This window comes from Trachinotus anak, unplaced genomic scaffold (assembly GCF_046630095.1).
Source record: "Trachinotus anak isolate AG129_WGS33_773 ecotype Australia unplaced genomic scaffold, CSIRO_AGI_Tana_v1 ptg000007l, whole genome shotgun sequence".
NCBI lineage: Eukaryota > Metazoa > Chordata > Actinopteri > Carangiformes > Carangidae > Trachinotus > Trachinotus anak.
Genome location: NW_027273858.1, coordinates 13,644,762 through 13,766,657, shown reverse-complemented (window position 1 = coordinate 13,766,657; position 121,896 = coordinate 13,644,762). Strand labels below are relative to the sequence as shown.

The following is a 121,896-nucleotide window of genomic DNA, read 5'->3' as shown; positions in this document are numbered from 1 at the left end:
TGGCCCACAGTGTTGTGTGGTTACTCAGTCAGACAGGCCTGATTTAATAGTTATGATCGAACAAATAGTTTCACATATCCTTACCTCACAGCCAGTTAACTTTGGTCCACCTGGGTCTGTGACACCCCCTTTCTCCTTAATGTTGTTAATCAATCAGACATTTGGAACCATCTGCGTCGCCAGACCCATTTTACTGGGGCACGTGCCCCAGTATATAATTGCTGTGCCCCAGTAAAATTTCCTGATCACATTTCAGAAACAGTAATGTCTTGGGCGCTGTGGAATAACCGTATATGACTGATGCATCCAAATCGCACCCATTCGTCTCTATTAAACTGCTTGCGGAATACTCATCACACAATTAACACACATATATCATGTGAAACCTCATGACTTGAGCTTCCCAACGGTGCTTTCCACTAGTTGCTGTGATAAATGGTTTGGGAAAAAAATAACATCATTGAATTCACATCACATTCAATCATATTCTGCATACAGCTCTGCTTCCATCTCCACACCGGTTGTTGTCAGTGCAGTATCTCACTAACGCCTGAGTTTATACGACAAACCATACATCAAAATAAACAGCAGTCCCCAAATGGTATAAAGTATTTATCTGTGCCTTTTGGCATTGTCAAGTAATCCAGTTTTGAAATTACAGCAACAGCAAATTACGGCAACAATTTGTCTCCAACTGCGGTCTGATATTCTAATGTAGCTTACATTATTTAGTTATGTCGGTACACAATATATTTTTTACAAATTATTACTAAGACATACAGTAGGCTATCCCACTATCATGATATTTATGTTACCAGATTCCAGACAATCCACACAGGTATGAAAAGTTATTTCGGTTGCCATGCTTCCTATACTGGCATATAGTCAAGAACATGTAAAATCGAAAAACGTAAAATGTTTTTCCTTCATAGAGAAGCCTGATGTAAATATGCAAAATCAGGGAAATACTTTGTTTACTTTCAGATCATATCAGGTATACAACTGTGAAAGTCATAAAGTGACTGGTTTTTTTGTATTCCCTCCTGTAGTACTTGATCATTTTTAGTGTGGAACACAGAAGAGGAATTCAATGGCTGGAGTCAGAGGTTGCTAGTATTTGCATAGAGATATGCTTTACTTTGTAAAACCTATTGAGGTTCATGTTTATTGAAAGAAACATTTTCATACATTGTTTTGTTAAAAACCAGAGATCACTACATCAGCAAATGTACTCCAGGCCTAAAGGGGCAGACAAAGCGATAAGTATCAATGGAACCTCAAACAGCAGCCAGTGCTCATAGGGGGACTGGTTTCACCTGCACACCTGCTTGGAGAGCATGGGAAAAATGTTTGGTGGATGGTCAGTCACTTGGATTCACTCCTGGCAGAAAGGCAAGAGAGGCACAGCTCATTGTCAGCACTAAAGACACAACTGGTAGGAGGAAATCAATGTCGGACTGTGCATTTCATTTCAAGGCCTTTAATCATGTTTATTAACACTAAATGTAATTAGTTAGTTTTGTGCAATAGTAAAATTGTACTTTTTTTTATTTACAGGCATTGTACTGAGTTTAAAATAAAATGATACATGGATGATATTAATTTGCTGACGTGTATATATATTTCTTTGTTCTTCTATCTTTAAGGTTATCAACCTATTCTGTTAAACATCCATTTGGAAGAAATAAAACAAAAGAAAAGGAACTGAGTTGTCCCTGAATCTTTTGTGCTGAACAAGCCGTTTCAAGTTTGGGCAGAGCTGGAGCAACTTAACGCCCACACAACTTGACATACATGAATCAGAATCAGAATCAGTTTTATTGCCAAGTATGTTTTCACATACAAGGAATTTTTTCTGGTGATTGGTGCAATTGATCAGCAACAGTGGGGCTCTCTAGCCTTGTTGATAAGGCTAATAGCAGATGGGAAGAAGCTATTTTTGTGGCGAGAGGTTTTGGTCCTGAAGGACCGCAGCCTCCTGCCAGAGGGGAGTGTCACAAAGAGTTTGTGTCCAGGGTGGGAGGAGTCAGCTACAATCTTCCCTGCACGCCTCAGAGTCCTTGAGGTGTACAGGTCCTGGAGGGACGGAAGATTGCAGCCAATCACCTTCTCAGCAGAGTGGATGATACGCTGCAGTCTGTTATTGTCCCTCTCCGTGGCAGCAGCGTACCAGATGGTGATGGAGGAGTTGAGGATGGACTCAATGATGGAGGTGTAGAAGTTCACCATCATAGTCCTTGGCAGGTTGAACTTCTTCAATTGCCTCAGGAAATACATCCTTTTTTGATGAGGGAGCTGATGTTTAGCTCCCATTTGAGATCCTGTGTGATGGTGGTTCCCAAGAAGCGAAAATGCTCCACGGTAGCCACGGGGGAGTCACACAGGGAGATGGGGGTGGGTGGGGCTGGGCTCTTCCTGAAGTCCACTATCATTTCCACTGTCTTCAGAGCGTTTAGCTCTAGGTTGTTCTGCCTGCACCAGGTCACCAGACGCTCAGTCTCCCACCTGTAGGCAGACTCATCGCCATCAGAGATGAGTCCAATGAGAGTGGTGTCGTCTGCAAACTTCAGGAGCTTGACAGACTGATGGCTGGAGGTGCAGGTGTTGGTGTACAGGGAGAAGAGCAGAGGAGAAAGAACGCAGCCTTGTGGGGATCCAGTGCTGATGGTCTGGGAGTCAGACACGTGCTTTCCTAGCTTCACGTGCTGCCTCCTGTCAGACAGGAAGTCGGTGATCCACCTGCAGGTGGAGTCAGGCACGCTCAGCTGGGAGAGCTTGTCCTGCAGCAGAGCCGGGATGATGGTGTTGAAGGCAGAGCTGAAGTCCACAAACAGGATCCTGGCATAGGTCCCTGAGGAGTCCAGGTGCTGGAGGATGAAGTGGAGAGCCATGTTGACGGCGTCGTCTACAGACCTGTTGGCTCTGTAGGCGAACTGCAGGGGGTCCAGGAGTGGGTCAGTGATGGATTTGAGATGGGACAGGACAAGGCGCTCAAATGATTTCATGACCACAGAGGTCAGGGCAATGGGTCTATAGTCATTTAGTCCTGTGGGCCTTGGTTTTTTGGGGACAGGGATGATGGTGGAGGATTTGAAGCAGGCTGGCACGTGGCAGGTCTCCAGTGAGGTGTTGAAGATGTCCGTGAACACTGAAGACAGCTGATCAGCACAGTGCTTCAGGGATGATGGAGAGACAGAGTCAGGACCGGCTGCTTTGCGGGGGTTCTGCTTCTTAAAAAGCCTGTTGACATCTCTCTCCAGGATAGAGAGAGATGTTCCTTTGGTAGGGGAGGAGGAGGGGGATTCTGATGTGGCTCCGATGTGGAGGTTAGTGTCAGGCTTGTCATGAATGTATCTTTGCATTTTTACCTTTACCAGTGCTTTTGTCAGTATGAGTATGGCAGTGGCAATAATAATGAGCAAGTCAATGGAAGCTTGTTAAGCACATAGCCTACAATAGCTTTCCAAAAAAATATTATGGATGGGGGGGGGCTTTATAACTAGCATCGCCCCTGTTTGGAACTTGATGAAACAGATGAAATAGATGAAATAGCGACATAACCTCTTTCCCCTGTATAGATGTGTAAAAAACTTGCTACAAAACTAGGTCTGTCAGCATTAATGCTTTAATCGTGATGAGATTAAGGACCAAGCATAATGCATTATTGTTTTTTTGCCAAAGATTCTGTATTTTACACCGTCACTGCTGCTGTTACCAAAGATTCTACAGCGCTACGTTCAAGAATCTTTGGCAGCTACTATTTTGACCCTTTGATGCACCCTTACTTGTTGTCAAGCTGCCACAGACACTTGCTACAAAGATTTTACATGGCGGCGCAAGATAGTTGATGGCAAGTCATGTCTATGAGAACAAAAGGGGGACGTTCCGGTCTGCATAAAGGGGCGTGTTGGGAGACCTAAAGTGTTTAAATCCAATGCTGGAATCATCGTTGGTGAAGATCAGATGAGCTGGATGAAAATATAAGTTACCCAGAGTTCGTCTATGGATAAATTAATTATCAGACATCTTCATAATTACACGTCAGACATGCTAATGTTAGCTGCTAGTTCAGACAGACTGATGGTTATGTGTTGTCAAGCAAGAGAAAACACTTCTGAAATGCAAAATAATAGAATTTGAATCATGTGATAAAACATGCAGTTAATTGTGACTAACTGTTGAAATTAAGCGATTAATCGTTACTACAATGACTGTTGCCATCACAAGAACCAGGGGCAGATTTAATGATTTGGGGACACTCTCTCTAACTGGGAATGTCTCAAAACTTTTCTCTTTATGTAAAATTATTACACACTAAAAATACTGTAAAAGTCCTGCCTTTAAATCTTTACTTAAAAGTTGACCATCACCATAATGAATTTAACTTTACTCAACTTGTGTTCAAAGTGGAGCTATTTTAGATAATATTGAATAGTTTAATCAGTTATAATACTTCATATTTGATTTGATTTGTAAAATCAGAATTTGCAACATAACTGATGACATTTATCAGAAGTACAATTGTAGTACAGTCTTGTTTGCTTTGCGTGGCCTCTTGTAAGTTACTTAGGGGTACAATGAGTTAGAATAGTAACATAATACAATATTTTTCATTTCTGAACATGTAATAAGTTAATAAGTCTATAGCTGTTTGGGGCCCTTCTAGTTGGAGGGCGCGCACTTGGTTATCTTTCACTTCACACTGCATCATTGCCAGTAGCGCAGTAGTAATCAGGAATGTCAGGGGAATTTCCAGGAGGCCGTTAATGTTTCAGGGCCAGGGCTGGACTGATTATTGTGTAGGCTAACAATACTGTGTTCTTTAAAATCTTGCTGCACCATCCGGCCTGTCTCAGCTGTGTACTCGCAGTGAGCAGTCCTTCCTCAAGTGGTACAACCCTGATGTACCTTGAATTGTAAGTGGTTAGCTAATGAACTAAGAACTACAGCTAAGAACTCTTCTTCAGACTCAGACATTCAGATATATATTTAGACTTCAGATATGAGCAATAATGGAGGGAGGAACAAGTGCATTTCACATTTCCACACAGTTTATGAAACATTCGTGCAAATCGGGTAAATATGTTTCACTGATTTCTATTTTGTCCCCAGTCAATCTGCTGAAGTTTGGATGCATGTTCAAAGAAATGCCTTCTGTACAATGTTGTTGTTGTTGCATCATTCAAAAACATTTTTTAATAGAAGATAAATACAGTACAACTGCATATCTGCAGCTGTACTGTGCCAGAGACCCTCTGCCGTCTTAGCTCTGCTGTCACACAGTGGTGGATTTAATCAATAACATCCCAAAAATTACACCCATAGTAAGTTGTGTTAAAGAAACAAAGAGCAGGCAAGAAGAGACAGAGTTGATGCAGGTTTTTTTATTGGTAAAATTTGCTTTTTTTTTATCATCTATGCAGTTTGGAGGTCACTTTGTAGTATGTTGAGGGGGGTTGCGCTCCCTTGTGTTGTCTGATTTCAGCACCACCTTGACAAATCAGACTGAAGCAGCTCACTTTTTGCAGGAATCCCTGAAAAAAGAAAAGAAAAAGAAAGAATATCACCCTTACATTAGAGAGAAAAATCAAACAGCCTTGTGAAAGTGGTACAAAATTATTAGGATGGGGGGTCAAAAGAAAAGAGGAGAGTAGTGTATGTTTGTCTGGTTAAAAGGAGGCTAGTCTCACCTAAAGATCAAAAATATGACTGTTAAATCTTTTACAGGTCAGAACAGATCTATGAGGACAACTTGTTTTACAAAGAGAGCTGAAATAAGCTTTGGAAGGTGCGTTAGTTTTATGAAATTTCACCTATACATCAATATTGTATTGTGTCAATCAATGATGCTGTGGGGAATGTTTCTAGCCACCCTCCCTTCCTCATTAATTTTTGTACAGCCCCTAAGAACTCTTGAAATAAATCCTACAGAACATGTTTGTTTGATCCTAATGAATCTAATCATGAAAATCTTACGTCTGACAGCAGCGTGCACCAATCTTCAAGCAGGTGCATGACCAGCAGCCTCTCTCCCAGTTAGAGCCAACACTGTGCACCTGCCCATCACGATCCACACACCCTGTATGTGAGGAAATAAAACCACAGTTGAGAGGAGCCGTTGACCACCTGGTCACCCTCTAATGAATCTGCAGTGAATAACTGTGTGTGTGTGTGAGTGTGTATTGATGTGTGAATGGGTGTGATTCTGATAAGTCTTGATTCAGCAGGCTGGTGTTGTGTAAACACACTCAGACCGATGAAGAAGTACTAAATGGAAATGTGTCCAACTTCTGTCAGACACTGGACAAGTTTCCACTCCAAAATCTGCTGCTGTTAAATTGTATCTCTACAGTTTGTGATCACTCCCACTCACCTTTTGAATAGTTTTCCTTATCATGCAGGTTTAAGAGACACTCAGAGTGGCACAGGACAACCAGTCCCATAAGACAAACAAGCACACGGAGAAAAGCCTGAAAGAGTGAATAAATGACATCTGTAAACATGCTGCATATTTTGTCATCTCTGTAATATATTATACTCTTCTCCTTAATTAACCTCCATTCAGCACGTCCTTTAAAGATCTCTTGAGGACTGCAAATGAATAGGTGGGATTTATTCATACTTTAGTTGTCAGATAATCCCAACAGGAATCAAACCCCCAAAGGAATAAAAAAAATGTTCTCTTGTCAGTCTCAATAGGTTTTAGCATTGTAGCTATTTGCTTGTATGTCACGGTCATTTGTCATCACAAATGATCCAGTATCATACAAAAGGACACTTTTGACATTTTGCCTGCAACATACCGAATGTAAAAATAAGTATTATTAAATTTTAATTTAGAGAAGATATGATTTGTAATGATTGACTGAATCACAGTTTAAAGCAAGACAGTTTCAATTATTCTCGTAAACCACTTAAACTCATCTTGTCTGGAGCATTCATGAAGAATCTTAATCCCTATGTGAAAGGTTATTATGTGATGTTTTTGTTTTCACCAAGCGATTTGTCTTTTTCAACCATTCTTAAATGGATGGAGCTGTATTTTGAAAAGCTGCTGCCAACACCACCAGTACTACTGCTGTAAATAATAATAATATAAATGGTGCAATGGGCCTAAAATCTTGCAGCCATTTGAAAGTAATTGTGAAACTAAACTATGCACTGCAGTTACTTCAATTTTGGCCATAACATATAGAGCACAATCTTGACAGCAATGACAACTACAAAGTCTTATAAATCTATCCATATATATAATGATATTGCATTTTTTTATCCTAAAAAATTTCAACCATGATTTAAGACCATGGAAGAAAGTTTCTTTATTCCAAAACTTCCTAAATTGAATTATGAAGTGTAAAATACGTACCATCTTCAGATGCGATGTGACCCAGTGAACAGGACGCTGATGTGTGTGAGAACTCTCTGATAGTGCCTTTATATTAGAGATGTGCACCACTGCATATCCTTATTCGTATTTAAATAGTGATCTGACTTAGGTATTTGTTTAAGGTGGGGAAAAGCAGTTTTTTTAAAGTTATGTTAATAATGTATCTTTAAGGCACACATCTCTGAATCATGACATTTTCACCAATGCTTACTGTTCTTTCTACCAACTCACAGGTAAACTGGATTTCAAATTATATCCATATTCCATTTTATTGAACAAATGCAAAAAGAAACACATTGGTGAAAAAATGGCTGAGGAAACAGTCAGTCTGAAACACAAAAACTGTTTTCTTTTTCTGAAACTTTTATTGTTGAGAGATGGAGAACTTGCACTGAAAATAAAGCCACAAATTGTCAACACTTATAAAGAATATGTAGTTTGGATCAACCATGAGATAATAAACAATATATACTTTCAAATCTTTGTTCTCCAAGTGTGTGTCAACAGCTGTGGTCATGAAAAGTCAGTATTTGTGCTGTGCAACAGACAGAAACTGGACAATAAAGCATCAACAAACTGCAGCTCCAAACATTTCTATACTCAGTACATAATTAACAACCTGGAAAAAAAAAAAAAAAAAAAACCCATAATACTTATAACAAATTAGGACAAAGAAATAAGTTTACTAAAGGCTCATTGGCAAAACTGAACATGACAATAAATGCTTATAAATATTTGGTTCATCTTAACTGTGAATGTAGGAAGAACACTATAATATCCCAATGGTGACACTGCTAAATACAACAAGGGTGCAGAGGGCATAAAGTGCAAAAGTGTAAATGAAAAACAAACAGTAGAGAACAGGAAGTGTTTTCCCTGTTGCACATCAAAAGAAAAAAATGCTCTTTTGGTAGCAGTTACCAAACTGGCAGAAAACAGCATGTGAACATGTCATCATGACGACTCACAAACCTACACTATCAGTCCACATACAACAGTGTGAAACCTCATCAGTTTTCTTCAATAAATATTAAATCTGATTAACAACCCAAACCATGAGTGAAATTTAAACATTCCCCAGGGTGGAATATGAATAATCAAAAGGATTATTCAAAAGTAATTAAGTCTCCCAGAAAATGTCAACACCTGCAGCTCTTGGTCTCTGTAATAAACCACATTTCTTTGTTTAACACGGCAGTGTGCAATCTGATTTAGGAAATAAAAGAAAAAGGAACAGTTTTGCACTTTTGGGAAGAGTCAGATGAGAAATTAGATCATGTTTTCATTCAGTATCTGTCCATTAAATATGTAGCAATAGCCAGCAGCTGGTTAGCTTAGCTTAGCATAAAGACTGGAAACAGGAGGAAACAGCTCGTCTGGCTCTGTCCAAAGGTGACGTTTGTTTAACATGTTCAAAAACAGCAGTGTAAAACTGACCAGTTGTGGTTTTACAAGTTACCTGCCACATAATTTTTTGGCTGTGAGCAGTGACCTTGTGCGATGTTGTAGTCACAGTTAGAATTCATCTTAAGACAAGAAGCAACATCTCAAATAAAAAGTTTCTCATTCAGGCTGTAACATCACAGTCCATGTGCACTGTAGCTGCTGATCTTTGAAAGTATAGACCATACAATGCTTTATGAAGGCAGGTTTGTTGAAGGGCCAGTGATGCTGGTTGCAGTAGTTACAGTAGGCTATCGCACTACCATGATATTTATGTTGCCAGATTCTAGACAATCCACACTAGTATGAAAAGATATTTCGGTTGACATGATTCCTCTCCTGGCATACATTCAAGAACATGGAAAATTCATAAACGCAATTTTTTTTCCTTGATAGAAAAGCCTGATATAAATATGCAAAATCAGGGGAATACTTTGTTTACTTTCAGATCATATCGAGTATGCCCCAGTATAGCTTTATGTCTTGCAACACCCCTGTTTGGAACACAATGAAATAGATGAAACGGCGACATAATCTCTAGCTGCTGTATAGATGTGTATAAAACTTGCTACAAAACTAGCTTCTGTCTAGTTCAATCTGTTACTACGACTGTTGCTACCATGAGTACCAGGGGCAGATTTAATGATTTGGTGGCCCAAAGCAAACCCTGTCTTGCTCTATTTTATACTCTCTAACTTTGAATGTTTCAAACTTTTCTTTTTGACCATCACCATTTTTGACCATCAGAGGTTATAAAATGTAAATACAAAAATGTATTTACATTTTTTCTACTTGTGTTCAAAGTGGATCTTTTTTAGATAATATTGAATAGTTAAATCAGTTATAATACTTCATATTTGATTTGTTATATTTTGTGAGTAAAATCTGAATTTGCAACATAAGTGATAACATTTATCAGCAGTACAATTGTACAGTCTTTTCCTTAGCAGAAAAAAATGCTTTGCGGGGCCTTTTGTAAGTTTCTTAGAGGTACAATGAGTTAGAATAGTAACATAATTCAATATTTTTCATATCTAAACATCATAATAAGTCTATAGCTGTTTGGGGCCCTTCTAGTTGGAGGGTGTGCACTTAGCTATCACAGGTGTGAATCCACAGAGATGAGAGTTGGAGAAGGGGCTTAACATCATAACAAACAGAACATTTCATAAAGTGGTGGATTTATTCAAACTACATTTGTCAGCATTAACACATTAATAACAATGAGATTAAGGACCAAGCATAATGCATTATTGTTTTTTAGCCAAAGATTCCGTATTTTACACCGTCACTGCTGCTGTTACCAAAGATTCTACAGCGCTACGTTCAAGAATCTTTGGCAGCTACTATTTTGACCCTTTGATGCACCCTTACTTGTTGTCAAGCTGCCACAGACACTCGCTACAAAGATTTTACATGGCGGAGCAAGATAGTTGATGGCAAGTCATGTCTATGAGAGCAAAAGGGGGACGTTCCGGTCTGCATAAAGGGGCGTGTTGGGAGACCTAAAGTGTTTAAATCCAATGCTGGAATCATCGTTGGTGAAGATCAGATGAGCTGGATGAAAATATAAGTTACCCAGAGTTCGTCTATGGATAAATTAATTATCAGACATCTTCATAATTACACGTCAGACATGCTAACGTTAGCTGCTAGTTCAGACAGACTGATGGTTATGTGTTGTCAAGCAAGAGAAAACACTTCTGAAATGCAATCATGTGATAAAACATTTGATTAATTGTGATTAAATACTGAAATTCAGCGATTAATTGCAATTAAGAAAAAAATAATCATTTGACAGCCCTAATTCAAATACATCCTAAAAATCACACTCACTGTACTGTTACAGAAACAAAGAGCAGGCAAGAAGAAATAGAGTTGGTGCAGGTTTGTTTATTGGTCATTTATTGCATATGCACACCATGAACTAATTGATATGATTCAAAACGTGAAAAAGACCTTTTGCCAGACTGGAGGTCAATTTGTAGTGTGTTTAGAGAGGTGTGCACTCTTTTGTGTTGTCTGACTTCTGCACCACCTTGGCAGAGCAGGTCTTCTTATCTACAAGCAGCTCACACTCAGCAGGAATGTTTTCTGCATCTGGATCAGGGATCCTGAGAGACAAAAAGAGAGATTATTGCCTTAAGATGAAAAGAAAAATCAAATAGTCCTCTTAAAATGATATGAAATTACTAGGGATGGGGTGATGTTACAGATTCAACATTATCTCTCATTGTTTCACTGGCTTAGTGCTTTCTGCATAATCACATTAGATCATAACAGATCTATAAAGACAACTTGTTTAACAAGGAGAGCTGAAATTTGTAACTTTAGCTTTACACTTTCACTTACAGTTACACTTGCAGATTTTAGTGTCAACAATAATTACAATCTGTTTGTCATCACACACATTTTCTTCAATCTGTGACCAGGACACTGGGAACTTAGTTTACACTCATCACTTTGTGCTTCAAATAAAATCAGCTCTGCATAAAACCAGTTTACTGGTATGTTGCATCGGAGATCTTCTCTCCCTCTTTCAGCGTGAGCGTTCAACTGTATTCACCCAGTAATTAACTTGTGTTTTGATATTTGACTGTTGAACTTTGGCTAAGGTGTCTGGAGGAAACAGTCCACTCTGAGTCTCTGCTGCTGCGAAATACACAAATACTCCTGGTCATGCACTAGTTCAATTATGACATCTCATCTATACATCAATATTATTTTAAGATACCGTGGGGGTGTGGGGGTGTCTTTTTTTTTCTAGATGGTTGTCTAATTAATGATGCTAAGGGGAATGTTTTATTTCCCTTCGAAAACTTGGATGACTCAAAAAATTTATCAATAAATCAAAGGATGACAATCTTACATTTTACAGCAGCTCAAGCCGTCCCTTGTACAGGAGCATGACATGCAGTCTCTCACCCATTCAGAGCCAAAATCATGCTCCTTCCCATCATTATCCACGCAGCCTAGATGTGAGGAAAGAAAACCACAGTTGAGCAGAGATGTTGACCCATTTATCACCCTCTGATAAATCTGACTGAAGTGAATAATTGTTTGGGAGTATGTATCAATGTGTGCATAGGTGTGGCTCTGATAAGTCTTGATTCAGCTGGCAGGTGTTGTGTAAACACACTCAGACCAATGAAGAAGTACTAAATGGAAATGTGTCCAACTTCTGTCAGACACTGGACAAGTTTCCACTCCAAAATCTGCTGCTGTTAAATTACATCTACAGTTTGTGATGATTTCCACTCACCTTTTGGAGGGTTTTTCAAATCCTTAATCATTAACTCCTGGAAGATGCACTGAGAGTGGCACAGGACAACCAGTCCCAAAAGACAAACAAAAACATGTAGAGAAGCCTGAAAGAGTAAATAAATGACATCTGTAAACATGGTGCACCTTTTACAATCTCTGTAATATACACTCACTGGCCACTTTATTCAGTACACCTTTTCAACTGCTCGTTAATGCAAATATCTAATCAGCCAATCACATGGCAGCAACTCAGTGCATTTAGGCATGTAGACATGGTCAAGACTGCTTAAGTTCAAACTGAGCATCAGAATGCGGAAGAAATGTGATTTAAATGACTTTGAACGTGGCATAGTTGTTGGTGCCAGACGGGCTGGTCTGAGTATTTCAGAAACTGCTGATCTACTGGGATTTTCCTGCACAATCATCTCTAGGGTTTACAGAGAATGGTCTGAAAAAAGAGAAAATATACAGTGAGTGGCAGTTCTCTGGGTAAAAATCAAATAACCACTCGTTACCACCAAGGTATCCAGAAAAGCATCTCTTAACACACAACACATCGAACCTTGAACCAGATGGGCTACGGCACCACAAGACCACACAGGGTGCCACTCCTGTCAGCTAAGAACAGGAAACTGAGGCTACGATTCACACGGGCTCACCGAAATCAGACAATAAAAGATTGGAAAAATGTTGCCTGCGCTGATGAGTCTCGATTTCTGCTGCAACATTCGGATGGTTTTGGCGTCAGCAACATGAAAACATGGATGGCCGTGTCACCAAGCTCAAATCATCTCAAACTGGTTTCTTGAACATGACAATGAGTTCACTGTACTCAAATGGCCTCAGCAGTCACCAGATATCAATCCAATAGAGCACCTTTGGGATGTGGTGGAACAGGAGATTTGCATCATGGATGTGCAGCTGACAAATCTGCAGCAACTGTGTGATGCTATCATGTCAATATGGACCAAAATCTCTGAGGAATGTTTCCAGCACCTTGTTGAATCTATGCCATGAAGAATTAAGCCAATTCTGAAGGCAAAAGTGAGTCCAGCCCAGTACTAGCAAGATGTACCTAATAAAGTGGCTGGTGAGTGTATTTATGCTCTTCTCCTTAATTAACCTCCATTCCGCACATCCTTAAAAGATCTCTTCAGGACTGCAAATGAATAGGTGGGATTTATTCATACTTTAGTTGTCAGATAATGACAATATGTGAATTTTTTGGGCCAAAACATATAGAGCACAATCTTGATAGCAATGACAACTTCAAAGTCTTATATATCTATCCATATATCCAGAAAAAGTTCAACCATGATTTAAGACCATGGAAGAAAGTTTCTTTATTCCAAAACTTCCCAAATTGAATTGTGAGGTGTAAAATACGTACCATCTTCAGATGCGATGTGGCCCAGTGAACAGGACGTCGATGTGTGTGAGAACTCTCTGATAGTGGCTTTATATTAAGGTGTGTACCCCTGCATATCCTGATTGGTATTTGAATAGTGATGTGACTCACATACTTGTTCAAGGTGGGGAAAAGCAGTAGGTATGTAGTGTTGAGAAAAAAAAAACTCTGAGTCTAGTTCCAGGTTTGCTGTGGTGGTGTAAGTTTATTGGAGTTCCAGGTCATGGTGAGCCTACCAACACAGAGTGGGTCTGGTATCAGGAACTGCTCCAGAATGCATGGCCAGAGAACAGATATACCCTGTCCCCAGGTGTGGTTGCGGACAGTTCATGAATGGATCGTATGGTGGATGTGTATTGGTTAGTCATGAACTGTCTTACAGGAGGGTGAACTCAGTAGGGGGGCAGGGATGGCACCCAGACAAGGTCAGAGACAAAGAAACAAAATGACAAAGGAGTGACACTCAGGCAGTATGATCAAGGCAGGGGAGCGGAGACGGGGAGGGTACAACATTTGGTTGGGTTTGCCCCAGGCGTGTAATGGCAAATGTCCCTTCAAAGAAAATGTATGTGGCATATGTAAGTTTTCTTCTTCAGTAGGTTCGGTTGATAATGTATCTGTACACATCTCTGAATCATGTCATTTTCACCAATACTTAATGTTTTTTCTACAAATTCACAGGTAAGCTGGATTTCAAACTATATTCATAATCTACATTCTTTAAAAAACACAAAGAGAAACACAGTAGTGAAAAAATGGCTGAGGAAACAGTCAGTCTGAAACACCAAAACTGTTTTCTTTTCTTTTTCTGTAAACTTTTATTGTTGAGCCAAAAGGCAGAGATGGAGAACTTGCACTGAAAATAAAGCCACAAATTGTAAACAATTATAAAAAAAATATGTAGTTTGGATCAACCATGAGATAATAAACAACATATACTTTCAAATCTTTGTTCTCCAAGTGTTTGTCAACAGCTGTAGTAATGAAAAGTCAGTCTTTGTGCTGTGCAACAGACAGAAACTGAACAATAAAGCATCAACAAAACTGCAGCTCCAAATATTTCTATACTCAGTACATAATTAACAACCTGTAAAAAATAAAGAAAAAAACCATGACACTGTATCAAATTAGGACAAAGAAATAATTATAAGCGCTCATTGGCAAAACTGAAGATTATAAATGTTCAGATATATATATATATTCTAAGTGACTGAAACAGAGCTCCTTCAGTAGAGAACAGGAAGTGTTTTTCCTGTTGCACATCAAAAGAAAAGATTGCTCTTTTGGTAGCAGTTACCAAACTGGCAGCAAAAGAGCATGTGAGTCATCATGACAACTCCCAACTACACTATCATCCCACATGCAGCTGTGTGAAGCCTGATCAGTTTTTTCCAATAAATATTGATGGTGACTAACACCCCAAACCACGAGTGAAACTTAAACATCCCCAGGGTGGAATATGAATAATCAAAACAATTATTTAAAAGTGAAAAGTCTCCCAGGAAATGTCCACACCTGCAGCTCTTGGTCTCTGTAATAAGCCACATTTCTTTGTTTAACCCGGCAGGGTGCAATTTAAAAATTAAAAAGTTTTGCATTTTGGAAGAGTCAGATGAGAATGCAGTATCTGTCCTTTAAATATGTAGCAATAGCCAGCAGCTGGTTAGCTTAGCTTAGCATAAAGACTAGAAACAGGGGGAAATAGCTAGTCTGGCTCTGTCCAAAGGTAAAATTTAATCAAGATGTTCAAAAACAGCAGTGTAAAATTGACCAGTTGTGCTTTTACAGGTTGCATGCCAATTATTTTTTGGCTGTGAGCAGTGACCTTGTGCCATGTTGTAGTCACAGTCTGTTTTTATGAGTCGGTTTTTGTGCAGAGTCTGCAAAACTAAACAAACAACAAACTTGTTAGAGATCAAGCTTTACAGGTGTTAGTATGTGCATTGTGTTAACTTTCACCAGAGCCATGCTGTCTGCTTTCCCCCTGGTTCCAGTCTTTGTGCTAAGCTAAGCTAACTGGCTGCTAGCTTCAGCTTCATATTTAATGGACAGACATGAAAGATGTATCAATCCTCACATCTAACTCTCTGCAAGAAAGCAAATTAGTGTATTTCCAAAAATGTCTATTCCTTTTATACATAAAATGACTTAACAAAATCCATTTATGCAAATTTGGGTAAAAAAAAAAGAAAAACTCACAATCACCCAAAGACAAGAAGCAGCATCTCAAGTAAAAAGTTTCTCATTCAGGCTGTAACATTACAGTCCATGTACACTGTAGCTGCTGATCTTTGAGAGTATACTCTATCCAATCAGAGCTTTCATAAAGGCAGGTTTGTTGAAGGGCCAGTGATACTGGTTGGGGACAGGGCCGTTCACATTGCACTCGAAGAAAGAGAACATGGGGAACCAAATGCGTGCCCTCCGGCTCTGCTGGTAGGCACGGGTGTTGGCTAAGGTGTGGTAGTAGAGGAAGAGGCGAGTGGTGATGTAGAAGGCAATGAACACGTCGATGGAGTAGTGCTCGTGAGCCGCCAGGATGAAGAAAATCCCAAACAGATTTAACACCCATGAGATGGTGTGAATCAGATTCCAGGTTCGTGGAGTATCTGCAATTGAAATGAATCATTAAAGGACAACTCTGGTGAAAAAAAAAGATCAAGATAAAAATGACAGTGCCCTGGTGTCTTAGAAAATCGCTATGCCTATTTTTTTTTATTGTATTTATGTCTACAATAGGAGCCAATGACTTCGGACTGAGAACCATAGACAGGGAAGGGAAGTGAGAAACTACAGAGACAGACTAACATATTGTTGACAATAAGAAAAATACAAAATTAGGTTGGTTTTATCCTCTCACAAAAGTCATACATACTGTAAAGCCACACCTTCTGTAGTTAAGAGTCAAAGAAAAAGGATTAACACTCACATTCAGTCACAAAAAAGTTGAGCATTGTGATGACAACCGTGTGTCCACTGAACATGTAGTCTCCACACGTCTGGACACCAGTCAGAGTCATTCCAAATCCACTCCAGATCGCCAGCGCCCTCTGTATCTTCCCCCAGGTATCACCATATGTCTGGGGGAACAATAAACTCCAGTTATCAGTCAGCTGTTATTCAGTTAGAAAAGCGATAAGGCTGAGTCAAGAATAAAAAAAACAAGGCAGCCAATAGCTCCAGGAAGATAATCTAATCTGCACAGGATCTCATGTTTTCTTCCCACCTTACTGGCGCATTTCAGGTGCTGCCCTGGCACAGAGAGCGAGGTGACAAACATGGTGCAGCAACGAAGCAAAAACACAGTTCCCATCAACGAACACAACCTCCTGAGGAGAATGGACCTGAAACAGACAAAAAATAGAGTTTGGACTTGAAATGTGTTAAAAATGTTCCCATTTAATTCCTTGCCCACCACTTCATGGCCTACAAGTATTAAGATAAAAAATAATAATCAGTGTTTGCATTACAAATACCCTGTATCTAGCAGTGATGCTGTCTATTTGCTCTTATTATTATTATAGTCAGTGATGGGAATAAGTGGAACAGTGGATTACCTGTGCTTGTGAAGGAGCAGGATCAACAGAAACATGTAACACAAGATGACACCACAAGCTTCAGCCATGGCAAAGGCCCAAGGGATTCTGGGAACACTGTCAGAGTACAAAAACATCTGTATCAGTGTGTAGATTAGATAGGAGTGCAGGAGAATGTGTACATGAACTATGGAGTCTTAAGGAATGAGTAGGGATTTACTGGTGATTATCATATAAGACATATAGTCCATACCTGTCCAGGAATATATCAGGCAGCGGTGGGTATGTCCTCATGTCCGGGACTCGCTCATGTACAATGACCATGACAAAAGATGTGAATCCAAACACAAAAAAGACATATATGGAACTGATGACTGTCTTCCACACCTCTGGGTCCAGTCTACCAGCCAGGTGCTGCTTACACCTCCCACTGGAGTGTAAATGACACAGCACCAATCCTGAGCCGTGTCCAGATCTGTCGCCGTTCCTCAGCCGCAGCTCAGTCCCATTACACAAGCGATCACCTCCGTTATACCTCCTGTCAGCTCCATCACAGCTCCACTCGACCCCTGCGGCGCCCAGTGAGAGGCCAGTGGGGAGGCTGTCTGAAGGCTGGAGACCCAGCTCCTCCAGCTGGGCCTGGTTCTTTCTCTGGAGCCGGCGAAGGGCTAAGGTCAGCCTCTTGATGTCTCCCAGCACAGTCAGGCCCAGTGGAGGACCCCGAAGGTCAGCCTCAGTCAGAGCCAGTAGGCTGGGGCCGTCCAGGCGGTGGTGGGTGCACAATAACTCCACATAATCCCCGAAACCTTCTTCCTGCAGCCACTGGGCCACTTGCTTACAGGTCCAGGCACTCACACTGTCCTCTGGTGGTGCCATGCCTGCTGCAGATATGGACATATACAGTATTTAATCATGGTTAAGTACAAAACTTCAGATTTCAAATGCAAAGCCAAAGAGACAATGAAGAAGACTGTGATAATAAAAACACAAACTCATGCAATATCCTGTTTTGACTGATCAAAACCTACTGACTTTTGATGTTACTTCCTTTCTCACCTCTTGATTTCGTTAGTGTCTTTGTCACTCTCACCTCAATAGTTTCAATACATAACTACCCTAAATCCATTGACCTTACTAGTCAATTTGCATGCTATCACAGATACAGATCACAGATACCTAGTCTATGTGTAAGTGAGCTACTCTGTCATTTGATCTGTATGGAGATTTCCTACTCAGAGTCACTCTCTTATCTGCAAGCTCGTCACATGCTATCAATTAATCACTATAGCAATTTTTCCAGAAAAAAATTCCAAACAATCTCTATTTCAAATGTGACAATTATCTGCTTTTCTGTGTTTAAGATACAGAAAACTGTATATCTTTGGATTTTGGACTGTTGGCCACCCAATATATGTAATCTGAAGATATCTCTTTGAGCTCTGGGAAATTATGACTGATATTTCTCACAATATTTTTAGCCCAAATGACAATCAATAATTAAAAAAATCATTGGTAGTTGCAGTACTGGAAGATATAAGAAAAGCAGAGATTTGTCACATTTTAGGAGCCGAAACTCAAATACATGTCTAAATCAATTGATAAATTATTAAAAATGACTGATTCATTATTTCAGCACAATAATTCAGTCACTAACAGAAAGCCTGCTGTGAAGGAAGGCATGTGGCAGAGATGGTGCGCTATAACTAATCAGGAGTCAGTGTAGAGGTAATCTGCTGTGGGGAAGCTTCTTTGTGTTCTTATTTGATGCGACCCAGCACTGAACAACGCAGGCTACTTAGCGCTATTACATCATCTGTGTTCAGGTCAGCGATTGTACAGTGGCTTACAGTATACGTATGCACTGACACCCTGATCCACATAAAGCAGGCCTATGCGTTCCAAATCAAACAGGGATTCAACCTAACTGAGTGCAACCGTCCTCTCTGCTCCATAGGTGTCATTTCATAATAAAATAAAATAAAAAAACATTGAGTCACTAACCATTCAGGGTTTACGCAAAGCCAGCAGAGTATGCAAGTTCCTCTCCCGCAGACAGACTCTAGCACTGATGAATCACTCTTCTTTGCTTTGCCTTTTTCTCGTTTTTGACCTTTGACCTTCTGATAAACTCAGTTCAGTGCTGCTCGCCCTGTACTCCCTACAGCTCCAAAGATGTGCAAGGTTCAACCAACATGACTGTACTGCTGTTAACTGCTGCATGTGAGTAATAACCCACATGCTGACTGGTCTGCAGATACAGACTTAAAATGACCAAAGTAAGCATCTTTCAGCTATCAGTAAAGCATGAGAGATCACTGGCTTTTAGACTTATTCAATAAGACTTTGAGGTATCAATAACTGAGTTCATCAATAAGTATTCTTACATATAGAGCCACTATTTTCATATTGCAGCTGTTGACAACTTTAAATTGGATTTGTTTGTCCTGCCAGCAGTTTAAAATACAAAAATATTCAGTAACCATATAAAATAGCTCAGAAAACAGCTAATCCTCACCGGAGCTGAAACAATTAGTTGATTAATCAGTTAGCAGATGGACAGAAAATTTACCAGCAAATGTTTTTCATTAATGAATCCATTTTTTTTTTCAAACTAAAAGAAAAAACATTTAATGGTTGTTTTACAGTATAGTTATGGCTGGTCAGAAAAAACATGAAATCTGAAGACGTCACCTTGGGAACTGTGAAACTGTGACATTTCGCGCTACTTTCTGATCTTAAATAGAACAAACTATTAATCAGAGAATCCAAAAAGCAAATCAATAGATTTAGCCAGTGATGAAACTAATTATAAGCAGCCCTAATCCTCACATTTGAAAAGCTGGAACCATCAAATGCTTGGTATTTTTCTTCTACCATTTAAGATCCATTGTAAATATTGTCAATGTTGTGATACAGACCAAAAAGAAAAAACTTGAATACTATAATATCCTCACACAGCTTAAATAATGTATTCTAGTCTTAAAAGTTCCATTACAGTTAAGTTTTTTAACTTACTTGAATGTATTTAAGTGAAATAAAAAATGAAAGTTTATGATAATCGCTGGCTCCCAGTGAAGGATCCATACAGAGCTATACCTACTAAATTAAGCTAATCAACTGATCTATATTACATATTTAAATATTTGAAAGTTAAAGTAACTCACCTGACTGGCTGCTCAGTTTCCCCAGAGAGAAACGTTATTTTTATCTACCCTCTAGATTTTACTGGCAACATCCTGCAGCCTCTCTGGCCTGAGGCTTTACTTGGGGATTCATAAGTGCCATGTCAGCTTGTTTGGCTGGCTTACTGTGAGTCACGGCGAGCGGTGACACACAGCTGTGAGAGAGAAGGCTCTTCAGTGTGTGTGAGACAGAGACAGTTTGACAAAGGGCTCATAGTCTATTTCCCCCACAGGGCCACAATGTAACGCCAGACTGACACATTTCAGCATGAGAGAAACTCACTGAATCTTACTTTTCACGATGGTGTGGAAAAGTTTAAGCAGTGTTTTTCTCAACATAAACAAAGGAGTGGGAGGGTACATGTTCAGATAAGAAGAAGAAAGTCACAGAAAGTACATGTAGTCGTTTCAAAGTTACTTTAACAGATTATATTAAACAGTAGCTGCGTCTCTTACCATCAAGCCACTGTCACTGTGCTGTCAGAGGGTGTGGATGAGCTGTCCGGTCTCAAACCACTGGAGTACTTCTTGGCCAACATGCTTGTGACAACTAGGCAACATCAAACAGGAAGAGACATTAATAAACAACTCCAGGGAAGAAGAGCCCCTGGCCTCATGCAGGGCTGCCACTTAAAGCACACTGACATCTGCTGGCCACATTTAGGAAAAACAAGGACATGCTTACATCTGTTTACAGGTTGTTTCTCTGGATCCTAAAAAAAAAAAAGAAAAGAGATGGATTTCCGGACTGTTTGAATTTCACAAAAGAAGCACAAGCAGTGGTTTTAAAGTGCAATTTAAAAGAAATGTGAAGGAGTGTAATGCTGTAAACATATTTCCATGAGTGAGAGTTGGACTGGAGAGCCTGGGCCAAACGGCACCACCTGTTTTTTACAGTCACAGGGTGAGCGAAGTTGATCTGCTGCTGAAACAGAATCAAAGCAAAGGCATCACACAGCAGAGTGATCTAGTTTTAGGAACAGAACAGAAGAGTTCACAGCCTTTAAACTTAAAAATGTCTGACAGAGAGGTGATCGCAGGCGCTGCCTCAGAGGTGAGATATGATATTCAAAACTCAGACCCGGAAGAGGAGGGAAAGAGCGCGCGTTCGATTGAGGATCCACAGAAGAATTCGTGGGAGACCCCATCCCTACAGGAACTAGAGGAGGTTTTATATTCAGCGCCACGCTCCTGTCGCCATGGAGATGAGGTGTGGCCTCACCTATATCTGGGAGACATGTGAGTATCCTGTGCCTGATTTAACTTCATTTATAGAGTATGCATCTGGATTGTTATTAATGCATAATCAATGTGGTGGGTTTCCAGGTTCATGTCTCATGACAGGTTTGGGCTCTGGCAGCTGGGCATCACTCATGTGCTGAATGCCTCGCATGGTAAACTGTGCTGCAAGGGCAGCGAGGATTTCTATGGAACTACAGTGAAATATCATGGGGTCCCGGCCAATGACCTGCCAACATTCGACCTTTCACCTTTTTTCTACCCTGCAGCTGAGTTCATTCACCAGGCTTTGACATCAGGAGGTACTGCATGCTGCGCCACACAAGAGTTTCGGTGAATGGCAGTATAGGTGCGGTTACCTGTACTTCCAGTGTCTTTGTTTGTGTCTTTTGTGTTTCCCAGGAAAGGTGTTTGTGCACTGTGCTGTGGGTGTGAGTCGCTCGGCTGCATTGGTCCTAGCCTATCTGATGATTCATCACCACCTCACTCTTTTGTCCTCTATACGTTGTGTGCAAGAGAAACGCTGGATTTTCCCAAACAGAGGCTTTCTGCGGCAGCTTATAGCCCTGGACCAACAACTGCAGGACAAGGTTGAATGAGCCAAAACAAAGCAACCCTACATAATAAAATCCATAGAAATTCTCCTGCGTTAGTTGGCTTTCTCCATTTGTACCATTTACTGTATGTATACACTGAACACTGTGTCCAGCCCTCCCCTCCCTTGTCCTCTCCCAACATGACCTCAGTGGTCACAGAGAGAGTCCCTGTCTCCCCCTCCCCTGGACTTTTCGCATCAGTGAACAGACCAGTCAATGCAACAGCAACATTGAATAACACTACATCCAGTCAGAGAGAACACACTGAACATAGACAGCTAATTTTGGAGGCAAGCGGCATTCAAACAGCCACCTGCTCATGTCTCTCACTGAGCTGCAGGCTGTGGTGGTGGTGAAGGGACAGTGGACAGAGACAGCAGGAGCAGTGTTGGAGCCTGAGCCCAGGGAGAATGTCAGGGAGCAACCAGCTACAGGACCTGGTGCTCATTAAAGAACTGGAGCTCATTTTGGATTCCTGCACACTGGAGCTCACGCCAGTGGATGAAGTCTGGCCTAACCTGTACATAGGAAATGTGTGAGTGTCTCATGTTTATTGCAGCGGAAAACAACACAGCTCACAGACAGAGCTCTGCAAGAGAGGCATTGATCAGTTTTAGAGTGTTTAAAAGAACAAAACATGCAACTGTTTAACATGTTTCCTCTTCACCCCCCATGTTTGTCTCTGTTTCTGTGTGTTTTCCAGGGCTGTAGCACAGAATAGAAAGACATTACATAAGCTTGGCATCACTCATGTCCTGAATGCAGCGCACTCCAAGCAGGGCAGCATCGGTGACCAGAGTTTTTATGGGAACACCTGTGTTTACTTTGGCATCCCAGCAGAGGATTCAGACCACTTTGACCTCAGTCAGTACTTCAGACCCGCAGCTGACTTCATACATAAAGCCCTGAAGAGCAAAGATGGTAAAGTATATGAATGTGACCCCCCTCTGTCCCATCAAACGTCTCTGTATTTTGTCCTTAGCTGTTTCACATTTTCTCCATTCTGCTTCACATTCTCCATCCTGCTCTACAGGGAAAGTGCTGGTGCACTGCATCATGGGTGTGAGTCGATCAGCCACTTTGGCAGTGGTGTACTTGATGTTGCGGCAGCGTCTCTCTCTGAGGGATGCTCTGAGGCATGTCGTCCAAAAACGAGCCGTTTACCCCAACCGGAACTTCCTGTCCCTCCTCCTTAAGCTGGATGAACAGCTGACACTCAAGCGAAGGTTGTGTCCTCTTCTCTGACATCTGTCTTTCTCATTTCTCCCTGCTCCTTCATGACATCAGCTGTCAGTCACCTCAGGATCTCTCTCTCTCCACGTTACATTCTAATCAGTATTTGCAGTGTGAGTAATTTGTTATCACAATGTGCATGATGTAGTTAGAGGTCTGATGGTGACATTTAAATTCCACGTTTTTATTTTTAAGATTGTCCACTTTTCTTGCAGAGTTTTAATGTCTGGGCACAGCAGCAATGGTTTTGTGCTGTTGAACATTGTAAATATCTAAATACAGTGTTATATTTCTCTGAGGATTATTTTTCATATTCAAACTGTATTCAAATGTTACCTCTCAGTGTTGTCAGGCATGTCCATGAGCTTTGTAAATACAGCTTTATGACTGTTGTGAATGTCCATTAAAGGCATTACATGATATTTCATTTAAATATTGTGGTTGGATGGAGATAAAATGACAATTTTTTTTTTTTTTTTTTTTTTTTTTTTTAATTATACTTTAAACTATGCACCCTACACTTTTTAACAAGACAGTTTGCTTCACAAGGATCCGAAGGATCTCATTCTTTTTCAATTTCTTAAACCCGAGTTTGTTTTTCGTTTCGGCCAAATAATTTTGCATTAACAAGACCCTTGTCTTCTCTGATCTAGAAATGTCATCTCCCCTTCACCTTTTGCACTCACGCAACCCCATATTAGCAAACTTGCACCTGCATGTTTTACAGTGGACACCAAACACACCAAACACTGGACTCCATCTGTTCCAAACAAACTTATTTGGTTTCATCTGACCAAAGAATTTGACGCCAACACTTATTGAGCATCTTTTGAGTTCATTTGTGAGTAATGGTTGCCCTTGTGGGCGCCGTCTGTCAAGGCTGGCTTCATGCAATATCCTTCACACTCTGATCAGTCACTGAAACACCAATTTCCACAGCTAGTTCTGGTGCTAAATGCAAATCATTTACCCATCTGTTTTTCACTGCAAGGTTGTCTAAATACCAATTAGTGCATGGCTTCATTTTTCCAGGACAGCCATCTGTTATTGGTTTTACAGCTCTTCCTACACCTCCCAATCACTGCTGTGTCTGTGTTTCAGCTTGTGTTCAGTACCCTAATGATTCCCTTAAACCCTCTCCATCTTTATGAAGTGTCACAATGTGGTTTCTTGCCTACTTGAGGTACTTGTGCTTTGTTTCCTGTATTTTCAATGTAGTCGATCTAACCTATTAGTTTTTAATTATACATAAGCTCAAATACCTTGCACTTCAACTTCAAAATAATACAATCACTGTCCATTTTGAATCATTTTAAATTTTAGTGATAATGCCCAGGGGTGTGCTTTTTTTGTACACTGCAAATGAATTCAAACTCATAACAAAAGAAATGTGGCTTGAAGATTTCATTCAACCTACAGGTGAAGTCATGCTGGCTGTCACTTACCTCCCTTTCATCCCGAGCATTAATAGCATTTTTGATTTATGGTAAATATTCCGGTTTTGTGTTATCGCATAACAACTGCAGCTAAAGTTAACTCATTACTGGTGAATGTTATAGCCTTAATCATGTTCCTCAAAGGAGCAGGGTTAGTCGGATGGCAACACAGAGACAAATACGGTACAGTGGTGTATCACATAACAGTCTGTGGTCATCATGGAAACTCGGCGGTGAGCTAATGTTACAGTTCACAGGATGATGTCACATTGTTGTCAATAAGAATGAGACTTCAGGCGTGTAGTCAGAATGAACTGAGTGTGTTTTAAAGAGCCTGATACAGTCTGCAGGATGTGTTTGTCACTAATGAGTGTATGATTACAGAGTTATAAAAGGCAACAGGCTACAGTTGTGTGTGGCTGCGAGTGTGTACAGAAAAATAAGAGCGAGCGCAGAGGAAGAACAGTTTGCACTGCCTTGGAGTGAAGTAAGGTAAAACAGGTTAGTTTGGGGATTTCTATGGTTTATTTGCTCAGTTTGTCACCTCTGGCTTCACCACCTAAGATGCATGCTTAATGATCTGTGGATTGTTAAAAAAATCAGTATTTGCTCAGACTTAGCTCCTTCAAAAAGCTCTTCATTTATTTGTGTGTCTGTGTGTGTGTGTGTGCTATTACAGTATGTCTCTTAGGGATCCACCATATGAGCCTCCTTCTGTCTCAGAGCTGCAGGAGTTTCTGCTAGCAGACAGACGACCTACTGGACATGTCAATCAAGTCTGGCCAAACCTTTACATAGGCAACGAGTGGGTTCACACATGCACACACATACATTACATACATATAATACATATATACATACAGTACATCTATATAATCATCATTCACTCATACAGAAGTGAATGTGTGATTGTGTTTCAGGGTGGCGGCCCGTGACAAGGGCACTCTCCATAGTCTGGGCATTACTCACATTGTAAATGCTGCTCATGGACGACATCATGTCAACACTGGCCCGCGTTTCTACAGAGACATGACAGTGGATTATTATGGGGTGGAGGCTGATGATGCAATAGACTTCATCCTTAGTCCTTTCTTCTACCCAACAGCACGATACATTAGAGCAGCACTGGCCATGGGAGGCAAGTCAGACACACTTGGAAACTGGATTTGTCCAGTACAACATCACCTTTAACTCAACGATAAACATATTAAATGATAACAGCCAATTCCCTGTCGCAGGACGGGTGTTTGTCCACTGTCTGATGGGTGTGAGCCGCTCTGCAACCTTAGTACTGGCCTTCCTGATGATTGTTGAGGGCCTAAGGCTGCAGGAGGCGGTGGCAGCCGTCAGGTCGCACAGAGACATCTGCCCCAACCCAGGCTTCCTGCAGCAGCTCCGCAGCCTTGACATGAGCCTTGAGAGAGAGAGGAGGAGGCGACAACAGGCCCAAACACTGTAAAGACACACACACGCAAAGCCAGAAACACCAACATATACGCATACATATGCACACAGATACACACGCACATCTTTATTGCTACAGAGGTCACTTAACCCAGGAAGAGGAAACACCATCTCTGACAGAGCTGAGGCAAATACTCTGGACAAACAGGGAGCCAGTGGCACCTGTCAATCAAGTCTGGCCAAACCTCTTCATCGGAGACGAGCAAGTAGAAAAATCACATCCAGCACCTTGAAATGTAAGATATTACAATAACTCAGGTTATGTGTGATGTGCGTCTGCAGGTCTGTGGCGCGAGATAAAACCACACTCTCGTCTCTGGGTGTAACTCACATACTGAATGCTGCAGCAGGTCGACACCGGATCAACACGGGTCCGCAGTTCTACAGTGACCTTGATGTGGAATACCACGGTGTTGAAGCTGCAGACCATCCAGAGTTTAACATGCAACCTTTCTTCAGGCCGGCTGCACAGTTCATAGACAGCGCTCTTAAGAAAAATGGTCAGTGTGCAAACATGACAGCAGAAGCCAATTCATACAGTAAAGAGCAACATAAAATGCATTTTTAGAGGGGAAAAAACTACACAAATACATCTAAAATATCGCCTGAAAATGCAGTATTAACATACTGTATTACAAGGTTAGTTCCTGCTTCCTCCTTTTTGCTTCATTTCCTATATTATTTTGAAGGTGCTTTCTCTCTTTGATTGTCTGCCCCACCCTAATGTGTTCCATCTGTGTTCAATTTGTCTTGCCATGTGTATTTAAGCCTCTGTCTAGACCTCTGTCTTCGTCAGTTCATCTGTTTTGCCTTCGTGAAGCTTCTCTTGTGTTCCTCTGTTTTGGATTTCCTGGTTTGTGTTCCTCTCCGGTTTTCTTTTGGACTGTTTTTTGTAAGCTTCCTTTTGTTATTGAAATGCTTTTTTTTCCATTTTTGAATTGCTGCTTTCCTCCAAAACATAACATTCTTTCTTTTACCATTAATTTAACATATTTTCTGTCATATTTTAGGCAAAAAATGAAAAAATTGAGTTATGATGTGTGCATTATTAAAAAGGTCTGTAAACAGTTACTTGAGCACAGATAGGTAGCACACAGTCACTCAGTGTTTGGTTTATTCACCTGTGCCAGGTGATCTGACTGTAGATGTACCTTCTGCAGGTCATTATGATTAGATAAGACATTAAAGTTGGGACGTTGAGTAAAGTCTACCTAACAGGACTAGGGCAGGAGTCCAGTCTCATTGACCATTTCAATCAATTATTTTTAAGTGTTACTAAATATAATAATCGATGTATCTTCCAGGGAAGGTGTTTGTCCATTGTGCCATGGGTGTCAGTCGCTCTGGAGTTCTGGTTTTGGCGTATCTGATGATCTGCCACAGCCTGTCATTAGTGGAGGCCATCAATGTTGTGCGTATGAACCGACACATTGCACCCAACTCTGGATTTCTGGAGCAGCTGAGACATCTGAATCCGGTCATCGACCCCCGGAGCAACCAGACCGTAGAGGAGGACCAAGCTGACATGTCCTGATAATGACCAGTCACCTGTTTTATTGGAATCAACATTTCCTCTCATAATGATTAATTCTGACAAATAAAAATGTCTCCTGTGTCATCTCTCAGACTCTGTCTCGTAGCTTCTCTCTGCTCACGAAACAATGAGAAAAAATATAATGACTGAATGCTTAAGTTTAATGTCTCTGGAAATAACTGCACTGACGAATGCTAACTGATCCCTACACCTGTCCACACATTAGTGACATTCCTATGGTAACAATGATGCAACATCCCAGTCTTACTAAACTTCTTGTTCTTGGCATTGTGCCCCACATTTCAATGTGTCGCTTCACCATGGGGTAAAGTAAAGAAATCACCTTCACAGTAAAGGATAGATCACATTAGAAAGGCTGTGAGAAAGCCTGTCTGAATGAATGAGTGTTACACTCAAAGAAAAAGTATTTACCTAACAGAGTGAGGACATTTTGGCTGGTCCTCACTTCCTGACACACCTTTAAATGGTTTTCTCAGGGTCAAGGCCTGGTTTTAGGCTTAGGGTTTGGGTAAGGGGGTAGAGAATTCATTATGTCAACAAGTGTCCTCACAAAGATAGAAATACAAGTGTGTGTGTGTGTGTGTGTGTGTGTGTGTGTGTGTGTGTGTGTGTGTGTGTGTGTGTGTGTGTGTGTGTGTGTGTGTGTGTGTGTGGTTGAGGTCAGGTGTTGTAGCCCAGCTGACTAAAAATATCATCTTAAACACAGAGCTGGAGAGAGCAGTTACCATTCTGCTTTCATGCTTACTGCAGACAGATGTCTCGGTCAATACACACACACACACACACACACACACACACACATAAATACACACATGTCCACTGAGGAAAAGTGGAGGTGCTGGTCAGTGATCCTGCTCAGGAACAGATTAACAGACGTTTTTTAACAGATAGAGGTAAGTGATGTTTTCCTGTCATTGTTCTTGTATTTTTTGGCCTGATAGTTCTCTTTAAACAGTCAGTATCATTATAAAATAGTAAAATGTTACAACTGTCATTTAAGTGAATTCTTGTAGTTACAAAGCTGATGTTATTCAACTGCAACTCACTGCCTGTCACTTGGACTTGTTTGAGAGAGAGCTCTTATTTTGCCCAGCAGCTGATGAATGAAGTTTTGAGCACCACAGTACACTGACAGTTGATTTTTTTTTCTAAATCTAAATGAATTCACTTTGCAAAAACTGTATTTCTAACTTCACTGTAAATTTATTTCACCTCTACAACTATATTGTCACACTGGTTTTATTTATCTAATAATAGCTTTAATTAATGTACACAAGGTATGTAGCCTATTATTTAGTTAAATTAACTTGTGTATAAGCTGATAGTTTTATGAATCCTTTTTAAAATGAAATATAATTCAATTAAATGCATTGTAAAAATGAGCATAAATAACTCCTGACATCCTCCATATGCCTGCCATAGGTAGGTGCCATGCTATGTAAGGTACAGTTACTTTCATCATTGATTAATCTGTTGATTATTTTCATCATTAATTAAGTTTAATGCCATAGAAAAACCTAAGAAAACCAGCTCAGGTGTTCACATTTAAAAAGCTGAAACTAGTAAATTTTGGCATCATTTTTTAAAAGTGACTCAAACATTTAAACAGCTATAAATATTGTTGCTAATTAATTTTCTGTTGATCAACTAATTGACTAATGGACTAATTGTTGCAGCTCTAAGACTGTATATGATATTTAGCTGTTAATATTACATCCTGCACCGTTTTGAGCAGATAACAATGTGCAGATGTTATTTCAGTTTTTCATCAAGTTCAGGGATGTGTGTGTTTTCTGGGCAGTAGGGGTGAGACATGTCCTCCTGTGTGGTGAAGTCCAGAGGTAAAAACCCATACACAGCAGTGCAGGTGGACCCAGACAGCGACTACATCACACCAGGAACATTAGACCTGGAGCAGCTGTTCTGGTCCAGCAACGGGGCTAAGTATGCCCACGTCAACGAGGTCTGGCCCAGTGTCTACATCGGGGATGAGTGAGTAAATGCACAGAGATGGTTGCACAGTTCTGCAGTGCAAGTGTCAAAATTCATGACAGCTTCATACTGAGTCTGTGTGTTTCATGAAAACAGGAAAACAGCTCTGGAGCGGCCTGGTCTGAGGGATGTGGGTATTACACATGTCCTGAATGCTGCAGAGGGAAAGTGGAATAATGTGCTGACTGGTGCTGATTACTACAGTGACATGGACATCCAGTACTACGGTGTAGAGGCTGATGACAAACCCACCTTCAACATTTCCCAGTACTTCTGCCCTGCAGCCCAGTTCATCCACGAGGCCCTCAGTCACCCACAGAGTGAGTCCTGGAGGAAACCAAAACCTTTAAATGAGATCATACTCTTGAGAAGAAGCCTGAACACTTTACGTGTTTATTTCTAATGAATCTATATCATTATACTTTTGTTCTAGACAAGGTGCTGGTGCACTGTGTAATGGGTCGAAGCAGGTCGGCGACTCTGGTCTTGGCATACCTGATGATGAAACACAGCCTAACTGTGGTGGATGCTATTGAGCATGTGCGACAGCGGCGTTGCATCCTGCCCAATCACGGCTTCCTAAAACAGCTCAGAGCCCTGGACATCACATTACAAGAGGAGAGGCTCAGAGAAAAAAAAGAGATGCAAGACCAATAGCACACGATACATAATTAACATGCCTGTGTTTACAACTTCCATTAGCCCCTTAACTCTTCTCAGGTATACCAAAAGTGTTCTTCACGTGTCTTTAACTATTGTAGCAATAAACTTTTTCACAACTGTTTCATGTCTGTCTTGTACAGTTCAAATGTCAAATGTGCCCTTAAGGGCCTCGTGATGTTTTTCAGCTTATACTGTAGGCCAAATTTAAAGATCCAGATCAGAAAATGGGCAGAAATGGCCTGGTACAGATAAGAATGAAATAATCACATCTGTCTCAGCTCTGTCTCTGTGTCCGGCAGCAGAACTGTGATATGTGTGATAAGTGCAATATTAACCAAACCATGGTTCACACTCACTCATACTTCCTAAGCTCTACCTCATGCTGATTCATTTCTTCATCGGTGTCAAAAGACTGTTTCCAAAGGTGGGTCCATTTCAAGATTTCAACAGCAAGCGTGAATTGTTTTGTCTACATCTGCAAAGTGTGACAAAACAGTGTATTGTGTATAGTGTATTGACAGATTTCAGTGAGAAAGGTGCAGTACACAGCCCAGGAAACTAGGTAGAAGAATTTCTTTTCTTAGAGCTGCAGCTGCTGACTTAGAGACACTTACTTGTGTTATTGTCCACACTTAACTTAGAAGCCTAATACACTCACGAATGTGGACTTAGAGCATTCGGTTGTACCATGGATATGTTAATAAAGTAGTCAAAGTAAATTCTGTAGATCTCTTACTACACTTAAGATCTTTTAAAGAAATTCTGTGGGATTTGTAAAACTGTCTAAAACTGTTATTAAATAAAAATACCCAGAAGGAAAGTGAATAAGCAATAAGATCAACCTTGTGAGTTTTATTGGTCAGTTTTAGGCATCACGGTCTAGCGCAGATGTGCGACCTGAGTGTTACTGAGGCCAGTAATAAAGGCTCACATAAGGCTTTTCGAACATATAGAAAAAACTATTTACTCAAGTGACAATTCACATTATTTTAGGCAGATATACAAGTTTAAAAACAGTTCTTATAGTTTTCAGAGAACTGCACCAACTTCTTGCCAATCATGACATAAATGTGTTTATATTCAGAATATTTGAATTTAGGTATTCAGTGTTGTACAGACATGACACAAGCTCAGCTTGTTTGTTTGGCCATGTATCAAAAGTCCCTAACCCCTAAGTCTGAATTTAGCTCATGTTCTTGATTCCCACCCAAATTATTTCTTATCCTCCATTTGCTGCAGCTGTCAGCAGTGGTTGCCCAATGTAAAAATTGTATTTCCGCTCCATTTAAATCAGATTTAGCCCAGATGACAGTGCTGAAGCTGGGTTACATTTCTTATGATGTTGCAAAAGATCAAGATGCAAGCAGAAACAACACCAGGCCATTAACTCAGGTAATACACAGGACAGGTCAATTTTAATGCCCACAGTATTCTTCTGACAGAGAACATTCAAATATAATGATCTCTTTCCAACAGTACCAGTTACCCTCCATGCATTTTAGAGATGTCTCATGTCCATTTTCAGCCCCACAAGCCACTAGTTGCCCATCATGGGACTAGCGTGCAAGTTTCCCTGCACAGAGAAATGCAGGTTTACATGTAGTCCTCTGCTCATCAAGACTTCAAACTTAGCAACATGTACAGAAACAGAAAGGAAAAAAAGGCACTCATTATTAGAAGCACCTGCCCGGACAACACAAACTTCCACAATTCTGACGTTGAAGGTAACTTCTGAGTATCATTGACACAGCACAGGTGACGTTTAACAGTGATCACTAGACGTAGTGGGCAGAGGCTTCGACACATTTCAAAGGTGTGCGCTTAAAAGACAAACATTTGGTTTCATAACTGGCCTGTTATGTTAAAACTAAACAAGTCTAAACACATATTCAATTAATCTTAAAAAAAATCTAAAACAAATCACTACTGCACATTTTCAAGGCAGTATCCAAGAACCTCCCTTGACAGTGGCGTTTTATTCTTTATTCCTCTGTTTGTGTATAATGTGTCCTCCCACTGTGGAATTAGCCTCTTGTGCTTTGACTCTGTCTCCAGGAGGAAAAAAAAAAAAAAAAAAAAAAAAAAACTTGTGAGACGTCAACTTGAGAATTCGCAGCACAGTCTGGTTTCAGTGCAGCAGACGCTGGCAGTGTCAGAGCCAAAATACATTTAGAAACAATCCCAAAACAACTGTCTCTGAAAACTTGATTTTGCAATTAGACCCAAAATGATCACGTGCTATAGTGTAATTGTAACTCCTTTATGGTCATTATATAAACAAATAAATCCTTGTATTGGCCCATGATCCTCTAGTGGCACCAAGTGGAGGACACAGAGACAGGCATACATGTCAGGGGACACCCAACCAACAATCGGTAAGAAATTATGTGTGGATGGACTGAAAGAAAACATGGACGGATGGCTGATTAAAAAAACTAAACAAAAAACAGCGTTACAGGAATTGAGGGGAGTATTTGTAGAAAATAGTGGAGCTTATGTGTCAGAGTTGAGTATGGCAGGGTGAGCATGAGGCTTCAGGCTGAAGGAAAAGTTGCCTGGAAGTGTGTCAGTTGAAGTCAGGTTTTTCTGGGAAGGTGCAACCTGCTCGTCTGATGATGACGTTGGCAGCGTAGTGTGCAGCCTTCACACACTGATCCAGTTGTTTCTCCTGGACCAGCTCAGACAGGAAACCTGCATGACAGAGGACAGACTTTTACAGAAATCCACAGAAAACACAGGAAAGATTCAAAACAATCTGGTAATGTCATCACATGAAAACCTTACCTCCTACAAAGGCATCACCTGCACCGTTTGTGTCAACAATGTCCTTGGGGTCAATCTTCAGTACAGGGAAGGTCTCAACCTTGTCACCTGCACAGACATGAGAAGAAAAATTATACCTCTACAGTAAATGTCTATAAGAAGACAAGAGACTGAAAGAAATTAGAGTTGTATAAGGAAAGAAAAATAGAAAATCTTACTTAAGGCCATAATGGTTTGATCCTTCCCCTGGGTAAACACTACAATCCTCTGTCTCTTTTTGTTGACTTTGGGTAAAGCCTGGGCTTTCTTGGCAATTTCCTTAATGTCCTTGGTCTACAGACAAGATACATATTAACACAACCAGTTGATAATGCACAAAATACAGGAAAAAAGTGAGGCACCAATCATGTGCAAGCGCTAAATGGGACTGTCGGTTCACTCACCTCTAAGTCCTGCTCTTTAGCAAATGCAGCTGCCTCCTGAGGAAACAAAAAAACAGTGATGATGTATATTTTACAAACAAAGGTGTGCACAAAGTACTGCACAAGCATGTGAGGTCAATACAAAGCATCTGAAGAATGTGCAGTGAAAGTCTGGTTTACCGTCTCATTGCCGAACAGCACATCAACGTAGGGCATAACCTGCATGAGGTTGTCCTTGAAGAACTGGCAGATGAAGGGCGCAGAGAGGTTCAGGCAAAACATCTTGTTATTTTCAGACGCGTGCTTCGCCACTTTCAGGATGGACTCAAGGGAGACAGTCAGGAAGAAACCCTGGAAGGAAGGAAAGAATGACACTGAGTCAAGACTCACCTGATTTTTAAATCTCGATGGGCTCTAATGAGTTGCATACAGTAAGGTCCTGAACAGAAACTGCAACAAAATAAACCCCTGTGCTCTCCTGGTGGCCACACATGGGTACAAAGGCGAAGTGACAGGACATGAGTTGACTTGAATATCATAAGTAAGTAAGTTACACATCATATAGTGGTTTGGCTACACTACATTACTCACAGCGATGTAGAAGACTTTAGCTTTTTCCACCAGCTTCCAGTTTTCCTCCAGGTCTAGATGCTTATCCTTCTTATAACAGTTAGCAGCAGCTAGGTTAGCTACCAGAGACCTGAGAGGAGGAAGCAACAGAGATGAAGAGTTATAGACAGATAAGGATTATAACGAGTTCACAAATGTGCATTATTTTAATGACCCACCTGTTATCACCGGTGATGCAAGCAGCACATGACCCTGTGGGCTCCTCATCTTGCTCGTAGTAGTGGGCGTCGATGTGGGCCTCTTCAGCCTTCTGCTTCAGGATCTCTCCAAACTTGTCTTTGCCAATGCAGCCAAAAAACGTACCCACATTATGGGGTTCTTGGATCATCCACTACAGACAACAGCTTTGATCAGCATTGGTCGATTGACTACAGCAAAAATTTCACAGAATATTTATGTGGCGACAGAATAGGTAGTGGGTGAGTTTGTTTATATGACTGACCTGAGCGATCTTTATAGAGTTCTGTGTGGCTCCTCCAGCATGGTACTCAACTTTAAACTTCTTCACCAGCTCATCAAATCTGCACAAACAGACAAACATGCCATTCTACTAATTCATATTTTCAAAAGAAGATACATAAAGTTTGTTCACTTCTGCAAAACAGACCTACACCATAAGCACTGGCTGTAAAACAGAATAACTACTCATGTAAATCCAGCCAGCTGCTGCATCATATTAATACTTGATTCTAATAATATTGTTTCGAACAACAAGCCATTTGCTATGTATGTGCATTTTATGACCACTAGCCTTCCCTTTAAAAAAATGCAAGTATGATAATAGAGAAGCATGCCTCTCTGTCTGCATCAATCCCCCATGAGCTGTATGATTGTGTGCACACTCATCTGAGAGGTTGTGTCCTGCCAAGCAGAGAGCAGAGTCGTCTTCAATGTTTGACAAATCTTAGCAAAGTAATTTATGATAAAACACATTATCATGTGTATCACGCGTCTTGATTGCACAGACAGGGGACATCCTCATTTGACGGGCTACACCGGTGGCAGCAACTTGACAATTGTGCAGTAAGCATTTAAGTCCACCACTGCACTGCATTTCCCATATTTACACACCACACAGATGTTTACAGGTTTAATAAATGAACTGTTTACATTTATTTATGTTGCAATTTTCACAGCAGAGCTATCTCTAAGGAGCATTGCAAACACAGAATGAAATACCCAATGTTGTCAGAGTCACAGGCCTGAGCTTCACACTGTAATTTTACTGTTTAACATCCTAAAATGATTTTGTTTTTTGTTTTTTTCTATTGAACAACTATGCAAAATAAATACATAAATAAATAAAAATATATTGTAATGGGACTTTGTGCAGTAATATACAATATATGATCAAGTTTTTGGGTTTTTTTGGGGGTTTTTTTTAAATAGTAATTCACTACAATGTACAATAACTAAGATTAGTTTATATCATGAAATAGAGGGAACCAAATTTAAGCTTTCACAGCAGAAGTTTTTCTCTGAGGAGCACGCCCCTGGATCACCCTAGCTGGCCATTTCTCACATTTCCTGGCTAATGCATAACCTTGTGGAAAGCACTGTCTACAATAACTTTCTGTGGGATGCTGCTTAAGTGCGAGAAAAGTGCAAAGTTTCAGACCTCACCACAGACAAAGTATCCATTATGGCTAGGTACTGAAATTAAACATTTTTTGAGTACTGACCAAACAGCGTCTGTTTGGTGCTGAAGGCTTAGCCAGATTCTTACAGGAATAGTTACAAAATTTTGGTAACACACTACTTGCTTTCTTGCGTAGAATTAGACGCAAAGAAAATATAAGCTACAGCCTGTAGCTTATTAGCTTAGCATTATGTTGTGTGCATGGTGATGGATGTAGCCTGATAGCTAGTAAGACTGTGCTCTCTGCAAAATGTTTCTTGAAGGTAAAATATATTGTACATGCATGACTGATCACTGATTATACTATTTGAACCATTTATAGCTGTTACATAACAAAATGACTGAAGCAGTGCTTTGATGTTCTGCTTAGGGCTCTGTAATTTACCATGTTATCTGCTCTAAATACAGCAGTCATATCAACCCACACTCAGATACACATTTGTGTGGTTTATGTGAATGTGTGAGAGACAGTGCGTGCAAATGTATCATTGGAAAGTAACTGGCTGACTGCTGTTAAAGGTCCTGAGACTGAGCCAGATGCTGCAGAGGAGACATCTGGGATATGGAGAAAAAACTACAAGGGGGTGACTCACCTTTTTTTTTTTTTTTTTTAATAACTTGTTGCATTGTGGTCCTTAATTATTTCCACTTGCACTTATCAAGCCACCCTCTCCACCCATTGAGCTCCCAACAACACTGCTGACTCTAATGTTGGGAATCAAGAGTGCAAATCTTCCCTGGCATTAATAATTCATGTATATTGAGATGTAATAGTCTGCAGTGGTTGCATAAAAGCTGGATTTATCTTTTTTTTTTAAATTGGCTTTATCAAATGTCATCGATCCACAACAACATATTCAGTGTAAATTTGAAGTCAGAATACATGAGAACAATCCGCTCTCACACCCACAGTCACTCATGACTTTCTTATCTCCTGCTGCTAAATGTTTGCTTTCTGGCTCGTCTCAGAGGGACTGGGAGGTGAAATGTCCTGGTTTGCTATTGGCTGAGAGACACTCTCTCTCTCTGCTGGATGTGCTGCTTAGCCAATGGCCATCTATAAAGGAACGGAGGTCAATCGTGGTGATTTCTGGTGTGCGCCTGTTTTGACTGGCCCGCTCCAGAACAGAGAGGAGCAAACTCAATAAGGACACAGACAAATTTACTTTTCTCCTCGTACAGAGTGCAGATCCTCACAACCTATATTCTACAGGAAATGTTGCAGTGTAGGGGATACGAACAGTGCTTTGTGTTTGTCCTCTGCCAGGATCTGGTCATTGGGTTTCAGAGTGTACCTGCAAATGATTAAAGGAGGGAAAAGAGGCATTAGTTTCTCAAAGTCATCAGAAACATGTGCTAAATCAAACCCTGCTCATTCAAACAAACACAGTAAGAGGCTGGATTATATTTATCTGGATAAACATTACAAGCACAATGGTGGTGCTGCCAAATTGAGTTGGTCTCTCCAATGGAAAATATGATTAATGAAATTTTCAGCCATCACTTCACAGTGAAAGGCTTTGAGAAACTTTGTCAGCGCCTTTGTTACACGCTATCACCACTCAGTCCAAATCAGCATGTCTGTCAATAACGCTAAACAGAGAGTCGTTTCCTCGAAAGACAAAGCTACATTGGGGATTAAGTTGCAGCCTTAGTCCTGGTTTAATTCTATGTGAGGCTGAATTAGAGCTGTGGTCGGCTGGTTTAGCTCTAATCCAGGGGTTTACGCAATGGGTTTGAGAGTGGACTCTGAGCTGGAAACCAAGGACTTTGACCTGGTCAGCTGTGACAGAGCTTGGACAGAGCAGAAAACTACTAATCTGACGGTCAAGGTTTCTGCTGATGGTGATTTACTTATGATCATTAAATGAATAAATAAGGAAGTACATAAAATTTCTGGATTTGTGCAGCATATGTGAGGATCGCTGCCTTACAGGAACCCCACAACATTAAACTTAAAAGAAGAAGATTTATTATTGAGTCACACTGTTTTTTGTGCTCTGCTTACAGCCTTTAAGGCTGGGCTGACGTGATCACTCAGCTAAAACAGTCCAAAACAAATCACTAATGTAGGATACACCGTCTCATTTCAGGATGTAATAAAGCAGGGTATCTGCTGGACATACAGCTCTGCTGACTGATTATCAGAGAGCTCTGATGTTTCCTGTGCCCTCCTCTCTTGTATCATCATTATCTTGTATCTCTATTGATCAAATTATATCATAGAGCCTCTGTCTGCTACGGTCAACCTTCACAGTGGTGACCTCACCGGCACCACATGTCTATTGACTGTGACTGTGCTTTTTGGAGATTCTACATGAGCATAAAAAAAAAAAAAAAAGATTTAGGCTTTAACAAAGCAGAATTCATACAACACTGGAACAAAAGAATCCAAATATTCGTAATATTTACTGTGCCTATATTATTCTAGGGTCAATATAAAATGGTACAATATGTGAATTAATGTTAACATTTTTCATTTAAATAAACTAACTTTGATTAATTAATCAACTTTTGAGGAGTCATTCAATCTTTATTAAGGACACAGCCCAGGGGGGCCAATGTCACCTGCGCAACTACTGGGTGATAGTTCACAAGCACTGTGGGTATTTCTAAGCCAATCAGCAGTTAGGACTACAACCACTGATGAGTTTATTTAAATGACAAGAATTTTATTTCATTGCTTCAGTCCTTTAACTTACTTGTCCAAGAAGTCTTTGTCCACCACTGCAGAGATGTCCAACAGGGGGTTTCCCATTCCAAAGAGTGAATTAGGGCTGAAACATAAAGACTATACGTTAAAAGAAAAGCACAGAGGGTTTAACATGAAAGCATGGACTAGTTATCTCCCTTCAATTTTTGCTTTTTACATTAACGTCGCAGACAATCCATGTCGTCTTGGTCTGTTTGTCTTTACTTTCTGATGCTGCTCTTAATAATTAAACTGGATTTGAAATCTTCTTATAGCTTATTAACACTGGTTGGTTGATTCATTAAAATAGCAGACAGCCCTCATTTCAGGAACAGTGTGGAAAGGTAAATTTCATGGACTTAAAAATTCAGGTTTAGCCTCTCCACTGAGTGTGCAGGGTTTCTAACCCACTGTTGACCATTCATTTGCAAAAACCCACAGCTTTGCTTTCATGTGACTTATATCACATGATTTTAAACTCCCAATTCACACAGACAAAAAAGCAGAAATAATACATGTGTGAGAGACACAGATTGGAAACACAAGACTCATCAACCAATATTACATAAGAATATGAATGTGGTTTGCAGTGAGGCATCCGGTCAACCATGCATGTAACCATGTTATAACATTCACAGAAAGGCAACATCAGGACAGCACTGAGCCTACAGCTGTGTGTGTGTGTGTGTGTGTGTGTGTGTGTGTCTCTGTTAGTGCAGCGTGTTCTTTCATAAAACAACCGAGTGCAAGACTTGAATATCATTGCAAATCCTAGTCTTGTAATGGCAAAAAAACAACATTTTTCACAACAGCACAGCGACATTCCCACCACTGGGCTCAACAAAATAAGACGACTGACAAGCACCTCTGCACTTTGTGTCAACATGTCATTCCCACTGGAACTTGTCTCACACATCAGTAAGCAGTTAAAGCCAGTGAGTCTGAAACTTTTCTACAAGCAGATACTGAATGATCTGTGACTAATACTGCAAGATCACCAGGTGTTTGTGGCGGCATGTTTACAGTGTACACATCATATCTGTGTCTTGGTGTTGTCTTCTTGTACGTGTTTCTGGGAAAACCCCAGATGGACAAAGTCTTTGAACACAACTCCTGACAGATGCCAGCACATTAACATGTGCTAGCATATTTTCCCATGCCGCCTTTCTTCCTAAAATCGGCTCGAGGACAAGATTTAACGCAGCAAGAAGATGCCACGTGGAAGAATGCTTTTGAAAATACAAAGAGAAGGGAGTGACTGACCGAAAAACAGAACACGCGTCAACTAATGTGGCAGATGTCATCTCCTCACTATCATTTCCTACAGCACATACATCCGGCAATGTGCAGTCAGGTGATAACTGGGTTTCTGCTGCCAATTACACTAAACCAGAACCAATGCCTGGATTTGGCTCAGCTCCCTGTAAGTCATCGTGGTCTTACCTTGCAGCAGACATGGTGTCCCTCTCACAGTGTAACAGCTAGGTACTGACAAACCTGTTGAGCAACCTAAAAGCGGCTCAGAAAAAGCTAAGCATTGAAAAACTTCACAATTTCAGCTCAGTGTGCAGTCAGATCGATTTACCCCTGCAACCACAGCTCCTCCTACTCGGGGCTGACTGATTGGAGACAACTGGGGGAGGAAGGTCCAGGACAGTCTGTCTCTGTCTGGTGATTGGCTTGTCTCTGCCGAATCTAGCCACAATCCACTCATTCTTCTGAAGCTAAATAACGCCGTGAGGAGCTTGCTGATGACAGAGACACTGTGATATGTGACCTGTCTCTGCAGGTTTCAGCTTGGTGGTGCACATTGCCCAATTGAGATTTATTCAGGGGAGACAAAAAAAACAAAAAACACATTAAAACATTAGATATTCACGACCATGTGACTGTTTCGCAATTCATTGTTTTTGGGAGCCGGTACAGGATGGCTCAGGCCAGCTTTCTCTGCAGCAATCTTGGCACTGAATGGACGGAGCGCCCAGATCGGTCCAAGTATTTCTTCCTGCAGCTTTAAAGCATGCAGAGGGAGGCGGGGGTCATGCTGGACTTAGATTAGATATTGGCACACACACCTGAACAAAAAGCGTCTTGCTAGAGTAAACGGAAACACAGCGGTGTCTAAACGCCCCCGACACTTCATTTCACAAGCAGCTAGGTGTTTATTAGCCGCAGCTGCACGTCGCTGAGACTCTGCACCGGTCCATGTGGACGACGACCCCTTCTCCCCACCGTGGCAGCGGCTCATACAAACATTTAGTCTGCTCAAGACAACCGACATTTTCAAGCTCAAGCATTCATAGTGCATTCATGTAAACACTGCAAAACATTAGCATTCAAACAACACAGAAGAGGGTCGTGTCTCCTCGACTGCCAGTTTGTTAGCTTTTTTTTTTTTAATCTTTCGGTCACCTTAGTTTTGCAGGAGTCAGTTTGGTCGGAGACTCCGACTTCTCCTCTTCTGAGAGTTTAGGTTTCTTTGCTTTTGGTTCTTCCGAGGCCATGGCTGACAGGAGCACGTTGCAATCACCTTAACCGGTGTGAAAATGCGGCCGTGCTAAAAGAGTTCAAGGAGTTTGACACCCTGAGTTGTGCCTCGCAGGCTGCCGTACATACATGGTTTGACACCCCAGAGCTCCGCCAATCAAAGTGTTGCATTAAGTGACCACTGTTCAATCGTGTGTTCCTGCGGTAAGGCGTGTTTATTTGTGACACCTTTCAGCAACAAGGCAATGTAAAGCGCGTCGTTTACATAAAGACATAAAGGCATTAACACTGGGTATAAAAGCAACACAATGCAATGCAAAGCGCTTTACATACGACATAAAACGCATTAATGCAATGGCTGGATAAAAAGAGTCACATACAAAAAGGATTTAAAAGAGTAATTAATGGCAGCTGCAAACAGGAAAGGCTGTAGTTCAAATGAACTGAGAGTTTGAGCAGTTTTCAGGAAGTGTGTTCCTCATCTGTGGTGCATAAAGACTAAATGCTGATTCTCCACGTTTAGTTTTGACTCTGGGGGGTGTTTGCAGGCCTGTCCCAGACGACCTGAGAGGCCTGGGCTGTTCACATGAAGCAGCAGATCAGAAATGTATTTTAGCCATATATACAAACAGCAGAAAGTCAAGTATTTGCCACACAGGAAGCCAGTGCAGAGTTCATGAAGTTTCTTGTGTAAAGATGTTAAAGCTGTACTATTGAATATTGTTGCACAATGTATCAGATTACATTATATATATGCAACATGAAAGGTTTACTTTTTTCCGCTTTTGAATAGGCCCACAAAAGTTCAAAAGCCTTATTTAGAACAAATATTAAGATGAGAATGTGACTATCCAAAATACAAATCAAATCTTGAATTAAGAAGTAAAATACAAATGGTAAGTAAGTAATGATGTTTATGAAAAATAACATATCATAAGATGAGACATATGTGGGAGGAATAACTTAAAATACATTTCTAGGGAGTCTAGTTGTTTAGTGAGTTTTTTGTCTTGAGGATTTTACAGGAGGAGATTTTAAATTCTACATTTGTGTAAATAACATTTTGCCAAGAGAATCATATTGTCAACAAGATATTCAACCACTGAAAGGTTTACTTTTTCACCTGACGCTGCAGTTTCCCCACATCCCTATCGAGCATGTCGTTCACCTTTACTGCTCTAATGGGCATCATTTTCAGCCACAGCAGACAGCTGCTGCTGCACATGATGGAGCATTTACTATTTATTTAGACAAATATTTCCCTCAGGGGTTGGTGGAGACTAAACCAGAGCTGGTCAGACTTCTTCTTCTTTGGCCTGTTTATTTGAGGCACTGGTTATAATTTTACTTCTCACACCTCGCACATCTCTCTGGTGGATTTCAGTTTAAGATTCAGTATTTCCATAAAGTTGAAATCAACATTTAACCCCGATACTGATCATGTCAGTTATGTTATTGATGATGATATGGTGGAGAAGCTATATATTCATGAAGTGTAAACATATTTTATTTGATTTCATTTGTCCATTTATGTGTATATATTTGTTAATTTATTGTCTTTTATTAATATTTATTATTGTTTATTGTTGCTGTAGCTTTGCTGTTGTTATATGTGTGTAATAATTGTTTCTATGAAGATTTTGTATAACATAGTCTGCATGAAACAATGGCAGCTATTTGCATTCATGAATTTGAAAACCTAGTATGAGGGTTAAACGTGAGGATAGGGGTGGGCCCTGGGCCACATTTGTCATCCAGAGATAAGGGACGGCACAAATACCTGAAAGGCCCGACTCAGGGCAGCAAAATCCCAATTAGCTGCCCGTAAACGTCGCCTGATTAAAAAGTGTTAAACTTTGCCCTGAAAGTGTCGATCAGGTTGATAGTAGCGTTGGTTAATATGTGAACAGGCCAGAATACATTTCAGCACTGCACTAATTGGGTTTGGGGCTTATTGTGTTGATTTGTCGACGTGTACTCCTGACGACGTTGCGTTTACGTGTGCTCGGTTCTGCAGGCGTCTCCTCAGCAGCTCACATTTTTCTGCCATATTGGCACCGTGTAATGAACTCAAGGCACAGTCAGCTGGAGTAAGCAGGTAAAACTTTAAACAATAGGTGAAACTTTGTCTACACTATCCTCTGTTTAGTGCTTTCATGTCGCCTTCGAGTTTGTTTAGCCTTATAGCAACAGGATGCAGGTGGTAAAAAAAAAAAAAAAAAAAAAAAAGTCTGAATTTGCCAATTTCAGATTGCTAGCCAACCGGATAAATTACCTGACATTGAAGTTAGTGTAAACGGATTGACAGTAGGTAAATGTTGACAGCAATCACGCATGCATTGCCTTGTTTTGATTTGCGGGCTAACGAATGATGGATGAGGACTTGGTGTAATGCCTCTGCCTCAGAAACAGAGCCCCACTGCCACTGACAACAACCACCTCATTGTTGCAGCTGAGATGATCCACAGTCTGTTCCTGATTAATCACTCGGGGGACATCTTCCTGGAGAAACACTGGAAGAGTGTCATCAGCCGGAGTGTGTGTGATTACTTTCTCGAGGCGAAGGAGAAGGCAGTGGACCCCGAGAATGTGCCCCCCGTCCTGCAGACCCCACACCACTATCTCATCAGCATTTACAGGGGCAGGCTCTTCTTCCTCTCTGTCATCCAGACTGAGGTCCCTCCGCTGTTTGTCATTGAGTTCCTGCACAGGGTGGCAGACACGTTTCAGGTTTGTTCTGTTTTACCAAATAGATGCCAGGATGTATAAGTCTGACATCTTTGCTGCTGTTCAGCCTGAGCGTCCTCCATCAGAAGTTGTGTCTAGATGGATCGTGGTTCACATCTCACACCAGACTGCATCTCTAGTGATTGCATTTTACTTCCCTGAAATGATTTTATGGGAAATTGCAGTTTCTGCTGAAGACACGTTTGCTTTTAACCATACAACTGGAGAGCAACATGCAGTGAGAAAGCACTTTTCTCAGCTGTATCCTACTATTTGTGAGGCTTGTTGTGTTATACCGCTGGTTCTCAAACTTCTTCTGGCATGGCCTCCTTCAGAAGTCAAAAGATCATCACACCCCTCCACGTCATCATCAATGAAAGAGGAAGCAACTAATAAAAAAGGATCCATGCACAGTTTTAGTGAAATAAAGGCCAGCAAACTCTTGTTCTCTCTTTTTTTCTTACGTAAATCATATTCATTCAACTTAGTTTTATATTTTATGTAGTTTCATATATTTTTTTTCCCATTTTTTTTCACCTGGTCACCCCTCTCCTTCCTCCTGCGGGGGCCTTACACTCCTCCAGGGGGACTTGCCTCACAGTTTGAGAACCACTTTACACACGCTAGAGCTGTCACTTGATTAGTTGAGTGACAGAAAAATAATTGGTAACAATTTAGATAACGTTCTAGTAGTTTCTAGTTTCTAGTTTTCTAGTGTTGGCTTGTCTTTATGTTATGAGTGATTCCCTACCTGGGGGTTGAGGCCCCTCCTATAGGTCAAAGGATAAATCTGAGGGGTTCATGAGATCCGTCATTGAAGAGCAGAAAAAACAGGTCTGCTACATAAGTTTGAATACTCGTCCTCAGTCCTTGCTTTTTTTTTTTGTGATGAACACATTCATGTTCAGATGAATCAGTATGAGAAGTTGTAACTTGCAGACTTCTCAAACCTGCAATGAAGTAGACAGTGCGTTATTTAATGAGGTAACATGCCTAATAATTTTGGAAACACCGTTTTATGTAATAGGAAACTGAAAATCTTAAGCTTCTGGAGAGCTGATCAGACAAAAGAGCAATTTGATGACACAATCTCGGGCAACAGGAAATTGTTACAGGCATTTTTCAGTATAACTGAAGTTTTATGGAACAAATGATTAACTGATTAATTGAGAAAGTAATTATCAGATTAATCGATATTGAAAATAATAATACGTTTCAGCGGCCCAAATGTGGAAACAAATCCCAGCGTGTCCTCAATATACTTTGGTTGGGCTGAGCTGCTGGGTGTCTACCATGGTTTTTTAGTAGAGATGTGCAGTACATATCAAAAATGCTTGATTGTGTACTTGCTTTCGCGTGTTCTGCTTTATGTAGTATTTCCTCATAATGCAATGTACAAAGGAAATGGAGGAGCTACTCACAGCCACCACATGTTAAAACAAACTGTACATGGTTTCACAGTGTGAAGTTTGTGTGTGTGCGTAAGTATTGCAGAATTTCCCTTAAGTAGTAAAGTATGTTGCTTTATTCTGTGCTCACTGCAGAAATTTCATACTGTCAAATTCAGTGTACTGTGCATACTGCATGTACACAGTGATTGTGAATTAATATGTCACAAGCTTTTTTCATACGCGCCAGTCTAATGTTCTTATAAGTGTGATGGGTGTTTTCATCAACAGGACTACTTTGGAGAATGCTCAGAAGTTGTCATCAAGGACAATGTGGTGACGGTGTACGAGCTGTTGGAGGAGATGCTGGACAATGGCTTTCCACTAGCAACAGAGTCCAACGTCCTCAAAGAGATGATCAGGCCTCCCACCATCCTGCGATCAGTCGTCAACACGCTCACAGGTAAACAGGGGTCGTCCTGACAGCTGACAGCCAAATCTGAAATAATACCTGTTTGCACATTAACCTTTTTGACTTTTTTTGTGTGTTTTACAGGAGGTAGTAATGTTGGAGATACGTTGCCAACAGGTCAATTGTCCAATATCCCGTGGAGACGGGCTGGTGTTAAATACACCAATAATGAGGCATACTTTGATGTGATAGAGGAAATAGATGCCATTCTGGACAAATCAGGTAGAAAACAACCACTTGTTTGATCACCATAGATGAAGGATGTATTCGCGGAAGAGATGTTGGATAAAATTGGATCTAGTTGCTCTTTAAACATGCTTACATCTCCGTCAACCTTTTTCTTTAAGGCACAACAGTATTTGCAGAGATCCAGGGTGTGATTGAAGCCTGTGTAAGGCTCACTGGGATGCCTGACCTGACTCTGTCCTTTATGGTGGGTTCACTTCCTCAAAGCACTGTGCTTCTTGGGGTCTGCTTGCGCGTTTGTGCAGGTGTAAAACTCACCGGCCCTTGTTGTTGTTGTTGTTGTTGCTTTTTGGGGACAGAATCCTCGTCTTCTCGACGATGTGAGTTTCCACCCGTGTGTGCGGTTTAAACGCTGGGAGTCCGAGCGTGTCCTTTCTTTCATCCCACCAGATGGGAACTTCACACTCATGACCTATCATGTCAGCTCTCAAAAGTAAGCAAAATGAAATTGATCAGTTTATGTATGAATAACAAGCAGGTATGAATCATACATGCATTTTATGTAGTTTAAATATTTGATCTGGTAATCAGCCTAACTGCTGAAATGACATTGTGCTAAATTCTGTCTTCGTCCGTCCTCAGTCTTGTAGCCATTCCAGTGTACGTGAAGCAGAACATCAGTTTCTTTGAGACGGGACCTTGTGGTCGCCTGGACATCACGATTGGACCCAAGCAGACCATGGGGAAGACAGTGGAGGGCTTGATGGTCACTGTCCACATGCCTAAAGCTGTGCTCAGTGCCAACCTCACAGCCACACAGGGAAATTACACCTATGACCTCGCTACCAAGGTAACCAACCACATACAAGGTTGCCCCAAGCAGCGATAAAGTAGGTCTGTTTAAAATGAGAGGTCAGAACATCTTCAGTGTCCAGTGTCATGTCAAATGCTTCATCTTCATCAGCTGCCTAGCTCTTAGGTGTTAAATTATTAAACAATGTAACATAAGATTTTCTATTCTAAAATATGAATTATCCTTTGTACAAAGTCATGACAGACCTAAGTAGCTTTGGTTAGAACCTGTGGTGTTAGAGGGGAAGTAAAACTTAAAATAAAATATGTTTTGTTTCATTGTCCCTACTTCGAGCATGTTTATGTTTTCTTAGATGTTGGTTTGGGATATTGGGAAACTGAACCCCCAGAAGCTTCCTAACCTAAGAGGCAGTCTGAGTATGCAGGCTGGAGCCCCCAGACCTGAAGAGAACCCTTCACTCAACATTGAACTGAAGATACAGCAGCTGGCCATATCAGGTAATCTTAAAAAAAAGTCAGTCCTTCGTAGTCACACTCTTTCTCTGTGGATGTAGTTGATTTGCATTTTCAGCCGTTTCTCACTTTGCCTCTCTCCCCTCTGCACAGGTCTCAAGGTGAGCCGTCTTGACATGTACGGAGAGAAGTACAAGCCATTTAAAGGGGTCAAATATGTGACTAAAGCGGGGAAATTCCAAGTGCGGACCTGAGTAATGACTGTCGGAGGCCCAAGGTGAACAATCCACTGTGCCAAATAGGAGGCAAAGTTTCCACACCGCTGAGTCAGCTCTCCAATAAGTCTTATATATCCTCCGCCTCATTGTTATTAATGAACGATTTTGCATTCTAACAGTTATTTATTATGTGTTTGGCATTACATAAATATGACTGGATGGTATTTGTGGCCTGTAAAGGGATGCCTTAATAATCAGTGTGACCTTGTTGAAGTGCTATTAGTTTCTATCCAGTTTAATTGTGCTGCATTGTATGAACCATTCCTCTTTAGTTTTTTTTTTTTTTTGCTATTTTTTGAATGTTTTTCTTATTCATTTTTTTGCCAAACACCCTCTGAGTGTTGCCTATGGGAAATATTTTACTTTGAAAAGGGACACTCACAGCTCACTGCCTTGCTTCTCACCACTTCAGCACACCTTCACAATCTTACTTGCATGTTGCCTAAGAGTAAGCAGCAATGCCTTTGAAAACCATTTTACACAGTAAAAGGTAGCCAGTTTTATACACACATATATGTTTATTTTTGAAAAATCAAATCTACTTTCTGAGTAGCTGCAGTGTATCTTGAGGCACTGTCTTTAGTGCAGGTATTTTTGCACACATTCACTCTTAACGTGGCCTTGTATGAGTAGGTTTAAGTGCTTTCAAAGCACACACTACAGCACAAACTGCATGTCTTCAAGACCTGAGGGGAGTATATCGTACATATATCTTATTTGTCTAAGGTACAACATTTGACTAAGGAATGGAGTTTAACAAACTGCAGGGCCCTGAAACAAGCAAGTGATTCAGGCGGTCTGTCGGGAACAGTTGCATAAAAAGCACTCAGAAATCTACAAGATCCTCACCTAATCTTGAATGCAACGTCTTTACTCAGCACAGCATTTGCACAATCAATTGTCCATGTGAGAAATACTACTTAAAGCTCTTGTATGAAGTTGAATCTGTATTTTAGTGTAAAAGATGTCTTATAAAAGCTTTAAAATGATGTGTTTTTGTGTGCTTTTTCATTCTAGCAGTTTGGTCCAGACTGACTAGCCAATGCTTTCTCTAAAGTTTGTATAGACATTCATGGTCCCCAGAGGATGAATCATACTGACTGGGGCCTCTTACTCAAGCACCATCATGACATTTGTAGTTTTAGTGAAATGTCTCAACAACTATTTGATCGATTGTCATGAAATTTGGTTCACATGTCACATATTTTTTGTTCCCCCCAGGATGAATCGGAATAATTCTGGTGATTCACCATCATCAGTCAAAGTTGTCCAGTACTTTGGTTTATGACTAAATACCTGCAAAACTTTCCCATGAGCCTCAGCCATACTTTGTATTTAGCACTAATTAGCAAATATTAACATGCAAACGTGCTAAATTACATTAAATGAACATGATAAATATTATACTTGTTGAACATCAGCATGTGGAATTGTCATTGTGAGTGTGTTGCTAGCATGCTAATGTTAGCATTTAGATCCCAAAGCTGGATTAAATTCATGTTTCCCCTACAACACTCACTCATTTTATGTAGCGACAGCAGTGACTTAAGAGGCCGACTCGCGTCATAATTATAGTCTTTTATTCTTCCAAGGCACAGCAGATGTGTTGGCAGGGCTAGAAGCTATCAGAATACATTCAGGGTGTGAATGAACACATCAAGTACACACAGAACTACACCCTGTCGCTCTCAGTGAGGGGTCAGTGACTGCTACATGCTCAGTAGGCCCAAATAAAATAGAAAATGCAGTTGTACGTTCTGTGCTGCTATTCAGAGCTCTGTCCCCAGCCTTCACATGGACGGCTCACTTATACTGTCTAGGTGAAGAGGCTTCACACATACACACAAGCACACACATACAAATTCTCCATTTAACAGTTAAATTTACCCAGCCATTATTAAAAAAAAAAAAAAAAAAAAAAAAAAAAAGATAAAACTTGATGAAATAATGTTTAGGGAATGAAAATGTGCATTCACTCATCTGGTTGCATGTAATATTGAGTTTCCTGTTAAACTGCTGTGTAATTATTCCAGACAAAAACACTCAGTTCTTTTTATTCCAACCTAAAAATAAACTAGACTGCTGGACTGGCATCATTGTCTGATGTCACATTAAAAAGTTGTTTTTGTTCTCAAACCGCCGGGGTCGTCTAGAAAATCTGAATGAAAATGATGCTTCAGAGCATCCAGAGTGGGACTACTGAGCTCACACACAGAGAAACATCTAAAAACAAGGATGTTGGGTGGCTGTCTAAAAAACTGTTTTTGATTCATTTTGAAAAGAAAAAAAAATCCCAACAGTTCAACTGTTACAGTGAAAGCACAGAAACAAAACAATACAATTAATTAAAAAAATGCAAAGCAGGAGAAAATATTCTTTTTTTTTTTTTGCTAGAAAAAATAAAATCAAATACAGACCACAAAACATGCTCCAGGGCCTCCAAAGAAAATGATCTATCTTGTTTATAATAACCTGGATTTTAAGTGTTTAGAGAACCTTGTGAAGCTTACAGTAATAAAACAAATCCTTTGGCATTGTTCACTGTGACAGTTCAACAAACTCAAAACACACATAAAACATCTGAACTAACTTCGACTTCTACTTTACTGTCACTCATACTGCCAACTACAACCTTTCTGAAGTCACCAAAAAAAAAAAAAAAAAACTTTTTTATTGACAACCATAAATTTTTTTCAAATTATACACTTGCTTTTGAAACTGTATCATTTACCTAAGAGTCATAACACTTTTAATCCAGAAGACCTTTCAGTTCTTCAAGTATAAACATCACCGGACAGCAGTGAGGATGTATCACCTTTGAATTTGTAGATCCACAGTTAAGAACAGTGTTATTACTAAAAGTAAACATGAAGAGAAGAGAGTCCATCATTGGCTCACACAAGACTCCACACTTTAGTGTCAAACTCAGTGAATAAAGATCATAGCTGAGTGTTGTCCATAAAACAAATTATTACTGTATATACAAAGGACAATAAGAAAATCTCACTGAAAAAAACTGAATGAAAAGTAAATATCCTCTTGGAGATAATATCTTAATGTCATAATTTGCCTTTAGAAAATAGAAAAAATTTCCATGCAAAAAATATATACCTGGGATTTGGATAAACTCTTGTAACACAACATACCAAAAATATATATTAAAAAGTTACAGATAAAGGGCACTGGAGAGCAAAGCTGAATTCACTCCAATAAATGAAACCTGCCTGGTACCAAATCAAATGGTCCTGGTACTTACACCCAGACTACAGTGGAGAATAAATCAAAATCACCTGCAGTTTCCACTTTGAAGAAGTGCACGTTCACCCCTGATGAGTATGCACATTGCTACTTCTACATGAGGTGTGTGCTATTGATGCCAAGTTTAGAGTGTTACTAGTTTCAGTGACCAGGTCTGTTTACTGGTACCAGGGGGTCTTGCGCACCCAGCGAAGGGTGAATCCTGCATCTGTGCGGATCTTGATGGAGGCTGCTTCTGCTTCTCTGACAGTCTCCTTCACTGACTGCATCAGATTCTGGGCGTTATGGACCAACATCTCTGTGGCCTGGATCAGGCAAACATTAGGAAGTGAAGCCGTTAATAAACAACAACAGAGACGGGCCACGAGGTTGGATGTGTGTGTGTATCCCTGTAAGTTATGTGCATGTGTTTTGTTTTTGAGTTTACCTGCTCTGACTCCTCCTCACTGATGTTTGTTCGTCCCAGCATGGTGGCTTTGACAGTAGAGAGGATCTTCAGCTGAGTACTGATGGTAGGGATTCGCTCACACACCTTTGGAAAGAGAAAGGCGTGTAAAGTATTCTCTGTAGAAGACATACAGGACTTTTCATCACGTGTTTGTGTTTGTGTGTCCTCACCTGCAGCAGATTGGTTCTGATGCGTCTGTCAGTGCACTGCTTGGCCACTTCTTTAGCCAGTCTCGTCACCTCATCCGAGGCCTTGGCGATGTCCTTAGCGCACTGAATCAGTGCTCGCTTGTTCCCGCTTCCGCCGCGCACCAGCCGAGACATTTCTGCCATCAGCAGAGCCATGCGCTTGGCTGCTGCGATGATGTCGTTACCCTGTGAAGAAGCGGGAGGGAGTGGAGGAGGAAGCAGTAAGAGCTGTGAGCAAGCAGGACACTGGGGAGAAGCATGGCCTTGGATAAGAGATGAGAGTGCAACAGAAGCATATTATATGGGTCATGTTTCCACACTTTTTCTGCTTCCTATGAATGAATTTGTACTGCGAAAGCAAAACAGGCACAAAATTTTCAAGCATGTTTAGAAGTGAGCTGCATGCAGTGTCAGTGCACGTTAGCACATACTCTTTCTCACTGTTGAGTGAGAAAGATTATTCTGAAATGTATATCCATAGTTTTGGAGGGAAACGGTGTTGAGGTTCTCACCATCTCCCCTACATCACAGTCAAGCTGAGGTTAGTACCCATGAGGTGGCGCTCACAGTGTTGGAAGTGATCAGGACACACCCTGAGACTAAGAAGCAGAAGCAGGCGATCATAGTGGGCCAAGCAGGCAGTCTAACGTCAAAGCTACGTCACCCCGAAGTCTTTGGGAAACTGTCATCCTTGGCTTAACAGGTTGGCCAGACAACGAGTGACTGATAACAGTGAGGCAGAGTGGCTGGCCCCTCCTTTAAACCACTTCACCTAACATGAACGCAGGGGAGGGACTTGTGAAGCCAGTATCAGTTTATCCATGTGGTGCAACAAACAAACTCGCCATTCCATAAATCTTCAACTCTTAGTGCAACCTTGGCGTGGCATCAGCATAAACATGTGTCAACCATGTCTGAGTGTGATGCAGCAACAGTAAACAGCAGCAACAGCTGGTTGGTGGTTTCCATGGTAGTGGCAGATGCAGAGCTCATCATTTTGCACAGCCTCAGTGACTGTCAGCTACTACTCCAGAGGACGTTTCTTTGTCCTTTCTTGTGTGTTTGCATGCGTGGATGTGTGTGTGCATGGGGTCAAACAGTAATTTATGATCCTCTCAACTGCTCCAAACACTTGGAGTCATTTTACAAATACTCTCTGACCCACATCTGGTTGTGTGTGTGCACTCATGTGCATGTATGTGCGCAGACCTTGCTGGACCACTTGCGCGCCTCCTGGTGGAGAGCTTGGGCAGCTGCCAGAATGGGTTGATTGACAGGCTGGTTGGAGGGCATCATCAGCAGTTCTGGCTCATAGTCATCCTCACCATCAGTAAACTCATCTTCATCATCTACCTCCCTCTCCTCTACTGCCTCCTCATCCTCAGGCTGGGCAGGGCAAGGGGTGGGGATGGGGTTGTTGGTGGTGGTTGGGGGAGTAGGGTTGATTGGGATTGGAAGGAAAGGGAGGGAGGCAAATAAGGTGGGAGGAGGAGGAGGGGAAAAAAGGAGGGAAGAAGAGAAGAAGGGGAAGGGGAAAGCCAGGGATGGCAGGAGGGAGGAAAGCATGGGAAAAGGAGGCATTTAGTACAGTATGAGAGGCTCTGGATGGAAGAAGAGAGGACAGGAGATTTACAAGAGGGAGGAGGAGAGAATGCAAGCACTGTGAAGGAGCAGCGAGAGGGGAGGTGAAACTGCACAGGCAAAGATGGCATTGGTGGGGGAAAAAAAGAAGAAAGGAGCTGGTTTGGGCAGACAGCAGGTGGATGATGTGCCTTGAGGCTGTGGCTGAGTTGACAGTTTGTAAAGCATTTGCACAGTCAGAGTCTAACTGCAACCAAAACCAGTGGTTGGCATCCTTCTAGTGTATAGAACTGTGTTGGGGAACATAGTGTGACCCTGTGATATTATAAGACATATTTTGTGCCTGGTTTCCGGAGACACCTCTGATGCATAGATCATTAGACAGGTGTGAAGAAACTGTCAGGTGAGCTATAGAGAGTGAAACAGTTATGAGCTTCACAAAGACAGCGAGAGGGCATTATTCCTGGATAATAAATGGTTATATACACAGTATAACTGTTCCTATAAACAGCTCCTCCACACAAAAACACTTGGACACACACGAATGGAAGGAACATAGACATCAATAGAGATACGAGTGCGGAGAATGCAAAGTCTACTTCAAATGTAATGCGCTTGTTCTCTGATTCTGCTGTAGATGGGAGACTGGATTGTCTCACCACACATGCATCTTTTTCTGATATTTACTTTCTGCATGTAAGTGTGTGCATTAAGCCATCAACAGTCTTACATGCCGACGCCTTAAACAGATGACAGTTTCCAGTTTTACTCTGCAATTGGAATCGAGCCACTGATCTCCACATTTCAGGATCAACGTTATTTCAGGAAAAAAAAAAACGATTCCAGAGTATTCTACTAATGTGAGAGGACACTTCCTCTTTGGTCAATGTCAATAAAATCCTGGGATCATTTCAGTCATGTCTGCAAGCATGACATTGGGCTTTCACTAGCCAGCTAGTGTATTTAACCCAGAAGTGTGTGTGTGCTACTGATTTTCAAATTACACACATTAGATGTGAATATGCAGACTGTGTTTTTTTTCGGTGTGTTTGTGTGAACTGACCTTGCTGGACCACTTGCGTGCCTCATCATGCAGCTGCCTGGCTGCCACCATCATGGGCTCGCTCAGCACCTCTCCAGCCTTCTGCTCCGGGAACTCCTCATCCTTTTCCTCTGGAGGAGGGGGCCGAGGCGGGGGCACCTCACCCTCTGGCAAGGGGGGCTTGGGTGGTGCCTGCTCATCACTGACCTGGAAAATACACACATATGTTATTTACATATATGCAATTCAAGAGGAAAGGGGGACATGAGTGATGGGTAATTAATTCACTCTCATACAAATAAAAGCAAATACTCCAGAATAGTTTGGAAGATGCTATAATCACATAAAAACACTACACACTGGGCCTTGTGGTGAAACATGGGATTAGTATTACACAACCCCCCTTGGCTGTAAGTTTTTTATTCACTACACTATAAAACTCTTCTGTCTAGACCAGAAACAGAGCCCACATTACTCCAAATTCAAAATGTTTAAGGTAGTAGTTCCAATGTGCCGATGTGGATAATAGAGAGTTTGTGCGTGTGTGCTTACATGGAGCTGGTCCAGGTCAGGAGGTGGAGGAGGGAAGTCAGGCTCCTGAGGTTGGAAAGCTTCTCTAACTTTTCCGACTGCAGCCAGGATCCTCAGACATGAGTCCAGGTAGGCCTTTTGCAGAGCTGCAGGGAAAGGCGTGTGAACATTTCATACAGTACAGTATCTTGATCATGTGTTTGCATAGTGTACTCCTGTACCTTTATCTTGTATGTTCCCAGCCACTGCCTTGGCATCCATCACCATGGGTGAGATGGTGTGTGAGAGGATGTCTGAGGCATGTTTCACTGTGTCTCTGAACCGCGGATCTTCAGAGTTCTCCATTTCCCTCTTAGCGACCAACAGGACCCGATTAGCTCGTCTTGCTATGCTTGTTGCCCCGGCAACAAGCATCTGGGGCTGAACATTTGCCATGGCAACTCGGCACTTGTCGATGTCTTTCTTTATAGCCTCCTCAGAAGCATCTAGCAGAGATTTGGTGTCGATGGCCTCATCCACCAGACCTGAAGCCACAGAGAGACACATGAACACAAGCACACATCAACCCCTCTAAATCTCATATGTTAAGGTAGTTTGAATAATCTGTTCCATCCTGCTGTAACACTGCAACTATCTCAAAATGTGAAACTGACAATAATTTAATTAACATGAGAAATGTTGAGAAAATCCTCACCAGTGAGTCTCTCAACATTGTCGATCCACTGGTTCTTCATGGTGTCAAAGTGCTCGTACGCCGCTTTGTTTCCGGGATTCTTCAACAAGATCCGAGCAGCAGAGGTCACCTGAACATTCACACACGTCAGACAGTGTATGACAGACTCAGACAGCTTTCAGACAGAGTTTCATCAGTATATGTAATCATGCAAATAGTAAAACAAACAGAAGCACCTGTGGTGTGAGCTCCCTGGCATGTTTCACAGCTGCATGTATCCCCTCCACTGTGCTCTTATTGGCTGTTCCCACGGCAGCAGCCTTCTCTGCGGTCGCCCCAAGCCGACCTGCGTGGGTCTCAAAGTTCCCTGCACGCTCTTCAAAAACCTTCAAAAGCATTATTGTTGGTATAGTCAGATAAAAACAGTTTTATTGTGTACCCATTCTTCACACAAATTCTCTAATCAGCACAGATTTGTGTGTGTCACTGACCTCCTGCCTGTTGGGGGCATCAGGAGGAGCAGTTGCAGCCACGGCCAACAGTTTGATAGGGGTGGTGGTGTCACTGAAAACATCAGATACTTCCTGGGTCATCACCTCCTGCATGTGCTGCCTCAGGTCCTGGTTGAAGCAGAGTGTGCTGTATTAGTCCACTAGGTGGAGCTCTGCACCAATGCTTTATGCAAGCATACATCACATACAAACCCAAGACTCCGTTTTTTTATGTCTGCACCATTCGGTCAAAAGAAAAATATTTTAACTGTGCTGTTCATCATTTTATTTATATTTCCCTGACATATTTTGAAACTTAATTATCTTCACTGTAACTTACAATGCCCTCTACTTTACTTTTCTAATGACAGTAGAGTTTAAACCTGAGTCTTGATTAATTTATAAACTCATGTGTGTGTGTGTGTTTGTGAGGCCACTAAGCTACCTTGAGGCTGTCCTGCAGCTGTGCAGCTGTAGCTCGTGCATGAGGAGCCTCAGCCTCTCCCCTGCCAGCCATGTCTGCCAAAGATGCCATTAGAGCCTCTGTTCGGTCGCAGCGTCCAATCATATCCTGTCGATACGGCCCTAACAAACCTCCTGCCAGCCTCCTCCCTTCTCCAACCATTCCTCTGATCGCTGCCTGACCTGGAGAGAGACACACATCAGGTGTCATTCTTACATCACATCTGGATACCCAATATCCCCTTGTAGTTCAATAAAAAAAAAACCCAGATACAGCAATGATAAGTCCTTATTTAGACATTGAGCATTCCTTGGTAACATGGTCTAATAAATAACAACAGGGCAATGGGTGACTGATGACTGGTTCATATCTCTTTCCTTAAGTAGCAACAGAGGTTGCTTATGCGGCATATGGTGACCTCATAAAGTTTCCAGGAAGTCACTGTGTGATAAATATCTCGTGTCATATCTATAGTGTTTGGTTACACCATCTAAGACAGCATGTAGCAGGCAGGTACCTGTGTTCCACTGCAGAATCTCACACTCTGCTCCCATAGGGAAGCATGGGAGAAAATAGGAAACAAACAAATGATAAAACAGGGATATAGCAACAGACATCAAACAAAGCATTAAATATAATGCAATACCCGCTGAATGACTAAGTCTGATTAATGCACAAGATACATGACTGTGGGCATTTAAGGAAATGGCATCACCAGCACAGTCATTTCTGTACCACATTCAGAAATGTTTCCTGACTCAAAGACTTTGTGGTCTCCTCATGCACCAAGATCCTGTATATCTGAGGTGTTGCCATAACCACTTTGATCCTCCATCATCCACATACAGGAGGCTGACAAAAGGCATAAAAGGTCATAGCGTTCCGTTTTGAACCAAACCACTACATCATCCCTCCCTAGAGCCGTCATCCATCCTCGCTCACCTACTCCTCTGTCATCCACTCCGGGGTTGTTCACCCAGCGGAGAGCCTGTTCCATCTTGCCCTCCAAGGTGACGGCAGGCTTGGCTGGTCTCATGTTGGCCACTGCCCGGTTGGTTTTGGACTGCAGGGTCAGCAGTGCTGCCCCAATCTGCTTTGCCAATGCACGGGCCTCTGGGCTGTCACCTTTACCCCTGAGACAGTGACAGACAGAGATATGATTAGAGGGAAAAACAAAAAGCCAAGGTCTAGAAATTAGCTGTTAAATACAAATTTCCAGCCTGTCAATTAACAGTTTCACCATACCCCTCTTAGACACCATCCAAAAAGGGAAATACCACCATCAGAAGCTGATGCCACTTTTCCATCTGCTTTTGTCAACATTAATTCTTGTCTTGTGTAACCATTAAATAAAGATAAATGCTTGTATACTGGTTAGTACTGGGAGCATGTGTGTTTTCCACAGGCATAAATACAAGTTCTGGTCCAGGACAGTAATTCAGGGCCCTTCTAGCACAGTTCAACTGAGTTATTCTCATTATTATTATTAGTGAAGGATCAGATGCCTGAGAAATAAAATAATATTCATATAATATAAAATAAAGCACATTCATTAAAAAAAATACAGATTTAATAAATGTAGTATTTCTTTTGTGACCTTTGTGACACACACCCAAGATAATTCAGGGGTGATATGTCTACTGAGCCACAAATTATCAAGTATGATCTGTTCCAGATTAGAAAATACTTGATAATCTCCCACAAATCTTTCAGTGTACTTGCAGAGTCTTTTTTTTTTTTTATTTCGAAGTTCAGATACATCATTTTTCAACAACAGTTGGGTCATTTGGTTTACTTTGTCATGTTTGACTCTGGTTTCCTTGTATGGTCAGTAGATGCAGTGGAGGTGCAGTACAGAAAATACATCCATAACGGTGACTCATCTTGGTGTGATTCACTGAACTGCGGCAACATTTAGTAAACTTGTTATTCTAAACGCAAGATGAAATTTACTTCAAATATAAAATCCAGTGGCTTGAACTCTGAGATGAGTGATATTTTACTTTCAGTAATTTTTGATCCTCAAACTGACCCGCCACATAAAGCCCCATCTCTTCCACACCATACTCAAACAGTTAGAAACCTTATGGTAGGACTGATGCCCAAGGTTGACAGGCAACAACATATTTTCCAGGCAGGTAAAATATGCCATCTATTGATGGCATGAGGCTGTAGTTTGAGCCTAGAAAAAGAGGGTCTAAGAGTTACGTAAAGCAATCATGAAACATCATTAGTCATGCATGTGTCAGAGAAGGGAAGAGAAAGTCTACTGTTTGCGTAGTTCCACGAGTCTGGCGGTGAGTCCTGCGATCTCACTAATGGAGCGCAGTATGTCATCTCTCTCTTTGGGGTCTTCGCACAGATCGGCAATGCGTTTGGCCTCTGCTAGCAGTGCTCTGATGTTCTCCTCCCCCTCAGGACCACCGTTAGGATCAGCCAGCCAGGCCTATAGAACGCACACATATGACTTAGCTCTCTTTTGATAAAACATGCAACATAAATCTGTACAAAAACAAGACAAGAAAGCTTGAACAAGCTGAAAAGGTCTGAAAATACCACACTATTTGCTTGGAAATGAACTAGTACAAGAGAGAGAGAAATAGGACAAATATGATGCAGACAGGAGGTATGATTAACTGGGGACAGGGTTCACATGGATTACTGTGTTGTTGGTGTTTTATCTGACCTGTGCAGCGTCCAGCCTCCTGGCAATGGCCTGCTTGGCATTGATTAAAGCCTCCAGTCTGCGGGCAGCACCGTCCACTTTGCCAAATAACAAGTCTAAGCCCTGTGAGCACTGGTTTGCACGCTGCACACACCCTGGCGTTGTGCCTTGGCCTCTGTCATAAAAGAAAAAGACACACAGTTCACATACAATAACAAAATACTTTACATTAACACAGAGAAGTAATGGATGCAGTTTAACTCACTGTCTCTCTCATACAAACACAGCACCTGGCTCGTAGATCTGCAATCTGGTCGGTCATTTGTCCCAGAGCCTTAGTGGTTGCCAGTATGTCTTTCCTCTCCTTCCCAGCACACAGCTCTCCCACCTTACCAGCTTCATCCAGTATCACACGCAGGGCAATCTCACCGGCGTCTCCTAAAGACGACAGCACACCAAAGGATGAGACTGTAGAAAAAGATCTAAAGAGCTGATGAAGTGCTTTAGCTAAAGACATGGTGAAAAAAAAAAACACAGATACCTGGCTGTGCATGAGGATCTTTGAGCCAGCTTTTAGCCTGTGCCATCTTTGATTCAATCAAAGCCAGAGATCTTTTCAAAGCTTCCATATCCTGGGGTAAAGACAAAACACGGCATTATGTATAGATTTGTCCAAACAGCAGTGGATATTAAATAAGAAGGTACCACTTCACATTATGGCAAACTAATTACATAACTAATTCATTACTGCTTAACAATAATATGCTAAAAGTCAACTGGGATAATAAGACGTGAGCCTAAATTAAAGGAAGATGCCGGCGTTATTTTATATTTTTCTTACTGTCAACAAGAAGCCCATAAAAAAACCCCCAAAAAACATCAAAACACCAAACGTGTTAGTTTGTCTGTTGATGCTTTCCTACTCCTCTGTATTGTCTGTGGTACTCAACCCTATCCCCATTCAGTCTTACTGAAGATGTAAACCTTTTAAAACTGGTCACAGTGTAGATGGGATTGATTCAAAGTATATTACAGTGCTGGTGTTCATCTTCCATGTAAAAGATACAGCTGGCTTTGTGTAAATAGGTTATACTTCTTGGTTTTGATCTTTTTGTTGACAGTAATAAAAATGTAAAATATCAATAGTGTTTTCCTTTAAAGTAAATGTTCCCAGAAATTTATATTTTAATCATTGTTAATCCATTAATGATTTACAAACATTTAGAGCTGCAAGCTTGGTAACTATTTATAAAGTTTATAGTGTGTGTTAGCCATTGATAAATGGTTATTGTGTTGGGAGCGTGGCAGCTAAATGTATTGACTTAATTGTGGGCTCTCAACCATTCATTAATGTTTATTATTAACCTGTAAAGTAGTAATACATTATTTATTTACCATGGATAACGTCATTAATAATAACACAAGCCTTTATGCTGTATTGTAAAGTTTCCAGAAATTCTGTGCAGCCCAACTAATTAACTTGTTAAAAATAATAAAAGAATGAAATTAGACTTTTAAGATGGGATGACAATCTCACATCTCAAAAGCCACAAACACTTTCACTGCTTTATACCAAGTGGAGCAAAGCTTTGCCATTTGCCAAGCTTTTTCCAGCTCAGAAGAGAATGAACCACTTAAGTGGAACTGTTCAATACAGCCCATCTATTATGGATGTGTCTGGACACCAACCAGTTTATTTCTATAATTCATGACCTTAGCAGAGGACAGTCATCGTGTGCCAGTGGTTCCCCCCACACACTGACAGTAAAGTATTATAACAGCTCATACACAAAGTATGCAGTATTTCCACAGCAAACATACAAACACACAAACAAAAGACAGACAGGCAGATCAGTGTCTGAGGAAGCTGTGTGCAGAAAAACATGCAGGGTTACAGGTTAGACGAGTGAAACAGATCTTAACTCTAGATGTGAAGGATCCCATTACACAATCTCTAACTTATGTGCCCAAAAATATTTCCATGGGCATATACTCTACCCAAAACAGCATCTATTGACAGCTGTATCACACAGTACACACGAGCAGCACAAGAAAGAAAATACCAAGACTGACTGACTGACTGAGGCAGGTACTGTTAAAAAATATATAAAAAAATAGAAGTTATAAAGCTTGAAAACGTAAATAACTGTCATCTGTTTCATGCTGTTCGACTCAAATAGACATCTAGAGACAAACATATGCACATATATTAATACAGTGAAGAAGCATGTGTACTGTACATCATCACCTCAGATAACAGAGTGGATTAAAACACATGACATACTTACTGTAAATACCACCATGACAGATATATACATATATATATATGTATATATATATATATATATATATATATATATATATATATATATATATATATATATATATGTATATATATATATGTATATATATATATATATATATATATATATATATATATATATATATATATATATATATATATATATATATATATATATATATATATATACAGTATATCCAGTGTAAGCATGGAGACTTATTCTCTCTCACACACACATACACACTTGCATGCTGGAAACTGCAGAGGGGGGAGAGAAACAGGCTTACCTTCTACAGGGAGGAAAAGAATGGAGGAGGAAGGTAAAGAAAGAAAAGAAAAAGAAAAACCAGGAGTTATACTACCGAGCAAAAAGAAAAGTGGAGACAAAGTAAAGAGTGAATTTTCTGAAGATGCTCTCTACAGCATAGAGGGATGTGTGGATAGAGTGTGTGCCTATGTGTGTGTGAACAGGCACTCCAAAGCAAAAGTGACTGTTTGATTTAGGTACGTGGGGAGTTTTTGTTGGGGTTGGGGTTTAGGGCATAAAACAGAGATTACATGTGCAGCACAGGTCATACCTTATTGGCCCATGCGTCTTCGTCCCATGTGGTGAGTTGTAAGACTCTTATGATCTCGTGGATTTCAGCGCTCATCTTTTCAAAGGTAAACCTTCTGTTCCTCTCCGCTTCCTCAACGCCGGCACCTCGACTGCTCTTGGTTGCGACAAAAATCTTTATAGCTGACAACGAGAACATGGGTATTAGTGATTACAGTCATAGAGGAGCATAGTTTGATCACAAAAGATATAAAACTGTTCATTAAAGCCGCAACTGATTTAACAATCTCCAACTTCATTGGCCCCCTATAGCGCAAAAACAAAAAAGACCCTGTGGCAAGATCCCAAAAGAAAAAATAAAGCCAAATGTACGAAAACTAAAATCACTTAAAGTTCTAGTTGCTAAAGCTGTATTAGCTGATTTTTTTGGCCACATGGGGGCAGCAGATGCAACATACTGTAAGCTGATATGGCAAACTTGTTAGCAAATAGTTGCTTATTTATGCATGCAGCAGATACAGACAGTTTTTCATTTAGAGTTGCGTGTCTTGTCGCTTCCCTCTCTTCCCTCTCTTTTCGCTATATTTTTGGACTCCACTAGCTCCTAAGGGAAGTATCTTGCTATTTGGCTGCTAAATGCTCTACTATGTTTGCTATTTAGTTGTTCACTTGGACACTTTCTGGTGCAGGGCATGTAGAGCTTTGGGGGTCAGAGCTTTTCCACTGAAAACTGCTGCCTGATGCAGAGAGCTGTGAGAGTGAACGAAAACGCAAGTCCTGGTCCATTAAACCAAAACAATGAGATTAAAAATGCTAAAAAGCTTTGTAAAGCTGAGGGGAACTGCAGAGTCGGGTGTTAGTTATCTGTAGGTTACTTGGTGTGACCTACCCCTTTTTAGTAGTAGCAATCATGTGATCCATTGTTAACATAATAGTCTTGATTATAGTTTAATTGTAAATTGGCTTGTGATCTTAGTCCAAAACTGTAATCTAAACTTTTTTTGACATTACTACCTCACTGAACATTCACATTTAAATGTACAGATTTCCAAAGGCTGTAACAGTGTTTCTCTTCTTCTTTGCTGGTGCAGAATACAGTATGAGAGACACTCGTACAGCAGCTAGTGGGCGACGGAGTGTGTGTGTGTGTGTGTGTGTGCAGTCAGTCTAACATCCCCAGCAACTAATGACTGTAATTATCAGCGTTGCTATAACAACTGTTGGATACTCAGTGACCTGCACAGTCGTTTGCCATGGCACACACACACACACACACGTACACACACACACACACACACACCTGATATAAGAACAGGCAGCAGCTCTTTGACAGTATTCATGGAGCTGACTAGCATCTGTCTGTGTTCTTGGTGCGTCAGCTCCTGCTGCCTCTCCTCAATCATCTTTGACATTTTGGTCATCCCTGAGGAAAGAGAGCAAAATGGGGAGAATTTATTGTCCTGTGAAAGCTAGAGGTTACCAAAATCAAACCAAAACAGCAGGTACAGTGCAGAAAATGGTGATGAACTCGGGTTTGGCTTTAGCATCCCAACTTTAACTACGCTTCAACAATCAGAGGCTGAGAGCACCCCTCAGTGTTTTCGCCAAATGAGTAGTTCCAACACATCCAAACATCATTACCTCATGAACGACTGATCTCGTACAATGACTCCATCAGTCAAGTGTGAAAAGCCTTGGCATCAGATTTCCTCCTGCTCATTATGCCACAGTGCACTGACAACACAATTGACCTTTTACCTCTGATGATAAATAGACTGTTTATGGTTCTGCTCTCCGCCAGTGAAAAGACTCTGATCCTTCATCACAGCATCTTAGTGTCAGAGGAGCAGTCAGTAGTTAATTTGGATTTCACCAGGACAGATGGATCGCTAACTCAGAGAAGAGTCGAAAACAAAGGCTGATTGCACGGTTCATGTTTTTGTGATGGCCCTTGGAAAACACTGCCAAAAAAGCATGATGCATCTGCATCTTAATTATTCACATGATTATCTACACAATTTCCTGATTGTATAAGGATTTTAATATAGCCTTGGCTGCTCATAGGACTCCAAATTATTGATGTGTTTGTTACTGTTCAACAATAAATATTATGCTTAAACAAAGTTGACCTCAACTACCTAACTAGAACATGGCTGCAACTAACCATTATTTTTCAATATCAATTAATCTGCTCATTATTTTCTTGAAAATTCCCTCCACAAAGTCCAAAACCAAAAAATATTCACTTTGCTGTCATATAAGACAAAGAAAAATTTAAATCATCTCTGATTAATTAACTAACTGTTCAGCTCTAAACTGGAACACAGTAACCCAGCTCCCTTTCAAGGCATAAAAGCCCAAAATTTTTTGTCAATGAAAATGTCTAAAATTTGAAATTTGAATACATTTTGAATGGGGGCTCTTTTTTAGGCCTTTTTGATTTTCACTTTTAGTTAAACCACAGAAAGCTGCACATGGAGTTGTCTTCACTGAGTAGCAGCTTTAAATTGGCTTTAAAAAAAAAGCTCCAGCTGACCTGGTCCCAGGTTCTTGGTGTAAGTGATGAGGTCCTCCATGGTCTCCACCACTTCAGCTACAGCCAGATACTCTAGGATACCTTTACACACTCTGATTATCTTACGCACCTAGAACACAACACAGACATAATCACATACACAGGGCTGATAATGGTGATTAGAGACAAACGTCTTTATTAGAGAACACCGTTCAGTGTGTGCATGAGCTTTTTTTAGACCGTGTTGAAGTTGCCCTGTTGTTTGTGCGGTATCTTTGTGTGTGTGTGTGTGTGTGTGTGTGTGTGTGTGTGTGTGTGTGTGTCTTTTTGTGTGTGTGTGTACAGTCTTGTGATGTATGTCTTGTGACTGTGAGAGGTTGCTCTTTCAAAAATGAGGCTAGTGATGAGACATGGTGAGCATAATCACGTGCCCAATGTGATTCCACTTATGGACTTGCCCTCAAACATTCAACACACACACACACACACACCATTCAAGCTAGTACATACTATAGCCTCACATACACACATATATACGCAGAGTCAGCCACACACACATATCCTGAGTTATGACAGAGGGAAGTCATTTGATCTCAGTGATTAGATCTGGCTGCATTTGAGACTTGCTTGAAGCTGAGTTCTTCCTTCATCTGTACAGCTATATAAAGCTTTATTTCCTCAAAGATACCAAACCTCTGAAGTAAAGGACGATTCTCAGGACACACACATGAAAATAAAGAGGCAAACACACACACACACACACACACCTCTGCCTCATCAAAGGTAAGGAGCAGGTCGGATGTTCCAGACAATATCCCTCTGGATCCATCAATCAGGTAATCTCGTGCGGGAACTGAGTATGGATCTGCCTTTAGCATTTGAGCTGCCTGGACGAGCTTAGAGCACGAGTTCTCCACCCTGGAAAAACACAGCACATACATTTACCAACAACAGGAATTTATCACCTGGTAAATCACACAGATCAGATCTGACATTCAACATAGAAAACCAAAACATCTGCGTTAAAGAGCACTGCTGCGGGAGCAAGAGATGCTTAGGCTTGCAAGGTGTCATGGACTAAACATGGAAGCGAGATAATTTTGCAGATTTTTTTTGCACATAAACAGAAAACTCAGGGGGTGATCGGGGATTTATAGTTTCTTACAGTTCAAATAATATAACGAATTATAACCAATTTGTACATTTCTGACCAACAATGTGAGATGAATGACAGTTCTGATCATTTTCTATCTTGAATTGCCTGCTCCCTGGAGGTCAGTGATTAGCTTAGCCTGAAGACGATGATGGATTTTAGGAGCACTTGAATAAAGCCAAGTCCCTCCTCTTTCTGACCCCCATTGGTCAGGGTATCGATGGCTGCTGGTTCATCTATATTTAGGCAGGTTCACATTCCCACATGCCCCCTCCTAAGCCCTGTGAGTGAGATTTATGGTGTAGTGCCCCGTGTATGTGTGAGTGAGCAGTGAGAAAGCAGTGTGTGGCTCTGACTAAGGTCTGGACCCTTTTCTTAAAACTAAAAAAAAATAACTATTTGGAATTTGAAATATAAGCAACAACTGGAAAAGAAATTAGGGAGAAAACAAACTAGAAACTGACAATATTGCTGGAGATGCACAGCAAAAGCTTTGACATACACACAAGTGCAACACACATGCAGGCCAGCAAATACAGCCTGATGTCTGAGTCCCATGATTGCTGAGTAGCAGCTCTCAGCTGGCACCCAAGAGTTCATGTCAGCTCTCTGGATGCAGGCTGGAAAACAACAAACAGCCTCTCAGCAGTCTGGATGCTGGAGCCGGACAGTCACCCAGGCTGAGCCTCAGAAGTGGCTCTTTGTTGCAGCTGGGAACGCAGCCACATTTCCTAACATTAAATCGCCTGGAATCCTCTTTTTAACAAGTTCTCTGTCTGCCCAGATAAAGTGGATCATTTCCATATTTTTTGCCACTGAGTGTTTCTGTGAGCGACTGTGGGCGTGAGCAAGACAGTGGGACATACACAAAGAAACAAGATTGGTCCTCTTTCTTCTAAAGCACGTGCAGTGCTTCAGACACAGACTTACTTAATGAACGCAGGAGGCATGTCTCTCTTCATCACCTGGTCTTCTGTGGTTTGAACTGTTTCCTTCCCCACCTGCGACACAAACAGTTGGACCATTTATTTTATTATCATTAGCTGCAGCAAGAGGAAATAGTATTCAAGTAAGCACTATTAATAGTCTGCAGGGTGAACGGGTGTGTATCAATTCACACCTATTTCAACCATGCGTGCATGTCATATTTTTCAAGCTTCGGGGGGAAGCAGCTCAGGGTCTGGTTGACTCGGCTGTCTGTTGTTCCACATGAGGGCAGGTTGGGGGACAGATGATTATTCTGCTCTAAACTCACCCACGTGTGGTCATGAACGTGAGGTCTGAGGTGGTGATCGCCTAGTCATCAGTAGAGTGTAAACAACGCAGAAAATAACATTCATCTTCTTTTAGTGCACAAACAGAACTTGGCAGAAATAAGTGGCAGTATTGATTTCTCTGTTTGAGTTACTCATTATGTGCTCCAAAGTGTTTTCTTGCTGACTGAGACCCAAACTAAAAACTGTGACATTTTCATGCCCACAATTTATTTTCAATACACTATGGACCTTGATAAACATGGGAACTACCAACAAGTTCCTTTCTGTGGACCTCAGACTATGTACAGGTTAATAAGGGGCAATTAATTCAGTATAATAGTCTGGGTCTAGGCCATGAAATTCTTTAAAAGTCATAAGCAGAATCTTAAAATCGATTCTGTTATGGACTGGTACCAAATGTAGAGACATTAAGAGGGGAGTAATATGATCTCTTTCCTTAGTTTTTGTTAGTAGTCTGGCTGCTGTATTTTGGTACGATTTGAAGTCTATGAAACGTTAACTGATTCATGCCAGTTAGGAGACCATTACAGTAATCTAATCCTGAGGAAATGAAAGCCTGCGTGATGGTTCCTGTGTCTCTGAAGCTCAGACATGAACGGATTTTGGCAATGTTCCTGAAATGATAGAAGCAAATCTTATTGACGCGAGTCTCAAAATTAAGATTGGAATCAAATAAGACACAGAGGTTTCTGACAGAAGACTTAGCGTTGTCAGAAAAGTGGCCAAGTGAGGATTTTACATCTATATCTATATTCACATTGTCAGGGTGTATGATAAGGATATCAGAAGAATTATCTGAAGAAAGATAGCAGACATCTGGTTTTTAAATGTCAACTAGACATTCTTTCATGGTGGACAAGCTAGTGGGAGTTTCAGGTTTAACTAGGACATATATATGCACATCATCAGCATAAAAATAGTAGTTAATGTCACACCTACAAATTATCTCACCTAGAGGAAGCTTACATGAAGAAAACAGAATTGGTCCCAAAGTGGAACCTGACATTTTTTCTTCAAATACTGGTGACAAAAAATATGATGGTTGCACATTGTGAACCAACCAAGGAACCGAAGTAAAATCCTCGGAGTGCCTCCTCTTCATCCTCCTCATCTCCTCCCCCAGGTTATTATATCCTGTTTGCAAAAAGAAATCAACTGCCCTGTAGCAGAGGTAAGTCTGACAGTGTCTGAGGTTTTCAGTTTACTTTCTTATCATAAATCCTACTGGGAATATGGCGTACTTGTACATGTAGTAATGGTGACACTTCAGCAAAGTGGTTCGAGAAAAAGTTAATTTCTAGATGCTTCATCTTAGCAGTACGGCATCTGCTGGAGCTAATAATGTAACATATGCAAATACCAACATTTGTATATTACCAGTTAAATGTGATATAGTATAAGGGAAACCATGATTGTATTTTATATTCTAAGCCTCAGTATTTTATTGTGAAGAACTGCTTAAAATGTCCTTATTTGAGCCGCAATGGGAAGTCATTTAATTTAGTTATGTGTTTTTATAAGGATGCCAGAATCCACCTCAGACGAGATATGGTAAGTATGGGCATAACTACATCCCATATGGGCTCAAATTAGGATCAAAATGATTTTGAGTTTGCAAAGTGATGTTCACAAATAATTCCAAAGATTGTAGTTGTAAATAAAGCTTTGTAACCCTGTGAAATTCAAGCTTGTGTATGTGGCGAAGAGATTTGTATTAGTTTCAAAAAAGACTGTGTGATTAAAATCAGTGAACAGATGATATCAGTGGTGAGGTTACATAAAGACACTGTGAGAGAAGTGCTTTTGTCAACATCTGTGTGCAGACACCACATTGCAGATCCTGAAAGGTGTAGTAGATTTTTAAGCCTGCGCCATCATCCATCTTGAAAATCTACTACAGGCATAAATTTGCTTTCAAAGATTATATAATGCAGTTATTTTGTGTGAGGTGTACTTTCGCATTACTGTACTGTACTAAACTAAATGTGCAAGCGGTTTCCAATAAACTTTTAATTGGGTCAGCAAATTCGGATTTACAGTGTAGGTTTAGATTTTCTTCAGGCTGCAGGCTCATGGAAGTAGAGAAACCATGCAGAATGTCAAAAAATCTCTGCTGCAGACTAGAAACTTTATCACTCACATACATGGACACAGAGACAGTCACATAGGTGCACTGAGGGAAAAATCAAACACACATCTAAACACACACAGATACACAGCAGGGTGACATTGCTCGCTTCTTCTGCAGATGTTCATGCTGGGATGCAGCTGGCTGAAAAACCATATGACACTAGCCCTCGAAACACATCCTATAACACGCACGAGCATCCACCCACACACACATACACACACACACACACACACACACACACAAACACACACACTTGAGATGCAATTACAGTGAGATGATGACATCAGTCTCTTGCTGCTGCATCGATGAAAGTCCGTTAATAGACTTTCTGGCTCCAGAGACGCCGCCATCACACAACACTTTCACCTACACACTGAGATCCATTTATGCTGCTGTAGACGTCTCTTCTCATCATACACTGTGGCCAGTTAGAACTAAAATATAGCAAAAAAAAAAACCCAAAACAATTAAAGCTGATGTTATTTTTCTCATTACATCAATAATTGATGTCATTATCAGTGGCTGCATTTTATGTACCACAGAAGCAAGGAATCTAGTCTCATCAGGGTTTTTTGTCTTTGTGGAACTAATGCAACACAATATAACATATAACTCTTACTGTAAAGTGACCAGTCAAGCTCAAGTTTTTAAGTATGAACTTGAACTAAACAGGAGTGAAACTAGTGAATCTGTGCGCAACAAGACAAGTTCTGCTAAAACAGACAGACACCATGAAAAGATAAGGAGAGAATGAATGTCACACCCTGATAAGATTATATATCATTCCATCATTCTACCCCTTTCTAAACTAAAAGTATACTTTACATAGTCATTTGCCTTTTTACCTCAACCTGAATCACCATGTAGTTATACATGATATATCTGCTTTATTTCTGAATATGAAAAAAATGAATATTCACAAACACTTCAAAAGGTCTTAAGGGATATGATCGAAGTTTCCATCTTCAAAAAAAGCAGGAAGACTCACAACTGTGAAACGTGAGGAATGCAGCTCTACAGGTAGAGCGCAGCTTGAGGAAACTCTCAGGACAACCACAACCAGTCGCATCAGGTCACTGATCCAAGACTTTCCTGTAAGCAGCAACACTTGGCATTGATTATACAATGCATAATTGATGCAAAGTTAAGTGGTTTGCCAGGTGCGCTGACAGTGTGATATGTGTGTGTGGCTGAACAGCCTGAAAGGCGTGACTGCTCCGGCAGGAAACAGACAGCTGTCAATCGTAGCTGACAAAATACAATTAGCCTGGTCCTGTCTCAGATCCACAGGCATCAGCTCTGATGTAGGTACAGATTTCATACTCTCTTTTCATGAACTTACTGTTTTGGATTTCACATCACATAGACTCTAATAGTCCAGTCATCAAAGAATGACGGCAATTGTCAAGACCTGCAAGTAATTAGATTAATACTTGTTTTATCAGGAAATGTCTTGGTGACCTTTGGTTCAGAGACGATGACCACACAACATCTGAGGTTCCAAGATAGCAGGGGGCCTTTGTTGCATGTTGTCCCTCCTCTGTGTCGCCTCATTTCCCGTCACCTTTTCACTGTCTGGTATCAAATCAAGAAAGAAATCCACTCCAATACTTTAAAAATCATTACAATCCATTGATTGTTTTTTTTATGTTAATTTATAAATCATTCAAAATGTGTATGACAAGTACCAAAGCCTAAAGTCTCAAAATTACAACTGCCAATAGCCAAACAAAAATTACTCAAGCAAACAAATCCGCACATATGTGACACTGTACTCAAAGGACGTTGGTAGCTGCAGAATTTGTTTTTTGACAACTTGGGGCAGAAGAAGCTACAAATCACACACATTTGACGTAGTATGTTATAGCTAGCACCAACTCCTGAGAAAAATATCTGCCTCTTATAAAATGCTGCACTGTATTCGCCAGCTAGCTGCTAACGTTGTCTTTCTCCACTGAGAACAGCTGCCTACTGCTACTGCTGGAAATCCAAAAACCAAAACAATAGGCTGAAAGGCACTACAATGATTTGTGGCGCTCAAGGAAACTGCAACGTTGACAAATCATTTGTCTGTGGGCTCATCACGCCAATGTTAAAAGCATACATAGTTATTTGACCCATTTCTCAAAAATGCTGAATAGTGCAGCTTTGAAGACATACGTTAAATTGATTAGGAGGATGGTGCATTCTGTCAATCAATGAGGCATCTGCTCAAGAAAACACAATAAAAGCAAATAAGTGATAAAATTCTACTATATAGTATAAGCATAAGAGGAGTAGATTTAAGACAGACTGAGAAGCAGAGGCAATGTGTGGAAACACAGTTGGAAACAAAGACTCCATCCTTGGTCTGCCAAAGAACGAGAAGGGATGGTTCATATTTACAGGGTAGAGCAGGCTGAGGAGAGTTGGTGTGTGTGTTTGGGGGGGGGGGGGTTAGGGTGGACTACGAGGCTTGGCAGAGTCCAGTCAGAAGATGCCAGAGACACTTTCCCTCCCTTGCAGGGTGCCAGCGTCTGCCTGTAAGTGGCTATTTCTCTTCCTCCCCACATCCCTCCTCTCCTTTCCTCATTCTGCATCACGCCGTTCCGACAATTTTAGTCAAGCGTCTCACATCCTCGCATCCCTCCTCTCCTCCTCTCCCTCTCTTTTTGCTCCGGTCTGTCAGAGTGTAGTTACTTCACTCAACGGTAAATCTATTTATTCCTTCCTCCCCCTCCCCCAGACATACTCAGATTCTATGTTGACTCCTTCAGGAGCACATACTTCTCAAACACCAACGAGGCGGCCCTGTCATCAGCACAACTTCAGCAAGCTCAGACTTTCAACCGAATACACCAGCAGCATCTTTCAGATCTTTCGTTGAATCAGTGTGAACCCACGCACAACCTCTGACAGATTGAGACTGACACCATCTTGTGCGTGTGCATTTCCAAGTGTCTCAGTGACCTAGATTTTAAGTACCCCCCACAGTCAGCCCACCCTGGACGGGGGTTAACAGTGTAATTGTATCAGTGCGCAGTGGGACTTTGTGGTTATGGTGGCATGTTACTGTATATTGCGTTGCGCAAATGTAGAAATGAATCAGCTTTCTAAAATAAAGCGTATGTGCTCAGAAGTGTGTGTATATATTTGAGTGTTAGATGTCCTTTGCATCCAATTAAGTTTGTCTACCCAGCAACCGGCCAATGCTGATTTTACAAGCTCTGTTCTCAAGCACCTTTTGTGCGCTCTTTCAACACCTTCTTTTCACCCACTTATTAACTCTCACCCCTCTATCAGTGAACTACACCACTATCTACCATCTCCTCTTCAGCTGCATATTTACGCATTTAGCTGGCGTTCTTAACCACTAGTGTGGGAGAGTGCAGTCAGCCTCAAATCTTACATCCCCAAAAATACACCAGTAAATGCAAGGAAAAGACATTAGATTAGCTGAGGAGAAGGAAGGCATTTTAACTTTTTATTGCATCCTACTTGTCCTTTAATTTTTTATTCCTGTCCGATACCAGAGTCCCCCCATCCCTACATTTCCTCTGTCCGACACCTTCCAATGTCACTGTGTCTTCAGCCCTTATCTCTGCCTGTAGCCTCACATCTCCATCATCTGAGACCCCGTGATGTACCCGAGGCCACTATTAGCCTCCTTCTGCTCACTGTCTGGATGGATCAACCGAATGGATCAACAAGGACGAGCAGAGAAAGAGAGAGACGGAGACGTGTGCCCGGTAGCAATGGGATATCAAGGGCTCAGTGTAGCTGCAGGATGGTATCGCATAAAAGGAGATTTTTCATCAAGACACGCCACAGTGTTTGAGTTCAGACTGAATGGGCCTTTTCACAATCAGTTAATGAGACACTTATCAAAACGATCTTGTGTGCCCATGCACAGAGAAGCAGCAGCGAGTTATTTCAAAGAAACAATTCACGCAACAAACACTATAATACTTTAGTTCATCTCGAAACATGTCATGAAACATGTCATGAATTAGTTATGTTACTTGTTTGATCTTGTGTCACACGTAGGATGACAGAGCACTTTAATTCTGAACAAATTAAGAATCCTATTTGCGCAATATAAATGTAAATGTCTAACTTCAAAACCGTTATGCCTGCATCTTCCCCTTCATGACCGATGTGATAAATGGGTAAAATCAGTCAAATCAATATATTCACTGCCAAAATATTCCCAGAATCAATTTAAAGTAACAATTTTAAACTTCTGGTTTGAAAGGAGGAAACATGGCCAGAGGAGCAGCAAAACGTGACCAAGTGTCTCAGCTGCAATATACAGAAATGCACAAACACAAAATATAATCAAAATCATTAAAAAGTAAGAGTAAAGTAAAACTTGCTAGTTATTATCAAAGCTAAAGGCCAATAGTAAACCAGCATGTGTTGGGCTGAATTCTTGACCAAACATGAGCATACACTGCTCCTCCCTAAGTCTGCCACAAACCTAGCGTATCATGAGTAAGTCTGCTACACTGAGTGTGGCCTCCCACACTTTCTTTGCACAAATGAACTTGAAGCCAGTTTCTTTTCTCTTTATCAGGTTCGGTAATTAAAATGTAAGCGACAGAGTGTTTCCTCCCGTCTGCTGCTGGTTTCTCCTGAGTGAGTGAGGCCCCTGCATCAATAACAATGACCTGGAGCAGCATTAATGATGTGGCCTGTATTGATTTTTCCAGTCAGTGCATGGAGAGGACACATCAGTGTCTGACTGAAGCTCGCCTCCCTTTATACAGAATGACCATTTAGAGTTAAGATGACAGAGAAGGAAGGAGACAGAGGAGGCGAAACTAAAGTGGAGGAGTTAGAGATGTTGGGAAAAGAGGGAGGAAAGTGTAGATGAAGGGAAGAAGTGTGAGTCTGATAAATGACATCTATTCTCTGTGGAGGTTACTGCAATGAACGGGCTGAGTTTGTTGAAGTCATTGTCCTATAAGCTACAATAATCTAACTCAGTTCAGTGAAGCTGAGGAACCTACAGTGCAACTCTCCCTTTGGCACAAGTGACTTCTCCCTTTATACTGATCACACACACACACAGAGAGAGAGAGAGAGAGAGAGAGAGAGAGAGACGCATCCTAGTTAATCAATCAGCACTCCTTTCTTCCGCCCCACAAACTTCATTGGGCTCTGCAGCCATCTGATTATCAACCGGGCAGAGTTTGACATGTTGTTGTGTTGATGTGTTGTGTGCACACTGACACACACACACACACACACACACACACACAAAAACTACTGCAGGAGCTTGTGAAACACGCATGAGCGTCAGCTGGTGTCTATGGCGGTTTTATATTATTTTAATGGCGAGCAAAGATCAAGCTGGGGTTGCCATAAATGTATCTGGAAGCCGCACAGGGAAGAAATGGACTGCTCGGTGTGGAGTGCAGGGCAGTTTGATGACCTGCTTTTGAGATATTTTATGACACTGGTGAAATAAAAGCCTCGGTGTCAGACCGGTCACTGCACCAGTTTCAGTGGGTCTGGAAGTTTGGGTGATAAATGTCACTGGATGCAGGCACTTTGTCGTTGAATTGACGAGCTGGTTCAAACTCTGGACTCACCCGCACAAGGTTGCTGACTGCCGCCTGCACCGCGGCCACCGGCACCGTCAGATCCGGGATGGCTTTACCGTCCACCTCCCCCTCCTCATGCATGATGACCAGGTGGGAGATCTGCTGGGCCACCGGCTCCAGGATACTCTCGATGGTCTTGGTGTGAAACACCGGCATCGTGAACGACTTTTACCGCAGCCCCGACAGACGAAAGGCGGCTGGTCGCTCCAGCACTAAGATCCCCCCTCTCTCCTCTCTCCTCTCCTCTCTCCTCTCCTCTCCTCTCCTCTCCTCACCGACAGGAGGACAAATCCCGAGTTGCCAGTCCAAGCCCCTGAGATGAAACCCTCATGCGCCTCTCCCTCCCGGTGTGCAGCCGTCTCCTCCGGTGACCACCTCAGCAAAGGCTGGGCTCAGGCGGTCGGTGTCCTCCGGTGGGAGCGACCCAAATCGTGACAGGAGGAATCACCGCCCTCCACCCAATCACAGCGAAGGAATACAGCTGCCAAGCGGGTTGTGTTGGTGCGCACTGACGCTTTCACTGCACGCAAACACACGCACACACGCACACACACACACACACACACACACGCACACACACTGCAAATGAGAGCTCTTCCCAAATTACGTCATGCAAGCGAGTGGCCCAAAAAAGGAAAGTGTTGGGGTAAGTTAATGGGAAGAGATCGTAATTTCAGGACGTGAGAGAAGGGGTATTTGGAAAGGAGGGGTATAACGTGCAACGTCCACAACAGAGGGCGGTTGTAAACATAATTGTGAAGCTGCTCCCTGCGGCCTGATAGGCTAAAGGTCATCTTCATACCTCTGGAGCCATAGAGGACACAGGAGATGAGATTGGGAGCTGAACCAGTGCCTGCAACGGTTAAGAAAACTGGTGGGTTTTTTTTTATTTTTATAAAGCTTCAAACCTGCATCTGACATATGATCTATGTTCATTAAAAGGTGGGTCAGGAGTTCATGTCTCCAGGCCTCAATGTCCAGGTCTAAATAAAGACCAAGGATTCAGCTTGCTGCTGGCTGCAGCTAAGGGAAGGAGTCTCAAAGATCCTGTGTTGCACCCATACACTGTTTCTCCAACTTCTTTACACCAAAGATCCTCGATGAACAGCTGTCCTGCCGGTTTAAAACCCACCTGGCTGGTTGCACTTGAAAATGTGTGTGCATTAAAGTGAAAGCAATTCATTTAATTAACACATTAAAGAGACATTCAGATTGATTCCATCTATACCGTAATTTATGGGTGTATTGGCACTGCATGTGTGCGCGTGCATGCGTACGTGCATGCGTGTGTGTGTGTGTTTTTGTGTGTGTGTGTGTGTGTGTGTGTGTATGTTGGATTGCTGGCAGGGTTGTCCCTGCTCCTCAGATCAGAATCTGTGATGGGGAAACCAGAGACCCCAGTAGCAAAAACAGTGGTATTTATACCCCTGAGGCCCCATGTTAGTGTGTGTGTGTCCCTAATGTGGGTGTAGATGACAAGCTGCTATCCAAACCAGAGAGACTGGACGATCTGGTCAACCTGGTTAGAATAGACCCTGTTACTACCTCCCTCTCCTCTCCTCTCCTCTCCTCTTCCTGAGGAATTGTCCTTAAAGAGGAGTGAGACTCATACTCACAGCATCTCAAACCCTTATATGGATTGAAAGAAGCAATAAAGTAAACTGGTGTGTGTGAGTAATTGAGGGGGAATAGGACAGCCGCTGATTGGCTCCAGCAGCCCTGCTGTGAACTATCTGTATATGTTGGACTTGTCCAAACAGACTTTGATAGAAAGCACTGCAGTAGGTTGCTTGGAGAAGTTCTGAAATATGCTTTCAATAATGACGTGATGACCAACTGGATTGTGGTTGTTCAGTGCAACAGAGTGTACTTAGATACTTACAGTACAATTAATCTTGGATCTCTCTGTGCTGATGTTGTATATGCATTTGCACTGATTGATTGTAAGGATTGGAGCAGTGGTGCTCAGCATTCATCTCCCATGTTTCTTCTTTTTTGGGAGGTCATGGTTGTTGGTAGTATGGGATACTGGACAGAGAGGACAGAGGGGTGTGAGTCAGCTGACAACTGAACACGTAAACACTCGCTGATCTACACACAGTTTCCTGGGAATCACAAACTCTCTGACAAGATGCGAGGCTCAGCTTTCTGCACTCTGTAGCAGAACAATGTTTGGTAGAACTACTTTCTATTGTACAGTGCAGCATACGGATAAACAACTGTTTCTGACTGAGTCATACACTCAAGGTTTTTTCATAATACTGCATAGAATATTAAAGCGTAGACTAGTAATTTGCATTCATAGCAGCTGATTCTGGGGCCGTAACTATGTGCTGTGGGCACATAACTGGCATTTGTACAACTAAATTAAATATTTTTAAAATAGGCTTGATATCAGTACACCACAATAAAAAGCTTCCTTTGGGCCAATACATTAAAACAGCAATGATTCTGACAAAATAGAAAATATCTAAAGCACCATCACCAGGTGAAGTTGTCCAGTACTTTGATTTATGACTAAGTACCTGCAAAACTTTCCCATCAGCCTAACTTGTACTATGTGCTAGTGCTAACTAGCAAATGTTGACATGCTAACGTGCTAAATTGCATTATGCGAACACCGTAACACATATTCTTAGGCTTCTTCTACTCCTGTTTCCTGAGCTGACCTCAACAATGTTACAGCTTACCTTTAATACATCTTTCTACCTTTTCTTTTTCTTTTTGCATTGTTTTTGTCCCAGTGATCTGCTTTATTTATGACTTGAGCTCTTCTCTCTGTCTCTCTCTTTCAGTTATAATCAGAGGAAGAAAAATTTAGACAATGCAAGACAGAGAGAAGAGAACTAGAGCAGTTTATCCTGTCTGCTCTTGTGACCAGCAAAAGATAAAAATGACAAGATTCCTGATTTGACTCCACCAGCATTTTTTTTTTGTTTTATTCACTCTGTAGGTTTGAGATGAGAATTATTTGTAGAACTTGTTCTGTCTATAAAATGCACATATAGGCTGAAAGTCAAGTCAGTGTGGGTCATTTACAGCTCAAATCATCAGAGAGATACAAGAACAAAGCTCAAGTTTTGAAAGAAACGCCCTTGACCCATCAAAACATACTTGCAATTGAGGAATTACATTTCAAATCACGTCATAGATTTTATATTTAGTATTATTGGTTGATTCATGATAATGAAAAGTCCTGTTTGATTCATTTGTGTCCCCAAACTGCCACACATTTTATTGATCCACTGTCTTTTAAAAGTGCAGAGTGTGGATTAAACACACAGCTGTCTTTAGTAATGAATACACTGACTCAGTTTGTATCTCAACCTTGTTTATTGTAAAATACTTAAATAATAAATAATGTGATGTATGAGAAGCTCTTAAGTAACTTTTACACAACAGTGCCCTCCTGTGTCTAATTTAGGGACCCTTACACTGACAGACGTGTTAAAATTCAACTGAACTCACACAAAACAACAGACTACCACAGTCAGTTGTTTAGGATTTCTTAATTTCTGCATTAATTCATTCCACTATGTTCTTGTTTTATGTTTTTTGTTTGTTTGTTTTTTTGTTTCAAATGTGGAAGTGGAAACTAAAAAACTTGCTTCCAAATGTTAAAAAAAGCTTAATATTAGTTTCTCTCTTTTTTGTCACATGCACATTTCTTTCTAGGAGACAGAGTCAATATTTCACTTGTTAGGCACCCATATATGTCCTCTGGCAGTCGCCCAGTGCTGCTGCTCTTCTACGTCATATTAAAACACATGAACAGAAAGGAAGCGAGTGGGTGTGTACATTTTTGCATGTGTTTGTGTTTCTTGCAAGCAAAACAGGGACAGAAACACTTGGGGTTTTGGCATTAATGAGCACAAACGATATGAATTCAAATACTTTATTATTTTAAATAAAAATGCTCTACAGCAGGGCCAGCCTTCAACAAGAGGAAATGCTTATAAAATTAAATAAGATAAATAAACCTTCGAACAACTTGTTTAAAAAAATCCATGCTCTTATTATGAAAATTTAATACATAATTTACACATAATAAAAAACATATTATATAATATAATTAATAATTATTATTTATATTTAAAAAACATTCACTGAGAGTACTGCTACAGTAAAATTTCACAGTGCATAACTCTTTTCAATGCATATTAATAGCAACGCCTATTAGCTTCCAATCCCGCACATGCTTGCATACACACAAAAAACGCTGCCAAATTTTCCTTGCAACACTCAACAGGTAACTTTCTGCTACAGCTTCATTTTGGGGGATACATTTTTCCGGAAGTGTATTCGTAGAGCCCTGTTTTTTCTGCAATCCAGTTGTTGTAGTTGGTGACTTGTGTGTAAACCCCTGGTTTGTTTTCCCTGGCACAGCCATCACCCCAGCTCACCACCCCGAACAGAAACATCCGGCCGGACACTTCACACACCAACGGACCACCAGAGTCACCCTGTGAGGAGAGGACACCAGCATGTTGGTTTTAGGCTCATGTGCATACTGACTGTCAATATAGCAATAAAGCCATGACAGTCTATATACCTCAGTATCTTTAAGTTTGTCTACTTTTATGATCCAGTCATTTAGTATTTTTCACATGGGCAGAGTACAAAATGGTCTGAAACTGAATTTAGCCAAAGGCACAAATCTTTGTATATAGTAATAATAATCTGTGATACATTTATTTCTTAACATTAATAACACATAACAGTGTCACCAATCTAACACGAGAGTATGCAAGACATGCTCAAGAAGAGGAAGAAATACTCCTTGCATCCAGTTTAACACTGCCAAAGGTCACTGCGGTTCAAACACACCGAATATCTACACATGAGAGTACAACTTTTCTCAAGTTCAGTTCTTTTTGAACTTCTGTTTTTGTGTGTATATTTAAAGCCAAACCGAGGACATTTTGTAAGTCCTCTTTTTTCCCCACTGCCCACATGCACACATGTTCATTCACTGGTTTATTTGCTCACCCCGCAGGCATCAGTGCTCCAGTCAGGGCTCCCAGCACAGATCATATTGTTGGTGATGAGATCTCCGTAGTGCGATGGTCTTCTACAGTCAGTCTGGGAGAGCAGCTTCACCTCTGCCTGCTTCAAATGCTGTGAGTAGTGCCACGCACCTGCAGACAACACAGAGCCAGGTGTAAGAATCACTGAAACAGCTGAGAGTTCAGCCGTGAGTCTAAAGGTTAGAGGTCATGCTGTATTTACCAGATCTCTCCTTCCCAAATCCTGTGATGCTGCATTGAAATCCTGCAGGGAGCTGAGTGTGAGAGGGAGGAAGACACGCTGTCCGAGCAGATTCTGACTTCACGGCACATCCTCCACTTCTGCTTTTGATCATCAACAGCGCTGAAACGTGGAGACAAACACATCTTTGAGTCCTGCACACAGAGCACCCATACAGCTCTCTCTTTTTTCTCACGCATATACATACACACAGTGATGTTTGTGCTCACCTATGTCATTGTCATAGTTGGATGTATTATATTTATGGTGGTTGATCATTTTTTCCACAATGAAGCTCTGCTCCTTATGAGCATCTGTGTCATTGATGGCAGTCTTCCCCAGGTATACAGACAGATTGTCGGCTATGATCTCACTGAACAAAATACACAAACATATAACATACCCGTATGAGTTATATTGCCATTGTAGTGTGGGAATTGCAGTGGCGGAAATTGTGGTGTTTTGTGTTTTCTGTGTGTGTGTGTGTGTGTTTTTTCTCACTCGTCACTGAGGCAGTGTGCAGCTGTGAGAACCCAGCAAGGTGCAATGAGAGTGCCGCCACAGTGGAAATTGCCTTTGTGAAAGATAGCAGCCACCCATGGGTGTGACTCTATTGCTGTGAAAGAACCACCCACAATTTTATGCATCCTCCGCTCTGGCCTCTCTCCACATGTCAGCTCTGCAGGGACACACAAGGACGAGTAAGTGAGTGCTGATAACGGGGGATCGCAACATGTCACTGGGAAAAAGGTATGAAATGCAACATAACTTACCTGTATCAACAACTGACGGAGGTTTTATTGTTGGTGTAGAACCTGTGTGGGAGCAGAAAACAGAGATTATTAGAAAAATTCATATGAAACACAAAATATTTCAATGATTTTTAAATTCCTGATCCTTACATTCAGGAATACTGCAGAATTCTCTCACAACCCTCCTCTGTCTTCGGACAAAGCACCACGGCATCAAGCTCTGGTTAGGATTCCTAGTGTCAAAGTAGAACAAAACATTAAACATATGACACCTTTCCCCAACATTTCTAGGTCCCACATTGATGACTTAAAGTATACCTGCAGAAATTATGATAGCCAACTCCCTCCGAAGCTCCCCAGGAGTTTTTAAGCCTGTTCCAGTTGAGACAGTTGCGGCCGTATGCTGACATGGAAACATGTCCTCTGTAACTGCTGCCATCCCCAGACTGACACATCTCTGAAGATCACAACGCAAAGAGGGGAGAGAGGATTGAATTCATCTGGTTACAAACAGTGAATATGAAGTGTCACCTGGACGGTTGACTTACCTCCATTAGTGTCCTTATGTTTTGGGAACCATCTTCGTGAAAAAGCCTGAGAGGAGCACAGAAAAACTCAGTCATTCAGGTTACTAAAACCTCCTGAGGTTACCTCCTCTCATTGATGCTTACCACGTTCACACTGAATGCTGCAAGGATGGCGAGGATCATGAACTGATTCATCTTCACGTCTAGTTTCGCTTCTCCTTATCGGGGATATTTCTGTCTGAGAATGGTCTATAAAAAAAAGGGGAACACATCAACAACACTGGATGTAAAGCTCTTCTGCCCTTATATGGAGTTTATTTCTAAGCACATGACAGGACAAACACAGGTATGACTATTAAAGAAATGTGGTGTCTTTGTCTGGTTTAAGTGTGCCCGTCTTCAGGTCACACAGTGTCACATCTCTGCTGATTGCATGTGTGTATTTATTGCAGAGGAAAAACTGCTCTGGAAGTTTAAATGCGAGAGCAGCAGATAGAGCATGCTCACTGCGTGCATTCTGTACTGTAAACACAATCTTTATCTGTACAGCCAGTGCAATACCATTTTGGATTAGTTGATTACTGCATAGTTATATCACATTAGCTTTGCAATGCACACTTCAAACATTTCTAGGACACAGTGTCAACTTGATGATGTCAAATGAAATATACAACACACAATTCCTCTCAATAAACACTTTCATAGCCTGTTTTTTAGCCTTAGATTTTAACCGTTGTTATAAGGCATAAAGTAAACTTGAACACATGCATATATTTAGCTGTTTGTCACAGTCTGAAGAAGCTTTGTTAGAGATCTGTTTTACCTTCCTGTCAAGACCTGTAGTCTGGATGAAGCCCTTTGTTATCTCTTCAAGCTGAAGTGATCTCCTCTCTGCAGCCTGTGATGTGCAGCTGTGTGGGAGGATTCACACTCACACTGTTAGCTCTTCTGCTGGTGCAGTGGTGATCCTCCCAGAGTTACCTCCCATTTAAAAAGACATAAGTGGGAGGGGTTTATGAGAAGAAATCGAAATCCTCAGTAAATTCTTGAATAATGAACTTGTCACATCCTGTGACACATTCACACTGATCACCCCCCTCCTCCCCCTTAAACCACAACAATACAGTCAAAAATATGCATCAGAAATTAGTAACATGTAAAATGAAAAAAACTGCTGCAGTTGTAGGTGCAGAAGAGCACATCCCACTCAAAGGTAGAACAACAGGTTTGAGAGAGCTAAATGATTACAGACATTAAAGAAAACATTATTTTACCTGAACAATACTTGATTTGTGAACAGCTTCTGTTCACCACACACTACAGAGGACTACAATATAGTAAAATGATCAATAACTTGAATACTGCAATAAGAGGTTGCTAATATGTGCAAATACTACTACTACAATAATAATGTAGACACAACACAATACTTTAATGTACAGTAAATACAAATGAAGTTTATGAGAGTGAATGAATGCCAGTCACATCATTGTAGTAAAGGAAAGCTCTTGTGATGTCTTTTGCATCATTACCAGACTGATTTATTTAGAATCCAGGAAAGGAGATTCCAATAAATGTTAAGATCTGTGGGTTGACAACATTTCCTTACTACCTTTATCGCAGAAGTGAGAAGAAGAGGCAGGAACTTACATAGTTAAAAATCACAGTGACTATAAGCCAGCTACAGCTCTAAATGATCATGTATGAAGTAGTGGTTAATTCCTAAGTTTGGTTTGTCTGGATTATTGCAATGCTTTATATTCCTGTCTCAACCAAAACACCATTTGCAGCTGATGTGAAATGTACATGCGCGTCTGAAACTGCTACTGAAAAGTACTTTTATTTATTAATTCATTAGCTTATGTGCTTTTCTTTTTCTCTTATTTTAGAGACCTGAAAGAATGATACATTTTACCAGATGAGTTTGCTCAGTTGTCTCTCTGTACAATATTCTTTGGAAATATTATCACCATGTAACAATGTCATGTAACTTCCCTAAAACAAAAGGTATTGTTAATAATTTCATGGGGTTTTCTTGAGTAAAATCTCTGGTGCCTGTTGCTCACATTTCCTGCTCTTTGGAAGTGACAATAACCAAACATGACACCTTTGTGTAAGGACTCGTGGACCGGAGCTCTTTGACGGATGAGATAAATATGTCATGATATGACATGATGCCAAGTCAGGAAACGTGAATCCACTGAATGACACATATCAATTCATTCATTTACTGAATCCAGTAGCCTAAAAGTCCACTTTAAATCACATACAGGTGTTTTAGTAAAATAAGAAACACAGAAGTTAACAAATCCAGGGGAACCCAGGATATTTGCGGTTGAAATCACGTGCAACTTGGACTATTTGATTTAGTCATTTTGTCTGAAGTCTTCTGTCTCCCCCAGACCAGTCTAGACACCAGTCACCCTACATATACTGTCCTGCAAGTTCAGAACTCACCTTTTTACCAATTTGTGGTATCTTTCTCAACTTCTCTCTCTCTCTCTCTCTCTCTCTCTCTCTCTCTCTCTATATATATATATATATATATATATATATATATATATATATATATATACATATATACAAATATATATATATATATATATATATATATATATATATATATATATAGACTGTGGTAAATGGCACATAGGGAACACAATGAGTACACAATGACAGTGTACAGAAAATAGAGGAATATATATATTCTTTATATACATATATCTATATATATAGATATAGATATACATACATATTGATTTAAATAAAAAAGGGCACAGGCACAGAATGTATTTGAGGGCTACCATGGTTTTTATGCATTCTGTCTTATTCAACTATAACATTAGCTTCTGTATTTCTGAAGACTGTGGGAAATGGCACATAGGAAGCACAATGACATCAGTACATAAAATAGAGGAAGGAGAAAATGAGAAGCCAACAGAACCAGAATATGATTCATGTCTTGTTTTTTTTAGCCTTCTCTAATATAGAATTATTTGCCCACTATCTTGTAAGTGTGGTTGCTATAATATTTGCCATCAGAGTGAAGTTTTAGACTCCAACAAGAGACAACAAGAGTGTTAATAATTATTGGTTTTCGAATTCTGATTTCAGATCATTAGGACTTGAAGTCGTGTGCAAAATGTCCTCTGTCAAAACCACTTTAACAGATCTCCTACTCCTTTTTTAACCCATAAGAACCCGGACCCATTTCCCCTTAAAGGAAAATTATGGGGAATATAAAACAGACCAAATGGACCACACAGAACACATTTCTAATTTGTTTTTTAAATTCTGACCCCTACTGGCAAAGATCTGGAAAGTTACATATATGTCACACTGGGCGTTTATAGTAAATGAATTCCCTATTTGAAAATAAATCAGCTTGACAATTTTTTTTGTTCAGTAACATATATTTGTATTTTTATTAGCATTTCCATAAGATACAATAACATTCCAACTTTAATGTTCAAGTTTAACAAAAAAAATATTTGTCTGATTGGTTTTACAACAAAAAATGTGCAAACTGAAAACGGTTGCGTGACATGTTGTCAGCCACGATGGGACACCTCGTGTCATTTTCAGAGCATGCACGATTTTAGAAAGATCATCTGGAGATCATCTGGAGGCGTGACACTTTGGCCTTTGAATGTGCACTCAGGGGTTTTTTTCTCCAAGAAAATTGCAACTCCATGGTCAGTCCCTTGGACAGTTTCTTTTACAGTTTCTTGTACGGTTCCTCTCTCAGTTCTTTGGTCAGTTTTGCTGCCCTGGGTTCATGTTTGTTTGTGGTACTTCATCTAAATCATTTGATTCACTGTCTGAATCACCACACCCACTTGACTCATTACTCTCCATGTCTTTTTTGCTGGGAGTGAAATCTGGGTCTTCAGAGTCTTCATCTGAGCTATCTTCACATCCCTCAAGGTCACTGTCATCTCCAAAGATGACATCTAGTGCATTCTGAACACTGTAGCATTTGGCCATACTACTAAAAAATTGATAGAATTACATTGAATTAGGAGCACCGTAAAATCGTGTTTGTTTTACTTACAGATATTCAAAAATTGTTTTGTAACATATATTATTAATAATTTTATAAATTTAACATTATTATATTTGTTTAAATGTGCTTTGAATTGAACATTTTTCTTATTGTAACAAATACGTCACATCATATTTTCCACGACTATGTTAAGGTTAAATGCCCGATGTGACATCAGTGTCACCACAATGTTGTCGTAACTTGTTTTATATCAATTTCTTCAGGAAATGTTGTCAGAACATGTTAAATGGAATATTTGACATCTTATTTAAGTATCAGAATTGATAAATCGGTTGACACATGCCTTTAGTTACCAAAAATAAGATGTTTGAAATTAGATGATTTGGTCACATGTGTTTACCCTGCACACGGCTATCTTGAAAATGGTGTCATGGGAACCCAAATTCACAGAGTGTCATGTGACTGCACCAGGAAGTTACGAACATGTCACTTTGGGGCCTAATGAGGTAAGGTCAAGGATAAAGCTGTGTGAGAAAGTTTGCAGGACATTTAAAGTTGCGGTGACACCTGTGTCACAGTGGGTTCTTATGGGTTAAAGCTTCAAACATATACCACTTGAGGAGCTGATATACGTTAAAACAGGTAGAAAACCACGAGAACATTTTCTTTCACACCCGGGACTCTTCACATTTCTCCCACTTCTCTATTCAATCATGAGATACTGGCCTGCTTCTTCTTTCAAGTGAACTCAGTCGAAGAGAATCTTGAAATAAAACTGAGAAATTTTGAGAAGCATCTATAAGGGCTGGTGTTCAGTACCACAGTCTGAATGTCAGTATATATATATGCATTCAACGTTTCTCAAAATGCTGCTTTGCTTTCAGCCTCCTAATTGTCTGTAGGCAACAAACTGAACTGACTCAGCAACAAACACAATAAACTCCCAGACAGTTGTTGTACATATTGCAATGGCCCTCTTTGCATCATCTCTTAATCAGTTTTCAACCATAACTACGTCATGTTTCCTGAGTAGTTGCAAATGTCTTGGTTGATTGTGACATGATCTTTTCTTTAATAGATTGAGAAATTATAAGTTCTTCCTCATAAGTAAAATCTATGACATCTAAATCCATTGCAAATCAATAATATTGTTTAAAAAAAAAGATATTGTTGTGAAATAGCATTTTATTGTTTTGTTTTTTTGTAATTTAAGGTCCCTTTTTATTCTCAGTGAAGGATTTGTCTGCTTTGAAAATTTGCAGGTTAAGTTTAAAGCCTGTGATCACTACAGTCGAGCAAAGGTGACAGAGTCTTGACTAAAAAAGAGGGGATGTTCCTCTTTTACCAACAGAAAAGGGTCTGCATTGTACAATATCGATCTATGAGCTTCTCTTGGAAAAACAGATCTGACTCTAAATCTACCTAATCACATCTAAACAGGAAAGACATTTAGATGTACTGCATGTTCAAACTGAGCTTGGAAAACTGTTTCTCTTCAATATGGAATTAATACCTATTGTGTATAGAAATTGTGTTTGCTATGAATTTCTGTGTGTCTATCTATAGTTATACTGTTCATGTTTTTTTATGTGTGCATACATAGGTCTCTCCTGAAAAGGAGAATCATATGTCTTACATGGATTATATTGGATTTATAATGGATTATAACTGTAAATGCATTAATGTGCAATGTTGAAGCTGGTAACTTTATATTTTGCTGGATAGTTTAATCTATAATACATCATAGTTTATCAGTTGATTATATTTGGTTTTAATAAGTAGAATTGCAGAGTAAAAAGTAACTAAAGATGCCAAATAAATGTAAACAGTACAATATGCACCTTCAAAATGCAGTGGAGTAGAACCATAAAGTAACATTAAATGAAACTATAACTATATGTTAAACAAACTATGTTCAACATGAAATATTAAAAAATCAAAATTCATAATATCTGCAGGAAAATAGTGAAAATATTGTGGAGGATCATGCTACGGTGTAAGACATATGTACAAGAAAGATTTGTTTCTCAAACTCTAAGGAACCCTCCGTTCATTATCTTCAGTATACAATATAAGTATTTATCCGATATGTGTGTTCTTACCACTTTCTTTCCCGTCCTCTTTTATTTTTTTCTTTTTATGACTGGTTTGATCATGATTATTTTCTATTGGTTTGTGTGAAGTCTGTTTTATAGATAAATGATTACATTATGAGTTTTATACAGAATGTACAGTTTTCTCGGCCACATCCTTTCTATTCTGACTCATGGTTTTATGCTGCTGTATTGTAGATGCATATGAAATAAAATAAAATAAACATTATTTAAGTAGTAGAGAGAGAGAGAGTAACACCTATCCCTTTCAGTTTGTGTTCTGCTTCAGGATCATGGCAGAAACTGTGCATGTGGCGCCATGTAGTGGACAAAATAAGACATTGTCAAAGTTTTTGGTAATATTCGCTCTTAAAAAAAAGCGGGATGCTTACTTAATCCTCCAGTTTATATTAAATTGTTGAGCGCAGACTCAGTCAGCTGGTGGGAAATCCCCTCCACGGAGGGAGTGGTCCTGCAGACAGCCTCATGTGTCCGGTCCAGTCCGCTGCTGCGAAGACGGCCACGCATGCGCAGAACCATCGTCTGCCTGTCAGTGTGTAGTTTCACTTTGTGCAGCTATTGAGCCGTCTTTGGCTTTCCGGCCGAAAACATACCGAAAACACAACTTAACGATTAGCTTGAAAGCCGTGTTTGAGCGATTGTAAAGGGTGAAGGTATAATTTCGCCGGTTCAACCTTCTCGCTTAAACACCAAACAAGAAAACGAAGCGTAAACGACGCGTTTAGCTAACTCTGAAGCAACAATGTTCTGACATCTGAAGCTAATTATCTTCAGCCGACAGGTGAGTCGACCATGTTTGTAGAGTGACATGTTGTTTTGAGTTGACCTTTTGCTCGCATCGTCAGGTTGTCTGACTTCACTGAGCCTAGCATTGGCAACCCACTCACATCGAGTGGCTCTTGACCCCAGGTTTAGGTCACTGTGTCAACGAGAAGTTATATTCAGCAAGGTAAACAGGAAAACATCTATGTGCAACACTTGAATCTCAATACTAAAAGATAGAGTAGACTTTAATATGTGGCTGATATTTTAGCATGGTCAGTAGAAGTGGAAAAATCAGTTACCAACAAATGTGTTATTCTCTCATGAAGAATAAGTACATCAGTATAATGCAATGCATACCACTTAACTGTTAGCGATAACACAATTTCTCCTGCTGGTGCATAGAGGTGTGCAACAAATCATGTAAATGCATAAATACAGAGGCTTGAAGACCTGCAATGAAGTCCAAACATGTTTGGAAAGTGTGATATTTTTTTTATTGTTTTTGTTATTTTTAGACCACCTCTGTTGCTCAGTGGCTCCAGCAGACTTCACACTATGGAGCGGACTGCACTCAGACAGAGCCAGCTCTGTGGCTCCTGGGAGATGAAGGAGAGACTTGGGATGGGAGGCTTTGGGCACGTCTACTTGTACCAGCATGTTGTAAGTTCTGTCAACCCCCCCGTCCCCCGAACACCAAGGAGAACATGAACTCCAGACCCTGGTTTGGTTTCATTCCCTGTCTGTGTTTGGAGCAGGAGCAGGGAGAGAAGATCGCTGTGAAACTTTGTCGCTTGGAGCTGAACTCCAAGAACAAAGACCGCTGGAGCAGAGAGATCCAGATCATGAAGAAGTGAGTTCAAATCATCTGCTTGTGGTCACAAAGTAGCTCATGAACAAAGTTCATTGTATATTTTTTTGTTGTCAAACCATCGTTACTTGTTTGACACTTCTTTTATAGGCTGAACCATGTGAATGTTGTTCAGGCCAGAGAAGTACCAGAGGAGTTGAGCTCCATTGCTTTAAATGATCTACCTCTGTTGGCCATGGAGTACTGCTCAAGAGGAGACCTACGCAAGGTACCAAACTACTAAATCATAAAGACCCTAAACAATGTATTGTCTTTTTAAACAGTGTATTATTAACCTCTGTACCTCTTCATTTAGGTGTTGAATAAACCAGAAAACTGTTGTGGGCTAAAGGAGAGTGAGGTCCTCTCACTGCTTGGTGACATTGGTAATGTTACTTGGTAATTTTACTTTGATAAAAATCCATTAAAATCACATTTTAATGCATAATCTACATGGAAAACGTCTTTTACAAACACAGGTTCTGGTATCCAGTATCTCCATGAAAACAAGATCATTCACAGAGACCTAAAGCCAGAGAACATAGTTCTGCAGGAGATCGGTGGGAAGGTGAGCTCATTTCTTTTTGTACATGCATGCAGCCTGTATAATCTACAGTGTCATATTATATGGTTTTATGTGCCTTGCTCTCATCATGAAACAATGTTCCCTCCAGCTTGTCCATAAAATCATAGATCTGGGTTATGCCAAAGACCTAGATCAGGGCAGTCTCTGTACATCATTTGTTGGAACGCTACAGTATCTGGTAAGTGCTGCATCAGTACACATTTTTCAGTACATGTCAACAAACGAGCCCTTGTAAATCTATCTGTATGTGTTTCAGGCTCCAGAGCTGTTTGAGAGTAAACCCTACACTGTAACTGTGGACTACTGGAGCTTTGGGACAGTGATCTTTGAATGCACTTGTGGCTTTCGCCCCTTTTTACACCACATGCAGCCTGTTCAGTGGTGAGCCAGCACCAACGTTTTTATTTATCTACAAAATATCTGTGTGTTAAAGGTGGAGACAGTTATTAGCCTGAATATAGATATTTTTTGTGTGTGAACATTTTGTAGATCTAGTTTTCAATTTGTTTACTTTATTTTTAATTCTCTCTGGTTGCATGTTTGCTTGCTTTTGTAGGACGAGTAAAGTCAAGAACAAAGGTCCCAATGACATCATGGCAGTAGAGGACATGAATGGAGAAGTCAGATTCTCCACACATCTCCCTTATCCCAACAATCTCAGCAGGTAGAGACAAAGATCTGACATTAACATGCATCTCAGGTGATCTGATCACAATTGGACAGCTCTAAGTACGTCAGTCACACTTAGAATGTGTCTCCACATTCATCTAGTGACCACTTGTGATCAGATCTCACTTCCCTGTTGTATATGCAAATTTACACATATGCGTTGTTGTTTTTAGCAAATCTGACTATGACATGCACGAGGGAGAGAGAGAGAAAAAAAAAGAGAAAGAGAAAGAGTGGGGCTTGGAGAGGCTCAGTGAATTAATGTGCTATGCACATCTCTACAATGAAATAAGGTTTTAACCATTTGAAATGATAAGATATTTTCGTTTTATTATCAAACGGTGGGACTAATTAGACTGTGGCAGAGGATGTTCGTACAGTAGGTGGTCCTTAAATATGGCCCAAGATGCATTTGCATTCACACCGTTAAAACAATGTGGCCACATGTGGCCCAGACTACCTCCGAATGTGATCAGGTCTCAAATGGCTCTTCAATGTGTCTTGGGTACATTCACACATACACTTAGAGCTGTCCACATGTGATCTGATCTCTCGAGATGGATGTTAATGCCAGGTCTAAACAGAGCCAGAAAGACATTTCTTTGTACTGACCAGGGCTCGTCATTCTAACCTACAGCTGACCTTTGTGTGTGTGTGTGTGTGTGCGTGTGTTAAAAGGCCACTGCTGGAGCCAGTTGAGTCTCTGCTACAGATGTTGTTACTGTGGGACCCTGCAACGCGTGGTGGAGGGCTGGATCCTGAGACAAACAAGCCGCACTGCTACACCACTCTACAGAATATTCTCAACATGAAGGTCAAAAATATGCACCTTGCCTGTATTGTGACTGATTAAAAACACATTTTATGGGGTGTTTTTATGGTTTTATACACGTCACTAGACTAGAGGGTAGTAAGCAAAAAAAAAATGTCTCATTTGGTAAATTTATTACTCCAGGTGATTCATGTGTTGGACATGACGTCAGCCCAGCTGCACTCCTTGGTATTGGGAGCTGAGGAGAGCTTACACTCCCTGCAGCTTCGTCTTGAGACGCACACACAGACACGCATTTCTCCACTGAGTCAAGAGCTGCTCCTGGAGACGGGAATCTCCCTCGACCCACGCAGACCGCCCGCACACTGTCTGCCAGATGGACTGGTATGAGACACACGTAAACAAGAGTGTCTGATGTTAATCAGGCCCAGCAACAAGTACATACACATCAAAAGGCAATGGGACCTTCTGTTTTTGTTTTGAAATGTTGGGTAGATGTGCATTACACTGTACATGTTATTTCTGGTAGAAGGAAAAGGGTTTTTGCTATCTTTGTCTTAAAATATAAACAGTGCAGTTAGTTTAACATTTAGTTTTCAGTGGGTCTTTTGTAACGTAAAATTATAAGTACGTAAATAAGTAATAAATAAATAATAATAATAAATAGGTTGGTTTGTAATAATTGACCAATTGCAGACTGTATGAATTAACGCATTAAGTTTGTTTGCTTCCAGCCTTTCTGGCTCCTCTGGAAGGAAATGCATCAGCAAATCTTAATCTCAGCATAGATTTCCGCTGGAGTTTTTGTTTTTACAATTGAGCAAATCTCCACCAACACACACTAAAGTATGCAAAATGATATTTATTCTGTGCTTCCAGCGAGGCTGGGACAGCTCCATAGTCTTCCTGTTCGATAAGAGCCTGACCAAGTACTCTGGACCACTGACTGCCAGACCTCTGCCAGACAGTGTCAACTTTATAGGTGAGACTGTAAACTATATCTTCAGTCTCTCTCTGCTGCTGATTTGGAGGGTTTCCTTTGGCCTTGAAAGGTATTCCTACAATGCAAGATTGAGAAAAGTAAAATAAAACAAGCAAGATCCTTGTTTATGTCTTCAATTTATAGTTATATTGTAATTTGGTGCCTGACTTCATGTGGGAGTCATGTGTCTTTTGTGAACTGTGCTGTCTCAGTCAGGGAGACCAAGACACAGCTCCCACTGTCTGCACTGAGAAAGGTATGGGGGGAAGCAGTCAGCTACATCTGTGGACTGAAAGAGGACTACATTCGCTTGTACCAGGGACAGAAGGCCGCCATGTAAGTGCATGAACACACACGTATACATGCACTCACACTAGGAAACATCCTTAACTGTTGTTTGTGTCTGTGCAGGCTGAGTCTGCTGCGTTACAACACCAACCTAACACGGTACAAGAACCTGCTTTTCTCGCAGTCACAGCAGCTCCGAGCCAAACTGGCTTTCTTTAAGACCAGCATCCAGCACGACCTTGAGCAGTACACCAAACAGAGGCACACCGGCATCTGTGAGTTGATGTTAACCTGCTGCTGTGGTACACACTGTTATTTAAAATCGTCACTGAAGCCTCAAGTGAACTGTTTGCTGTTGTTGTGTTCATCTGAAGCGTCAGAAAAAATGTTGAAGACGTGGCAGGAAAATGAAGAGAAGGCTGATGGGTTTACAAAGGTAGAACAGTTTTTAATTTCATAGTAATTCTACACAAATGCACTTGCAGTTGTATAAAAAGTATTGTTATAAATGTTAAATGTATAAATCTTTTCTGCTGTAGGTTGCAGACGTGGGGTATCTGGATGAAGAGATAGTGGCTTTACATTCTGAGATTGTGGAGTTGCAGAGAAGTCCATTTGCGAGGAGACAAGGGGATGTGATGGAACAGCTGTCAGTGTCTCTGTTAGATTTACACTACAAAAATTTCCTTAAAAATAACTATGATATGCACAAACTAACACTCTCTTTGTCTTTTTTTACAGTGAGGGAAAGGCTATTGAACTCTACAAGCAATTGAAAGCTAAATGCAAAAGTTAGTACAAATCATTACACATATGAAACAGTAGGCACGGGGTATAGGGGCTTTTTGCCCACACGCTAGCAACAGCCAGGGCCAGAGGCATTATGTTGTACCATTTTAACACCTTGAGGGAAACCCTTCAAATTTGGCACAAATGTCCATTTGGACATAAGGATGAACTGACTACATTTTGGTAGTCAAAGATCAAAGGTCATTGTGACCTCGCTAAACACATTTTGGCCATGACTCACAAATTCCTATGCTAATTATGACACAGTTTAACACAAATGTCTAATAGGATAAAATGAGGATGTGATGATTTTATATCCAAATCTTCAAAGGTCACCTTCACTGTGACGCCATAATGTTGTGCAAAACCACTTCTGACTGTTATTCAGTGCTGTAACTCAGGAAGGGGAGATTGTGACCATATTTCCTGCAATTTGCTTTGTTGGCAGAGGCATACAACCACGAGACAGCAATTCTAGTTTTATTCATTGGGGTGCTCTTTTTGCCAATTATAATGCTCGGCATGGTGCTTGTTGCTATCAATACAATTCAGTGTAATGTGCAGAAGAATTCAATGAACAAAAGTCTCTCTCAGGGGTCCCATTGGTATAATTAATTCCTCTGCTGTGTTTGACACAGAAGTAGAGTGAGGCTGTGAATGGGAATAGGAGGCTGTCAAACGATAATACGCAGATGATCATTGGAATATGTGTTTGTACAGGTCCTGACCCTCCACATGGCTACAGTGACAGCTCAGACATGGTGAAGACCATACTCCAAACAGTTCAGAACCAGGACAGAGTGCTGAAAGATTTGTACACTCACCTGAGGTAATTGATCCACAAGCAAACTGCATAGAGATAATCACACAAAACTACACAGAGTTTAGCACACCTGAGTTGTCCTTTTGCACTTCCCTGTGTGTCATTTGTGGTTTTCTTCATCTCTTTTTTTTTTTCTGTAGTACAATTCTGGTGTGTAAGCAGCGCATCGTTGATTTGTTCCCCAAGCTGGAGAGGGCAGTAGAGAACATAAAAGCTGCAGAAGCAGCAGTGATGCAGATGCAGATGAAGCGACAGAAAGAGTTCTGGTATCTCCTCAAGATTGCCTGTGTGAGTATACAACAAATGGCACTACAGGAAATATTCTTAGCTAATCATGTTTTAAGAACTTTAGGAGAACAGTATTAAATGTATGTAAGTCAAATAATACTGGAGCTAATACAATGTGTGGTTGTGTATTTAGGCCCAGAGCAATTCTACATCACAGCCACTTATGCAACAACCCACTGACAGGTAAGATCTATCCAAGTCACAGTTCCCTGAGTTCAGAATATATTACAGTTATATTTGAATGACGTTGTTAAAGGGAGGAGTACTGCTCAGACATCGCATGGCTGTTTCTCTGTCATTAGCTTAGCTGCAGGTCACAAGATACAGTGGAAGTCCCACTTTAAAGTGCTGTCAGACTTTTTGACACCACTGTAAGTTTAAGTATATACTGGATTCTGGATTCTGCACAAACCACACATCCTCCACAAGAGGTCACCCCATGCACTTGAAAGCCTAGTAGCTTGTTGGAAAGGGACTCATACCCTCCTGGATTGGACTGAAAACATGAACATGACACACAATCATTTCAAAGTCTCTTGTCTCTTTCAGTGAAACTGTTCATCAATTACTTGATGAGAATCAGCACTATATGAGTCAGCTAACTTCTTTGCTGCAAGACGCCACCCAGGAGATGGAGTACAGTGTAATGGTATGGTATAGACGTGTGAAGGAATGCATTCATGCATATAAACAGAAACCTGAAGAAACAACTCACCCATCCACTATTGATGCTTAACAGAAGACATCTGTTAAAAATATAATCTGTCTGATTATTCTAAATATTATTAATCCACCACCACATACAGTGTATGGTTGCTGTGTGCGTAGTATATTTTGTTTTGACTTTTTCCTTCTTAAAAATATACATTTGCATTCAGTCTTTACTACATCATGCTGGTTCACCTATTTCAATTTAAGGTTCCAGTTTTAAGATGGTGGATGGAGAATGATATGTGTCTCGTAGTAGTCTAATTAGTGATCTGGTAGTGGTAAAATGGCTTCATCTGTTTATTCTCTCGGCAGGATCAGGACTGGAGCTGGATTCAATACAGAGCAGTGAAAGCCCAACCTCAGAAGCTGTAGAAACTCGCCAAGTGTCTCAAGTGTTATGAGTCAAAAATATATACTGTAAACAAGTGCCTTTTCAGAGTGACACTATCTGATAGCGTTGTGATTCCATACTATTTTATTGACACACATGTGATGCTGTAGGACAGTAACGTGTGAAGCCACATAATGTAGTAAGCTATTCATGTTTTAACTTAAATTTGTACAATTGAATGTTAAAAACTGTATCGAGCTGTCACCAACACTTATTTATTGTACTGGTAGTATTTAGAGTAAATTGCTGCTGCTAACAAACTATGCATGAAGGAATGTGAGAAAATTTTATAAATGTATGACACATACCATGTTTTGTCTTTGTTCAAGAAGTTTAAATGTAATTTCTCTGAATGGATTTGAATTTTCTCTGCAAATGTTAAACTGCTGAAGATAATAAGTATCTGGATATTTACATTCACACAGTGGACCAGACAACTGTCTGCACACATACAGGAAATTGCTTGTTTATAAGACCCCGGGTTCAAAATTCTCTTGGGAGCTGCTGAAACCCAAACAGCAAGGAAGCAGCACAGAGCAACAGGCATAAATTAATATGTCAACAAAAGTAACAAGAAGCTCACAAACATTGTCCCAGATAAAATGAGGGAGGCTTAAAGGAAGTTAGTGTGACTTCAGTAGTATATTATCTTTATTTAAAGGCAGATACATCCTGTCATATGTGGAAGATTTCTTTGTAACTATGCAAAACGAACAGTGTGCAAGGCAATGCTGCATCTCTGCCTTTTACTTAATACACCATTTTCTGACCTCCTCCATTATTAAGTCCACTTTATAGATTGTTAAGATGTCTTTTTCAGACGCAAGCCATTGTCTGAGCAAAGCAGGCAAACGCTTCTTTTTTCAATCAATGTATTTGTAAGGAGTGCATTAAGAGTTAAATATCTCCAGTAAATATGAGACACTGAAATAATGATATGCAACAATATTTTTATTATTTAGTGTCAATTACTCTGAAAGTAAAAAAAAAAAAAAGTACAGTTTATTTATTCAATAGTCTCTATTTTGTTGTAAGCTTAACATTTTAGTGAACAATATTGTTGGTTTTACTCCATTCACTCATTACATTGAGCTTTCTTTTTACTTGCTCACATATGTTCTTCCAATGTCTCACACAAAATATGTCTTTTAAAAGTAGTTGTATTAGTAGTAATATTAGCACATTTGAAAAGAAACTGGTAGATAATAGACAACAATATGGCCACTTTTGTCAGCTTTTTGTCCTCAGGTTGATATGTTGCTGTGCCGTGCTGTGTCTCTGCTATACAACTACAACAACAACGTGTCATGAAATATTTCTGTAAGATTTTATGGTATTTATGTTCATTTGATTTGATTTTTAAATAAAAAAATACAGCAATGTAAAAAAACTACATATACATAGAGACGTTCGCATATTTATTACATACATATAATAAATATAAGATACACTCACACGCAGTGCATGAACAGCCTGTGCAGCTGCAGGAAGCTAAGAACAAGACCCATCCACCCATCCTAAAAATTCACGGCAAGAAAAACCGGAATGCATTGCCTTTCATCGTGTGTGTAAGTCAAAACCATAGCCTGTATAGGACAACACATTAAAAGAGGTGGATAAAATGACCTTTGCTCTAAATGACACTGATTTGAACTGTCAGTGAGGACACTGCCTGGGACTGTGCACTTTTGCGACACAACTGTTGAATAAAATATTTAAAATATTGCTTTTGCTTGGGTAAGAAAGTTAAGGATGAAGAAGAGCGACACGCCTGGAGGCCGATTGGTTGGTCCTGCCCAATAGAAACACGGATAATTAACATATTGCCGCTAGACATTATGGGAAACTTCCGCCTCGCTATAAAGACAATAATTCCGCTTGGTTGACGCGAAAACGTTCACGTCTCTCATGATATTCAAACAACCCAGACAAACTATAGACATTATAGTGAAGATGTCGATATTTTAACACCCTGACAATATACGCTTGTTTTCTATGACGGTATATATACGCCCCGCCCCCACGAGTAGTACTGGATGTGAGGGCGATCTGGCTGCGACATCTGTCACCCCATTGATCGCTAGGGTTGATTCGGCTGATCTGGCTGGCTAGGCGGGTGTCCCCTTCCTCCCTCACCGCTCCATGTGTGTCCCTCCCGAAGCCCTGCGCTCGGTAGAAGAGGACGAGGTCCCCCCCGGCGGACGACCATCCATCGGTATACCAGTAGCTGCGCTCCCCTGCTAGAACCTCCAAACAAGCTCAAGGCCCAGTTGTAGGAGAAACGTAGGGAAGTCAAGCTCCAAGCTTCAGACACATCCAAATGCGGCGCTGCACGTGGCAGTCTGCCTTACTTTTTTATTTTACTTTATTTGTATTTGTTATAGTAATTAAAACAAAACAAATAAACAGGAAAACAGGCAACAAATTATATTGTGGTCCAGTACGGAGATAGAAAAATGCATTATTACTTGGGATATTATTGATATTGGATCAACTGACTGATCAATTTACTATTTATTTATTTATTTTAGCTTCATCACAGTGAAGGACTGAGTTTTTTCATCAAAGGTTTTGTAAACGTTCACTTGAACCCCACAACAACTTTAATATTTCCCGACTGCACTTGAAGGCAGCATCGTGTAACAAGTAAAAAGCGAGAGCGGAACCTGTTGGAGGCGGGGCGCGGGGGGATGGGTCGCTGAGTGGTATGATCAGAAAGGGTGGTTGTTCGACACCGTGGTGATTTTATTTATCATAAACAGACAGCCACATATTGGAAATTGTACCTCAGCGCAGCGCAAGGTGAGTTAACTCGTTTAACTCGTGCAGCAGCCCAGTAAGCTAGCGCTAGCAAGAGGCTACAACAAACTGACCCACCCGATAACGAGAGCTAGCTGGCTGGCTAACCCGGCTAGCTATGTTAACGTTACCAAGTGAATGGTGTGCCAGACTTTGCTGCTGCTGCTGAATTTGAATTCATTCAGACTTTAAGTATGAAGGTTATATTGTAACTTTGGTGCAAACACGTTGCGTCCTGTGTTGACAGAGGAATTAACCACAAGTTGTCTACTTACGAGTCATTCTGAAAGCTAATGGTGCAAGTTAGCGCTAGCTGTTAAATGTTCAGGCTGCTTGTATTGTGCACTTTCTAATCGAGGCAGGTAAATATAACATGTTATTGTGACTGTGTACTGTAAAAACTAACTAGTAAACACAGCCGTTTGATCGTTAAAACATCAACCACAAACTTGCTGTTCGTGCTTTAGATGTTTTAGCTTTCTGCCTTGAATGACTATGGGTTGCGTTCATTTGACCTGGGTACACATGTTACACTCTATGAATAATGTACATGTATGTATGTATGTATGTTTCCTCTATATTTTTTCTTAGTGGTTGAGTTAAAAGGGAAAATAAGAGGAAACTAATTCAGTGCATTTCATAAAGCTTGCTTTAATAACGAAAATGCTGTAAAGAGCAACAAACTTTGTCATTCTTCTGTAACACGAAGGTTTTCATGAAAATGTTTGCCTACATTTGCATTTCTTGCAACTTTTGCCAGTGTTTAGTGCATATGTTTTTAAAATAATTTTTAAAAACGATCCAGTTCAACAGCACCAGAAATGACAGCCTACAGTACCATAAAGTTTCGATCATTAAGTTGAATCAACAACTCTCTAAAACAGTTTCAAAGTTGAACACTAAATCCTTCACAGAAGTGAGACTTATTTAAGTTGTTTTGCAATAAATTGTCAGTTACATTGAAGGTCTCACCATTGGTGTAATGGTGCCCTGAGTACATTATATTGTATAAATATGTCAGTTTGTTTATGCTTCTTTCTCTTTTTGTAGGTGAGTGCAAGCGAGGATGACGATGCCGCATGTAGGGGCAGTGTTTGCAACAATAGCAGGAGTGATGGCCATCATGTTGCACTCCTCCATTCACAAGATAGAGGAAGGACACCTCGCTGTGTACTACAGGTATCGTAACACTGACCCTGTGCCAGTGACAGGATTAATACATTCATACTGTGTGGATGGCCTATTGTTATTTGTATGAGGACTATTTCCTGATAATTATGCATGTCAATTTGGCCTGGATATGGAAATATTATTTAGAGCACTAAGGTGTTGATGCTTTAAACCTGTTTGACCAAAGATGAACAAAAAGAGGCCATAACCACATTTCACAGTGCAGGATTTTCCATCCCTGATCTGAGCATGGACTTAAAAATGTCAACATTTGTATACATTCATCATATGTAACACTAACTAATCTACAACAGTGATGACAATTGAGCTTTATTTGTCCCTGTGAGTAAACTCACAACTAGAATGCAAAATATATTAATATTTAGATATTAAACCTTAGTTGTTGACATTGTTCATGACATGAACTTATGCAACATAACCACACTTTCATAAATTACTGTTACACCTGAATTAACACCTTCCTGTCCTTTTCTTTTGTCCATACAAAATCTGTAGATAATCCAGTGGTGAAGTCAGACCAAATAATTTGTTTATATTTGTTTCAGGGGTGGGGCATTGCTGACTTCTCCCAATGGTCCTGGATATCACATTATGCTGCCTTTCATTACCACCTACAGATCAGTGCAGGTAAACAGACTCTTCAGCCGCTCTGAAACTTTTCACAGAGGCGTATGGAAACTTAGAATCAACCGTACAGTGCTGCACATGAAAATCAAAATATGTCCTTTTATAAATAAGTAATCTACCACATGCAAACAGTTTTCTTTCAACCATGGCTGCAGTGGTGTAATTTTACAGCAAGTTTTTTTTTGCACCATTTGTTGTGCCACTAAATAAACTTAAAATCCTTTGAGTACGTCCTAAAAATATGAAGTGTTTTTTTTATCACGAAAAATAATAACTAAAATTAATTGAAGTAAAGTTTAATAAGATTAACTCAAGGTCCACTAACTAGCATTTTCCTGAGCTTTCAATTGTATCTCATGGTCAGGTTGCCATGGAAAAGGTTTAGACTGAAGTTGTCTTCAGATTATTTTGTCAGACTACTATTTTCAAAGTTAGGAGCAAACTTTCACATTCAACATGAAAAGTGAAGTTAATATGTGATTTACTATAGACACAGGTTAACTTAAACATTCTATGCTTTATGTAGTCTTTCATACTTTAATAAAGCAGGAACATAAAACTTGGAAAAATTGTCATATCTCATGTGTAAAATCCAGATACATGTTTATGGATGAACTCTTGTGCCAGTAGAATAATCTTTTTCTTCCAGACTACTCTCCAAACTGATGAGATCAAGAATGTGCCTTGTGGAACAAGGTAAGACTGAGCTTACTGATGCAGCTGGAAAAAAGAACCCATTCATGAAAGTGAGCTGTATTTAATAGAGGCTTTCTTCTTTACAGTGGTGGTGTGATGATCTATTTTGACAGAATAGAGGTTGTTAACATGCTGGTCCCTACAGCAGGTACAAAATGCTCTTATTTCCATCATTGCAAAAGTTCCTCATTTTGTTGACACGTGAATCCTGTCAGCTCCTTGGCATTACAACAAGTGTTATTATTGTTCATTTATGTGCAGTGGTGGACATTGTGAGGAACTACACTGCAGATTATGACAAAACTCTAATTTTCAACAAGATTCACCACGAGCTTAACCAGTTCTGCAGTGTACACACACTACAGGAGGTCTACATTGAGCTGTTCGGTGAGTACACGTCTGTGATAACAACAGGTAGCACTGTTTCATTTTAATGCATTAAATAGGAAGTAACTTGTGGTATGAGTTCATTTCTAAAATTCTTACAGTGTGATTCACAGGATGTTGTGTATTCAAACAGCTGCTGTTTTTTGTCTTGCAGATATTATAGATGAGAACCTGAAGACTGCGTTGCAAAAGGATCTGAATGTTATGGCACCAGGACTTACAATACAGGTATTTAAACACATGCACACAAAACATGGCCAGTAGAGGAGCATAGTGAGTAGAATGACAGGGATTCAAGTCGCAGTGAGAGCTAGAGGAATTTGGCCGTGGGTACAATATACTGGTCACAACATAAAATTTGGTGTGTTTGCAATACCTGTTGGACCAATCAACTGCCTACTTGAATTCTGAACGGATACCACTAGACCAGTTCTAACTTTACAAGCCCACACAACATGAAATCTATTGGCAGATTGATTGTGAGCAAAGGCCCATTTTGTGTTTCTCTCTTTTCCTCTGCACTGTTTCAACATCGCGATGAAGGCAGTGCGTGTTACCAAGCCAAAGATCCCCGAGTCTATCAGGAGGAACTTTGAACTCATGTGAGTTTGTAAATCTTTACTCACTAGCACAGTGTTGGTGCACGTTTCATATTCCCTGTCACCCACCCACTTAGTTCAAGTAAGACCACACAGAAAAGAAAATATTTGTAAAAACCTTTTTTTGTGTGTGTGTGTGTGTGTGTGTGTGTGTGTGTGTGTGTGTGCGCCTGCACTCAGGGAAGCAGAAAAGACTCGTCTGTTAATAACAGCTCAGACTCAGAAGGTGGTGGAAAAGGAAGCAGAGACTGAAAGAAAGAAGGCCATTATTGGTAAATGTGATGTTTTATTGGAATTCAGCTTGCTGTGTTTTCATTTGCATGACCATCATTACAATTTTAGCTGTTTCCCCTTTTCAGGCTCTCATGTGTAACCCTTCTGCACAGTTGTTAAAACTCACTGGTTTCTCTGTCACACAGAGGCTCAGAAAGTGGCTCAGGTAGCAGAGATCCAGTTCCAGCAGAAGGTGATGGAGAAAGAGACGGAGAAGAAGATCTCTGAGATAGAGGGTTAGCATTACTGATTTTAGTTTTCTTCTGTGAGATGGTTTTGTGTGTTCCTGTATGCAGTGGCTTCTGGAGAACTGGTTTATCATTTGTCTGTCTCAGTCAACACTGACTCTTTGTTTCAGACGCTGCCTTCCTGGCCAGGGAGAAGGCTAAGGCTGACGCAGAGTTTTACACTGCTGCCAAGATGGCTGAAGCAAACAGGGTAAAAAAAAACAGTGTTGACACAGTTCCACGCTTAAACACACAACCACATAATGACATTTAATCCTCACATAAAGTTGTCTTTCTCCAAAATCTTTACAGTTGAAGTTAACCCCCGAGTACCTGGAACTGATGAAGTACCAGGCCATAGCAGCTAACAGTAAGATCTACTTTGGCCAGGACATCCCTAACATGTTTGTAGAGGGATCCAACAGTCCACCTAAATCCATGCACTCCCCTAATTTGCCCGATGCTGAATTTGACTTGCGTAAAGAAAAGCTGGATGGGCAGTGAGTCCACAGCCGTGCCTCTGCACAGGACAGGAGAACCTGATGAGGACTTGTCTGTGGAGTGGAGAGCACTGAACTGAAGGTGATAGGAGGGAAAGCTTTGGAGCTAGTTTGGTGAACGGCACACTTCAGTCTTAAATCTTAATGGCAAAGAGAGTGCGAAAATCTACGGTGAAAGACAAGCAAAAGTGAGGTTGGAAGGGCAAGTATTTTTTCACCTTCCACTCTTCCCAAGTTCTGGGAAATAATGATGCCATAGTTAACAATCAAAAGCATAATAAATGCTTATGCCTGGGAAGGCGACAAGTAGTCGCCCTAATTTACACGTGCTTGCAATCAGTGCAGTGTTGAACTTTTGCTTTTGGATCTGCATTAATTTTGTTTGTTGTATGCAAGAGGAGTGATTTGTGATGAAAATGAATATGATTTTTGAGAATTAATTTCTGTTTTAGCTGAACTGGAACCTGACAGGCAACACTAATTAAAAGCAGGATGGTTTGTGTAAGTGTTATGTGGGTTAGGTCATCTCTTACAGTTAATCACTAGTTGGCTTTTCTCTCTCAACACGAGTCAGCGTGAGGGCTGTTCAATCACACCACATATCCAATGTTGCCGGTGGATGACTTTAAAATAGTTTTGACAGGTTAATACAGTAGTTCAAGCATTCATTATAAAAGTGGTTAGTGCAGCAGAGGCGTTCACTACATGGAGCCCATCTACATTTACAGATGAGTGAAATCCAACATGAAAACTGATCTGTGAAAGTTGTTTTAATGAAAATGTTCTACAAACAAGTGTCCTGACTTTAAATTTTCACCTGAGCCTGTATGAGGTAGATATTACTCTACATATATTCAAGTCTTTGAAGTTGAAGGGCTGTCAGCATGTGTTCATAGGTAAGTTAATATACAGTGGTGTCAGATTGGTAATGTACTTTATTTTATGTTAGTTTGGTGACAGTTTGCTTTTGTCAGTTGTGGGTGAGAGCACAGCCAGCACAGAAAGACTTGAGAAGCTGCACTAAGATCTGCGGTGGCATTTACTATGAAACCACCTGAGAAAAAAAGTTCTAGTGCTGCTAAAAGAAAATCAGCTTTTTCTCTGATAAGAACTTATTCAAGATGATTAATGGTAAGTAAAAGGGTTGTTACACTGGAAGAAGTTATTTCCTTTCCTCCATCTGGTTTTGATGATCAGGGCCATGCATGTGGAAATTTGTATTGGCTTGATTCAGATGATTAGTAGTGCCTGTGTTTGTCTGCCAACTCTGTTCTTTACAGCTTATTGAGATGTGGCTAAATGTAAATTCTCAGGAAACTGACTTATTTAAATAGAGTGGTTGCTTAGTGTTGGACAGATCGTATGCTCTTCAGAACTCCATTGACAATTTTGCAAGAAAATTTAAGAAAATAAGTTTATAAGCTGTGAAGTTGTGAAATAAGAAAATAATTCAGTTTGAGGATAATCAAAGCTGCGATTCAATGTCAAGTTAAAGTCCATTGTCTAAAAAAAACAAAACAAAACACCACTTTCAACTAAAATCAAAGCTTGTGTCTCCTCCAAATATTTGAGGTGACATTTTTAGTGCACCATTGCCATTTTACTGCACCACTTATTTACAATAGATGTCTGTGACTTTGAAAATTATGAGTATGTCGGACGTCAAAGTAGAAATAATGCATACAAAAGCTCCTTGCCACTGTTGGTTCTTACATTTTTGTGTCATTCACAAATTGATGTACCTCAAAGTTTTTCAGTCTTTGCTAAACAATATCATTGAAAGGATTTTAATGGCAACACAACACAAGCAACACACAGCTCCTGATTATAATAGCAGCTAACACTTGGTGAGAATTGGTTTAACCTCTGATTAGTTTTGTGACGACACGAGATCCAGTACTACACAAAAAACGTTTATTCTACTTAAAGATGAATGTCAATCATGCTCGGGCTTAAACCAGATGCAAGTTGGTGCTAGTTTTTATTGTTTGTTTAAGCTTTTGGATTTTGTTGAGCTCTGTGTTTCAGAAGCATAGAAATACTTCCACTATTCAGAATTCAAGCCTTAAATAATAACGGGTCACCCCAGACTGAGAGATTCAGTGATTCCTATAAACTAAAAGTCTTCACTTCAACTTGGCTGAGAGGCTTAGTAAGAGCTTGGATGTGCATACTGCACTGTAAAGCCTCATCTTAGACTCTAGTGGAGAAAGACACAACTAGCAGTGGACACTATTAGTGTTTGGAGGATGTTGTGATGTTTACTTGACCTCCGCAGTTAAAGGCTGCACTCCCGTGTTTGCTTCGGTGGTGGGTTCAAATGAAGATGCAAAAGAGGGGTATGAATCACTCATGAAAATGATTTTTTTTGTCAATATTTTGTACAATCTGTGAAATTTAAACTTTGTCTCCTTGTTTTAAAAGGTTTATATGCAAAAATGTTTTGAAGTTTTGACAACGTTCTAAAATAAAACCTATTTTGGTACCTCTCTCCTCTCTGTGCCTGTTTGTGTGGACATTTTGTAGTACACTTGGATGCCAACAGGAGGGGCACTAACACCATGTTGAATGCTATGTGCTCTGACTCAGTTTCTCAGCAACACATTTTTGTCTTTTTCCCAAGACTGAGCAAAACGAGGCAAAATGGAGGAATGGAGATCGGTTCAATCAGGGGTCAGTAAAATAGGGAGCATGAAAAACAATTTTTAGAGAAATGTAAAGATGTGCTGAAGCTTGAGTCTTCTTCCTCACTTGTAAGTCGCTTTGGATAAAAGCATCTGCTCGATGTAAGAGTAAAGAACTGACAGAAGAAAAGTTTGTGAAATTTCAGTGACTTGTAGTTGAACAAACAGTTTTAAAAATGTCAAAATAAAATATTGTTAACAAATAAAATCAATTTTGAGCTTACACCAAAGAGAGACAATTTACTTTAACATCTACATACAGATTTAAAGACTTTAACTGTAAAACTCAAACCTAAAAAAATCCCCTGTTGTGTGTAACACTTGAAGTACACATACTGAAGGTTAAAGTTTGGATTTTGGCCCTGGTTTTGGCTAGAAATTCCAATTCCCATCAAGAGTCCCACTGAATCTATTTGTCAGAAAACTGAGAAGTCCCAGTACGTGTATGTCCTGGCAGGTTATTTATTTGGTTGTTCCAACACAAGAATGACTCCATGAACACTTACTGAATATATATATACTAAGTCTGTCACACAGTCCCTGTTGTTCTCACTCACACAATGTGTCGTAAACATTACAAAAACACATGTGTTTGTGTGTTGAGTTTGTAAAATGGTCATCCCAAGAGACGGCCTCTAGACCTCAAGTCCTGCCCTGAGCAAGGCCGGTCAGCTGTTCACAAAGGCTTTCCGGGAAGCATCCAAAGAGTGTGTGAGTGCGTGTGACCGCAGCCTGAATGACCAGATGAGGGATAGCTTCATCCCTCATCTGGTCTAGTCCTTATGGAGATGTCTCAGGCATCCTTTCACAGCCAAACTATCAGTCTTTGCTTTCTAAGGGAGGGTGTTTGGTTTTGTTATCAGCAGTTGTGAGAAGTGTTCTCATTAGCATTATGTTTTCATAACTGGAGAAAGATTTTTTTGTAGATGTCTGGAGATATGTGCTCATTTAAATGGGTGGTCTGATGTGTTATCTGGGTTACACACACACACACACACACACACACACACCACCACCACCACCACCACCACCTCAGGAAGTGAGGTCAAGGTCAGGTTTGCTGCTTCCTTGATGAGCCAGCGCTTCTATTTCCTTCCCTTTGTCCCTGACTTCAAATCATCATGACCTGTCCCTGGATCTGTCCCTCCCCAGAGGTACAAGGGTGTGGTCCCTCATCTCTGAGTGTAGGACTGTAAATCTAGTTTCCGAACAGCAGTGTGATTCTGAATATGATTCATCAGCAGCAGACAGCGCCTGCATCAATAGCTGCTCTGTTCTTCTAGTTTTCTCTCACATTCCTCTCCTGTGTGTGTGTGTGTGTGTGTGTTAGTTGGCACAATACACATGGTCATACAAAGGGTATTACCTTTGCTGTCTCTCAAAGGTCCGTCTGACCTCTCCTGACCCTCAGGATGGATTCTGTAGTCGTCACCCAAGTAAACTGCACAGTTATGGCTCTAAACCTAATTCTGTGTGTCATTTATGAATGTGTTGATAAACCTGTTTTTGCTTTGTTTTCTCCTACCAAGTAACACCTCAAGTTATTGAGGATGTGGTACTCCAGTTGTAGGAACCTTGACTGAATTTTCTTTACACATAAAGGTCAGTTTACTCACCATGAGGAGTACTGCTCAGCTTGTGAAAACATTTGTATTGTGCGCTCTGTGGCTCTGAATTGGGCTTTCTTCAGGACAAATAACCCTGGTGACTCGAGTTGAGACCGGCTCAAGCCTTTAGGCTTTTAGATTTAAAATATTTGACAAAAACCGACATTATAAGCTGGGGGCATGGAGTTTAAAAAATAAGGACATTTAGGGCAGGCAGAGAGGGTTTGAGGAAAGTTGCATTATGGGAACTGTAGGAGTCAGTGTTTTTGCAGCTTGACCCAAGCTAGCTACTAAAATGCTGGATACTGGGGCCTCTGCTGCTTAAATTTTGACCATTCTTTTTTTAAACTGTGTCTTGCATTTCCTGGATCTTTCTGAAAGTGCAATACTAAATCATAGAAGTAGCTTTAACTTTTGATAGTGACTATATTTTTTCCTTAGTTTTACTCCAGTTGTAGGAACCTTGACTGAATTTTTTTTTAGTGTGGAACAAATCGATCTTATCATTGAAGAGTCTACCAGCATAATATATGATAGAAAAGAAGGATGGAGTATGTTTTTTATATAAAGAGATAATTCAAAATTAAATTTTATCACAGCCATTACAGAGTTGTCATAACCCATTAGAGAACTGGTGTATCAGTCTAACCCTCACACACACACGTATATTTATATACCCACTGCATATAACACCAGCATAACAATGCTCTTTTCTTCCTGAATGTACAATTGACCTAATTCACAATTATGTACAAGAGTGTGACAAATGCAGAGATGCCGTTTACGCGGAGTGACGAAAAATGGTTAAGCACCGATACTAAATATTGCTTCAGGCAATAACACTGATTGATTAGGTGATATGAAGGTGATCAATAGAAAAGAACTCAGTCACAGCAACAGGCAGCTGGAGTAGATCAGCTGCTCCTGATACAGCTCAGCAGGCTGCCTGTCTTCCGTTATACCACACCAACAGAGGGGGTGAGATCAAAGGCCACACAAGGACTCACACACCCTCAGGTCTTCATGGTAATGTGACAATATAGAGCAACCCACCGAAGCCCATCTCTCTGGCTTTAGAACTTCACTTTAGAAAGTGACTAAAACTCAACAGATCAATCACAGGCTGTGATCCATGTCAGCAATGCAATGTTTGTGGTCAGTCTTCACACTTTAACAGGAACAAGAGTTTCATAGTAAATGACTGATGTCATTTTAGATCGAAAAGGAAGTGGGAGTTTCAGTGTATCAACCTAAAAGTGAGGTTCAACTTCCTGCATGTCAGGAAGTTGAAAGCTTTGCTCTGCTTATCTGCTCCACTCTGCTCATATTTAAAAAAGACAGTTTGGAAAGTCAGAGTGGTTAGTTGATTTATTGAGCACTTGGCAGTAAGAAGTTACAGAGAGTGTAAAGACACAGAAGCCAAAGAAGACTGTGGATCCATTATGAAACACTGAAAGACACATTCTACACACTCTTCACACGGAAGCTGCAACTGTTTATAAGATCTTTCATCAACAGACTAATAACGCATTTACTATGGAATCCTATTCACCTGAACATCAAATTTGTTAAAACACAGGACTCTGCACTATGTGCAGGTATGCAAACATATTTCTATTACAGAGAAAACAGTTGTTGCACTAAAAAATATTTCAATGTCAGAGTAAATAAATCACAGCCTTTTAAAATGTGCACATATCACAAAACACACTTACAAAAGACTGTAAACTGATGCATTTCAACAGATGTGATGCAATACAGCTGGTAGGACAATAACCATTGGCCTTGACAAAGTAACAAAGTAAGAGTTTAAAGGATTATATCTCCGAGCCACTATAAGAAAATTCTCTGTTTGTGAGTGTGTGTTATATATTGTTGGTGTGCGTGTTTATATATCAGCGCGTATTGCCTTTGGCTTTGTATGTCTCCAGATGCCGTGTCAGGTCTTCAATGCGCATGTCCTTCAAGTGAACCAGATGCTCTAACCTGTTCACTTTCATCTGCAAGATCTGCAAACGCACACACACACACACACACAAACACACACACACACACACACAGACATACAGGTTTGCACAGCTGGCTTGTTAGGACATTGCATTGTTAACCCTAACCCTAACCCAAACCTAACCCTAATCTCAACCATAACCACTTCATTGCCTGAATCAAACCTTACCTCATCCACATCTTACCCAAGCCCTAACCATGACCTCAGAAATGACGCTTAGCCTCTCTAGAACTGGCTTTGTACCCATGAGGACCACTGTTACTGACCTGGTCCTGATGGGCATTACATACACACACACAGAGGAGGACGCAAAAGGATGTGGTACAACTAGAGCAGGTTTCTAACTAAAAGCTTATCTCACTGATGAAAACCTCAGAAAACTTGAGGTGTTGGAAATTTGTGTAACTTTTTGCATCTTCCTGACCATGCAGATGTGGCCACAGATGGGAAACCAAAAAAAGCATTATATCCGCTGAGCAAATACTGACTCATTGACCACTGCTGACACAGCCTATGACGCATATGTATCACACACATACACCTAAATGCCTCTCTCTCTCTCTCCCTCTGTCTCAAACACACACACACACTCTCAATCTCTCTGTGCTGACTGGTAGAACATCTGCAAACAAAATCATTTACCGTTTTGATGTCTTGCAGAGCTTGGCGTGCAGTCATACCACCTCTAATGGTGTTGCAGATGTGTGTGTGTGTGTGTGTGTGTGTGTGTGTGTGTGTGTGTACCTCCACAGTCTCCTGCAAAGCCATGACAGATTGCTCTTTTTCTTGCAGGATTGTTCTGAGAGTTGGATCCATGTCTGTGTAAAACTGCACTGTATGCTGCGATTTACTATGCAATGCAAAAAGAAACAAATGAACAGACACATTATTACTACTATAAACACCACTATTGACTAATTTAATTCAAATTAAAAGCCATTATTTCGGTCGTACCCATTTCTTAGTCTGCTCTTTTCATCTCCTGCCAGCTGAGACAGAAGTTTCGCTTCAGTCTGTCGAATTTCTTAAAACAACAAAACAAAAGTTTAACATTTCTCCAATTACAATTTCAATAAAACTCTGCTGTTGTTGGAAACCTGAAGGGAGGAGGACAGGAGGCAGACATTTGAGGACGACAGGAAAGTAAGATTATAAGAAAGAGAAAGAAAAAAATTAGGAGCCATTTAAGTCCAGCAGTGCTGAGCTCAGGCCAGAGATAAAGGCCATCTGGTGATGTTGGGAGCTGATATGAGGACCTGAGCTGTGTGTCTGATAGGGGATGAGGTGCAGATGGCAGAGGAAAGAGCAGAGGGAGGGTGGTGGCCTGAAGTCAGCTTTACAGCATAGTTTCAGGGACAGATTAGGTTGTGGGATTCTCTAATAAGTCCTTTCTGATGTTGTGAAATGTAGGTATCTCTGTGTCTGTGTGTGGTCACTGCTATCTGTGGGACAGATTAGCATTAGCTGAGAGCTGTTAGCAGGGCACAAGCACCAACCATATCAGAGCAGGCAAGAGAAGGCAGGAAGCAGAGAAGAATGTGGAAAACTAGAATCAGCTTTCACAGCAATAGACAAACAGTCCTCTCAGACACACACACACAAAAACACCTTAGTGTGTCTTTAATATGCTGATTTTATGTTTGTCAGCTGACCAGTAGATACAGCAACATTTAAAACTGTCTAAAATTATACCCACTTCCCTCCCTGTGCTAAAAAAGGAAGATTTTGGACTGAGCAGCTTCAGTCAGGGTTACAGACAGACTGTGTCAGCTAATACACTCCATAAATGGATATATAATGCAAAAGATGTAAGGTCAAAACACAGTCATCGTCTTCTTGTTAATTCAACAGTTTCAGTTTCTGTGATCCAGTGGATTTCACAGTTTTCATTGCAGTTTTGTAACTTCTAATGAAATCGTTATCTCGGTTGACCGTATGTGATGTAAGGTCAAAATGTGACACCAGACATGTCAATCAGAGGATAAAGTTTTTAAGATTGTTCATTTGCAGATTGTGTTTTTGGCAATGATATAGTTTGTGAAAATGCACTAACAGAATAGCCACTCTACCTGCATGAGGTTTCTTGTGGTTCCCGGTGTCAAAGTATTCCAGATCCTGAGTTCAAGAGAGAAAAAATTGTTCAAAGTGTGATTCGTTTTCTAGCTACAATACTTTGTTCTCATACACTGAGGGCAGCTTCATGGTTTACGTGCCAGAAAGAGGACCACAGTAATATATATTTTGTAATTAGCATTCAAACGAACAAAAAGTGACTCATAGTATGTATGTCTTTAAGCACAGTACACACCAGTATGTTTGTGTCTGTGGTGTGCTCCAGTTTCTTATCTATCTTCTCCCTTAGAGCGCTCAGTACAGGCTCTATCACTCCCGCAGTGCTCAGTGCGATCCTCTTCACTGTCTCCTCAGGCACGTGAAAGTTCAGCTTGGAAAACACCTTTCTGGCCGGAGAAAAAAAACACATGCAGATGTTTCTAATTTACAAAACTAGTTACAATAGGAACTGAAGACTGAATGTGATTTAACTCATGATACTTGGTGATGACAAACACCATAGGGGCAAATATGTTACAGTGAAGTCCCATTAATCTGTATCTGGCTATGTGCCATATCAGATGAATGTGGGTGTGTGTTGGACAGGTCCTCACTGTAAGATGCAGAGGCCAATGGCAGTGTCCAACTTGTGTTTACAGCAGAAATCTACTGAAGAGCAAAACCTTAAGCAATGTTTGTCATTTCTATTGTGTTGGGATTGTAACTTATTTTTCGGTGTGTGTTTGTGTAGATATGTTTGGGGAAGATGTGAACATATTAACAAAGTCAGAGTGGGAAAATCAGTTTTTTTTCCAGTTTTAGGAGTAGCATTTCTCTAGTAGTAGTGTTTCTCACTTGAAGTCCCCGTTTGGCTTTAATAAGCAGTTTACAAACGTTTAATAGTACATGCTATGTATATGTTAATACGCACTATTATGTAGCTGTATGCTGATTTGGAAGTGTTTATTAATGTTCAGTAATTGTCAGCAATTATAATTTCTCCCATAATGATGTACTTAATAATAATACATCTGTGTTAATTAGTAATTAGTTATCATCTGTTATAAAGCATTTATTACACGTTTAGATACTGATTATAAATGATAAACAGGGGGTCATAAGTAAAGTCTAACCCTATCCTTCTCACAGCCACCCTCACCAGATCTCTACATACAGTTTGAAGAAACAAATTAATAATAAAAAAAAAAGTTTCTTGCCTGTTGAGGAGGTTCCAGTTACTGAGCTTCTGCGGTGTGGAGTTTGCAGGAATATAGTTGTGCAGGTCAACAAGCTTTGGGAAGAAACATTTTACAACCTCAGCAGCCATCACTGCGGAGAGTTCAGCAGAGGGGCAGAGTCAGCTCTCAAGTAAATGCATCAACAAACACACGCTTGAGATGATAAAACGCGTAAAGTAGATGATTGCAGCTGGATATACTAGGCTACATGACAAATGTACAGGGAAGCAGTTTTACTCCTGCTGCCTCTCTAGCTGCCAGCTCCGTGTGGACAGCTAGCAAAGCCAAAGGTTAAGTCAACTACCTCCGTCGCTGAAGTCTCTTGTGATGTGTCTTTTCGGCCGGGAAAGAGGTATCTTGTCTATCCATGCGTACAAATCCTGCAGTTCCTCTTCGTTCAGCTCTCGATCCATCCTTCTTAAAGCCACATCTGTTTCGAGACAGTTTGTAAAGATCCAAACTGTGTTACTGAGCTAGCTTGTTAGCTTCCCCTGGAAGAAACGTTGTTTATGGCGTTTCTAGGCGACCGCTGATTTACCATGGCAACACAGATTATAGTAGATCTTTCTTTATTAGAAATTAAGAAAACATGAGAGCTACTGACTGTGGTTATTCACTTTTATTGGCAGCTACATTTTACAGACAAAAATAAGATCTCAATAAATAGGAACGTTCAAATAATAATAACAATAATAATTTCAGTTCAAAGTTTGCAGGAAAAATCAAGGCAGAACTCTTAACATATGGAAAGACCAGTCATTGGCATCATGAGTTAAATAAGTGTGATCATGTCTGCTGCATAGAAAATGCAATATAAAATCCCTTGAAGAATTACAATCAATATGCATCAAGCCAACACCAGACAAAACAGCTGCATGTAATAATTCAGTCCCACAAAGTCAAGCATTGGTGGTTAGTACAAAAAAAATAAAAAATAAATTCAAGAAAAAGTCATTACTTTTGTGGTACATCCTTAATCCATAAAATTGCAAAGTGCCCATGTTGGTGCCACATTTTAAAATCCCTTAATATTATTTCTTAGAAAATCAGTACCAAAATCATATGAGGGACAAATAACAGTAAACAGTTCAATGAAATTAAAACAGTTAAAGTGTTCACATATCCCAGGATCAAGGCAGAGTGACATTTCCCTTAAAAAAAAAAAATCATCATGGCAGCATAGCCATTTGTCATTCAGAAAGCACAGAAGTTGAGTTTATCATTAAGGGCTTCAGATTTCATCAACATACTGAAGGCCTAAGCAAGACACAGACGGCAGTAATCCTCAGAGAGACGACAGCCTTATTGACAGAAAAGCTCTGTCACGTCGCATTGCTGATCCCTCAGTGGATCTTGTTTCCACCTTAAAACAGACAAGCGTCCCCAGGGAGGATCTTCAAGGTCCTACAAGATGGGTCAAAAACATTGTCCTCTGTCAGAGGACCTCAGTGTTTACACCATGCTGAATTATTCCCTCTGTCATCTGGGCCTGCTGGGGGGCATCAGGGCAGCTCTCCCTGCAAGCTAGAAAAACAAACACTGTTAGCAAACATACTTTAGATGAGCTTCTCTCAGCACAACTGCAATTTTATTTCTCCAAAACTTCATTTTATAGGTAGATTATTACTTCACTGTGTCTGTCTCTTGGATGTTCAGTGGTGGCCAGGGAGATGTTTGTGCTCACTAACAGTGAGCCACTGCTTATTCATTACACTGTTATGTTGGGACAATGCCCGAAACCACAGACGTCTTTATAAATGTGAATGCCTTGAAAAACATTAAGAATGTCTGAATGCCAAGGATTTAGGAAAGTCTGGCTGACTCTGGCTGCTGTCTGAATACATACCAGCTGAGTGTGTGGCAGTGGAGATTGGACTGCAGAGGGCTTGGGCTTCACTGGAGGCATTGGGGGCTTTGGCTTCATGATCTTAGAGAGCAGATGTTCACATTTCAAATAAATGGCAAAGGCAAGACCAGTTAAATATATGAATGCACATATATGAAAACTGTGGGTAAAGTGACTTGTGATGTCACTTACCGATTTTGTTGCAAGTGGTGGCAGAGGTCTGGATGGAGGTAGTGGCTTAGCCTGATTAAAAAAAAAAAAAAAAAAATTAATACATAATTTCACAAACAACCACATGGTGTTTTAAAAAAAAGAAATAAGTAATGTTTCCAATTTCTGTGTGCAATTTTACCTCAGTGTAGATGGGTTTGCTTGAAACACTCGGTGGCTGAGGAACAGCTGGCACTTTCTTTGGTGGCTGTTAGGGACAAAAGTTAAAAAAAAATTATTTTTTTTAACCATAACAACTAAAAGATAAAACGCTAACACACACAGTGTTCGTGTCAGTGTGTCACTGCTCTGTGGTGCTGAGGCTGTTGGATCAAAATGGAAACTCACCTCTGGAGCTGCTCTGCTGGGCTTCGGGGCCCCAGTATGTGTTCTGGCAGTAGCAGAGAACAGAGGTTTACAGGCTTGAGTGGCCGAAGACTCCACAAATGTAGGCTGGCTGATGTGTGTGGTCCCAAGACGAGGGCTGCTTCGTGTACTGCTTGACCTAAACAGTGGGTTGAATTGTCCTGAGGAAGACTGGAGGAATCTGTGAAGAAATACACACAAATGCTCAAATTAAATGTGGATGAGATTAAAAGAACAACAACTTTTGTCTCTATAGCTTCATGTACAAACAATAGTGATCTACCAGACAGTGAAAGAAAGGATTAAGTTCTTTCTGTACCTCTTTGCAGGTCGCCTTTTTCTGATGCAGCACATCAAAGTCCCAATAACCAGGCACAACAGCAGAAGAAAGCCAACCACCAGTGACACAATAAACACTACCAGACTTGTCTCTGTACACACAAACACAAACAAACAAAATAACATATAATTGAGACAATATTCTTTTATTGCCCAAGGATGAGCATGTAATAGCATACGTCACCTGCTCAGGAAACAAAATTCACTGTAACATCATTACTGCATTTGTACAGACTAACTGGGGAATTCCATTAAATCACTGTCTGTTTGTGCTCATCAGAACAGAGCACAACTGTCTTAGAGTCCATGAGAAAACAAGGAACAGACACAAGCAGCCATGTGTAAAGCATGGTCCTTAAAAGGTCAATCATACAAAGAGGCACATACATCAGTGGCTATCTGCGCTTACATGTGCATGTAAGGACAGACGGGAATAAGATGAACAATACCTTCAGGCAGTTCTGACTGCTGCACATCACAGAAAGGGGGGGCCCAGCCAGGGTCGCAGTGACACTTACTCTCGTGGTTACAAACCTGTAAGAGATCACACACTCGGTGAGATATGCTGTCATGGCTCTACAGTGCATCAAGTGTTGTGAGGTTTACATCTTTTTACCCCGTGGTTGTTGCATTTGGCAGAGCAGTCATTAGTTCCGTACACTTTTATGTTTTTGACGTCCTGACATCGTTGATTGTAGCATACCTGAAAGACACAAAGACAATGTCAGGACAGTGACACAGACAGTTCACAGATCCGCAGTCCATGGAGGTTTTTGGTCGTGGTCAGGTTTCTTACCATGCCATTGCCACACTTGGTGCCAGTAGGTACCATGCCCAGATCTGCAGGGTAGTTATCTTCAGGGTTTAGAGTTGCTTCATTGCATATTTCTCCACTTCCTACTTTGTAAAAGGATTTCCTGGATGTCACTGGGAACTCCCAGCCTCCGGAGCAGAAAAGTGTCCCGCAGGATTGATCTCTGTAACCAAAAACCACAAACCAGTTAACCCAAAACCCAACAATACCACACTGTTAATATGCACTATTATAGTGCATCTTTGGCTTTAGATTACATACTTGCTTGAACATCTCTGGCTAAACAGTGTTTTTCTGCAGTTTCCATGTAGGTAGAAACAAGCATCTGCAGCTACTTCAGCATCTGAACAGAATCACAACAAACAAAATGCAGACGTAAGTGTCTTGATGTATCAGAATCAAAGCAGCTCTAAACCAAATTGTAACTGACTGGTGTTTTACCTGGTCCCCAGAGTCTCTTGCAGTGTTCCTGCCGCGAAGGACACTGTCCGTTGTAGCAGTATCCTTTTCCGCGGTTGCAGGGCAGGCCATTTTGGGTGTAGGCATCCGCTGGACAGGAGGCAGAGAAGCCGGTGCAGTATTCTGCCAGGTCACAGTCTCCTGACTTTGGTCTGCAGGCACTGCCTGTTGGTTTCAGCTGCAGAGCGGAGAGAAACACAGATGGTGATGTACCGACTACTGAAATACGTACACTCTCACATAACCAGCCAGACGGCACTGTCAGACAGTGTCTAGCTATATGGTAACACATTTAGTGACAGTGTGACTTCACTCATCTAGAGAGGACATAATGAGTATGACTTACTTGGCAGTTGTGGCAGCACTCTCCCTCTGCACACTGGGCTCCCGTGTTAAGCTTGCAGGTTGTGGCATTGCAGCAGAAATTCTTGCATTCCTGTGAGGCAGACAGAGGGGTGCACAATATTAGGATTCTGCCTCATTTGCATGCGTTGTTTGTGTGACTGTATGCATGCACCATGTGTGAGGGCAGCATGCACAAACCTCTACAGTGCCACAGTCACACTCCTCTCCGGGCTCCAGGAAGGCGTTTCCACACACTGGCCCTCCATAGATGCGATCAGTGGAGGGAGTGTCCAGCAGACAGGCAGGGTTCACCTCCTCCAAGAACCTGTTGAGCTGCTGCTGACTGCAGCTGCTGAACAGCTGCGGATACACAAGGCTGGAGGAAGACATAGCAAGAACAAGGAAAGAGAAGGCAAATATTAGCTTCACTTTAGGTTAAGAATAGTAGATTCGATGGAGGTAATGTGCAGGTGGGAAACTGAGCGTACCCAACACTCTCAGCCATGATGCAGCCCTTTTTCGATATCGAGGAGCCACAGACACAGTTTTCAGTATCATGGGACAAGCCCAGGTTGTGACCCATCTCATGTGCAATAGTAGATGCCACTCCCACTGGGTTAGTGTTATGGTCCTGTGTGTATAGTAGACAAAAGTTCAGTAGAGTAAAACTGAAATTAAAATCACATAATGCTGTTTAATTTCTGACTAATAATGTTGTTTTTTTTCCACAGAAATTTCAAGTTCTATACGTTTCTTAAATACAAAGGCATGCTTACCTCATTGACAGCTCCAGAGTTAGAGGTGCACATCGCGTTGGTGTTTGCTAAGCCGACAGTGGAGCCATCAAAATCCACAGCTCTGAATGAAGAAGAAGAAGAAATTGTTAGAAGCCGGCACCAACAGATGAACAGATTTCTTATTAGTAGGAAGTTGAAGACAGCTGCATCTTACGTGATGAACTGTGCATTGTCGTGTTTGGTCCTCGGCAGCAGGCTCCGCTGACGCCACGCAAGGAAGCGACTGAGGGTGAGCTCAGGGTTTGTGCTGACGTCTATCTGATCTCTGTATGACCAGATATCTAGACCGACCAGCATCACGCGAACACCCACTGGGCGATACAGCTGAAACAGAGCATCATGTTACCACAAAGTGAACAGTGGAAAATGCCATAAAACTGAATGAGTTACCAAGTAAATAGCTCATGAGTATTTTTGAACGCGGGGGAATTAAACAGGTAATTCTAAGAATAACAGAGCCAGTGATCTCAACTATGACGCTGGCACAGGAAGCCACTGTTGGGTCTAGTGCTGTCATTCATGTTGGCCCCACTCGTCAGAGTATGCAAAGAGGATTGTGCGATATGTGTGAACATTTTCAGTTTGGGTGTGAAGCTTCACACTTCAAGTTCGATTTTCACAGCGAGAGAAGTTTTCGTTCCTTTTATTGGTCCAATTCCAATTAGTAAAGAACAAATAGCAACAGGAGAGATTTCTTGCATTTAATACACAGTGAAAGTGAAGCCTGATGAAGTGCTGGACACATGACTGTGCTGCATTGAGAGAAAGTCTTATCTGCAGCCAATGAAAACAAGCTAAATTACTAAATTACTGGTAAAAATAGGTGAAATGCTTTATTAATTCCAGAGGAGAAAATGACATGAAATTACACAAAATTAAGCTTTTATACTCATTTTCCACCAAGTTTAGAGGATTTTTTTTTTGTGCAAAAATATAACAGTGTTAAATCCTTTCAACTGATAGACTAAGACAGAAACAAGCATACCTTGTCCACATGGTTTGCTATTTCAAGCATTCTGGTCTCTATCGTCTTCTTGTCGAAAAACTTCTTATACTAAAAAGAAATCATTTTTTAAATTAGCAATAAAATCAACAGATTTTAGATCTAGGATACAAAAAATAATCAATACACTTTTTGAGACGTAAGTGTATTATAGAAAAGGAAATATAGGAGATCAAACCTCTGAGTGGTCGACCACCAGAACCAGCTCCACTGTCCTGAGTTTTGGTGTTCGGTCTTTGATCTGGGCTCTGCTTTTCTGAATAACACAAAAGGTGTAAGATATTAATACTATGAGACATGTGTGTGTGTGCGTGCATCATCTATTAAAATATTAGCATACTGAAGTTAATTGTTACTCCTCCAGTTACAGTTTACAAATATATTAAAACTGACCTATTCTGTCTCTCGACATTTTCTTGGTGTCTTATCTTTTTCTACTGTGCATCCCTGTTTTCATTTCCTTGGTTTTATCTTAATATGATTTACTGAAATGAATGCCAATATTAAGTGCAGTAGTATTTTGCTGTATGTAACTTGTTGTTTTTTTGCATAAAATTGTCAAATGTAAGAATGCAGCACCAAATATTAGATATCAGCTGTCTCAGTCCAAAAATATCAGCTGTAGGTTTCAAACACCGGTGGAAATGTGTATGTGCCCACTCTGTGTGTCTTTACCAGACTGCTGAGCTGGAACTGTCCAGACGGACGAGCTCCATGATCATAGAAAGTGGTTGTGTTTCCATGGGAACAGGAGCTCCTCTTCCTCCTCAGGTGTTTGTAGTTGTAAACGGCATGAAGACCCTCCTCGCTGCGAGCTTCTGAGCTCTGTCTGTCGTCCTGCTGTCCCCCCTCAGCACCAGCCAGAGGTTCAATAAGGTACATCTGGTCCTGAAGAAGCACAAACCCCCTGCAGTGCAAAACAGGAACTTCAGAGTGGACAGAGGCAAACACCTCATCTTTTTTTTCAGCAGATCTAATACTCAAACAAATCTCAGTTTAACCAATCATAAGACAGCCTTTCTTTATCATTCTTTTACTTTCCACACCTTTTGAAGCTAACATGTCACGCTTTAATTAAAGAAGTCTGCATGACTCGGTTTCAGGTTTTCAGCACTACATGCAGTCTTAATGGTGGTGGACAAAATGGATGCTGAGGGACTGATTGTCTCATTGGATTGGACACGCTGGTCATGAGTCACAGCAGGAGACTTACTGTCCCAAATCATCATGGGTTGAATTCAATTTGGCACTCTATTTAGGGAAACAATAACCTTTTTGTAATTAGAGATTCTGGATGAAATACATTTGCACCCAGCATTACTCACTTTATTCCAGAGCACAGTCCCACACTGGCAGACGAGTCCTCCACTCCTACAATGTGTCCATGGTAGTAGCAGTGAACCTGTACAGACGTCCATCATTAGTCAGAGATTCAAAGCAGAGATTTCACACTTTGCTTTTCCGTAGTCGGCCCAGTAGCTCAAGCATAGTGTGGAAATGTGATCTAATCTGATGAACAAATATTTAACTGCATGTGTGTCTTGCTCAAAGGGAACGACAGTCTTGACCTTATATGTCAATTCCTCTTCCGTGAAAGATTCAATAATTACAGCGTGCGGTGACACGTCTCATGATGAGGAACTTAACAGTTGAGAAAACCCAAAAAGCTAAAAGCCTGATCATGACATTTTTAAATAAGGAGACAACACTGGCATGTATTGCACAACATGATTTTTGTCGATGCAGATGATGACATAGGTGCAGGAATTAATTGTGAAATATTAATGTAATTACTTTTGTGTATTTGTGTTGTAAAGCCTTTAAAACTTTACTGGTGAGGGTACAACACTTGCTGTCTTTCGGAAATACTGTAACCCTAAGAACAGCTCCAATTTCAAGATCAAACTTCTCAATGAAAGATCTGCATTTTACAAACCCAGTCTCTCATATTTAACAGCTCAGAGTTAAGAGATGTAGCCAGCACAGGGCTGCAGATGCAACAAAACCACTGCAACTGGGTTTTCATTTGACACATGATATTCTGTAATTAATTTATTGAAGCCTGTGTGCTCTATGTGGTAAGATAGACTGCTAAACTGCCCACATTGCTGATTTATGCAGTGATTCAAACACACACTCAAAAATAGCTTATGGTCAAATTTAAGTAATACAGGCATCTGTTTCTGATAGACTCAATTAATACAAAGATATAACCCATTACAATGCAGGCTAATCACGAGTACAGGGATTATGTTAATGTCAGTGAAAATGTAGTGAAATAATGCAAAGCTACATACCCCAAGATCTGGAGTAGTTGTGACTTGGGTGCCCTGATCTGAATAGTGTGTCACAGAAAAGTTTTTCCCAATAAGATCTCTGAAAAGAACAGATTTTTTTTTTTAAATGTCAATCACATTGAAAGATCAAGAAAGATAGGACAGTATGTATAAAACTGCACGATAATAATAATAAAAAATATCTTACTTGTTCCTTTCTAGGTGCAGTGTGTAGTTTTGTCCTGCAATCATCAAAGAGTACTCGAGTACATCAGGGTATGTCTACACACACACACACACACACACACACACACAGGACAATAGACTTTAATGCACTGTTCAAAAGATCCGTCCCTATGTTTAAATAAGCTGGTAAAAGTATACAGTAGTGTGTGTGTTACCTGATGTGTAGCAGCATCATTCGAGAGAGATGAATCCTTCAGTTTCTGAGGTATCACTGTTTGGTACTTCATCACATGAGGTAGAGTCCTTACACTGCCCGCAAGTATTCCTGCAAGTATGGACATCTCATGAGACAAAGAAAGAAAGAAAGAAAGAAAGAAAGAAAGAAAGAAAGAAAGAAAGAAAGAAAAGCCATACCCCATGAGGAGAATAAAATCCCTAAAAAATATCCAGTATATTGCATGTTGCTCTATCGGACGGACTCTATCATTGTGAGCCTCACAGGCTGAGATAAGTAGCTTCTGCTCAGCTCTCCGCCCCTCTGCTGTGTAATATCCTGAAAACCTAGAACTGAGTCACTGTACGAGCTTTAACGTTGCCCTCACAAAATGCACATGAATTTTGTGAGGCCCTGGGTGAGCCGACATCAAGTTAGATTCGTCACTTCCCAGAGATGAAAAGCGTTGTGATAATGCCTACGAATGTGTAAAAGTTGTTGTTGCACTTAATTGAAAAATACTCTCTGCAAGTTTAAACCCATTTGAGACACAACTAGAACTTTTTTCCTTTCACACGTTATTTTTTTTATTTATTTTTTTTTTTTACAGATTACCAGTAGGTTTTATTTACCTATTTACCACTAATAGGTCACACAGACATTCACATAACACATTTAAACTAGGTCAACACATGTGAACATATTTTATTGGGGAAAATAAATAGCAATAAATTACGGGAAACCCCCTCATTCATTAACAAAATGTCCAGCACACATGGTCCAGAGAGAGCCAGCGGGGCCTCTTACTGGCTTTTATTGCCATCTACTGTTCAACTTGCGTTTATGTTTTCATATAGTTTCATGTGAAAACACGTGTTTGCTGATCTGTCTTTAATGGGAAATGAATCATTTTAATCGTCACCAAAGATCTTTAGAAATCACTGTAAAATTTGCTGTTTTTGCGGTGTTACGATTACACATCAATAGTCATAGTGCAAAGTATCAACTGAATAATTATTCTGATTCTGATTCTGATTCTGATTCTGATTGAGATTTTGACACAGGACTTGTGCACAAGACTAGTAAAAAAATCTATGAGCCATGGTAACCCTTATGAATGAATGAATGTATGCTCATTAGTAGGCAAATATCAGACAAGTTTCAGTTTCAGCTGCTGAAGGTCTGAGACAGTTAGAAATCAAGATACATAGAGACAAGAACAGGACAGATGGCTGATTGAGTTGGTTATGATATGTGAAGGTGGAGCAGGAAACACAGGATGCTTAGCCCTGGTTTCAAAAGGTGCACAGCAGGGATCTGAAACTGACACGAAAACTTTTTTGTGGCCACTTGATTATAGCTTTTTCCATGTCTGACCAGTTGGTG

The 121,896-nt window shown here is 40.6% G+C and overlaps 14 protein-coding genes and 2 long non-coding RNA genes across 23 annotated transcripts; 8 read left to right on the top strand and 8 right to left on the bottom strand.

Moving 5' to 3' along the window:
- Positions 1–5,975: 5,975 nt before the first annotated feature.
- Positions 5,976–7,433, bottom strand: LOC139623001 (uncharacterized). The gene is made up of 3 exons (XR_011691403.1): positions 7,367–7,433; positions 6,374–6,470; positions 5,976–6,079 (listed from the first exon to the last, which is right to left on the bottom strand). It is a non-coding gene; the product is annotated as an uncharacterized lncRNA (long non-coding RNA).
- A 305-nt stretch (positions 7,434–7,738) lies between these two features.
- Positions 7,739–20,801, bottom strand: LOC139622991 (sphingomyelin synthase-related protein 1-like). 4 transcript variants are annotated; one of them, XR_011691402.1, is made up of 7 exons: positions 20,677–20,801; positions 17,292–17,919; positions 17,060–17,155; positions 16,729–16,846; positions 16,432–16,582; positions 14,590–16,111; positions 7,739–8,006 (listed from the first exon to the last, which is right to left on the bottom strand). XR_011691402.1 is itself a non-coding variant. In XM_071480776.1 (6 exons), the coding sequence occupies exons 2-6, from the start codon at positions 17,912–17,914 to the stop codon at positions 15,807–15,809; spliced, it is 1,293 nt and encodes a 430-aa protein (XP_071336877.1). In that variant the 5' UTR covers positions 17,915–17,919; positions 20,677–20,801; the 3' UTR covers positions 14,296–15,806. The 4 variants fall into 4 exon arrangements, 3 of the variants coding, with proteins under 3 accessions (XP_071336877.1, XP_071336878.1, XP_071336879.1); XM_071480776.1 differs by lacking the exon at positions 7,739–8,006 and having other exon boundaries at positions 14,296–16,111; XM_071480777.1 differs by lacking the exon at positions 7,739–8,006 and having other exon boundaries at positions 14,296–16,111; positions 17,292–17,916; positions 20,677–20,780.
- Positions 10,704–13,588, bottom strand: msmb (microseminoprotein beta). The gene is made up of 4 exons (XM_071480792.1): positions 13,485–13,588; positions 12,093–12,198; positions 11,700–11,802; positions 10,704–10,944 (listed from the first exon to the last, which is right to left on the bottom strand). Exons 1-4 carry the CDS (start codon positions 13,485–13,487, stop codon positions 10,824–10,826), a joined length of 333 nt encoding a protein of 110 aa, XP_071336893.1. The 5' UTR covers positions 13,488–13,588; the 3' UTR covers positions 10,704–10,823.
- Positions 20,802–21,169: 368 nt separating the features above from the next.
- LOC139622997 (dual specificity protein phosphatase 13A) lies at positions 21,170–22,059 on the top strand. The gene is made up of 3 exons (XM_071480787.1): positions 21,170–21,459; positions 21,547–21,761; positions 21,862–22,059. Exons 1-3 carry the CDS (start codon positions 21,236–21,238, stop codon positions 22,056–22,058), a joined length of 636 nt encoding a protein of 211 aa, XP_071336888.1. The 5' UTR covers positions 21,170–21,235; the 3' UTR covers position 22,059.
- Positions 22,060–22,453: 394 nt separating this feature from the next.
- On the top strand, positions 22,454–23,710 carry LOC139622999 (dual specificity protein phosphatase 13A). Its single transcript, XM_071480790.1, has 3 exons — positions 22,454–22,590; positions 22,759–22,976; positions 23,089–23,710. The coding sequence occupies exons 1-3, from the start codon at positions 22,466–22,468 to the stop codon at positions 23,298–23,300; spliced, it is 555 nt and encodes a 184-aa protein (XP_071336891.1). The 5' UTR covers positions 22,454–22,465; the 3' UTR covers positions 23,301–23,710.
- A 1,032-nt stretch (positions 23,711–24,742) lies between these two features.
- On the top strand, positions 24,743–27,813 carry LOC139622994 (serine/threonine/tyrosine-interacting-like protein 2). Its single transcript, XM_071480783.1, has 7 exons — positions 24,743–25,225; positions 25,404–25,529; positions 25,645–25,862; positions 25,963–26,179; positions 26,268–26,390; positions 26,471–26,688; positions 27,493–27,813. Exons 2-7 carry the CDS (start codon positions 25,405–25,407, stop codon positions 27,720–27,722), a joined length of 1,131 nt encoding a protein of 376 aa, XP_071336884.1. The 5' UTR covers positions 24,743–25,225; position 25,404; the 3' UTR covers positions 27,723–27,813.
- Positions 27,814–28,471: 658 nt separating this feature from the next.
- LOC139622998 (dual specificity phosphatase 29) lies at positions 28,472–30,519 on the top strand. Of its 2 annotated transcripts, none has more exons than XM_071480789.1 (4): positions 28,472–28,636; positions 29,548–29,735; positions 29,832–30,055; positions 30,169–30,519. In XM_071480789.1, the coding sequence occupies exons 2-4, from the start codon at positions 29,557–29,559 to the stop codon at positions 30,390–30,392; spliced, it is 627 nt and encodes a 208-aa protein (XP_071336890.1). In that variant the 5' UTR covers positions 28,472–28,636; positions 29,548–29,556; the 3' UTR covers positions 30,393–30,519. The 2 variants fall into 2 exon arrangements, with proteins under 2 accessions (XP_071336890.1, XP_071336889.1); XM_071480788.1 differs by having other exon boundaries at positions 28,498–28,636; positions 29,545–29,735.
- Positions 30,520–31,786: 1,267 nt separating this feature from the next.
- adka (adenosine kinase a) lies at positions 31,787–41,127 on the bottom strand. Of its 2 annotated transcripts, none has more exons than XM_071480784.1 (11): positions 40,957–41,127; positions 38,555–38,629; positions 37,094–37,147; positions 34,656–34,734; positions 34,372–34,544; positions 34,175–34,283; positions 33,764–33,934; positions 33,605–33,640; positions 33,380–33,494; positions 33,183–33,269; positions 31,787–33,089 (listed from the first exon to the last, which is right to left on the bottom strand). In XM_071480784.1, the coding sequence occupies exons 1-11, from the start codon at positions 41,046–41,048 to the stop codon at positions 32,965–32,967; spliced, it is 1,116 nt and encodes a 371-aa protein (XP_071336885.1). In that variant the 5' UTR covers positions 41,049–41,127; the 3' UTR covers positions 31,787–32,964. The 2 variants fall into 2 exon arrangements, with proteins under 2 accessions (XP_071336885.1, XP_071336886.1); XM_071480785.1 differs by lacking the exon at positions 40,957–41,127 and adding an exon at positions 39,988–40,139.
- Positions 41,128–42,890: 1,763 nt separating this feature from the next.
- On the top strand, positions 42,891–48,337 carry ap3m1 (adaptor related protein complex 3 subunit mu 1). 2 transcript variants are annotated; one of them, XM_071480780.1, is made up of 10 exons: positions 42,891–42,909; positions 43,049–43,129; positions 43,484–43,761; positions 45,438–45,609; positions 45,703–45,840; positions 45,966–46,051; positions 46,164–46,297; positions 46,447–46,654; positions 46,971–47,115; positions 47,224–48,337. In XM_071480780.1, exons 3-10 carry the CDS (start codon positions 43,489–43,491, stop codon positions 47,322–47,324), a joined length of 1,257 nt encoding a protein of 418 aa, XP_071336881.1. In that variant the 5' UTR covers positions 42,891–42,909; positions 43,049–43,129; positions 43,484–43,488; the 3' UTR covers positions 47,325–48,337. The 2 variants fall into 2 exon arrangements, with proteins under 2 accessions (XP_071336881.1, XP_071336880.1); XM_071480779.1 differs by having other exon boundaries at positions 42,907–43,129.
- Positions 48,338–48,911: 574 nt separating this feature from the next.
- On the bottom strand, positions 48,912–74,585 carry LOC139622989 (vinculin-like). Of its 2 annotated transcripts, XM_071480772.1 has the most exons (22): positions 74,199–74,585; positions 66,145–66,215; positions 64,829–64,979; positions 64,083–64,191; positions 62,847–62,969; positions 61,569–61,729; positions 59,230–59,320; positions 58,979–59,126; positions 58,710–58,863; positions 58,294–58,469; positions 56,966–57,156; positions 56,006–56,205; positions 55,561–55,689; positions 55,306–55,455; positions 55,091–55,199; positions 54,618–54,920; positions 54,418–54,542; positions 53,887–54,072; positions 52,452–52,628; positions 51,225–51,428; positions 51,034–51,138; positions 48,912–50,911 (listed from the first exon to the last, which is right to left on the bottom strand). In XM_071480772.1, exons 1-22 carry the CDS (start codon positions 74,364–74,366, stop codon positions 50,765–50,767), a joined length of 3,378 nt encoding a protein of 1,125 aa, XP_071336873.1. In that variant the 5' UTR covers positions 74,367–74,585; the 3' UTR covers positions 48,912–50,764. The 2 variants fall into 2 exon arrangements, with proteins under 2 accessions (XP_071336873.1, XP_071336874.1); XM_071480773.1 differs by lacking the exon at positions 52,452–52,628 and having other exon boundaries at positions 74,199–74,535.
- LOC139623002 (uncharacterized) lies at positions 73,710–77,986 on the top strand. Its single transcript, XR_011691404.1, has 3 exons — positions 73,710–74,300; positions 74,492–74,711; positions 77,006–77,986. It is a non-coding gene; the product is annotated as an uncharacterized lncRNA (long non-coding RNA).
- A 154-nt stretch (positions 77,987–78,140) lies between these two features.
- plaua (plasminogen activator, urokinase a) lies at positions 78,141–81,709 on the bottom strand. Its single transcript, XM_071480781.1, has 11 exons — positions 81,560–81,709; positions 80,881–80,985; positions 80,758–80,803; positions 80,528–80,666; positions 80,360–80,442; positions 80,231–80,272; positions 79,959–80,136; positions 79,688–79,830; positions 79,440–79,580; positions 79,200–79,348; positions 78,141–78,673 (listed from the first exon to the last, which is right to left on the bottom strand). The coding sequence occupies exons 2-11, from the start codon at positions 80,929–80,931 to the stop codon at positions 78,479–78,481; spliced, it is 1,167 nt and encodes a 388-aa protein (XP_071336882.1). The 5' UTR covers positions 80,932–80,985; positions 81,560–81,709; the 3' UTR covers positions 78,141–78,478.
- A 5,683-nt stretch (positions 81,710–87,392) lies between these two features.
- LOC139622990 (inhibitor of nuclear factor kappa-B kinase subunit alpha-like) lies at positions 87,393–95,187 on the top strand. The gene is made up of 22 exons (XM_071480775.1): positions 87,393–87,637; positions 88,137–88,281; positions 88,377–88,471; positions 88,580–88,697; positions 88,785–88,854; positions 88,948–89,036; positions 89,143–89,232; positions 89,311–89,435; positions 89,611–89,718; positions 90,402–90,537; positions 90,679–90,879; positions 91,375–91,477; positions 91,690–91,813; positions 91,889–92,040; positions 92,140–92,201; positions 92,305–92,414; positions 92,507–92,556; positions 93,275–93,383; positions 93,518–93,665; positions 93,799–93,848; positions 94,215–94,314; positions 94,689–95,187. Exons 2-22 carry the CDS (start codon positions 88,177–88,179, stop codon positions 94,746–94,748), a joined length of 2,205 nt encoding a protein of 734 aa, XP_071336876.1. The 5' UTR covers positions 87,393–87,637; positions 88,137–88,176; the 3' UTR covers positions 94,749–95,187.
- A 2,226-nt stretch (positions 95,188–97,413) lies between these two features.
- Positions 97,414–104,551, top strand: erlin1 (ER lipid raft associated 1). Its single transcript, XM_071480786.1, has 12 exons — positions 97,414–97,569; positions 98,617–98,745; positions 99,303–99,384; positions 100,034–100,080; positions 100,167–100,228; positions 100,342–100,467; positions 100,622–100,695; positions 101,011–101,069; positions 101,247–101,338; positions 101,486–101,575; positions 101,698–101,777; positions 101,879–104,551. Exons 2-12 carry the CDS (start codon positions 98,633–98,635, stop codon positions 102,068–102,070), a joined length of 1,017 nt encoding a protein of 338 aa, XP_071336887.1. The 5' UTR covers positions 97,414–97,569; positions 98,617–98,632; the 3' UTR covers positions 102,071–104,551.
- Positions 104,552–107,707: 3,156 nt separating this feature from the next.
- Positions 107,708–112,194, bottom strand: spef1 (sperm flagellar 1). The gene is made up of 7 exons (XM_071480771.1): positions 111,960–112,194; positions 111,635–111,746; positions 110,674–110,824; positions 110,435–110,480; positions 109,320–109,389; positions 109,110–109,215; positions 107,708–108,366 (listed from the first exon to the last, which is right to left on the bottom strand). The coding sequence occupies exons 1-7, from the start codon at positions 112,066–112,068 to the stop codon at positions 108,253–108,255; spliced, it is 708 nt and encodes a 235-aa protein (XP_071336872.1). The 5' UTR covers positions 112,069–112,194; the 3' UTR covers positions 107,708–108,252.
- A 65-nt stretch (positions 112,195–112,259) lies between these two features.
- On the bottom strand, positions 112,260–120,931 carry adam8a (ADAM metallopeptidase domain 8a). The gene is made up of 24 exons (XM_071480770.1): positions 120,711–120,931; positions 120,512–120,621; positions 120,319–120,392; positions 120,132–120,210; positions 119,160–119,236; positions 118,510–118,741; positions 118,013–118,090; positions 117,817–117,885; positions 116,986–117,155; positions 116,811–116,892; positions 116,523–116,665; positions 116,233–116,410; positions 116,036–116,125; positions 115,672–115,867; positions 115,492–115,573; positions 115,213–115,393; positions 115,033–115,119; positions 114,866–114,950; positions 114,397–114,508; positions 114,060–114,258; positions 113,854–113,919; positions 113,694–113,744; positions 113,502–113,582; positions 112,260–113,179 (listed from the first exon to the last, which is right to left on the bottom strand). The coding sequence occupies exons 1-24, from the start codon at positions 120,754–120,756 to the stop codon at positions 113,135–113,137; spliced, it is 2,613 nt and encodes an 870-aa protein (XP_071336871.1). The 5' UTR covers positions 120,757–120,931; the 3' UTR covers positions 112,260–113,134.
- Positions 120,932–121,896: the final 965 nt, after the last annotated feature.

Bases quoted from the DNA above. Each gene is read 5' to 3' on its own strand.
- LOC139622997 (XM_071480787.1), top strand. From the start codon at position 21,236: ATGTCTGACAGAGAGGTGATCGCAGGCGCTGCCTCAGAGGTGAGATAT. The intron at 21,460-21,546 runs GTGAGTATCCTG...GTGGGTTTCCAG, and splicing joins CACCTATATCTGGGAGACAT to GTTCATGTCTCATGACAGGT. The intron at 21,762-21,861 runs GTACTGCATGCT...TGTGTTTCCCAG, and splicing joins CCAGGCTTTGACATCAGGAG to GAAAGGTGTTTGTGCACTGT.
- erlin1 (XM_071480786.1), top strand. From the start codon at position 98,633: ATGACGATGCCGCATGTAGGGGCAGTGTTTGCAACAATAGCAGGAGTG. The intron at 100,696-101,010 runs GTATTTAAACAC...ATCGCGATGAAG, and splicing joins CACCAGGACTTACAATACAG to GCAGTGCGTGTTACCAAGCC. The intron at 101,070-101,246 runs GTGAGTTTGTAA...GCCTGCACTCAG, and splicing joins AGGAGGAACTTTGAACTCAT to GGAAGCAGAAAAGACTCGTC.
- LOC139622990 (XM_071480775.1), top strand. From the start codon at position 88,177: ATGGAGCGGACTGCACTCAGACAGAGCCAGCTCTGTGGCTCCTGGGAG. The intron at 92,415-92,506 runs GTCAGTGTCTCT...CTTTTTTTACAG, and splicing joins GGGGATGTGATGGAACAGCT to TGAGGGAAAGGCTATTGAAC. The intron at 93,666-93,798 runs GTGAGTATACAA...TTGTGTATTTAG, and splicing joins ATCTCCTCAAGATTGCCTGT to GCCCAGAGCAATTCTACATC.
- LOC139622999 (XM_071480790.1), top strand. From the start codon at position 22,466: ATGTCAGGGAGCAACCAGCTACAGGACCTGGTGCTCATTAAAGAACTG. The intron at 22,591-22,758 runs GTGAGTGTCTCA...TGTGTTTTCCAG, and splicing joins AACCTGTACATAGGAAATGT to GGCTGTAGCACAGAATAGAA. The intron at 22,977-23,088 runs GTAAAGTATATG...CCTGCTCTACAG, and splicing joins AGCCCTGAAGAGCAAAGATG to GGAAAGTGCTGGTGCACTGC.
- spef1 (XM_071480771.1), bottom strand. From the start codon at position 112,068: ATGGATCGAGAGCTGAACGAAGAGGAACTGCAGGATTTGTACGCATGG. The intron at 111,747-111,959 runs GTAGTTGACTTA...AACTCTCCGCAG, and splicing joins AAGAGACTTCAGCGACGGAG to TGATGGCTGCTGAGGTTGTA. The intron at 109,390-110,434 runs GTAGAGTGGCTA...TGTTGTTTTAAG, and splicing joins CCACAAGAAACCTCATGCAG to AAATTCGACAGACTGAAGCG.
- ap3m1 (XM_071480780.1), top strand. From the start codon at position 43,489: ATGATCCACAGTCTGTTCCTGATTAATCACTCGGGGGACATCTTCCTG. The intron at 43,762-45,437 runs GTTTGTTCTGTT...TTTCATCAACAG, and splicing joins GGGTGGCAGACACGTTTCAG to GACTACTTTGGAGAATGCTC. The intron at 45,610-45,702 runs GTAAACAGGGGT...TGTGTTTTACAG, and splicing joins AGTCGTCAACACGCTCACAG to GAGGTAGTAATGTTGGAGAT.
- LOC139622991 (XM_071480776.1), bottom strand. From the start codon at position 17,914: ATGGCACCACCAGAGGACAGTGTGAGTGCCTGGACCTGTAAGCAAGTG. The intron at 17,156-17,291 runs GTATGGACTATA...GTACTCTGACAG, and splicing joins CCTGATATATTCCTGGACAG to TGTTCCCAGAATCCCTTGGG. The intron at 16,847-17,059 runs GTAATCCACTGT...TGTCTGTTTCAG, and splicing joins CTGCTCCTTCACAAGCACAG to GTCCATTCTCCTCAGGAGGT.
- LOC139622994 (XM_071480783.1), top strand. From the start codon at position 25,405: ATGTCTCTTAGGGATCCACCATATGAGCCTCCTTCTGTCTCAGAGCTG. The intron at 25,863-25,962 runs GCAAGTCAGACA...TCCCTGTCGCAG, and splicing joins AGCAGCACTGGCCATGGGAG to GACGGGTGTTTGTCCACTGT. The intron at 26,180-26,267 runs GTAAAGACACAC...TTATTGCTACAG, and splicing joins CGACAACAGGCCCAAACACT to AGGTCACTTAACCCAGGAAG.
- LOC139622989 (XM_071480772.1), bottom strand. From the start codon at position 74,366: ATGCCGGTGTTTCACACCAAGACCATCGAGAGTATCCTGGAGCCGGTG. The intron at 64,980-66,144 runs GTAAGTCTGTGT...GTGTTTTTCCAG, and splicing joins ATGCCTCCTGCGTTCATTAA to GGTGGAGAACTCGTGCTCTA. The intron at 61,730-62,846 runs GTGTGTGTGTGT...TCTCGTTGTCAG, and splicing joins GCTGCCTGTTCTTATATCAG to CTATAAAGATTTTTGTCGCA.
- LOC139622998 (XM_071480789.1), top strand. From the start codon at position 29,557: ATGTCCTCCTGTGTGGTGAAGTCCAGAGGTAAAAACCCATACACAGCA. The intron at 29,736-29,831 runs GTGAGTAAATGC...TCATGAAAACAG, and splicing joins AGTGTCTACATCGGGGATGA to GAAAACAGCTCTGGAGCGGC. The intron at 30,056-30,168 runs GTGAGTCCTGGA...CTTTTGTTCTAG, and splicing joins GGCCCTCAGTCACCCACAGA to ACAAGGTGCTGGTGCACTGT.
- msmb (XM_071480792.1), bottom strand. The intron at 11,803-12,092 runs GTGAGTGGAAAT...CCTCACATCTAG, and splicing joins TTTGAAAAACCCTCCAAAAG to GCTGCGTGGATAATGATGGG. The intron at 10,945-11,699 runs GTAAGATTGTCA...TTTGTCTCTCAG, and splicing joins GGCTTGAGCTGCTGTAAAAT to GATCCCTGATCCAGATGCAG.
- plaua (XM_071480781.1), bottom strand. From the start codon at position 80,931: ATGAATCAGTTCATGATCCTCGCCATCCTTGCAGCATTCAGTGTGAAC. The intron at 80,667-80,757 runs GTAAGTCAACCG...TGTGATCTTCAG, and splicing joins ACATAAGGACACTAATGGAG to AGATGTGTCAGTCTGGGGAT. The intron at 79,581-79,687 runs GTGAGCACAAAC...TCCACGTTTCAG, and splicing joins CAACTATGACAATGACATAG to CGCTGTTGATGATCAAAAGC.
- adam8a (XM_071480770.1), bottom strand. From the start codon at position 120,756: ATGCAATATACTGGATATTTTTTAGGGATTTTATTCTCCTCATGGG. The intron at 120,622-120,710 runs GTATGGCTTTTC...CCATACTTGCAG, and splicing joins GATTTTATTCTCCTCATGGG to GAATACTTGCGGGCAGTGTA. The intron at 113,583-113,693 runs GTAAGTGACATC...CTGCTCTCTAAG, and splicing joins CACCACTTGCAACAAAATCG to ATCATGAAGCCAAAGCCCCC.
- adka (XM_071480784.1), bottom strand. From the start codon at position 41,048: ATGGCCTCGGAAGAACCAAAAGCAAAGAAACCTAAACTCTCAGAAGAG. The intron at 38,630-40,956 runs GTGACCGAAAGA...TTTATGTTTCAG, and splicing joins CTGACTCCTGCAAAACTAAG to CCCTAATTCACTCTTTGGAA. The intron at 33,495-33,604 runs GTGAGTGAACCG...TCTTGTCTGTAG, and splicing joins CTAAAGAGCAGGACTTAGAG to ACCAAGGACATTAAGGAAAT.